General features: G+C 46.6%; 5 protein-coding genes, 1 long non-coding RNA gene and 1 other non-coding gene across 26 annotated transcripts in view; 5 read left to right on the top strand and 2 right to left on the bottom strand.

Moving 5' to 3' along the window:
- Positions 1–14,168: 14,168 nt before the first annotated feature.
- On the top strand, positions 14,169–31,651 carry LOC130705678 (uncharacterized). The gene is made up of 4 exons (XR_009006036.1): positions 14,169–14,282; positions 16,312–16,350; positions 28,387–28,462; positions 29,373–31,651. It is a non-coding gene; the product is annotated as an uncharacterized LOC130705678 (long non-coding RNA).
- Positions 31,652–41,088: 9,437 nt separating this feature from the next.
- LOC103002583 (zinc finger protein 30) lies at positions 41,089–79,756 on the top strand. Of its 14 annotated transcripts, none has more exons than XR_449564.2 (7): positions 41,089–41,224; positions 43,265–43,352; positions 44,974–45,106; positions 46,100–46,195; positions 72,526–72,608; positions 72,703–72,737; positions 78,960–79,755. XR_449564.2 is itself a non-coding variant. In XM_007165097.2 (6 exons), the coding sequence occupies exons 2-6, from the start codon at positions 43,344–43,346 to the stop codon at positions 79,182–79,184; spliced, it is 501 nt and encodes a 166-aa protein (XP_007165159.1). In that variant the 5' UTR covers positions 41,089–41,224; positions 43,265–43,343; the 3' UTR covers positions 79,185–79,756. The 14 variants fall into 14 exon arrangements, 5 of the variants coding, with proteins under 5 accessions (XP_007165159.1, XP_057389408.1, XP_057389409.1 ...); XR_009006005.1 differs by lacking the exon at positions 78,960–79,755 and adding an exon at positions 77,449–77,820 and having other exon boundaries at positions 46,097–46,195; positions 72,564–72,608; XR_449563.2 differs by lacking the exon at positions 78,960–79,755 and adding an exon at positions 77,449–77,820.
- Positions 63,324–76,021, bottom strand: ZNF792 (zinc finger protein 792). Of its 2 annotated transcripts, XM_007165094.2 has the most exons (4): positions 75,623–76,021; positions 68,154–68,280; positions 67,132–67,254; positions 63,324–66,488 (listed from the first exon to the last, which is right to left on the bottom strand). In XM_007165094.2, the coding sequence occupies exons 1-4, from the start codon at positions 75,653–75,655 to the stop codon at positions 64,864–64,866; spliced, it is 1,908 nt and encodes a 635-aa protein (XP_007165156.2). In that variant the 5' UTR covers positions 75,656–76,021; the 3' UTR covers positions 63,324–64,863. The 2 variants fall into 2 exon arrangements, with proteins under 2 accessions (XP_007165156.2, XP_057389293.1); XM_057533310.1 differs by lacking the exon at positions 68,154–68,280.
- A 19,700-nt stretch (positions 79,757–99,456) lies between the features above and the next one.
- On the top strand, positions 99,457–123,326 carry GRAMD1A (GRAM domain containing 1A). Of its 3 annotated transcripts, XM_007165101.3 has the most exons (20): positions 99,460–99,568; positions 100,370–100,679; positions 108,792–109,002; positions 109,096–109,116; positions 109,595–109,679; positions 109,809–109,912; positions 109,994–110,089; positions 110,849–110,929; positions 114,284–114,396; positions 114,569–114,719; positions 115,255–115,453; positions 116,476–116,619; positions 118,191–118,309; positions 118,402–118,544; positions 119,120–119,223; positions 119,311–119,484; positions 119,578–119,665; positions 120,882–120,989; positions 121,073–121,193; positions 122,868–123,326. In XM_007165101.3, the coding sequence occupies exons 2-20, from the start codon at positions 100,408–100,410 to the stop codon at positions 122,958–122,960; spliced, it is 2,427 nt and encodes an 808-aa protein (XP_007165163.2). In that variant the 5' UTR covers positions 99,460–99,568; positions 100,370–100,407; the 3' UTR covers positions 122,961–123,326. The 3 variants fall into 3 exon arrangements, with proteins under 3 accessions (XP_007165164.2, XP_007165163.2, XP_057389262.1); XM_007165102.3 differs by lacking the exon at positions 119,578–119,665 and having other exon boundaries at positions 99,457–99,568; XM_057533279.1 differs by lacking the exons at positions 99,460–99,568; positions 100,370–100,679 and adding an exon at positions 104,506–104,639.
- A 2,307-nt stretch (positions 123,327–125,633) lies between these two features.
- Positions 125,634–136,373, top strand: SCN1B (sodium voltage-gated channel beta subunit 1). 4 transcript variants are annotated; one of them, XM_007165105.3, is made up of 6 exons: positions 125,634–125,655; positions 128,402–128,568; positions 129,236–129,476; positions 134,852–134,993; positions 135,577–135,648; positions 135,736–136,373. In XM_007165105.3, exons 2-5 carry the CDS (start codon positions 128,461–128,463, stop codon positions 135,641–135,643), a joined length of 558 nt encoding a protein of 185 aa, XP_007165167.1. In that variant the 5' UTR covers positions 125,634–125,655; positions 128,402–128,460; the 3' UTR covers positions 135,644–135,648; positions 135,736–136,373. The 4 variants fall into 4 exon arrangements, with proteins under 4 accessions (XP_007165167.1, XP_057389396.1, XP_007165165.1 ...); XM_057533413.1 differs by lacking the exon at positions 125,634–125,655 and adding an exon at positions 126,339–126,730; XM_007165103.3 differs by lacking the exon at positions 125,634–125,655 and adding an exon at positions 127,128–127,190.
- On the bottom strand, positions 131,729–131,832 carry LOC114237132 (U6 spliceosomal RNA). Its single transcript, XR_003622899.1, has one exon. It is a non-coding gene; the product is annotated as a U6 spliceosomal RNA (small nuclear RNA).
- Positions 136,374–137,870: 1,497 nt separating the features above from the next.
- The window catches only part of HPN (hepsin), a 17,526-nt gene continuing 14,125 nt past the window's right edge, over positions 137,871–141,271 (top strand). The window contains exon 1 of the mRNA XM_057533371.1: positions 137,871–138,665. Within this exon, the coding sequence (XP_057389354.1) occupies positions 138,650–138,665 (16 nt within the window). The 5' untranslated portion in view covers positions 137,871–138,649. The remainder of the gene's footprint in view (positions 138,666–141,271) is intronic.

A 141,271-nucleotide genomic window follows, 5' to 3' on the forward strand; every position in this document is an offset into this window, starting at 1 on the left:
GGAATGCCAGAGATTTCTGTGCATTAATTTTGTATCCTGCAACCTTACCAAATTCACTGGTTGAATAGTAGTTTTCTGGTGGCATCTTTAGGATTTTCTGGTGGCATCTTTAGGATTTTCTATGTATAGTATCACTTCATCTGCAAACAGTGACAGTTTTACTTCTTCTTTTCCAATTTGGATTCTTTTTATTTCTTTTTCTTCTCTGATTGCCGTGGCTAGGACTTCCAAAACTATGTTGAATAAGAGTGGCAGGAATGGACATCTTAGTGGAAATGCTTTCAGTTTTTCACCATTGAGTATTATGCCTACTGTGGGTTTGTCATATATGGCCTTTATTATGTTGAGGCCCACTTTCTGGAGAGTTTTTAGCATAAATGGGTGTTGAATTTTGTCAAAAGCTTTTTCTGCATCTATTGAGATGATCATATGGTTTTTATTCCTTAATTTGTTAATGTGGTGTATCACATTGATTGATTTGCATATATTGAAGAATCCTTGCATCCCTGGGATAAATCCCACTTGATCATGGTGTATGATCCTTTTAATGTGTTGTTGGATTCTGTTTGCTAGTATTTTGTGCAGGATTTTTGCACCTATGTTCATCAGTGATATTGGTCTATAATTTTCTTTTTTGTGATATCTTTTTCTGGTTTTGGTATCAGGGTGATAGTGACTTCGTAGAATGAATTTGGGAGTGTTTCTCACTCTGCAATTTTTTGGAAGAGTTTGAGAAGGATTAGTGTTAGCTCTTCTCTAAATGTCTGATAGAATTGACCTGTGAAGCCATCTGGTCCTGGACTTTTGTTTGTTAGAAGATTTTTAATTACAGTTTCAATTTCATTACTTGTGATAGGTCTGTTTATATTTTCTAATTTTTCCTGATTCAGTCTTGGAAAATTGTACCTTTCCAAGAATTTGTCCATTTCTTTGTGGTTGTCCATTTTATTGGCATATAGTTGTTTGTAGTAGTCTCTTATAATCCTTTGTATTTCTGCAGTGTCAGTTGTGATTTCTCCCTTTTCATTTCTAATTTTATTGATTTGTGTCCTTTCCCTTTTTTTCTTGATGAGTCTGGCTAAGGGTTTATCAATTTTGTTTATCTTCTCAAAGAACCAGCTTTTAGTTTCACTGATCTTTGCTATTATTTTCTTCATTTCTATTTCATTTACTTCTGCTCTGATCTTTATGATTTCTTTCCTTCTACTGACTTTGCGTTTTCTGTGTTCTTTTTTCTCTAGTTGTCTTTATTTGAGATTTTTCTTGTTTCTTGAGGTGAGATTGAATTGATATAAACTTCCCTCTTAGAACTGCTTTTGCTGTGTCCCATAGGTTTTGGGTCGTTGTGTTTTTTTTTTTTTTTTTTTTTTTTTTTTTTGGTCGTTGTGTTTTTGTTGTCATTTGTTTCTATGTATTTTTAAATTTCTTCTTTGATTTCTTCAGTGATCTTTGTTATTTAGTAGTGCACTGTTTAGCCTCCATGTATTTTTGTTTTTTTCAGTTTTTTTTCCTGTAATTGATTTCTAATCTCATAGCATTGTGGTCAGAAAAGATGCTTGATACTATTTCAGTTTTCTTTAATTTTCCAAGGCTTGATTTGTGACCCAAGATGTGATCTATCCTGGAGAATGTTCTTTGTGCACTTGAGAAGAAAGGGTATTCTGCCACTTTTGGGTGGAATGTTCTATAAATATCAATTAAATGTATCTGGTCTGTTGTATCATTTAAAGCTTGTGTTTCCTTATTTATTTTCTGTTTGGATGATCTGTCCATTGGTGTAAGTGGGGTGTTAAAGTCCCCTACTATTATTGTGTTACTGTCGATTTCTCCTTTCATGGTTGTTAGCATTTGCCTTATGTATTGAGGTGCTCCTATGTTGGGTGCATAAACATTTATAATTGTTATATCTTCTTCTTGAATCAATCCTTTGATCATTATGTAGTGTCCTGCCTTATCTCTTGTAACAGTCTTTAGTTTAAAGTCTATTTTATCTGATACAAGTATTGCTACTCCAGCTTTCTTTTGATTTCCATTTTCATCTTTTTCCATCCCTTCACTTTCAGTCTGTATGTGTCCCTACGTCCAAAGTGGGTCTCTTATATATAGCATATATATGGGTCTTGTTTTTGTATCCATTCAGCCAGTCTGTGTCTTTTGGTTGGGGCACTTAATCCATTTACATTGAAGGTTATTATCAATATGTATGTTCCTATTACCGTTTTCTTAATTGTTTCAGCTTTGTTTTTGTGGGTCTTTTTCTTCTGTTGTGTTTCCCGCCTAGAGACGTTTCTTTAGCATTTGCTGTAAAGCTGGTTTGGTGGTGCTGAATTCTCTTAGCTTTTGCTTGTCTGAAAAGCTTTTGATTTCTCCATTGAATCTGAATGAGATCCTTGCTGTGTAGAATAATCTTGGTTGTAGGTTTTTCTCTTTCATCACTTTAAGTATATCCTGCCACTCCCTTCTGGCCTGCAGCGTTTCTGCTGAAAAATCAGCTGATAACCTTATGGGGATTCCTTTGTATGTTATTTTTTGCTTTTCCCTTGATGCTTTTAATATTTTTTCTTTGAATTTAATTTTTGTTAGCTTGATTAATGTGTCTTGGTGTGTTTTTCCTAGGGTTTATCCTGTATGGGACTCTCTGTGCTTCCTGGACTTAGGTGACTATTTCTTTTCCCATGCCAGGGAAGTTTTCCACTATAATCTCTTCAAATATTTTCTCAGTCCCTTTCTTTTTCTCTTCTTCTTCTGGGACCCCTGTAATTTGCATGTTGGTGTGTTTAATGTTGTCCTAGAGGTCTCTGAGATTGTCTTCGATTTTTTTCATTCTTCTTTCTTTATTCTGCTCCTCGGCAGTTATTTCCACCATCTTGTCTTCCAGCCCACTTATTCGCTCTTCTGCCTCAGTTATTCTGTTACTGATTCCTTCTAGTGTATTTTTCATTTCAGTTATTGTGTTGTTCATCTCTGTTTGTTCTTTAGTTCTTCTAGATCTTCATTAAACATTTCTTGTATTTTCTCAATCCATGCCTCCATTCTATTTCTGAGATTCTGGATCATCTTACTATCATTACTCTGAATTCTTTTTCAGGTACATTGCCTATTTCCTCTTCATTTATTTGGTCTTGTAGGTTTTTACCTTGCTCCTTCATCTGTGACATATTTTTTTGCCGTCTCTTTTTTTTTTTTTCTTTTAATGAGTGGAATTGTGTTCCTGTCTTATTGGTTGTTTGGCCTGAGGCTTCCAACACTGCAGTTTGTCGGCTGTTGGGTAGAGCTGAGTCTTGGTGCTGAGATGAGGACCTCTGTGAGACCTCACTCTGATGAATATTCCCTGGGGTCTGAGGTTCTCTGTTAGTCCAGTGTTTCAGACTCAGAGCTCCCCAACAGGAGCCTCAGCCCAACCTCTGGCCTGTGAACCTAGATCCCGCAAGCTGTGTGCAGTGGCCAGAAAAAGAAAAGAAAAAAAAAAAAAAAGAGAACAATAACAAAGTAAAAAAATAAAATTAGACTAGGAAACTAACGGATAAGTTAGAAAGAATATAAAAATAAAAATATAGATTAATCAACAACCAGAAGGTACATCAGTACTTTTTTACCATAGCAAAAAGGAGGAGGAAGGAAAAGAAAAAAAGAAAAGAAAAGAAAGAAAGAAAAAGGGGGAAAAGGCCTTGGCTGTGGAGGGCGGGGCCTAGGCAATGGTGAGGTTTGGGCAGTGGGCAGGGCCTATGCTTAGGACCCACAGGGCTGGAAAAGGCACTGGGGTCTGTGGGGGGTGGGGCTTAGGCTCAAGGAACAGAAGGGACCCAGGCGTGCCCCACACCCCTGGTCTCAGAGGCCAGCAGGCTTCCTGGCTTGAGTAGGCAGGGCAAATGCCCTCCTCTCCTCTCCTGCTCCTCCGGTCCCTGAGGGCCCCTCCTGCCTGCCTCTCCTGATGTCCCCGGCCTCCCTCCTATGCCCCCAGGACCGATGGAGCCAGGAGGAGCTTGTGTATGGTTTTTAAATAAAAGGTTTCTATTTTGGAAGAATCTTATTTCTTGATATTTTACTTCATGATCTTTTTATTCTTAAGAACTCCTTCGTATCCCAAGGCTATAATCAGAGTCTCTTACATTTTGTTCTAAAACATTCATAACTTTGCTTTTAATATCTGGTATCGCGAATCCTTCTAGAATCTGTTTTTTGTGATGGTTTGAGGTGAGGATGTCAGCATTTCCCCCAACGCACAGAGCCAGTGATCTCAACCATCATCCCACTATGTTCTCCATTCTTATTTTCCCCTTCTATGAATTCATCCCTAGTTTGTTTCCATAGTTCCAGTGACCAACAATCATTGATGAGTCATATATTTTATCCTAGACTTAAAATTTTCAATAATTACAGAGTGGCATGAATTCTTTCTTCCATTGTTCTTCCAGGCCCAAGAACCTGGATGCCAAGCCCATCCTCTCTGGGTGAAGTGTGAATGTGGTAGAATGCTTGGCCTAAGTCTAATTTAAAGAAAAAGACACAAAAGAGATATTAAAACATTTTTTAAAAGACTAGAATAGTAAAGTGTGCTTTGCGCTCAGCAGGGATGATCTGGCCTACAGTGAGGTCAGATGTTGGGGAAAAGCACAGAGGGAAGAAACAAAGGTGAGTCACCCTGTCTTTCCCTCAGGGACTTCAGAAGTAAGCACATGAAGTCATAAAATGTAGCTACTTACATATCCTATTTGCTGAGTCCCAGAAAACTTAAGTCTGGCTCCACCTGTTGCCACTCATACAAGTCAGTTCTTCCACAGATTAGTCAAAGAAGGAAGACGTGGGCACGGGATGAATTAATATGAAGAAGGCTTTATATATTTAATCTGGAAAGGAAAGTGGAAGAACCATTAAGAAAAATGGGTAAGGGGAAAAGGGGCAACTGTAGGCAGCAGGGGAAGGGGTGATCCTACCAGTCTCAAGACTAGAGGAAAGCTGGCCCAGAGCTTGGGTCTTCCAGGCTAACAGTCAAGTGCAGCATGGTTGATACTTACAGATCTCTCTCTTCTCTCCACAGTGAACTTCTCAAGCTAGTATTGACCTCTGACCAGCCTCATCTGAACCCATACCTTATGGCATATACAAAAGCACCTGGAGGCATTGGGCCTCCAGCTTGCTGTAGGAGGAAAAAGAGCCAGTTACATTTGTTTGATGCCACTGGAATGGACTGAGCTGAGCCTCTTCCCAGCAGAGGGAGGTTCACTCATGGTGGACAGTGGCCATCTGCTGCCATTTCTAGAGGAAGCTTTTGCCTGGGCTGTTGAGTTCCTGGTTCTTTCACTAGAAGAAAATGAATAGGTTGGTGATTCAACATTTTGCATCTCCAATGAAGACCTGGGCAGGTGAAGAGGGTGCCTCAAAGATAGGCTGCTGTTCACTGTGCCCACTGCACATTTACTCTGACTGTAGGTAGGAACAAGCGTGCCTGAATCACAGGTATCTTCTCAGTGGAGTTGGCTCCTACAAAGTCAACAGTGGGTACCCTGGCTGGGTAGGCCCCAGATGTTCTGCCTGAAGGAGAGAATAGAAGTGTCTTCCTAAAAATGTATGGTGTTGTCCCTGATGGCTGCAACAGATATGCTCTGGCCATTAGCACCTTACGTGCTCTGAATGATAGGGGAACCAGAAGTATCTCCAGACACAGGTATGGAGCTGTCTCCTCCCATTGCACCACCTGTACTCTGGACTGGAAGGTCCCTCGTGTCTGACTGGATTCATGAACAGTAGTATCTCCAGTCACAAGGGTGGTGCCGGCCCCTCTGACAGTAATAGCCGTGCTCCCCTAGGTGTCCGACAGAAGGCTGGAATGGAAGTGTTTATTGCCTAGATGGGCCCCAAGTGCTCTGTCCAAATGTAGGAAGAGAACTAGGTGCCCCAAAGATGGAAGTGGGCCTGGGGACAGGCACAGTGACCCCAAAGCTGCCGCTACCTAAACGGGCCTAGATGCTGGTGGTATACCCCCACTGCTATGGTGCCCCCTTCTCTGACAGTCCTGCCTTTTGGTCACCATTTGATTGTCCTCCATCATAGTTATTGTGCTGTCCCTTCCTGATGTGACACGTGTGTTCTGAAAAGGTAGTAGCCAGGTGCTCTGACTGTAGGTGGGAACAAAAGGGCCTCCAACACAGCTGTGGCATTGGAACCTTCAGGGCTGCAGATGTACTCTGGCCAGGTGTGTCCCAGATGGTCTGACTGTGGGTGGGAACAGAAGTAGCTCCAGCACAGTTATGGTGCCGGCCCCTCCCACTGTAACTGATGTGCTCCAGCAGCGCGGCACCCGTGTGATCTACACTTAGGCGGGAGCAGCAGTGCCTCGGACACGCATTTATGATCAGTGATGCTGTCTCCTTCAGTAGGGACAGGCGCGCTTGGCTGGGTGGGCCTCAGCTGCTCTGACTGTAGGCAGGAAGGAAAGGTCTCCCAGGACAGATTTCTGCTCCATACAACTGGTCTCTCTAATTGCAGTGGGGGTGCTGTAGGCCGACAGGTACTCAGGTCTAAGCTTACCCAATGTGAGCTGTGGTGCTGGGGGTTCTCCTGAGCCTGGCTCCAAAGCTGGGTGCCCCAGACATGGTACTGGGGTTTGGGATGGACACAATGACCCCAAAGCTGCCACCACCCAAAGGGGTCTGGATGCTGATGGGACATTCCCACTGTTATGGTGGCTCCTCCTCTGACAGCCCTGCCTTTTGATCACTATTTGATCCTCCTCCTCCTACGCTATCCCTTTTCTGTGAGCTCCTAGTGCCATCAACCGGTTCTCCTTTAAGCAAGGATCTGGGGAGTGATTGGATGGCCTAGGCCTCATATAGGTAGCTGCCTGTTCAGGGAGCGAAGGGAGGAGGGTCACTTTCCCTGGAGAAACTGACCTTTACTTTTTCTGAGTGGCTGCACATCTTTGAGGTGCAATCACACAGCACTGTCATTTGGAGAGTCTTATCAGGACACCAGGGGAAGGATCTTGGGAAGGAGCCCTGAGCCTGCCGGATCAGATAAGGCCTCTTAGGGGCAATATAAAACTGAGGAGGTAAAGGCCCTGGATCTGGGTAGACCCTCCTGGGAACAGGGTTGAGGAAGGGCACAGGTGCTGCAGAGAGATACCTGCCAGAAGGGGGTGAGCTGGGCCTGGCACAGGGGCTGGGCAGGAGTGAAACTTGCTGAGGAAGTTGCCCATGAAGGGCAGTGAACCTGGGAGTATAGTACGCAACTTGGAGAGCTCTCCTAGCTACCTGCTCCTCCAAGGTAAAGCATGCACTGTTCACCTTGATGCTTGTGAAACAGTATTGGAATGCAGGACAGAGAAAGGGCCCGCCAGCAAAGGGGGGTGATGAAAAGGCATGAAAGGGCAAAGGGCAAAGCCCAGCTGCCCAGCCCCAGCAGAGTTTTCTAGCTGTTCGAGACAGCCTTTTGCAAGTGTTTGGCACCAGATGTACCCTGCGGTCTGGGAGACTATTCAGGATTCTGGACTCTAGGAGCCTGCATAACTGTCATCCCCAGGTCTGCAGGTTCCTCAGCACCTGACCCAGGCTCAGTAACCAGTCCCTATGAGTCCCCCAGCCCCTTTTTTCCCAGGGTCGTCGCAGGGCAGAGCCTGCTCAAAGCCAGAGGCCGAAGTGCCAGAGCAACCTAGGTCCTGCCAGGGTGGGGGCCAGCTCACAGGAGTCAGGGTAAAAGAGATAGGGGTTGGGGTACCGGGAGTCAACTCTGTTCCAGTCATTGCCCAGGCGGCCTGGGATGGCTGCAGGAAGACAGGGGCTAAGGTGGGGAGGAAAGGATAAGCAGCCTGGGTGCGACTTCCCCAGCCTCCTCCTTTCAGGTGGCCACCGCCGACCACACCGTTTACCCCACGCCCTCCCCCTCTCATGCTAGTAGCTCAGAGCTACCAGACACCGTCTCCTCCGGGACCTCTCTATCGCTGCTCCAGATCCAGGAGCAGATATGCCTTCTCTGTGGCCACCTTGGAAAGATGCAAGGCCCCAGCATCCCAGCCAGGGAGTTTTCTGAGGTGGGGCTACAGCACCCTGACCTGACCTGACCAGATAGATGCTGTACCGCACAACATAACTTTCCAGGCAGGCGGGTTCTCTTCAATTCTTTTTAAATAGTTTACAAACAGCATTTAACCCTTAGAACCTTCCTCAGGTCACACACTTGGTAGTGGAGAAGCCAGGATTTGAACTCAGGCTGTCTGATTCCAGAGCTTATGCGTTATCCGCCTGACTGTGGTGCCTCTTCTTCATGTAGGCATCGTGGGTGACCAGCTTTATAGTCCTTAGGGTGCTTAGCACCACAGCACACCTCTGATGAGCACATGCAGTGCATAGTAGGAGGTCTGAATTGGTTCAGCTCAAGGCACCCACAGGCCACACTGGGCTCTGGTATTTTCAGAATCTTCTGGGAGCACCAGAAAGTAGGACAAAGAGCAGAAATTGTCAGAATTACCCTTCTAATTTCTCTGCTAAGTGAGCCATGCAGCAAACTGCCTAGCTGTGAGCTGTCTTCTTCCAGGTGCAGGACAGGAGATCACTTAATGCAGAATCCACCCTGGCTGAAAAGTCTTATAACTCAAGGACACCAACATCTCTGGTAATAATTTCACAGATCCACTTTAAGGATCCTGATCAAAATGGACAACTTACCAATATTAATTTTTCCACTCCACCGGAATGGTACATACTTCCTTATATTTAGGACTTACACATATTCTTTCAGAATATTTTGTAGTAGGGGTTGACAAATTATAGCCCATGGGCCAAGTTCACTCCACAACCTGTTTTTGTAATGCCAATGGGCTGAGAATCATATTAACAGTTATTAAAGTTTTTTTAAAAAGGAAAAAAAAAAAGAAAAAGAAGAAGAATACACAACAAGATCACGTGCAGCCTGTAAAGCTATTTACTATCTGGCCCTTTACAGAAAAATTTGCCAACACCTCTTTTGTAGTTTCAGTGTATAGGTATTATACAACATTTGCTAATTTATTCCTAAGTATTTCATAAGGTTTTTATATGCTATCGTAAATTTTATCTTTTAAATTTTAGTTTTCAATCATTTGTTGGTAGAAAATACAATTGATTTTTATATATTGACTTTGTATGCTGGAACCTTACTAAATTTATTCTTTACTTCTAGTAGATTCTTTGTAGATTCCTTAGGATTTTCTATTTACACAATCATGTTTTCAATGAATAAAGATAGTTTTACTTCCTCCTTTTTATTCTGTATGCCTTTGCTTATTTTTCTTACCTTTATATTTGCTACAACCTACAGTAAAATACTGAGAAAAAGTAGAGCCAGCAGACACCGTTTTCCAGTTCTTGGTCTTAGGGGAAATTGTTCAGTATGCTATTAAATGAAGGTGTGTTATAGATGCACTTTATCACTTAAAGGAAATTTCCTCTAATTCCTATTTTGCTGGAAGATTTTTTTTTTGAAGGGGACATTACATTTTGTCAGTTACCTTGCCCACAATTTTAAGATAATCACATGGCTTTCCTCCTTTATTTTCTTAATATGATGAATTACTTTGATTGTTTTTTGAGTGTTAAACTAACCTTACATGCCTGGGACAAATCCTGCTGGTACTCCTAGATCAACCTTTTCTATTTGGTTGGATTAGATTTCCTAAAATTTTGTTAAAGATTTTTAATGTCTACGTTCATGAGGGATATTAAACTATGAATTTCTTTACTGTTGGGCTTTGGTATTAGGGTAATGCTTACTTTGTAGAATGAGTCAGGAAAAATTTACTCCTTCTATACTCTCTGAAAGAGTTTATATGACACTGGTAAAATATCACCCTTACATGTTTGATACAATTCACCAGGAAAAATTGTCTGGATCTGCAGTTTTCATCAAGGAAAGGAGTTTATAGCCAATTGTTATCTTTTTAATATCTGTCAGAACTGTAGTGAAGCTCCCTTCTTTATTCCTGATACTGGCCATTTGATTTTTTCCCTTTTTATTTCTTGATCAAACTTGCTGGAGTTTTACCAATTTTATTAATTTTTTAAAGATCCACTTTTAGCTTTGTTAATTTTCTCTAATGTACATTTTCTATCTCTACTCTTCTGTTATTTATTTCTACTTACTTTGGATTTAATTTGTTCTCGTTTTCTCTAATCTTAGAATTGAAAATTATACCCTTGTTTTTAAATTAAATCTCACTTATTTTTTCATATAAGCACTTAAATCTGCAACATTCCCATAAGTACTGCTTGGGCTGCATCCCACAACTTTTGATTTGCTGTACTTAAATTCAAAATATTTTCTAATTTTCCTTATTTCTTCTTTGATCCGTTGGTTATATAAAAGTTTGTTTTGCTTTATTTATAAATATTTGAGTATTTTCTATATATCTTACTGTTTTTTATTTCTACTTTAATTCTATTGTGGTCAGGTAAAATATTCTGCATGATTTCTAGATTATATTGGTAAATGTAATATGGGTAGATGTAATTAATATAAATACTGCAGAAATTGTCTGAAGTTCATAAATTTGTCAATACCCTTGCTGTCATGATTCGTCCTGGTTATCAGTCATAAATCCAGTTATTATTTTAAAATATTGTATGCTAGAGAAATAACCAAATTTCCTTGTCAAGTGAACTCTCTTTACCCAAGGCCATTTCAAGTCTTTTGTTGTTCACAGGTGGTTTTTGTTTTACTCTGATTCTTCCCTGAAAGCATTTGCAACCAGCTACCAGACAAAATAATTTGTTTTCAGCAGAAAGAACTATCTCAGAAACCCATAGAAAGAACTTTGACATGTACTCTGGAGTACATGTTTCTAATGGCATTGCTTAAATAACTTTGAGTCCATGCAATTGACTAAGCATGGCTTTCCGGAACACTAGCTGAGAAGCTGATGGGTTCATAAAACTGCTAACCCAAGATTAAGCTGAACAAGAATTAATTACATGGGCCTGAATGAACTGATGAAAGATGATTATGATTTTTGTTTGGAACATTGCTGGTTTTTAATGTTCCATTCTGGATATAAGGAGCCCCTTTCCTTTCTTCCTAAGCTATCGATAACTTGCAGCAATTTAGTAGATTATACTTTTGTAAATAAAAATGAAATATTTATCTTTTCTCCCTGACTGATACCTCTAACATTCAGAAACTTTTATTGATTGTTCTTATTTTTATGGCAATATAGTTATCTATATAAGTTCAATAAGAGTCAGCCCTCTTCATAACAAGACATAATTGGAAACATTGGTTATGTTACCAAGGCTTCCACTGGAATGTCATATTTGAGAAAGATGCATAAAATCAAATATGACAAGATAGTATTAAGGAACTGAGGTTGACTTTATGGAGCCAATGATTACAAAGCTCTCTTGGAAAAATCTGCTTGTATCTGACTTAGTGTTCCCAGCCTTACAGGTGAGAAAGGAAGGTCACTAGGATACTTTGGGGATCTTAAGAAGAAAAAGTTTACCCTAATCTATATGTACTGAAGGCAAAATCTGGTGGTGAATTCTCAGCTTTGCTTCCTAGCCTTGAGAAGCTTCAAAAGTCTGATCTAAGATTCCTTATTAAAAGTTACAGCAAAGGGACTTCCCTGGTGGCGCAGTGGTTAAGAATCCACCTGCCAATGCAGGGGACACGGGTTCGGGCCCTGGTCCGGGAAGATCCCACATGCCGCGGAGCAACTAAGCCCACGTGCCACAACACTTAACCCCTGCTCCACAACTACTGAAGCCCACGTGCTCTAGGGCCTGCGTGCTGCAACTACCGAGCCCGCATGCTGCAAATACTGAAGCCTGCACACCTAGAGCTGTGCTCTGCAACAAGAGAAGCCACTGCAATGAGAAGCCCGCGCACGGCAACGAAGAGTAGCCCCCGCTCGCCGCAACTACAGAAAGTCCGCACGCAGCAACGAAGGCCCAACGCAGCCAAAAAAATATATATAAATAAATAAAAAGAAACTTTATTTAAAAAAAAAGTTACAACAAAGCAAACTTTGAAAGGCCCACGTGGTAAATTACCATTCTTGCTGTGCTTATGTAAGTAAGGCCAAATCTAATAAGACCAGACTTATTTTGTAAACAAGATTCAAAAGGGGGATGACTCTACAGAGAAATTTTATGTTTCAAGTGCACCCTTGTGAGTTATTAGATTATAATCTTGTGCATTATCTTTGAGCTATTTTTCACCTCTTAGTAAACTCCATTTTATGTTCAACTTTGATATCTACCTGTACATTTTATCCTGCCTCTTGTACATTTTATCAATAATTAAAATTTCCAGTTTTTCTCCCATCTTCCTGACTTGGCATCACTGAGAACTAAAATTGCCCTTTTCCCAAAGCCCCACAAACTCAAGCTGGACAACTTGATATAAACTTCAGATAAATCACCACAATATATTAACACATATATGTGGAATCTAGAAAAAGGGTATAGATGATCCTATTTGCAAAGCAGAAATAGAGACACAGATGTAGAGGACAAATGTATGGGTACCAAGGGGGAAGGGGGAGGTGGGATGAACTGGTAGATTGGGATCGACATATATACATTACCATGTATAAAACAGGTAACTAATGAGAACCTACTGTACAGCACAGGGAACTCTACTTGGTGCTCTGTGGTGACCTAGATGGGAAGGAAATCCAAAAAAGAGGAGATATATCTAGACATAAGGCTGATTCACTTTGCTGTACAGAAGAAACTTACACAGCAGTGTAAAGCAACTATACTCCAATTAAAAAAAAAATCACCACCATAGGCCATGTACAGTCAACCTTTGTGCCTCCTGTTGTGTGAGCCACTGGAAAAAGTTCACCAGAGTATCCAATGCCATCACCAAAAACATTCAAACTGCAGAGGATGCTTTGAGCCCAACATCTATAAATCTCCTCGAATGATTGCCCTCAGAACTCAGCAATGAGATTAACAGTCTACTCCAACCATTAATCTTTGCTTTTATTTTCTTAGAAACTCCTTTCAGTAATGCCTGACTGCTAGCACCAGCCAGCAAATATCCGCTGCTACCAAGTCTCAATAAATGGCTCAACTGGTCCTTAATGAACAAAAAGCAACAGAACAAGAAATGGACTTAGATTGTACGGGGGGAAGAAGAATGCCTCTTTTTTCCTTGGACAGGAGGAGGGCATAACAAAGACTCTCCTGAATTAAACTTTAGTCAGACTCCTCAAGCCCTCTAGGCCTCGACTTTGACATCTTTCTATGTCTGGCCTGCACTGCCCGGTGACAGCAAAAATCTTGCTAAGTCAGTTTAGCCAGAATCCCCCACACTCCATATCTGATCAAATTTTCGTCCTCCACCATCCCCCAGGTGCTACCTGATCACGCTGGCCTGCCTTCAGCAAGAATCTTATTGGCTCTTTTAAACCAGAATCTCCCTTAACCCCGAGGTTTCCTCTGAGTAATTTTCCATCCAGTGACCGCCACTCTGTTTCTTGGCTATAAATCCCCACTTTCACTTGTTGTATTCAGAATTGAGCCCAGTTTGATACTGAAATCTAGTTCTCCTATTGCAATAGTTCCTAAATAAGATGTTTTTATTACTTTAACTACTGTTTGTTTTTTAACATATGTAAGCATATGAATTAAGAAATACTATCAGGATAAAAGTGTTGCTCCTGGATTGGAAACAACCTCTGGCTATTCAGATTGGGAAGTTTTCCGTTTGATCCAGTGGCACACTCAGCACCACCACTACGCACTTCATATCCCTCCCCCCATCATCCCCCTCACGACATTGTCTGGAGCTTTTTCTCTCTTGTCATTGACCAGATAAATTGAGGCTCACAACATTGAACTCTAAAGCTTCAGTCTACGTATATTTTAAAAAAAATGATAATATTTATTAGCTCCCAGCTAACAGGGGGACACACTTTTGTACCAGACTGACATTGTGGTATTGTGCGTCTATTTCAGTTTGTAGCTTTGGAGAACATAGGTAGCTAAAGATTTCTGTCATCCGTTGCATACTATATTCCATGGAAATCTGAGTGCGTACCTTTAAGAGGAGTGAAACCCCTGCACCTCTCAGAGCCTCTGGGCATCATTACCCAGCACCCCGCCCCACCTTGGCGCATGCCCGGTAGCCAACAGTGGGCGTGCCTCGCCAAGGCCCGTGGCCAGCTGGGAACTACATTACCCAGATGCCCCCGCCCCGTGCAGCTGCGGGGCTGAACCAATGCAGGCCCTGGAGAGACGCCTTTCCGTGCGGGCGAAATGCTTCTGGACGGGACTTCCAGCATTTTCTCGGCCGTGGTGCTTTTGGTTGGTTTTCATTCTGTTCACCTGATCTGATTCTCGAGTATATAGTTGCTGGGGCCCAAGATAAAGTGAGCTGGAGGCGTGAATGTTGTCCCCTCTGATAGAGGCGGTTCTGACACTTGGTGAGAGCGCCGCTTGTGGTGACCCCTTGCCTGAACCAGTCCGGGATGAGGGTCTGGCTGAGGCCGCAGCACCCTGGCCTGGTTGCCTGCCGCTTCCGGCTCCGCTCTGTCTGCGGGCTTTGCTGGTGGTGTTTTCCCTGATGGAAACCACATAAGTTGCATTCCCCAAACCCTCACGCATGGGAACTGCCACCTCTGAATCCTAAAGACCCAAATGCGTGGTGCCTGCTGAGTTCACTTTCAAGTCAGGCCGTTTGTGCAGGACTTGGCGCATTCCTGGGTGGGGTACCATTTCTGACACTCGGTGCGATTAAAGTGAAATAATGTTACAGGCAGAGGGACCGCGATGTGCAAAGGCTTGGAAGTGCAATTGAGTGGAGTATTTGGGAAACCTGGGGCCAGTCTCCTATCTACAGGAAACACACTAGGAGTGGCACAGCAGCCTGAGCAGTTAGGGCTGAAGGTGCTGGTAGACGTGGAGGGTTTTGAACCTAGAGCTAGGATTTTAAAACCTCCCAAAGGCAGCTCAAGGTAGATTGGACATGGGGGAGGCGTGATGAGAGTGAAAGTGGGAGATCTTGAGAAAAAGTTACAGCCACAGAATCCAGGAGAGTTACCACGAGGGCTGGACCAGAGCAGTAGCCAGAGAGGGGTGTGAAAGTAAAAAGTGCACTGGACAAAGTTAAACAGGCACGGAAGGCTTTATTCAAGATTGTTGGAATAGGGGAGAGAGACTGGACTCCGTTGAAACAAAAGGTGGGAGGGTTTTTAAGTGCTGGAGTGAGCTACTGGAAAAGTACTGGGGGACCTTAGATGGGGAGGTTGATCAATGGGATCTATGGATCATATTGGGTTATTCCTGAGTTTGTAAATCTTTTCCGCTATGATTAAGACATATGTTTCCTAATTGGTATCTATTGAAATTAGGCTCCTTCCACAGAGACTGAGAGATAGGGGTGCTGTATCCTTCGATGTTTATATTCCAAAGAGATGATTCTCAGGTCCTTGAGAAAAACATTTCCTGGGTTGTGAAAGTGGCAAGAAGCTGGGAGAAGGTTTACATACATTTTAAAGGGCAGAGAAGGAATTTATAATTGCAAAGTAATAAAGTAAATGCTCTAAGAAGAAAGAGGTTAGGGGCCTATAGTCAGGAAGAAACCTGTCTAAAGTTTAGTCAAGCTGAAGGAATGTTAAGGCTGTCTCGGTGAGGGGGTAGAAGTGATACAAGGTAGACTTTGAGGATGGAGGACTATTTTAAGGATAGAGGACTACCATCTACCCACCAACCAAGGCCTATCCTCTCTACCCCCTCATTTTAATTTATGAACTTAAGAAACACCATCTATTTCAAAACTATGCAATCACTATTCTAAATGTGCATATAAAGGTAGTCTGTTAAAATTTAAAAAGTATGGATTTAACAAATTAAATTTATGAACGCACTTAATATTTGGTTCACCTCTTAGTATATAACTAACCAGTATACTAACATACAAAAATCAAAAGTCTTAAATATCATATTCTCTTAAATGCTTAAAGGTAGCTGAAACACACATTCAAAATGTCAAAATCCATCCTTTCTTTGCATTGAGAACACTGACAAAAGCCTTAATTTTGTGTATAGTTATATGATATACTCAGCACTTAATATGTCCTAATATGTTTGTCCCAACACCAGCCCTGTGAGGTTGGCTCCACAACTGTTCCCATTTTACAGAAGACACTGAGGCACAGAGGGGTTGAGTTGTCCAAGATCACACAGCTCATAAGAGGCTATACTAATGACTGAGGTTCCTAAGTTAGGCATTCAGATGGAGGTCACCTTGCTCCAGGGCAGAGATGAGAGATTGGATGAGCCCTTAAGACCCCACCATGGATGCCCACTGCTCACAGTCTTGTTCTTCTCACAGGGACCCATGGCTGCAGAAGTGCTTATGGACCACGCTCAGGTGAGCAGAGGGTATTTCAGGCCCTTGTCCAACCCATCTCCCACCCATATAGTCTCTGGGATTGTGGTGTCCTGGAACTCAGCACCTGCCGCCTTTCTGGCCACCGTGACTTAGGGCCCCTGGGTTTCCTGAGATTCAGGGTCCTGACCCCACACCAGGGGTTATATGAGGGGGTTTCCATTTCTGACAACCAATAGAATACTGTGTAGAAGTTTTTATAGTTACAGAGATCAACACTTGCAGATCCTTGTAGGTGGAACTGAGTTGGCATGATGCAGGGATCTACACATCCCCATCGTATCTGGTGGGACCAGAGAGCAGAGACGCAGGAGTCAGGCCTTGAATGGCAGTCTAGGAACTATTCTATTTTGAAGATGTTAGGAATCTTGGACCACTTGAAGTAGAGGGAGGTGATCTGAATCAGGTCTTATCAGACTCCCTCAGGTGGACTAGAGAACAGAAAGAAAGGGTGAGGGAGAAGGGTAATGAATAGACCAGCTGTGTATTAGTAATGACTGGATCAGGGTGTTGGCTGTGGAGGTGGGAGAAACTTATGGCTTCTGGAATTGTTTTTTTTTTTAACATCTTTATTGGAGTATAATTGCTTTACAATGGTGTGTTAGTTTCTGCTTTATAACAAAGTGAATCAGCTATACATATACATATGTTCCCATATCTCTTCCCTCTTGTGTCTCCCTCCCTCCCACCCTCCCTATCCCACCCCTCTAGATGGTCACAAAGCACCGAGCTGATCTCCCTGTGCTATGCGGCTGCTTCCCACTAGCTATCTATTTTACATTTGGTAGTGTATATATGTCCATGCCACTCTCTCACCCTGTCACATCTTACCCCTCCCCCTCCCCATATCCTCAAGTCCATTCTCTAGTAGGTCTGTGTCTTTATTCCCATCTTGCCACTAGGTTCTTCATGACCTTTTTTTTCCCCCTTAGATTCCATATATATGTGTTAGCATACTGTAACTGTTTTTCTCTTTCTGACTTACTTCACTCTGTATGACAGACTCTAACTCCATCCACCTCACTACAAATACCTCCATTTCATTTCTTTTTATGGCTGAGTAATATTCCATCGTATATATGTGCCACATCTTTATCCATTCATCTGATGATGGACACTTAGGTTGCTTCCATGTCCTGGCTATTGTAAATAGAGCTGCAATGAACATTTTGGTACATGACTCTTTTTGAATTATGGTTTTCTCAGGGTATATGCCCAGTAGTGGGATTGCTGGGTCGTATGGTAGTTCTATTTTTAGTTTTTTAAGGAACCTCCATACTGTTCTCCATAGTGGCTGTATCAATTTACATCCCCACCAACAGTGCAGGAGGGTTCCCTTTTCTCCACACCCTCTCCAGCATTTATTGTTTCTAGATTTTTTGATGATGGCCATTCTGACCGGTGTGAGATGATATCTCATTGTAGTTTTGATTTGCATTTCTCTAATGATTAATGATGTTGAGCATTCTTTCATGTGTCTGTTGGCAATCTGTATATCTTCTTTGGAGAAATGTCTATTTAGGTCGTCTGCCCATTTTTGGATTGGGTTGTTTGTTTTTTTGTTATTGAGCTGCATGAGCTGCTTGTAAATCTTGGAGATTAATCCTTTGTCAGTTGCTTCATTTGCAAATATTTTCTCCCATTCTGAGGGTTGTCTTTTGGTCTTGTTTATGGTTTCCTTTGCTGTGCAAAAGCTTTTAAGTTTCATTAGGTCCCATTTGTTTATTTGTGTTTTTATTTCCATTTCTCTAGGAGTTGGGTCAAAAAGGATCTTGCTGTGGTTTATGTCATAGAGTGTTCTGCCTATGTTTTCCTCTAAGAGTTTTATAGTCTCTGGCCTTACACTTAGGTCTTTAATCCATTTTGAGTTTATTTTTGTGTATGGAGTTAGGGAGTGTTCTAATTTCATACTTTTACATGTAGCTGTCCAGTTTTCCCAGCACCACTTATTGAAGAGGCTGTCTTTTCTCCACTGTATATACTTGCCTCCTTTATCAAAGATAAGGTGACCATATGTGCGTGGGTTTATCTCTGGGCTTTCTTTCCTGTTCCATTGATCTATATTTCTGTTTTTGTGCCAGTACCAAACTGTCTTGATTACTGTAGCTTTGTAATATAGTCTGAAGTCAGGGAGCCTGATTCCTCCAGCTCCATTTTTCATTCTCAAGATTGCTTTGGTTATTCGGGGTCTTTTGTGTTTCCATACAAATTGTGAAATTTTTTTTCTAGTTCTGTGAAAAATGCCAGTGGTAGTTTGACAGGGATTGCATTGAATCTGTAGATTGCTTTGGGTAGTAGAGTCATTTTCACAATGTTGATTCTTCCAATCCAAGAACATGGTATATCTCTCCATCTATTTGTATCATCTTTAATTTCTTTCTTCAGTGTCTTATAATTTTCTGCATACAGGTGTTTTGTCTCCTTAGGTAGGTTTATTCCTAGATATTTTATTCTTTTTGTTGCAATGGTAAACGGGAGTGTTTTCTTAATTTCACTTTCAGATTTTTCATCATTAGTGTGTAGGAATGCAAGAGATTTCTGTGCATTAATTTTGTATCCTGCTACTTTACCAAATTCATTGATTAGTTCTAGTAGTTTTCTGGTAGCATCTTTAGGATTCTCTATGTATAGTATCATGTCATCTGCAAACAGTGACAGCTTTACTTCTTCTTTTCCAATTTGGATTCCTTTTATTTCTTTTTCTTCTCTGATAGCTGTGGCTAACACTTCCAAAACTATGTTGAATAATAGTGGTGAGAGTGGGCAACCTTGTCTTGTTCCTGATCTTAGTGGAAATGGTTTCAGTTTTTCACCATTGAGGACAATGTTGGCTGTGGGTTTGTCATATATGGCCTTTATTATGTTGAGGAAAGTTCCCTCTATGCCTACTTTCTGCAGGGCTTTTATCATAAATGGGTGTTGAATTTTGTCGAAAGCTTTCTCTGCATCTATTGAGATGATCATATGGTTTTTCTCCTTCAATTTGTTAATATGATGTATCACGTTGATTGATTTGCGTATATTGAAGAATCCTTGCATTCCTGGAATAAACCCCATTTGATCATGGTGTATGATCCTTTTAGTGTGCTGTTGGATTCTGTTTGCTAGTATTTTGTTGAGGATTTTTGCATCTATGTTCATCAGTGATATTGGCCTGTAGTTTTCTTTCTTTGTGACATCTTTGTCTGGTTTTGGTATCAGGGTGATGGTGGCCTAGTAGAATGAGTTGGGGAGTGTTCCTCCCTCTGCAATATTTTGGAAGAGTTTGAGAAGGATAGGTGTTAGCTCTTCTCTAAATGTTTCATAGAATTTGCCTGTGAAGCCATCTGGTCCTGGGCTTTTGTTTGTTGGAAGATTTTTAATCACAGTTTCAATTTCAGTGCTTGTGATTGGTCTGTTCATATTTTCTATTTCTTCCTGGTTCAGTCTCGGCAGGTTGTGCGTTTCTAAGAATTTGTCCATTTCTTCCAGGTTGTCCATTTTATTGGCATAGAGTTGCTTGTAGTAATCTCTCATGATCGTTTGTATTTCTGCAGTGTCAGTTGTTACTTCTCCTTTTTCATTTCTAATTCTACTGATTTGAGTCTTCTCCCTTTTTCTCTTGATGAGTCTGGCTAATGGTTTATCAATTTTGTTTATCTTCTCAAAGAACCAGCTTTTAGTTTTATTGATCTTTGCTATTATCTCCTTCATTTCTTTTTCATTTATTTCTGACCTGATCTTTATGATTTCTTTCCTTCTGCTAGCTTTGGGGTTTTTTTGTTCTTCTTTCTCTAATTGCTTTAGGTGCAAGGTTAGGTTGTTTATTCGAGATGTTTCCTGTTTCTCGATGTAAGCTTGTATTGCTATAAACTTCCCTCTTAGAACTGCTTTTGCTGCATCCCATAGGTTTTGGGTCGTCATGTCTCCGTTGTCATTTGTTTCTAGGTATTTTTTGATTTCCCCTTTGATTTCTCCAGTGATCACTTCGTTATTAAGTAGTGTATTGTGTAGCCTCCATGTGTTTGTATTTTTTACAGATCTTTTCCTGTAATTGATATCTAGTCTCATAGCATTGTGGTCGGAAAAGATACTTGATAAAATTTCAATTTTCTTAAATTTACCAAGGCTTGATTTGTGACCCAAGATATGATCTATCCTGGAGAATGTTCCATGAGCACTTGAGAAAAATGTGTATTCTGTTGTTTTTGGGTGGAATGTCCTATAAATATCAATTAAGTCCATCTTGTTTAATGTATCATTTAAAGCTTGTGTTTCCTTATTTATTTTCATTTTGGATGATCTGTCCATTGGTGAAAGTGGGGTGTTAAAGTCCCCTACTATTATTGTGTTACTATCGATTTCCCCTTTTATGGCTGTTAGTATTTGCCTTATGTATTGAGGTGCTCCTATGTTGGGTGCATAAATATTTATAATTGTTATACCTTCTTCTTGGATCGATTCCTTGATCATTATATAGTGTCCTTCTTTGTCTCTTGTAATAGTCTTTATTTTAAAGTCTATTTTGTCTGATATGAGAATTGCTACTCTAGCTTTCTTTTGATTTCCATTTGCATGGAATATCTTTTTCCATCCCTTCACTTTCAGTCTGTATGTGTCCCTAGGTCTGAAGTTGGTCTCTTGTAGACAGCATATATACAGGTCTTGTTTTTGTATCCATTCAGCCAGTCTATGTCTTTTGGTGGGAGCATTTAACCATTTACATTTAAGGTAATTATCGATATGTATGTTCCTATTCCCATTTTCTTAAATGTTTTGGGTTTGTTATTGTAGGTGTTTTCCTTCTCTTGTGTTTCTTGCCTAGAGAAGTTCCTTTAGCATTTGTTGTAAAGCTGGTTTGGTGGTGCTGAACTCTCTCAGCTTTTGCTTGTCTGTAAAGGTTTTAATTTCTCCATCAAATCTGAATGAGATCCTTGCTTGGTAGAGTAACCTTGGTTGTAGGTTTTTCTCCTTCATCACTTTAAGTATATCCTGCCACTCCCTTCTGGCTTGCAGAGTTTCTGCTGAAAGGTCAGCTGTTAACCTTATGGGGATTCCCTTGTGTGTTATTTGTTGTTTTTCCCTTGCTGCTTTTAATATTTTTTCTTTATATTTAATTTTTGATAGTTTGATTAATATGTATCTTGGCATGTTTCTCCTTGGATTTATCCTGTATGGGACTCTCTGTGCTTCCAGGACTTGATTAACTATTTCCTTTCCCATATTAGGGAAGTTTTCAACTATAATCTCTTCAAATATTTTCTCAGTCCCTTTCTTTTTCTCTTCTTCTTCTGGGACTCCTATAATTCGAATGTTGGTGCGTTTAATGTTGTCCCAGAGGTCTCTGAGACTGTCCTCAGTTCTTTTCATTCTTTTTTCTTTATTCTGCTCTGCAGTAGTTATTTCCACTATTTTATCTTCCAGGTCACTTACCCGTTCTTCTGCCTCAGTTATTCTGCTATTGATCCCTTCTAGAGTATTTTTAATTTCATTTATTGTGTTTTTCATTGTTGCTTGGTTCCTCTTTAGTTCTTCTACATCCTTGTTAAATGTTTCTTGCATTTTGTCTATTCTATTTCCAAGATTTTGGATCATCTTTACTATCATTATTCTGAACTCTTTTTGAGGTAGACTGCCTATTTCCTCTTCATTTGTTAGGTCTGGTGTGTTTTGACCCTGCTCCTTCATCTGCTGTGTGTTTTTCTGTCTTCTCATTTTGCTTATCTTACTGTGTTTGGGGTCTCCTTTTCACAGGCTGCAGGTTTGTAGTTCCCGTTGTTTTTGGTATCTGTCCCCAGTGGCTAAGGTTGGTTCAGTGGGTTGTGTAGGGTTCCTGGTGGAGGGGACTAGTGCCTGTGTTCTGGTGGATGAGGCTGGAACTTGTCTTTCTGGTGGGCACGTCCACGTCTGGTGGTGTGTTTTGGGGTGTCTGTGGCCTTATTATGATTTTAGGTAGCCTCTCTGCTAATGGATGGGGCTGTGTTCCTGTCTTGCTAGTTGTTTGGCATAGGGTGTCCAGCACTGTAGCTTGCTGGTCGTTGAGTGAAGCTGGGTCTTGATGCTGAGATGGAGATCTCTGAGAGATTTTCGCCGTTTGGTATTATGTGAAGCTGGGAGGTCTCTTGTGGACCAGTGTCCTGAAGTTGGCTCTCCCACCTCAGAGGCAAAGCCCTGATGCCTGGCTGGAGCACCAAGAGCCTTTCATCCACACAGCTCAGAATAAAAGGGAGAAAAAGTAGAAAGAAAGAAAGAGGATAAAATAAAATAAAATAAAATAAAATAAAATAAAGCTATTATAATAAAAAATAAGAAAAAAAATTATTAAGAAAAAAATTTATTAAGAAAAAAATTTTTTAATTTTTTAAAATAAAAAAATTATTAAGAAAAAATTTTTAAATTTTTTAAAATAAAAAATAAGGAAAAAATTATTAAGAAAAAATTTATTAAGAAAAAAAATTTTTTTAAGTAAAAAAAAACAAACAAACGGACGGACCGAACCCTAGGACAAATGGTGAAAGCAAAGCTATACAGACAAAATCTCACCCAGAAGCATACACATATACACTCACAGAAAAAGGAAAAGGGGAAAAATTAATATATCCTGCTCCCAAAGTCCACCTCCTGAATTTGGGATGATCTGTTGTCTATTCAGGTATTCAACAGATGCAGGTACATCAAGTTGATTGTGGAGCTTTAATCCGCTGCTCCTGAGGCTGCTGGGAGAAATTTCCCTTTCTCTTCTTTGTTTGCACTGCTCCCGGGGTTCACCTTTGGATTTGGACCCACCTCTGCGTGTAGGTCGCCTGAGGGCGTCTGTTCTTCACTCACACAGGACGGGGTTAAAGGAGCAGCTGCTTCGGGGACTCTGGCTCACTCAGGCCGCGGGGAGGGAGGGGTACGGATGCGGGGCAAGCCTGCGGCGGCAGAGGCCAGCGTGATGTTGCACACGCCTGAGGCGCGTTGTGCGTTCTCCCGGGGAAGTTGTCCCCGGATCACAGGACCCTGGTAGTGGCGGCTGTGGGAGGGAGGGGCAGTGTGGATAGTGACCTGTGCTCTCACACAGGCTTCTTGGTGGCGGCAGCAGCAGCCTTAGCGTCTCATGCCCATCTCTGGGTTCCACGCTGATAGCCGCGGCTCACGCCCGTCTCTGGAGCTCGTTTAGGCAGCGCTCTGAATCCCCTCTCCTTGCGCACTGCGAAACAAAGAGGCAAGAAAAAGTCTCTTGCCTCTTCGGCAGCTGCAGACTTTTTCCCAGGCTCCCTCCCAGGTAGCTGTGGTGCGCTAACCCCTTCAGGCTGTGTTCACGCTGCCAACCCCAGTCCTGTCCCTGGGATCCGACCAAGCCCGAGCCTCAGCTCCCAGCCCCCGCCCGCCCCGGCGGGTGAGCAGACAAGCCTCTCAGGGTGGTGAGTGCTGCTCGGCACCGATCCTCTGTGCGGGAATCTCTCCGCTTTGCCCTCCGCACCCCTGTGGCTGCGCTCTCCTCCGTGGCTCCGAAGCTTCTCCCCTATGCCACCCACAGTCTCCGCCCACGAAGGGGCTTCCTAGTGTGTGGAAATCTTTCCTCCTTCACGGCTCCCTCCCACTGGTGCAGGTCCCATCCCTATTCTTTTGTCTCTGCTATTTCTTTTTTCTTTTGCCCTACCCAAGTACGTGGGGAGTTTCTTGCCTTTTGGGAGGTCTGACGTCTTCTGCCCGCGTTCAGTGGGTGTTCTGTAGGAGCAGTTCCACGTGTAGATGTATTTCTAATGTATCTGTGGGTAGGAAGGTGATCTCCGCGTCTTACTCTTCCACCATCTTGCCCAGACTCCCCCTGCCTCAGTTATTCTATTGGTTCCTTCTAGTGTATCTTTCATTTCAGTTATTGTGTTGTTCATCTCTGTTTCTTCTTTAGTTCTTCTAGATCTTTGTTCAACATTTATTGTATTTTCTCAAACTGTGCCTCCATTCTATTTCTGAGATTCTGGATCATCTTTACTATCACTACTCTGAATTCTTTTTCAGGTAGGCTGCCTATTTCCTCTTCATTTATTTGGTCTTGTAGGTTTTTACCTTGCTCCTTCATCTGTGACATATTTTTTTGTCGTCTTTTTTTTTTTTTTTTTGATGGGTGGGACTGTGTTCCTGTCTTACTGGTTGTTTGGCCTGAGGCTTCCAGCACTGGAGTTTGTAGGCCGGTCACTCAGGGGTTCCTCCCATCTCCTTGGGCATCGAGGTCCCCCACCAGCGTCTGGCAGGTGCCCTAGTTGTGGGGAGATGCAAACTCCATGTCCTCCCCCATTGCCATCTTGACCTAGAGACAGCAGATATTGTTTTGAGAATGGCTGGTGGTGTCCTTGAGTCTGTTACAGTTCAGTAAACCTCAAGTTCTCTGTAATGCAGGAACACCTCTGAAACCACATCAATAATGGCCGACCCCCTCCATTTTGACTGCATGCACCACAGTTACTCCATTTTGATTTTTAAATACATTATTTTCTTTAATGGTGAAAGCAGATCTACAATGCATGTTTGACAGGCCTCAAAATAGGATGTTCTAGTTAGCATAAAGTTCAAGCCAAATCTCATATAAGCTAGAATGACTTCCCATACCTCAGTATGTGAAAATATCTTCCATCACCTTCCTCTTTGGAGGAGTGATCCAGGTGCTTTCTGGCTCAGCCTCAGTGGGCTGCCAGAAAGTTCAGCAAAGGCAGAGCTTCATGAAGGCCATTGGCCCAGTTCTCCAACCTCACTGAAAACAGAGAAGAGGCAGGGAAGAAAGGTGTTAGATATGCTGTCAGGAATTCTCTACCCACATCTCCAGTTGTAGGCTCTGTAAACAAAATTCCAATGTTCCTATTGCTGCCACTGCCACTGCCATTGTTTTGGGGTCCAGGTGAGCTGCCCCAACCTCCTAAGCTTCTTTGAAAGCTTCTTTGATGAATTGAAATGGATATAATATCTGGACAATACAAAGGAGAGGCAACATTATAAAGAGTAGACAAAATATATAGACAAGGAAGTATAACAGACATACTTTAATAAAAAGAAAGTATGTGCGTGCACACACACACACACACACACTGGACCTGAGCTCTTCCACCCATAGGCACTAACCAGACTGTAGGGAATAATCTGTGCAGAGATATCTCTCAATTAGTGGGGATGGGAACCAGTGGAGAAATAGCCTAGCCTTCCCACCCTTTGGTGGGAAAATTCTGAGGATGCTCCTCTTGATATCTCAAAGGGTCCTTAGCATGTGGGGCACACCAAGGAATACTATATTGGCCTATATGCTGGGTGGCACAGAAGGTTGCCAGATTTGAATGGGACCTAGAGTTTAGCAGCTGATCCAGCAGATCCTATTGTGTTGGAAATATCAGTGTTGGGAAAAAATGCAGTCTGGTTTTGATGCCAAGACCCAGTGGAAGAATCACAATGCAGATCCCTGACTCTGGAGCAAGGCCATGCCTTCTATAGCAGAGAATTAGAAACCTTTTCAGAAACAGCTTCTGGTGTATTACTAAGCCCTAGTAAAAATGTATTGCCTGACCATGGGGCACTAATTGACCATGCATCTGGAACTGCCTTTTATGAACTAGGGTTCTGTTCAACAAACGTGAAGAGACCCAGCAGGTGTTCATCGTAAAATGGAAATGGCACATCCAGGATTGAGCCTGAGCAAGATCAGAGTTCAAAAATAAGTTACATAAGCAGGTAGCATATATAACACATGTCCACAAAAACCACCATATTTGCATCCCTAACTCAGTTCACTCCTATAGCCTTAGAAGGGGTCTCTATGACCAGCTGAAGAAAGTGAATGGGTCATTTCTGTGTGTAGATGCATTAGAGCCATATTCTGAAACAGCACTGAAAGACAGTGAAGAGCAAAAAAATCCCATTTAGTTGAGCTGTAAGCAGAGCACCCGGTCATCCACTTTATGAGGAAGAAGTGGCCTGAAGTAAGGAGGTATATAGATTCCTGGGCAGTGGCTAATGGCCTGGATGTCTGGTCAGAAACCTTGAAAGAAAAGAACTGGATGACTGGAGACTGGGAGTTTTGGATAGAGGCATACAGCTGAAATATGGAAGTGGGTACGAAATGTAAAGATTTTTGTATCACAGTTTAACATCCATTGAAAGCATCCACTATGGAGCAGACAATGAACAAATAGATAAAATGACTCAGCCAGTGACAGTAATCTACATCATCTGCAGCTCTGTAACTAGCACAATGGGCACATGAATGAAGTGCCCAACACAGCAGAGATGGAGTCTAGCCCATCAGCCCAATAACATCAACATATACGTATCAAGTTAGCTACTACTGCTAATGGCCAACTCAAGACAAGTCCTTGAGGAGGCAAAATGGCCACTTTGTGGAAAGTTGTCTATATGTGACCCCTTCCATTCTGGAAGAGTGACCACTTCATCCTCAAAAGAATATGTACCTAGGCAGAACACTCTATGACATAAATCACAGCAAGATCCTTTTTGACCTACCTCCTAGAGAAATGGAAATAAAAACAAAAATAAACAAATGGGACCTAATGAAACTTAAAAGCTTTTGCACAGCAAAGGAAAACATAAACAAGACCAAAAGACAACCCTCAGAATGGGAGAAAATATTTGCAAATGAAGCAACTGACAAAGGATTAATCTCCAAAGTTTACAAGCAGCTTATGCAGCTCAATATCAAAACAACAAACAACCAAATCCAAAAATGGGCAGAAGACCTAAATAGACATTTCTCCAAAGAAGATATACAGATTGCCAACAAACACATGAAAGGATGCTCAACATCACTAATCATTAGAGAAATGCAATCAAAACTACAATGAGGGGGCTTCCCTGGTGGTGCAGTGGTTGAGAATCTGCCTGCTAATGCAGGGGACACGGGTTCGAGCCCTGGTCTGGGAAGATCCCACATGCCGCGGAGCGGCTGGGCCCGTGAGCCACAGCTGCTGAGCCTGCGCGTCTGGAGCCTGTGCCCCGCAACGGGAGGGGCCGCGATAGTGAAAGGCCCGTGCACCGCGATGAAGAGCGGTCCCCGCACCGCAATGAAGAGTGGCCCCCGCTTGCCGCAACTGGAGAAAGCCCTCGCACGAACCGAAGACCCAACACAGCCAAAGAATAAAAAAAAAAAAAAAAAAAAAAAACTACAATGAGGTATCACCTCACACCAGTCCGAATGGCCATCATCAAAAAGTCTACAAACAATAAATGCTGGAGAGGGTGTGGAGAAAAAGGAACCCTCTTGTACTGTTGGTGGGAATGTAAATTGATACAACCACTATGGAGAACAGTATGGAGGTTCCTTAAAAAACTAAAAATAGAACTACCATACGACCCAGCAATCCCACTACTGGACATATATCCTGAGAAAACCATAATTCAAAAAGAGTCATGTACCACAGTGTTCATTGCAGCTCTATTTACAATAGCCAGGACATCGAAGCAACCTAAGTGTCCATCGAGAGATAAATGGATAAAGAAGATGTAGCACATATATACAATGGAATATTACTCAGCCATAAAAAGAAACAAAATTGAGTTATTTGTAGTGAGGTGGATGGACCTAGAGTCTGTCATACAGAGTGAAGTAAGTCAGAAAGAGAAAAACAAACCACATGCTAACACATATATATGGAATCTAAAAAAAAAAAAAAAAGAAAGGGGTTCTGAAGAAACTAGGGGCAGGACAGGAATAAAGACGCAGACGTAGAGAATGGACTTGAGGAAACAGGGAGGGGGAAGGGTAAGCTGGGACGAAGTGAGAGAGTGGCATGGACATATATACACTACCAAATGTAAAATAGTTAGCTAGTGGGAAGCAGTCACATAGCACAGGGAGATCAGCTCGGTGCTTTGTGACCACCTAGAGGGGTGGGATGGGGAGGGTGGGAGGGAGACGCAAGAGGGAGGAGATATGGGGATATATATACATGTATAGCTGATTCACTTTGTTATAAAGCAGAAACTAACACTCCATTGTAAAGCAATTATACTCCAATAAAAATGTTAACCAAAAAAAAAAATATGTACCTATCCCAGGGATGGGTTTGTTTTCCTGCTCACAGACCGTCTGCCGGCACCACTATCTGTGGCACGTGGAACGTCTCATCTACAGGTATGGAATCCTACACCACATAACATCTGACCAAAGACCTCTCACAGTGCAGGGGTTGAGGAAGTGGACCCAGTACTGTGGAACTTACTGGTCATTTCACATACCATACCTTTAAGAAGCAGCTGTCCCTAAGTTACTGGAATGGCCTACTGAAATCACAGCTGAAGCACCAGCTCAGAGGCCACACTCCGCAAGGATGGAGTGCCATACTTTGGGATACAATATATGCATTAAATCAGTGATATTTCTATGTGGTTCCATGTCCCTATCAGGAATAATACATAAGTCTGGGAACCAAGGACTAGAAGCAGAAGTGACCCTACTTGCTATCATCAATCCCAGTGGCCCACTTGGGAGCATTTTGCTTACAGTACCCACACGTTTAGGATCTTTTTGGTTAGTTGTCCTAATTCTTAAGGAGGTCACTATTGACTGGGATACAGCATGGATCCCTTTGAACTATGAGTTATGGCTGCACCCAGGGAACTTTGGACTCCTTGTGTCCAAGGAATAGCAAGCAGGAATAGTAGTGATTAACTCAGCAGAGGTAATTGATCTTGATGAGCAGAGGAAGGTAGGACTTCTTTTTTACAATGAAGGGGGGAAAAGAATGTATGTAACGCCAGTGATCACTGATCACTTAGGTAGCTCTTGATACACCTTGCCCAAATGTTACTGTGAATGGACATGTGAAGAAACCTCAGCCTGTGAAGCGTATGATTACTAAGGGCTCATTCTCCTTTAGAATAAAGAGTTGGGTCACACCCACCACTAAGTTTGCCACCAAGACCTGCTGAGGTGATAGCAGAGGGTGAACAAAATGTAAAGTGGATGTTAGAAGAGTGAGTACCACTCGTGACCCCCAGACATATAACAGTAATGGTGTCTGTGGTTCTTTTCATCAACTCAGGAATGGAGGTCCTCGGGAACAATGGAGGAACTGCTCATGAATGTACATGGACAAGTGGATCTGTGCAGCACCAGCGTAGCCATGGAAGTGCCCTGCTCAGATATCCCTTCAAGAGATCCTGTTGGGGCTGGAGCACAACTGATTGACAGCCTCCAGGTGCTGTGCTCTTAGATCCACCAGAATTTGTTCTAGGTCTCACTTCCCCTGGGATGTTCCAATCTAATGATATGCATCGCAGAGGTGTGAGAACCTTTCCCTTCCTGCCCAATGGGATAATCTTCTAGAGGGTAAATATGGCTCCAGCATCCCCCATTGTCTTGGTCAAGAATTTCTCCTAACTGTGCTGAGGTGTGAGGCATTTTCTACCCAATCCTTTCTTCTCTCTCTCCCTTCTCATGTGTTCCACATGCATTGAGTTCTGAAAGCTCTGTGTTCCTCTTGTTCCCCTTTATCCTTTGAAGATGTGTTGCCCCCACAAATCTCTTGCAAGTCTCATCCTGTCGTGGTATCTTCTCCTTGGGGGACACTTGCACTGATGTAGCATGTTATATGATGGTTTTGGACAAAATATTATTTCTATTTATAGTGCTTATACATACTTTACTACCACCATAGCATTTGAAGAAAAATCCTTTCTTCATATTTTTAAAGTACCTGTCCACTTCCACTTGGAAACTGAACAGCAACAGTGGCAAGCTGGCAATTTTAGAAAGTGAACTTCTAGATCTAAAATGTTTTCATAGATAAGCCATCAATGCTCTTGTTATCTACTATTAGCTTTTAAAACATTTCTGATTTCCACCAAAAAAATTTGCATTTGGAAATCTACAATTAGATTTGCTACCTGCCACCAATTGCAGCCCTCACTTCACTATCTGAAAGAGCCCAGAAGATCTCATCTCCTTAGTCTAAATTGATCTATTTCTTAAATGATTAATTCAGGAACGCTACTCTCAGATGAAAGGCACTATGCTATAGTTCTGTTGTATCAATGCTCTAAAATCCAATTTATGGGTCTACCTCTGAACCTCCAGTATATAAGATTTTCTGCTATCTCCGTTTCTGATAGCTTATTCCTATATTCTCTTACTCTCTTCCTTTACATAGATTGTTTGACTTGATTCAACCAAATATGTGGTAATATCAAATTAATCTAACCCTCGGGGTTCTCAGGGAAGCAGACACTGAGATGGCAATGGCCACACATGACATTATTTGGAATGGTAGCTGTGGGAGGCAGAGGAAGTAAAAGAAATAGATAATCTGAACAGATCAATACTAGCAATGAAATTGAATCAGTAATCAAATACAACAAATAAAAACGAGGACCATACAGTGTCACAGGGGAATTCTACCAAACACCTAGAGAAGAGTTAACACCTATCCTTCTCAAACTACTTTTAAAAACTGTAAAGGAGGGAACACTTCCAAACTCATTCTATGAGGCCAGCATGACCCTATACCAAACCAGACAAAGACATTACAAAACAAAAACAAACAAACAAAAAAAACTACAGGACAATATCTCTGATGAATATAGGAACAAAAATCCTCAACAAAATATTAGTAAACCATATTCAACACCATGATCAACTGGATTTATTCCAGAGATGCAAGGATGGTTCAATACCTGTAAGTCAATCAATGTGATACACCACATTAACAAAAGCTACAGTAATCAAAACAGTATAGTACTGGCACAGAAACAGACACATAGGTCAATGGAACAGAATAGAGAACCCAGAAATAAACTCATGCACGTATGGATAGTTAATCTACAACAAAGAATACACAATGGGAAAAAAGTCTCTTCAATAAGTGGTGGTGGGAAAACTAGACACTTACATGTAAAAGAATGAATTTAGAACATTCTCTAAGACCATATACAAAAATAAACTCAAAATGGATCAAAGACTTAAATTTAAGACCAGAGACCATGAAACCCTTAGAAGAGTTAACCCTGGTGGCGCAGTGGTTAAGACTCCACGCTCCCAATGCAGGAGGCTCGGGTTTGATCCCTGGTCAGAGAACTAGATCCTACATGCATGCCTCAACTAAGAGTTCGCATGCCACAACTAAGGAGCCCAGCTGCCGCAATTAAGACCCAATGCAACCAAATAAATAAATAAATAAATATTTGAAAAAAAGAAACCATCAACAAAATGAAAAGACAACCTACAGAATGGGAAAAATATTGCAAATGATATGTCCAATGAGGGGTTAATATACAAAATATATAAACAGCTCATACAACTCAATATCAAAAAAACAACCTGATTTGGGGCTTCCCTGGTGGCGCAGTGGTTGAGAATCTGCCTGCTAATGCAGGGGACACGGGTTCGAGCCCTGGTCTGGGAAGATCCCACATGCCACGGAGCAGCTGGGCCCGTGAGCCACAATTGCTGAGCCTGCGCGTCTGGAGCCTGTGCCCCGCGACGGGAGGGGCCGCGATAGAGAAAGGCCCGCGCACCGCGATGAAGAGCGGTCCCCGCACCGCGATGAAGAGTGGCCCCCGCTTGCCGCAACTGGAGAAAGCCCTCGCACGAACCGAAGACCCAACACAGCCAAAAATAAATAAATAAATAAATAAATAAGAAAATCCTTAAAAAAAAAAAAAAAAAAAAAAAAAAAACAACCTGATTAAAAAATGGACAGAAAACCTGAGTAGACATTTTTCCAAATAAAACACACAGATGGCCAACAGGCACATGAAAAGATGCTCAACATCGCTAATCACCAGAGAAATGCAAATCAAAATCACAAGAAGTTGGGCTTCCCTGGTGGCGCAGTGGTTAAGAATCCACCTGCCAGTGCTGGGGACACGGGTTTGAGCCCTGGTTGGGGAAGATCCCACTTGCCGCGGAGCAACTAAGCCTGTGTGCCACAACTACTGAGCCTGCACTCTAGAGCCCGCGAGCCACAACTACTGAGCCCACGTGCCACAACTACTGAAGCCCATGTGCCTAGAACCCGTGCTCCACAACAAGAGAAGCCAGTGCAATGAGAAGCCCATGCACTGCAACGAAGAGTAGCCCCCACTCACCGCAACCAGAGAAAAGCCTGCGCGCACCAACAAAGACCCAACGCAGCCAAAAATAAAATTAAATAAATAAATACATTTTATTAAAACACACACACACACACACACACACACACACACACACAAGATCACCTCACAGCCGTCAGAATCGCTATCCACAAAAAGACCAAAAATAATAAGTGTTGATGAAGATGTGGAGAAAAGGGAACCCTTGTACACTATTGATGGGAATTGGTGCAGCCACCATGGTAAACAGTATGGAGGTTTCTCAAAAAACTAAAAATAGAATTACTATATGATCCAGCAATTCCACTCCTGGGAATGTACCCAAAGAAAACAAAAACATTAGTTCAAAAAGATACATGCACTCTAATGTTCATAGCAGCATTATTTATAATAGGAAAGATATGGAAGTAACCTAAGTGTCCATCAACAGATGAATGGTAATGAAGATGTGAGATATCTATATCTATATCTATATCTATATCTATATATATATATATACATATATGTATAATATAATACTACTCAGCCATAAAAAAGAATGAAATTTTGCCATTTGTGACAACATGGATGGGCATGGAGGGTTTTATGCTTCGTGAAATGAGTCAGACAGAGAAAGCCAAATACTGTATGTTATCAGTTATGTGGAATCTAAGCAATTAAAAAAAATGAATGAATATAACAAAACAGAAACAGACAGATATGGAAATCAAACTAGTGGTTACTTGTAGGGAGAGGGAAGGGGGAGGGGCAGAGTAGGGATAGGGGATTAAGAGGTACGAACTACTATGTATAAAATAAATAAGTTACAAGGATATATTGTATAGAACAGGGAATATAGCCAATATTTTATAATAACTTTAAATGGAGGATAGGGACTTCCCTGGTGGTCCAGTGGTTAAGACTCCTTGCTTCCACTGCAGGGGGTACCGGTTCGATCCATGGTCAGGGAACTAAGATCCTGCAAGCCACACAACATGGCCAAAAAAAAAAAATGGAGGATAATCTATAAATATATTGAATCACTATGTTGTGCACTTGAGACTAGTATAATATTGTATACTTCAATAAAAAAAAATCCAAGGAAGAAAAATGTTTTGTGTGTGCAGGTAATTTATTTTATTAGCATTCTACAGTATAAAATAATCAGAAGCTCCTGAGCTAACTTAGAGAACGAACTTATGGTTACCAGGGGGGATGGATGGGGGGGAAGGGATATTTAAGGAGTTTGGGATCGACATGTACACACTGCTGTTTTTAAAATGGATAACCAGCAAGGACCTACTGTATAGCACAGGGAACTCTGCTTAATGTTATGTGGCAGCCTGGATGGGAGGAGAGTTTGGGGGAGAATGGGCACATGTACATGTATGGCTGAGTCCCTTTGCTGTGCACCTGAAACTATCACAACATCGTTAATTGGCTATACTCCAATATAAAATAAAAAGTTAAAAAAAAAAAACAAGCTCCTGAGATAATCTGACTCTAAAGAGGAAAATAAGTAAAACATTATTTTATTGACAGAATAGAATAACTCACCACCATCCAAATATAATTGTGGTGACTGAATTAAATTGGAGAGTGCTTATTTTATTAGATTGGAGAAAATTAAATTGCAAATATTTGACCAGTTTTGACTTAGAGGAATGGCAATTTCATATAGTTCAAACTAAGATAAAGTTTGTGCAAAAAGCATAATGCTACAGTCTACGCTGTCATTTCAGTGGGAAACTGTGATATGATTTTATGTAAGTTTGTGAACAAAGGCAGGATGGGAAATAGCAAAATGTAAATGTGACTGGTTCAACTGTAGTTGGAATTTTTTCTTAGAAAAAGTATTTGTTCCATTACTGTATATTATTCTTCATCTTAGAAAGATGCATTCATTCCATAACTGCTATTTGAAAAAAGATGAACACTCCAATTTGTATTTCATTTATGTGGGCTACGTAGGATACTGAGTGTTTTCCTTACTTAAATCCTTTTGCTATTAAGAGGTGGAGAAAAGACTCCCTTAAAGTTGGTAGTTCACCAGAGACATGAGGTCAGAGAGCAGAGAACAAACAGAGTGCTGAATGTATAGGAGGAAAAATAAAATATGTTAACTAGTAACAAAATTAATGGATTGTGCTAGTAACTGGCTAGATGTTCATCAATTTCTTTTTCTCTTTTTGGATCCCTGGGAGGACAGCACATCTCAGATTCTCTTACACTTAACTTGGACCATGCAAATGACTTGGTGCCAATGGGAAATGGGCAGAGGTAATTATGAAATTCTGTCTTCATTAGGCTTTCTCATTTGTGCTTCTTCCCAGGGTGGCCTTCTTATTCCCCAGTGGTTCCAGTTTTCCCACCTTCCCTGGATTTAGTACTCTCTTGGAGGTTGCAGGTTCCAGTGATGGGCAGAAAGTGTCTTGGTTAGGATGGGACTTAGAGACCCTGAGCCACTGGACATCAGGCTGGTCATCTCATGTTCACACATTTGTGCCTGGGTCTGGCTGCCATAAAGACTGGAAGGGAAGCAGGGGCAACTGGTTCCTGAGAATAAGACATGAATGACAGCATGTCAGCTTATGTCACAAACTCGAAACCATATCAACTACACTCTCCACTTTGGCCTGAGGCCACTAATTCCAGATGTTCTCAAGGGTTGAGTCACGTGGCCTACAAGAATACATCCTTGCATAATTGGTCTATCTTTAATTTATGAAACTTCCTGCATGTGCTGTTTTAAAAAATTAATGTGTCAAATGGTAAAAAGTGTGCATTTTGTAAAAATTTTAAACATTACCTATGAAGCTGCTCGCTGAGGCAGGAGTCGTATTTTATGTTTTGACAAATATCACCAGCGACACTGCAAACACTTATTTCTGCCCCACCCTATGACAGGAGGATATTCAACACCCTTGTGGTTATAGTACTGATAATAACAGTTAAATAACAGCACTAAGTGTGGGCCAGACCCTGGGCTTTTCATGTCACCTTCCATGAAATAAGTTTCCCATTTTAGCCACTGGAATCTTAGAGTCAGTTCCAAAACTTGAGTGAACATCAGAAAGCCCTTAAGGGCATAAAGCAGAGTGCTGGGCTACCCCAGAATTTTGACTCAGTTGGTGTGGGGTGGGGCCCAAGAACTTGCATTTCTTACAAGTTGCCAGGTGATGTTGATTCTGCTCTTTCAGGTAGTACATTTAAGAACTCCTGAACTGGAGGAAAATTTGCTGTCATTATACTAATGCCCTGGAGTGTGGTATTATCTTTACAAGTCAGTCTCCAGAGTCTCAGAGAAGTTCATTTTCTTGTCCAGGACCACACAGACTGGAAGGACAGAGGCTTGATGTAGAGACCGTGACCACCCAAAACCCATCAGGACTCATGTGTCCAAGGTGCAGGTCACTGGTGGAGATTTGGAGGCCAGGTGTGGCCCGCAGTGGCCCTGAAAATCTGGGTATGACCCGTTAAGAGGAAGCAAAGCCTCACTCCGTAGGTGGAATCTAGAGACATTTTCCCCAGAGACCCTCCTGGTGCCTGCTGGCCTTTTCCAGAAACTACAAGTTCTCCCCTAGTGAAACTGTACAGGACCCCGGGGGGGTAGGGTGCCACCCGGGTACAAAAGCCTTTCCACATCGCCATTTCTTGTTTGTAGAAAAGGGCTTTAGTCTCCTAGACCTTCCCTGAATTCCAAAGAACAAAGTCAAACTGTTACTAACCAGGGAAGTGAGAGAAGGCAGAAACAAAGGAAAAGCAAGCCCAACATAGTCTTTCTATGATTGTTAGCTGAAACAAATGCCTTGATTTATGACCCCAAACTGCTAAGATAACATCCTGTGGCTTTAACCAGCTGCCCCCAAGTGGACTTAAAATTGATGACATCAGGAGGGTCAATCAAGAACTGAAAACTCCTGAACCATCAGGAAGGCTCTAAGTGAATAATAAAATGCCTCAACCATTGCTTTTGCTCTCTCCTAGAAAGAAGTTAAGGGATCACAAGACCATGATTTACTAGTTTGCTTTTCAGGAGCGCATAGATCAATCATATTCACCAGTAACACATGGAGTCACAAGACAGTCCTGGGAAGTCTGCAAATGAGGTCTTATCAGGAAGCTGAACTCACAAAGACTCCCTGCCCTTTACCTTTTTGCCTTTAAAAACCTTGCGCCCTGGCCAGCCAGCAAGATGGATTTGAGACGAGTCTCGGTCTCCCATCTTCGGAGTTGGCACCTCCTCGACTAATGAACTTTTCTCTGCCCCAAATTCCAGCCTTTTGTTTGGCCTCACTGCGTCTGGCACACAAACTTGGGTTCGACAACACTAGCTTGGTAGGATGCCCCACAAAAACTGCATTACTAAGAATCCTGTGCATCGACCCGGGTGTGGACCAATCACAGCCCAGATGGGGAGTGTTTTTGTAGCCTGTAGGAGTGGGGATGGGACTTCTGGCATTTAGCTGGGGACCGGTGGCTCTACACCTGCTGTGGGGACAGGAGAGCTGGGCTGGGTCACCCTCCAGGTGGCTTTTGAAATCAAGCAAGGAAGGACAGTACGAAGATGAGACCCATCACCACGCCCCTGTACAAGCAACATCCCCCAGTGACGTCTTCAGTTTGCTGAGACTCTTGATCCCTGACTGGGTTGAGCTCCCTTCTTCCTCCTCCCCCTCACCCCCGTCCCCCACCCTGCCCTTGGGTGGCTCCCTGAGTCTTGTGTGAATCTTTTTTTTAAAAAAATAAATTTATTTATTTTATTTATTTATTTTTGGCTGCGTTGGGTCTTCGTTGCTGCGCGCGGGCTTTCTCTAGTTGTGGCAAGCAGGGGTTACTCTTCGTTGCAGTGCGCGGGCTTCTCATTGCGGTGGCTTCTCTTGTTGCAGAGCACGGGCTCTAGGCACGTGGGCTTCAGTAGTTGTGGCACGTGGGCTCAGTAGTTGTGGCTCGCGGGCTCAGTAGTTGTGGCTCGCGGGCTCTAGAGCGCAGGCTCAGTAGTTGTGGCGCATGGGCTTAGTTGCTCTGCGGCACGTGGGATCTTCCCAGACCAGGGCTTGAACCTGTGTCCACTGCATTGGCAGGCGGATTCTTAACCACTGTGCCACCAGGGAAGCCCCTCGTGTGGGAATCTTAATCTTAGTGGAGCAGGGGCACTGAGACTCCCATCCAGAGCAGGGGTGAAGGGGTCTGTTGAGTTGAAGGACCTGCTCCATTCGCCTGCCTCTCACTACCTCATTCTGCCCACAGGGTCCCTCACACTCTTGAGCTCCCACTTTCTTGGTCCTGGTGCACACTATAGGGATTTATGCTGAGACTTCCCCTCTCCCTGTTCTTGTTGAATAGAAACAAATTCAGACTTCAATAAGGAGAGACTATTCAAAAAGACTGCCCAGCGATAGAGAGAACTCGATCTCAGAAATCTGCAAGCAGGGACTTCCCTGGTGGTGCAGTGGTTAGGACTCTGCGCTCCCAATGCAGGGGGCCTGGGTTCGATCCCTGGTCAGGGAACTAGATCCCATGTGCATGCCGCAACTAAGGAGCCTGCCTGCCGCAACTAAGACCCGGCACAACCAAATAAAAATAAATAAATATACATATAGAAGTCTGCAAGCATCTCAACAGAAAAACAGCTTTTCTTTTATAGGGAGGGGTAAGCAAAAGCAGAAAGTTTAAAGGGACATTGGGCAAGCAAGGGGGAGCATGGTCAGCAGCAGTTTGATAGGAAAGTTGTCTTGCTCTTCTCAGTTGATTCTCAGGATAAGCTGATGGGGGTGGGGGCAAGTGCAGGGGTACGTATTCTGCCTTCTAGTGCTTGCTAACGGCTGGGGGTTGAACCAGAGTTTAAAGGCCAGTGGGTGGAGAAAAGCCTGATAAAGCTTGGTCCAGACAAAGCAGAAGATAAGAAATGGGCACTCAGAAACATTTGATGAGTCTGGAGACCTGGGAAGGGCATCACTCCCGCCCAGGGTCCTGAATCCAGGGGGTGTATGGAGAGGTCCCCATTGCTGGTTCTAATCTTAAGTCCTCTTGCTGCCTTTAGACTCCATTTTCTTCGGTCTAACAAGGAAAGAGTGACAATTCCTTCTCCTGGGTTGAGGGGACCTGATAAAATTACACGAGTGATTTATGTTCCCAGTGCCCAGTGAATCCCAGGGAGCATCGGTCTTGACGCTTTTCCAAGGGAACAGCTTCTCTGAGGACTTCGATGAACTTTAGGGCTCATTTGGGGAAGAATCCTGTCCTGGGGACTTCCTGGGCTGGGAGAATTGGCAAAGCCCTCAAGGGCAAAGGCACAGCAGGAGGAGCAGCGTCTTTAGAACTGTTGCATCTCTGCTGGAGCAGGAGGGCCCCTGGGCAGTCTGGAAGTCAAGAAATTCACTGGATTTATCTTTGTAGTTGCCATCTGTTTATGGCAAATGGATATGGCTTCCCACTGATGGAGAATCCACATTTATTTTATCATAAGACATTTATTTACATTTGAAAAGTGAGCCTTTTAAAATACTCCATAATGATAGTATGTTGAAGTATTCTGTCCTGTAGGGTATAAACACATAACAGGACCTGGGTTACTCTCTAGCACAAAGCCCTGTTGATACTCATCATAGCCATGATCATCATCAAGACCTTTTCTTTTTGTTCATTTATCTTCCATTTGGCTCCCTCACTTTATCCCTGCCTTGTTCTAGCATCCCATCCTCAAAGAGGCCTTCCCCGGTTGCCCCATGCAGAGTCACTCCAGGTCTCTTTAATCTCTTCACTCTATTTGGTTGTCTTCAGAACCTTTATGGTCATCTGATATTATCTTGGTCATTTATTTAGTTCCTTTTTGTGGCTCTGTCTTCAACCCTGGAACATGAGCTACTCTTCACCACTCTGTCTGCAAGACTAGAACAGGCAGGCCCACAGCAGATGTTCAATAAGTGGTTGAAGAATGCATGACGCTACCTATGTGGACTCCAACTTCGATTTCACAAGTTCATACTGCCTCCGTGATTTAATGCCATCTTCCCTGAGAAAAAGAGGCTTGACTTCCATTGATATCCAGTATGCTTCAGAGTGTTTAAAAATGATGGGCATTTCAGACATGAGTAGCGTATACAGTTAACTTACAGATGTAAAGCAGTGGTCCCCAACCTTTTTGGCACCAGGGACTGTTTTCATGGAAGACAATTTTTCCACGGACCAGGGTGGGGGGGATAGTTTCAGGATAATTCAAGCGCATTACATTTATTGTGTACTTTATTTCTATCATTATTACATTGTAATATATAATGAAATAATTATACAACTCACCATAATGCTGAGAGGAGGCGGAGCTCAGGCGGTAATGTGAGCAATGGGGAGCGGCTGTAAATACAGATGAAGCTTTGCTCGCTAGCACGCTGCTCACCTCCTGCTGTGTGGCCCGGTGCCTAACAGGCCACGGACCCTACTGGTCAGTGGCCCAGGTGTTGGGGACCGCTGATGTAAAGGCTCTGGACAACAAACAGTTACTTGACCAAAAAAGCCTGTGGATACAAAGTGGAAGGACACTTTTGGAGCACTGGAAACTAAGTAAAATCCTAAGTATTCCATATGCAAATACTTTGTTGAGATGATATTTTGCTTGATGTCATAACATTGGGCTGACGGCAAGAATGAGTGTCATGCGGGCTTGATAAGACCAAATCTGCAAGTCAAAGTGAGTTTTATGTTTGACTGTACTCAGTTTTACCACTGCATAAAAGAAAAGAATAATGTCATAAAGGCTACAAATAATTCAGAGAAGTTTTACTGGAAAAAGAAACAGAAGGAGTAAAAATATCTTAATGTACCATGGGACAGAAAGAAACATTTCTTTTAAATAGAGGTGACATCTGTTTAATTAGTCCAATTGTATGTACACTCTCCTTTTAAATTTTCTTACGTCTATGTATGTAAAGAATACATAGGGAGTTCCATAGTGGCCTAGTGTTTAGGATTCTGGGCTTTCACTGCTGTGACCTGGGTTCAGTCCCTGGTTGGGGAACTGAGATCCCGCAAGCTGTGTGGCCAATAAATAAATAAATAAATAAACATATACACACACATAATATAGTGTACAAAATTTAAATATCTAATATCTAATAAAAAGTTAAAATGCTGTATCAGAGGACAGAACCATTTGTCTCGCACACCTGTTTAATCCGTCTTACTATTATTACTAATTGCCACTATTAGTTCTATTGATGTTCTATTTAATAATAGCATTTCTGTAACGGAAAGGTAAACAATACAGAACGATAAGTAATTTCAAACACCTATTTTTCATATTTTTATGTTAAAGTAATAACACATTTTAGTATATATTATTAGGTTTGGGGGGGTCTGGTATGGTAATGTCCTGGGTTGGCTCTCTTCTTTGGGCTTCAAGCGATCGTGAACTCCTGTGTCCTCAACTCCGCCTTCCCTGGTCCACCCAAGTACAATTCTCCTTCTTCAGTCCGGGTGGACCAACCATTAAACCCAGCCTCTAAGGTGGGCAGAGTCAGGGCCTGGTGTCAGCCTGTGCCTGCGAACTCCCGCTACCGATGGGGCGCGGGATGAGCTGTTGTCGTAGGCGGCGGGCCGCGCAGGTACTCAGGTTTTACCACTCCGGACTACATTTCCCACAGGCCACTGCGATCAGGCCCGCTTAGCCTGGGACTACATTTCCCAAAGGCCGCCGGGGCAACCTGTACCTCAGCCTTTCTCCCTAAGGCTTGTGATTGTTGGCGCGGCAGTGAGGTGTGGTCTTCTGTAAGGAAAAAGTCAGAGCCCGGCCTCGGGGGAGAGCTCTGCAGACTCGGACCAGCACCACTGGGTAACTGGGTTCCGGGAGGGGAAGCAGTGAGTGCGGGGCGTGCGGGCCGGTGCGGACCCCGGACCCTGCCACGCGGGCCCTGGGAGGGTGGACGAGGCGCTCCTGGCTTGGAGGCAGGGCTGCTCCAGTCAGGGGAGAGAGGGTAATTTGTGAGAGAGAGTGCGGCTGTGAGTCCGCGAAGACTGGAGCCAGGACCTCCGTGTGAACTTGGATTCTCAGCTGAGAGGTGTGCCACTGGGACCCGTGTTGCCGGTGCCTGCTGCCGCCTGCCCCATTCCCCTCCCAGCCGCAAGGGTCTGCCCCAGACAGCTGGTCCCCAGAAGGTAGTCGGTTATCGAGCCCCTGCGTGAAGTTTCCCGGCAGGAAGGCACATAATTGATCTGGAGATTGGAATTTTAGAGCAGGAAAAATGACTTCCAAGGATCTGTTGTTCAAATTACTTTTCCAGTGATAATTTTATATAAAAAAAGAGAATGATATTGGCTGTAAACATTTACATCAGTCTCCGTATTGCTCAGAAAGAACGGGATTCAACCTTTGTGAATTATTGTAGTTTTGCATCTTACTGCAGAATGGTGCCTCTCTCTGTAATTTCTACGGAGAAATTAAAGGGGAAATTTAAATGTCAGAGAATCTTTTCTGCTATTTTTTAAAAGAAGAGTTGCATTCTTAAGGCCAGGTTCTAAATGTTTTAGAATACAAGAAAGCTTGTCATTCTGATTGCTGATTCATGGATTTGTTGGAATGCGCATGCGGATTGCATCCCTGTGAACAGTTATTTTATTTTATTTATTTATTTTTTTTTTTAAATTTTATTTATTTATTTATTTATGGCTGTGTTGGGTCTTCGTTTCTGTGCGAGGGCTTTCTCTAGTTGCGGCGAGCGGGGGCCCCTCTTCATCGCGGTGCGCAGGTCTCTCACTGTTGTGGCCTCTCTTGTTGCAGAGCACAGGCTCCAGATGCGCAGGCTCAGTAGTTGTGGCTCACAGGCCCAGTTGCTCCGCGGCATGTGGGATCTTCCCAGACCAGGGCTCGAACCTGTGTCCCCTGCATTGGCAGGCAGATTCTCAACCACTGCGCCACCAGGGAAGCCCAACAGTTATTTTAAATACGTCAGAATTGTCCCTAGAAGATTTCCTAAAGAAAAGCTGATTCCAGTCAATTAAAAAAAAAAAAAAAAAGCATGCCAGAGATAAGCAAAACTTGGAAAGAAAGTTTTACTTTTATAAAAATGAGGGCGTTCCCTGGCACTCCAGTGGTTAGGACTCAGCCCTTTCGCTGGCAAGGCCTAAGTTCAGTCCTTGGTCGGGGAACTAGGATCCCGTAGGCTGTGCTGTGCGGCCAAAACAAACAAACAAAAAAGGCAATACTTCCAAGTTAGTTGTCAGATGGAGCAAATAAAAATACAGAATGTTCATTAAAAATAAAAATAAAAATGAAATAAGAGGCATGTAATGTTCTTAGATAGCTAACCCGTGTTAAGCAATTATTCTATTCTAGTACGTGTTTTAACTGAATTTTATTCTTCTGCAAGATAACCATATGTAGTAGCTGATATTCTTATCCCTATTTTAATGATGAGAAAACTGAGCCACTGAGATGTTTGTAAATGTCAGATCAATATCGTCTATATTTTCCCTCTCCCATGGTTTGATCTTATCCTGAGGCCACAAAGGAAGTTCTGGTTTGGGTGATATGGTCTCTTTTTCGGTTAGAATGTAGGAATGGAGGGAGGAGAATCTGTTCACAACAGAACTGTGCAGCCCAATCTTAACATCCACATGAGACTTCCCAAAATGAAGGCTTAGCCAGAAAACCTACTGAAGTGTCTGATTCTGGCTTCACTGAAGAAGTGCTGTTGTTCTGCAACCAGCTGTTTACAGCTTGGTTCACTGGGTTTGGATTTATCCAGAATCCCTCTGTTCTTCCACAAAATGTTACGTGAGGGCGGTTGTGTCATAGTTTGGAAGCTGAAATGGGGGGACAAGTTTTATTGGCTGAAGTTATGGGGAACACTAAAGCCTCCTTTTTGTCTCTCAGCTCTGAATTTTCTAGAGTTTGAACCCTTCAGATAGAAGAAGCCCAAGGAAGACTGATTGGTTCTTACATTTCTGATAACATGGCCCAAGTAAGTTGTTGTTTCTCCTTGAAATATTGGGATTTTTAGATTACATAGATAATTGTCATTCATTAACCTACAGTGTTCTTCCTAAGAGAGCACCATCTAATTACCCGCTTCCTGATTCCTCCTATGTGAAACAGTGCCAAATAACTGCTTCCTCCTTATGAGGTGTCCTTTTCTAATTGGTGTTCATGAATTCACTGAGCAAATTACTGAACAGGTCCTATGTGATATGTCTTTGCTGAAGGGCTGTGATGGAGCAGTGAAAATATGAAGTCCCACGAGAAAATTATTTGAGCTTCTTATGTCAGTCTCTGGTTTGGTGAGTTCGAGATACTGGCCTCGTTTTTACCATACATCAGAAAACTAAACATTTTTCACAGACCTGATAAGATGGGATTTTGTATTGATTGGTCTCAGTCTTAATATGATGAGCTCACATGCTCTGTGAGGCTTTCAGGGACACATTAGAGATGTGATTGTGACATGGAAACATTGATAGCATGGTTCTTGCCATGATGCCTGAGAGAGTGGTACTAGGTCAGTTTTGTTGTGGAATGGGACCTGCTGGACTTGGGTGACTTACTTTTGATTCTGAATCATCTGCATCATTATCCACTAACTGAAGAACAGACAAAGTGTTGAGTGAGGAATGCTGCATGACAATATACTAATAAGCATATTATCATAAGTAGTAGGTTAACATAGATTACCAGAACTGGGGAAACCTGGGGCATTTGGTTCAATCTCATATAAATATAATTACAAACTCTGATATTTGTATCCCTGAGATGTACTTTTATGCCATCATGAAAAATGTATTTATCAATACAAGGAAAAATGCTTATGATATGATCTGACATAATGATCTTGAAGCTTGAGGAATTAACAAAGTTGTATAATATCTGTTTTCTAAAATAGAGATTTTTATGCTTGAAAAAAAACCCAAACCTTTTCTCTTAAAGGGAAAATAATGTAGAGACTAATAGTTCTTGAGAACGTATTGGGGTACCTAGCAGGCAGTGTCTTTGTGTATACTCTTTTATTTAACAAAGAAACTTGGATTATTTTATCCATTTCCCAATAGCTCTGGAGTATTGTGGTATGCCACAGCGTAACAGGAAATTTTGTCCATAGAACAGGATTCTTCTAGAACATGAAGATATTCTGCTTCATTTACTTTTTTTTTTTCTTGATAGCTTCAGAGCAGCCATTTACTTTTTTTTTAAATTTTATTGAAGTATAGTTGATTTACAATGTTGTGTTAATTTCTGCTATACAGCAAAGTGACTCAGTTATACATATATATATTCTTTTTCATATTCTTTTCCATTATGATTTATCACAGAATATTTATAGTTCCCTGTGCTATACGGTAGGACCTTGTTGTTTATCCATCCTATATATAATACTTTGCATCTGCTTACTTTACTTCTTATATCATGAGCCTCCAGCCTACTTGATTGCTATATTATTGCTTCTTTGTTACATTGGAACTCTTTATTTCCTCTCCTTTCATCTTGAAAACATTTTCTTTCTTTTTTTAATTTTTTTTATTTTTGCCTGCCTCCGGTCTTAGCTATGGCTACATTTTCTTTAATTTCACCAGAAATATGTGGGTTTGCAGTTTCAGGAATCAGTGACATTCAGGGATGTGGCCATAGCCTTCGCTCAGCAGGAGTGGGAGAGTCTGGATTCTGCTCAGAGGGTCTTGGACAGAGATGTGATGTTGGAGAACTATAGGAACTTGGTCTCCCTGGGTAAGTTTACATCTCTCAAGTAAATTAGAATCTGCTCCCTGAAATACTTTCTTCGTTGTACATTTTAGGGCTGTCTTAAGAAGTGAATGTAATTTCTTCTCCCTGTTCTCAAAGAAGTAGTTTGAGCTTTGTTAGGTTGGAACTGATGAAATGGCAGGATTAGAATTCTGGGGTGTTCTATAAATATTGACAAAGGTCACATTTCCTGTTGTGTTTATGCCCACAATGGTGAGCCCACCTGCAGGCAAAACAGCTAGACAAAGGTTCTGATTTGTTCCATCTGAAGAGCCTGTGCAATTTATTTAGTGGTGGATTAGATAAACATAAATTATTTAAAGCTGAAATTACATCATTTTATTTCTTCCAAAACAATTTACCTGATTTTGTAGTTAAAATTTATAATCCATGAGCTTTGCATTTAGGATTAAATGAATTATAAATATAGATGTCTCAGGAAACTTTCTTTTTTCTCTTAGAAAAATAGCAATAATAATGTTGATAACTCACATTGTTCGAACTATGTACCAGTCACTATTTTAAGCTCTTTATAAACATAGTACTTCATAAGGTGATTGTGGGGGGAAAAATCAGTTGATACAAATCAAATACAAATATATGTAATCATTTTAGATGAGAATGCTGAAGCACAGTGAGCTTGAGTTATCCAAGGTCACAGAGCTAGTACACGGCAGAGCCAGGAATTTGAACCCAGGTGCTCTGGGTCCACAGTCTTTGTTCTCAGTTACAATGTCATGCTTTCTGTCAAGACACAGAAGGTAGGTAGGTAGGTAAGTAGATAGATAGATAGATTTCACTTAAAATAAGACCTTTCCCCTCCTATCTGGATTCTTGAATCCCCTTGCCATTCTCTTCTCTGTAGTACTTAGCAATCATTTTGACCTTTAGTTTATTACAAATTTAACACAAGCTTAAAAAGTATTTTTGAATTCATCTTTTATTTCTCATTATATGGCATTCTTATCTTGTAAGCAGGTCATTCCTGTTCTAAACCACATGTGATTACCTTATTGGAACAATGGAAAGAGCCCTGGATGATAGTGAAGAAAGATCAAGGAAGACAATACACAGGTGAGTAAGAGTATGTTGGGTAGAGAAGCCATCACTGCTGGAAACAGCCCATGTGGTCAGGGAGTAGGCACATGTCTGAGAGGTTGTTTGGAAGACCCTTCAAAGGCCTGAGACTTGGGGGAAAGATGAATATCTCACCAAATTTTCCAACTCTTTACCAATTTTAACATTCATTCTCATCATATTTCCCAGTCACTTTATTAGGCTTATTCTCTTTCCCAGTACAATACTTCAGCTGTGTTTTTTTTAATTTTTGAGTTTTATTTTATGTATTTTTTTATACAGCAGGTTCTTGTTAGTTATCCATTTTATACATATTAGTGTATATATGTCAATCCCAGCCTCCCAATTCATCCCACCACCACCACCATTTGGCTTATAATGTTAGTGGTAGAAAGTGGTGAGAAGGTACAGTATTCATAATATATTCTGAATGTAGAACTAACAGCATGCCAGTGAACTGTGAATAAGTGTGGAGGCCAAGAGAGAAACTAAGAAGAATCAACAGGTTTTGACTTGATCAGGTGAATGGTGATACAGCTGCCTGAGATGGGACAAGACAGGTTGGAGGGCAAATCTAAAATACGTCTGTTTTGGGGAATTCCCTGGTGGTCCAGTGGTTAGGGCTCCCGGCTTTCACTGCCGAGGGCCTGGGTTCAATCCCTGGTCGGGGAACTAAGATCCTGCAAGCCACAGGTAGCAAGGCCAAAAAAAGAAAAAAAAATGTTAAGTTTGAGATGACTATTCATCATCCCATTGGAGATGCTGAGTAGGCTGTTGAATGTGCAAGCCCGGAGGTCAGGGACAGTTTAGGCTCATACATAACAGTTTGGGTTTTGTTGGCATATGGCTGGTATTTAGAGCCAGGACACTGGATGAGGTCACCCATAGAACCAGTGCTGACAGAGGATTCTCTACACTTGGAGGTTTGTTAGAAGAGGCTGCAAAAGAGACTGCTGGGGAGGAGTACATTTTAAGGTAGAATTAAAACCAGAAAGTGGTTCCACCAAAGACAAATGAAGAAAATGTTTCAAGATGGAGGAATGGTCGCTGAAAAGTGAATTAAAATAAGAAATGAAAATTTGACCACGATATCTGACCTTCCCAGAAGGGGAAATTCTCAGTGGCTTCAAGGAGTGGAAGCCTGAGTGGTGTGGTTTAAATAGAGCGGGAGGTGAGGCAGCGGTGAGAATGAGTACAGCCATTCTGTTGAGGTATTTGGTTATGAAGAGATGGGGCTTGTTGGGACATGGGGTTACATCTGGATGGTTGATAATGTGAACAGTTCCATAGAGTGGTAAAAAGGGATGAATCAGAAAGAGGACATTATTATGGAAGCAGGGCCTTGAGTTTGAGGGGGTAAGGTGGTAGAATTTGTGCTTAAGAAAAAACTGTGACGGTGGATTTGGATGTAGATAACTTAGTTGATATAGTAGAGGAAAGAGTATGTATCTTTTATCTAGTTCTGTTTTCTCAGAGACATAAGAAGAAAAATCATTAACTGAAAATTAATGAGGGGAATATGAAATCTTAACATTGTTCCTTTTACTTACATTGAACTGACTTATTCCCTTTTTGGCCCATTGTCTCTCCTTTTTTTCTCTCTCTTTTCTTTTTTAATTAATTAATTGATTAAATTTTGGCTGCATTGGGTCTTCGTTGCTACGCGTGGGCTTTCTCTAGTTGCGGCGAGTGGGGGCTACTCTTCATCATGGTGCGTGGGCTTCTCATCTCAGTGGCTTCTCTTGTTGCGGAGCACGGGCTCTAGGCGCGTGGGCTTCAGTAGTTGTGGCTTGTGGGCTCTAGAGCGCAGGCTCTGTAGTTGTGGCGCACGGGCTTAGTTGCTCCGTGGCATGTGGGATCTTCCTGGACCAGGGATCGAACCCATGTCCCCTGCATTGGCAGGCGGATTCTTAACCACTCTTTTTTTAAAAAAATATTTACTTATTTATTTGACTGAGCCAGGTCTTAGTTTCAGCATGCGGGATCTAGTTCCCTGACCAGGGATTGAACCCAGGCCCCCTGCATAGGGAGTGTGGAGTCTTAACCACTGTGCCACCAGGGAAGTCCTGGCCCATTGTCAGTAGTGGTGGTGGTGATGGTGGTAGTAGTAGCAGTAGCAGTAGTAGTAGTAGTAGTAGTAATAGCAGTTATTTATCGATTCTGTGCTCTGTGCCTGGCACTGTTCTAAGCATTTTACACGTATTGCCTCACAACAACAATAATGATGTGTGCAAAATTGCTATCAGTATTTTATATCGGAGGAAACTAAGGCTTGGGATGGTTAAGAAATTTTCCTAATTTCAGAGCTAGTTGTTGTAGCTAGAATTCAGACACAATCTGGCTTATGATCTTTAATAATCACTGTGCTATTCTGCATTTGTATGTTCATTCTTCTTTTAGCTGAAATTTATTGGTTTAAACAAATATGTACAAGGTTCTTTACTTAATTGATGGCTTTTATATAACTCTTTATTTTGAAATAATTTCTAACCAGAAACTTGTAAGAATAGTATAGAACATATCGACACCTATGACCCTTACTCAGGGGTTGTTAATATTTTATGTATTTGCTTTGTATCATTCTCATCCTGCCCCCATGAGATGCCCTTTTCCTTTATCCTAAATGTTTCAGTGTGTATTTCTTAAGAACAAGTTTGTTCTCTTTATAACTATAGCATAATTATCAAAATCAAGCTTTGGTGTAGTACTTTTACCTAATCTACAGACCTTAAATCAAGTTTCAGCAATTGTCTCAATGGTATACTTTATAGAAAAAAAAAATATTTTTTTCCAACCCAGAATCCAAAACAAAATCATGGATTTCATTTAGTTGTCTTCTTACTTTAGTCTCCTTTAATTTGAAGCAACTCCTTGATCTTCCTTTGCCTTTTATGACCTTGGCATTTTTGACGAGTACATCTCTTTTTAGATGGTCCCTCAAATTGGATTTGTCTAATGGTTCCTCATAATTTGACTCAGTTTTGTATTTTTGGCAGAAATATCACTGAAGTGATGCTGTCCTTCGTGCATCGTATATCAGGAGGCTTGTGATGTCAGTTTATCCCATTACTGGTGATGTTAACTTCGACCACATAATTATGGTGGAATCTGTCAGGTTTCCCCACTGCATCTTTTTCCGTATGCAATTAAGAAGTGGTTTGTTGTCAGATACTTTGGAACGATAAATGTCATGTTCCTTATCAAACTTTTACCACTAACTTTAGCATCCATTGCTGATTCTTAAGTAAAGCAGCTTTTTCCGGGGTCAGCAAACCTTTCGTGTAAAGGGCCAGATAGTAAATGTTTTAGATTTTGCGGGCCATGTGGTTTCTGTTGCAACTACTCAGTTCTGCTGTTGCAGCATGAAAGCAGCACTGACAGTCCTTGAACAACTCGGTATGACTGTTTTCCATTAAAACTTTATGTCAAAAACTTATGGCAGGCCAGGTTTGGTCCATGGATTATAGTTTGCTGATGCATAAACTAGAGGGTAATTTTGGTGATTTTGTAACTTTGTCATTTCTTCAACATTTGTTAGTTTGAATTTTTAAAATTAATTTATTTGTTTTTGGCTGCGTTGGGTCTTCAGGGCTGTACGCGGGCTTTCTCTAGTTGCGGCGAGCAGGGGCTACTCTTCGTTGCGGTGCGCATGCTTCTCATTGCTGCGGATTCTTTTGTTGCAGAGCATGGGCTGTAGTGTGCGGGCTTCAGTAGTTGCAGCACGCGGGCTCAGTAGTTGTGGCTCGCAGGCTCTAGAGCGTGGGCTCACTAGTTGTGGCTCATGGGCTTAGTTGCTCTGTGGCATGTGGGGTCTTCCCAGACTGGGGCTCGAACCCATGTCCCTTGCATTGGCAGGTGGATTCTTAACTGCTGCACCACCAGGGAAGTCCCTAGCACTGAATTTTGAGGGAACACAATTCAAATCTGTAACAGTCTACATAGAAAGTCCCAAGGAATTTGCAATACTTCTAAACCTAGTAAGTGAGTTCAGCAAAGTCGCAGGACATTGGATCAACACACAAAAATTAATAACATCTCCATATACTAACAACAAACATGAGGACATTGAAATTAAAAACTCAGTCCCATTGGCAGTCACTCCAGAGACTTAAAATACTTGGGTAGAAATCTAACAAAACAAATGCAGGATATGTATGCTGAAATTTACAAAACCTAAGGAAACATATCAAAGAGATCTGAATAAATGGACAAATATACTGCATTTATGGATTGGAAGAATGAACATAGTAAAAATGTCAGTTGTTTCTTAAGTGACCTAGAGCATTAACACAATTCCTATCAAAATCTCACTGAGATTTTTTGTTGATATAAACACACTTATTCTAAACTGGACATGGAAAGTAAAGGACCTAGAAAAGCTCAAAGAGTTTTTGGGTTTTTTTTTCTGGCTGCACTGTGTGGCTTGTGGGATCTTAGTTCCCTGACCAGGGATAGAACCCGGGCCCTTGGCAGTGAAAGCGCCGAGTCCTAACCACTGGACCGCCCGGGAATTCCTGTTAAAACAGTTTTTAAAAAGAATAAAGTGGAATTGTTTTAAGATGCAGGTTTTATTATTATTCAGCAATGGTAATATTTCTCTTTTGGCATGGGAATGTAGGTGTGTACAAGCTGACAGGGAGAAAGGAGTATACCAGGATCATAGGCTAAGCAGACGGTGAGCTTTAGAAAACATAGTAGAATCCCTAATATCAAGGGAAGAAAAGCAATAGATCTCCTGTGTCAAATTTCTTCTTTAGGAGAGGCAATCCATGGGTGCTGCTGGAGTGGCAGGTTTAGTGTACAGTGTGAAGTTGTCTTTAGTGCAGGTGACAAAGTCATCTCCACCAGTGAACTGGGCTGGGGCGACATCATCTGGTAGGAGACACTCAGTATCCTCTTTAAGTGGATACCCACTCAAGTTGGTGTGGGTCTTGATTTTATGGCTCTAAGGTGTTACCAGGCTAAGAGGTTGGAGCTCCAGTATAGCCTGTAGACAGGCCCTCTAATTTGGCCAGTTATTATAAGCCCCTTGCCTCAGTTGTTGGTTTGGTTGGTGACTGGCAAGCTGGCAAGGTCTTTGGGTCACAGGGCTTGTATTAGCCAAGGTTGATGGCAAGTAGACCTCACCATTTATCAATGGTGAAACAATGGTTGAAACAATGGCTTATTTAAAGGGTCTCTGCGTTGTAGACCAATGAAAGCACCCAGACCAGTGAGAAATGAGACCAACAGGCAAAAGTGTATGCAGCTGCAATTGATGTGCTGTTTTTATTTTCTTTTCTGGTGGAAGTTTAGGTTCAAATGGGTCCCCAGAGAATATGCACCCTCAATCTGGCCTCTAGCCCTTATAGAATGGGGACAATACTGACAATTTGTAAAGATAGATTAAGGCCTGGGGCAAAAGAGAAACCCATTTAGGGTCAATTTTCTGGACTAGAATTTGAATTGTCTCAAGCAGACCATTATGTCTCTTAGTTAAACTGGCTATGTGACACTTATCAGAAACATGAAAGTCCTATTGAAAAACTTTACCAGGAACCCAGTATTGTGTATTCTTTTTTTTTTTTTTTTTTTTTAATTTTTATTTATTATTTATTTATTATGTTTATTTTTGGCTGTGTTGGGTCTTCGTTTTTGTGTGAGGGCTTTCTCCAGTTGCGGCGAGTGGGGGCCACTCTTCATCGCGGTGCGCGGGCCTGTCACTATCGCGGCCTCTCTTGTTGCGGAGCAGAGGCTCCAGACGCTCAGGCTCAGTAGTTGTGGCTCACGGGCCCAGTTGCTCCGCGGCATGTGGGATCTTCCCAGACCAGGGCTCGAACCCGTGTCCCCTGCATTGGCAGGCAGATTCTCAACCACTGCGCCACCAGGGAAGCCCTAGTATTGTGTATTCTGGGAACTCAAATGTGTACCTTGATTTTTATCAGTAATGTCTATAACTCCAAAGGGAATAAAGGGAATAAGGTGTGTCCTGGCAAGGTTGCACGTGGTCTTATTATATGTAGAGACGTGATTTTGATCTATATTTTGGGTATCTGTGAGGCAAGAGATTCCCAGAGGTTTTTTTACCCTGAAGGGGGCAATGGCCCAACAGTTTGTAATAAATGAAATGATTGGGCCATTTGTTGGCTGGGACATTTAGTGCTAAAATGACTGCCTGAAGTTCAGTCAATTGTATTGATCCATGGGTTCTAACCTTTATCAAGGTCATCCTGACTAAGGAATGAAAGTAGCAACATTCCACTGATTAAAAAAAAACAATAAAAACCATCCATTTTTATGATGGTTCATAGTGTCATTTGTACAGTTTATGAAATCACGTTGCTGTTCATTCAGTTAATCCCAAGGGACTCTCCAGGTAGCCAAAGGGTCTGGAGCAAGAGTGACCTCTTCCAGCACTGTGGCATCTGGCAAGGGACTGAGGAAAGGTGAGGCCACCCACTCCTGGAGGTAAAATATACCAGAGAGTCCAGGTTTGGCTCCATCTTGTCTTAAGGAGGTCTCAGTAGCCATGTCAACCTTGTGGGGTACTGTTCCCATGACCTAATGCCTAATTGGCAGCTGGGTATGAAGGGTCACAGGCTCAAGGTCTGTGAGAACCTCTGTTTCCAGGAGAGCTCAGTATGTAGTCAGTCATTTTGTGTCAGTGCTGTATAGCAGAGGTCAAGAGGGGCTTCTTCTTGCTTCAGAAGCTCTTGACCAACTTATGGCCATTATATGTGGTCCAGAAACTCCAGGACACACGAGAAGAGGTTGCCATGGCATCGACAGTGAAATAATCTCTGAGGGCACTAACAGATATGCCTGTTGATTTAAATTTGACATATTTTAGAGCCTTTGTTGGAGGGGGCCCCATTTGAGGGGAATCACCCTACCCAGTGTTAAGGGTTACATGATGATAAGGGTTATATAGCTACAGTAAACAGGATAACATGATATTGATGCAGGGATTAAAAACATAAGTCAAGGACTTCCCTGGTGGCACAGTGGTTAAGAATCCGCCTGCCAATGCAAGGGACACAGGTTTGAGCCCTGGTCTGGGAAGATCCCACATGCCGTGGAGCAGCTAAGCCCATTTGTCACACTACTGAGCCTGCACTCTAGAGCCTGTGAGCCACAACTACTGAGCCTGTGTGCCACAACTACTGAAGCCCACGCACCTAGAGCCCGTGCTCCGCAACAAGAGAAGCCACCACAGTGAGAAGCCCACGCACTGCAACGCAGAGTAGCCCCCGCTTGCCACAACTAGAGAAAGCCTGTGCACAGCAGTGAAGACCCAACACAGCCATAAATAAATTAATTAATTAATTTTAAAAAATAGGTCAATAGAACTATTCTGTTCTGAACCATTCTGAGAATCCAGAAATAGACCCAAACTTACCAAGTGATTTTTGACAGACCAACTAAATCAAGTAAATGAAGGCAGGGAAGTCTTGTCAACAAATAATGCTGGAGCAATTGAACATCCATAGGCAAAAGAAATTAACATCAATCTAACCTCATGCCTTAAACAAAAATGAACTCAAGGTGGATCACGACTGAAATATAAAATATAAATGTATGAATAATTTAGTAGGAAACATAGAAGAAAATTGTCAGGACTGATGGCTAGGTGAAGGTGGTTTATGTTTTTTTTAAACACATTAAACAAAAGAAAAGGTATCAGAAAAAGGATCTCGGTTTCCATATTTAAAAACTAGGAAAAGAGAAAAGCAAAGAAAGGAGAAGAAATAATATAATAAAGATCTAAATGGAAATCAATGAAGTAAACAGAATAAACTGCAGAGAAAGTCAGTGAAACCCAAAGCCTTAAAGAATAATAAAATAGGGACTTCCCTGGTGGTCCAGTGGGTAAGACTCCATGCTCCCAATGCAGGGGGCCTGGGTTCAATCCCTGGTCAGGGAACTAGATCCTGCATGCATGCTGCAACTAAGAGTTTGCATGCGGCAACTAAAGATCACATATGCCGCAACGAAGATCCCACGTGCCGCAACAAAGACCTGGTGCAGCCAAAATAAATAAATACATATTTTTTAAAGCTATCAACAACAAATCTTTAAGTAATAATAATAATAAAATAAACAAACCTCTAGCCAAGAATTATCAAATTAAAAAGAGTAAATACACAAATTACCTATATCAGGAATGAGAGAAGAGACACCAATACAGATGTCATCACATAAGATAAGATAACCCATATAGCCCTACACCTATTTATGAAATTAAATTTGGAATTAGAAACCTTCACACAAAGCAAACCTCAGGCATAAATGCTTCAGTGGTGAATTCTGCTAAACATTTAGACAAAAAAAACATACCAATTCTACACAGACTATTCCAAAAAATTGGAAAGACATGCTTTCCAACTTACTCTGTGAAGGTAACATACCAAAACCAGACAAAAGCATTACAGGAAAACCATAGACCAATATCCTTCATTAACATAGATGCAGAACCTGAACAAAATTTTAGCAAATCAAATCCAACAATATAGAAAAAGTAATATATCAAGAAAAAGTAGTTTATACAAGAAATGGAGGGTTTGATATATGAAAATTAATGTAAAAAAGATAAAACATACAATTGTAGTTGGGGGATCTAAGATGGTCCCTCAAATTCCTACTTTCCAGTATTCTCACTCTTGTGTAGCCCTCTTACATTTCACTAGAGTTGACCTATATGAATCATAATATAGTAAAAGTGAGGGTAAATCACCTCCATTTTACGTTATAAAAGACACTGGTTTCCTTCTTAGTGCATTCTCTTGCTCCTGGACCACTTGCTTTATTTGAGAGTATCCATCATGATCATTCCTATGGAGACCCATGTGGCAAGGAACTGAAGCTTCCTGTCAACAGAAAAGACCTTGGAATTGAATCTTGCAGCCTCAGGCAAGTCTTCAGAGACTATAACCCCAGTAGACAGCTTGCCTGTAGTTTCATAGCAGATATTGAACTCTAACTGCCTACCTAAACTGCTCCCAGATTAATGTAATTTTTCTGAAAAAAATGTAAACAAATATGTAGTGACAGACAGCAGATCAGTGGTTTCCTGCAGATGGATGAGTACAGAGGGAGAGATTACAAAGGGCCCAAGAAAAACCTTTAATTTCATAGGTATAAACATGTATCAAATTGTACATGTTAAATATGTGTAGTTTAGACTTGAGTAAGGCTGGGTTTTTTTAAGCTAAGAGATACTCAAAACTCATCATTCATTATTTTACTACGTTTTACTATTATCTATGCTTTAAGGTTATTTATATTCAATGTATCCACGTATGGTAGAAACAGAATACGATGGTGTGCTACTACACATCTTGCCCTAATTTCACATTCACAGACATCATGTTGTAGCTTGAAATTGACTGTGTGGTAAACACTACAACTCAGAGCTTGATTTATTGTTTCATGTGAAGTTTTCAGAAAGTAGAGAGTATGTTAATAATTCAGATTAAACTTAAGGGTGTATTGTGTCTGTCATTTTCCATTGGGAACAGCACAGAATTGCGAGGAAATATTCTTTCAGTACTCAAAAAATTTTACCCCATTAAGCAAATAAATTACTGACGTCATTGATAAATGACTGACATTCCAACAAATTTCTTTGCAGTTTCAACGTATTCCTGTTAATGAAAATAGAAATATCAACCAATGTTCATTTTAACAATAGGCAAAAGATATGAATGGACATTTCACCAAAGAAGATATATGGGTTGCAAATAAACACATAAAAAATGCTCATAATTATGAGTCATTACAGAAATTCAAGGTAAAACCACAATGAAATTCTACTACAACATGCCTATTAGAATAGCAAACATTAAAAACACTGATTATAGCAGTTGCTGGTGAACATGTGGAAGAGCTGGAACTCTTATTCAGTGCTGTGTGAAACACATATGGTATAGCCGCTTTAGAACACAATTTGGCAGTCTGCAAAATTTTCAAGTATTCACCTGCCCTGTGACAAAGGCATTGCACTCCTACATATTAACACAAGAGAAATAAAAGCGTAGGCCCATATGAAGACGTGTACATTCATGGTCATAGTAGCTTAATTTGTAATAGCCAAAAGCCTGTATGTCATTTAACAGAAGAAAGTGTTTAAAAATTGCCGTGCATTTGATTAAGAAATCTGGGAGGATGGTAGAGCAGGAAGAACCAGGAACTTGTCTCCCCAACTAGACAACAATTGTATTGACAAAATGTATCTCATATACCTATTTTGGAACTCTGGGGTCTGTTCAAAGGCTTACAACTTCCAGAGGAAAGCTTAAGACAGTAAATTGCAGTTAATTTTGGTCAATTTCAGCCCTTAGCACTGTAACAGCTACCCATCCCCCACACACTTGCCCTGTGGCTGGCAGTTCTGCATGTGTCCCTGGAGCAGCTTGCACGCAGTTGGTGGGAACCTGGGTGAAACCCTGCTCTTTAAATATTGAGGACTTGTGCTGTGATCTATTGCTGCTTCTGACTGCAGAGGTGAAGACACAGAAGTAAGCAACCATTTGTGTAAATGTCATCGCATTGTTGCAAGCCCCTCCCTCTCCAGTTGAAGCGACTTCCAGGGGATTTGCACCAGCACATATTCCCCCCTTCATTTTTCTCTTTTCTCCTTTTGGAAGCCAGATTTTTAGGGCTAAGACGTTTCAAAGCAATCACATATACAGGGGAATTTGGAAAGTCATGACACATGTAAAGGCACAAGCTCAAAAAAGACCTGAGAAGACCTTAAGTTTACACCTCAGGTTGATCACCAGCAGAGACAGCCTACAGCAATTAAAAAAAATTTTTTAATAAAAATGGCAAAACTTGCAGGGCAGAAATTGAGACACAGATGTAGAGAACAAACGTATGGACACCAAGGGGGTAAAGCGGCGGGGGGGTGGGTGTGGTGGTGTGATGAATTGGGCGATTGGGATTGACATGTATACACTGATGTGTATAAAATTGATGACTAATAAGAACCTGCTGTATAAAAAAATAAATTTAAAAAAAGGCAAACCTTGGGGAAGGTGAAGAATCTGATTTCCAAAGTTACCACATTATTAGATTCAAACGTCTAGTGTTCAACAAAAAATTACAAGCCATACAAAGAAACAGGAAAGCACGGCCCAATCAAGGGGGAAAAAAAGAAATCACCAGAAACTGTCTCTTAAAAAGACCTGATGGCAGATCTACTAGACAGAGACTTTAAAACAACTGTCTTGTAGATAATCAAAGAACTAAAGACATGGAGAAAGTAAAGAAAATGATGTATGAACAAAATGGAAATATCACAAAAGAAATAGAAAGCATAAAAAGAAACCAAAAAGAAATTCTGGAGCTAAAATTACCATAAATGGGGGAAAAAAAGAAAAAAAACCTGCCAGAGTGATTCAAAAGATTTGATAAGACAGAAGAATCAGTGAACTTCAAGACAGGAAAATTGAAAAAGAAAAAAAAAAAGACTGAAGAAAAGTGAACAGAATGTAAGGTACCTCTGGAACACCTTCAAAAGGAACAACATGCACGTTGTGGGAGTCCCAGAAGAAGAAGAAAGGGGAAGAGAGATAGCTTGAAGAATTGATGACTGAAAATTTCCCAAATTTGATGAAAGATATGAATATAAACATCCCAGAGGCTCAATGAACTCCAAGAATGAACTCAGAGACCCAAATCAAAGCACATCACAATCAAACTGTCAAAACACAGAGACAAAGAATCTTTAAAGAAATGAGAGAGAAGTGACTTGTCACATTCAAAAGATACTCGATAAAATTACCCACAGATTTTTCACCAGAAGCCTTGGAAGCCAGAAGGCAATGGGTATGTTATGTTCAAAGTGCTGAAGGAAAAAATGTTAAACAAGAATCCTATATCTGGCAAAATTGTCTTTCAAATGGGAGGGAAGAATTAAGAAATTCCCAGATAAACAAAAGCTAAGGGAGTTTGTTACCACCAGACCTGCCCAGCAAGAAATGCTGAAAGGAGTCCTTCACATTGAAATAAAGGACATTAGACTAACTCAAAGCTATATGAAGGGATAAAGATCTCTGGTAAAGGTACATACACTGGGCATTTTTTAAAACTACTGTTATTGTAACTTTGATTTATAACTCCATTTTTAAATTTCTACATTATTTGAGAAACTAATGCATTAAAAAACAATTATTCTGTGTTTCTGGATATACAGTGTATAAAGATGTAATTTTGTGACATCAGTAACTGAAAGGGTTGGAGATGGAACTGTATAGGAGAAGAGTTTTTGTATGTTATTGAAGTTAGGCTGGTATAAATTCAAATTATAGTGTTATAATTTTAGGATGGTAACCACATGAAACTACAAAGAAGATAGCTATCGAATATACACAAAAGGAAATGGGAAGGGAATTAAAATATTTCACGTTAAAAAATCAAAAACAAAAGACAGTAATACAGGAAATGGGGGACAAAAAAAGCTATAATATAGAAAATGAATAGCAAATGACAGAAGTAAATCCTTCCTTATCAGTAATTACTTTAAATGTAAATGGATTAAACTCTCCAATCAAAGACAGAGATTGACAGAGTGGATTTTAAAAAAATGACCCAACTAGGGCTTTCCTGGTGGTGCAGTGGTTAAGAATCCGCCTGCCAATGCAGGGGACATGGGTTCAAGCCCTGGTCCGGGAAGATCCCACATGAGGTGGAGCAACTAAGCCCGTACACCACAACTACAGAGCCTTTGCTCTAGAGCCCGTGAGCCACAACTACTGAGCCTGTGAGCCACAACTACTGAAGCACACGTGCCTAGAGCCCATGCTTGGCAATGAGAAGCCACTGCAATGAGAAGCCCGTGCACCACAACGAAGAGTAGCCCCCGCTCAATGCAACTAGAGAAACCCTGCGCGCAGCAACAAAGACCCAACGCAGCCAAAAATAAATAAATAAATAAATAAAAAGATAAAAATAAAAATGACCCAACTATATGCTGACTGCAGGGACTAACTTTAGATCCAAAGACACAAGTAGGTTGGGAGTGAAAGGATGGAAAAACATATTCCATGCAAATAACTAAAGAGAGTGAGGTTGGCTATACTAATAGCAGACAAGGTAGACTTTATTTAAAAAAAAAAAAGTTACAAGAGCCAAAGGACATTTCATATAGCAATAAAAGGTTCTACACAGCAAGAAGATATAACAATTATAAACATTTATGCATGTAATACCAGACCAAGAAATTATATAAAGCAAAAACTGACAGAATTAAGAGAGTAAATAGACAGTTCTACAGTAATATTTGGAGACTTTAATACTCTCCTCTAAATAATGGATTGAACAACCAGACAAAAAAAATCAATAAGGAAACAGAAGACTTGACAACACAATAAATCAATTAGATTTAACAGAAATGTACGTAATACTGTACTCGACAACAGCAGAAAACACATTCTTCTCAAGTGAGCATGGGACATCTCCATAATAGACCATGTTTTGCCACAAATTAAGGCTTAATTGATTTTAAAAGATAGATATTACACAAAGTATCTTCTCCAACCTCAACCAGATGAAGATAGAAATTGATAATAAAAGGCAAACTGAAAAATTCACAAATTTGTGGAAATTAAACAACATACCCTAAACAGTCAATGGAACAAAGAAGAAATCACAGAGAGTATTAGAAAATAATTAGAGATGAAAGAAAACAAAACACACAGCACACCTAGAAAAACAATAGAGAAAATTCAACGAGTCCAGAAGATCGTTCTTAAAAAAAGATTAGCAAAATTGACAAACCTTTAGCTAGAATGACTAAAGAAGACATAAATTGCTTAAAAAAAATAGAAGTGGAAACATTACAACTGATTCTACAGAAATAAAAAGGATTACAAGAGTACTATGAACAAGTGTATGCAAGAAAAGTGGATAACCTAGATGAAATAGACAAATTCCTGGAAACACAAAATCTATCAGGACAGAGCCATGAAGAAAGAGAATATCTGAATAAAACTGTAACTACTAAGCAAAATGAATGAGGGAATTCAATGAATTCATTTATTTGAATGAGTGATCAAAAACCTCCCAACAACAAAGCTATGGACCTGAAGCCTTTATTGGTGAATTTTACCAAACATTTAAGGAAGAATTAACATTAATCCTTGTCAAAAATTTTCCAAAAACTTGAAGGATAACACATTAATTCATTTGCCTTGATATCAAAGCCAGAAAAATATACTATAAGAAAAGTATAGACCTATATCCCTTATGAATAGTGATGCAAATATCCTTAGCAAAATACTAGCAGACAGAATTCAGCAGCATACTAAAAGGACTAAACACTGTGTTCAAGTGGGATTTATTTATTCCTGGAATGCAAGGATCATTCAACATATGAAAATCATCTAACACCACATTAACAGGATAAAGGGAGAAAACAACTTGATCGTCTCAATTGCTGCAGAAAAAGCATTTGACAAAATTCAACACTTTCAAAATAAAAACACTCAACAAATTAGGAATAGAAGGAAACTACCTCAACATAATAAAAGCCATGTATAAAAACCCCACAGCTAATATCATATTCAGTGGTGAAGAACTAACAGCTTTTCAATCAGGAATAAGGAAAGAATGCCCACTCTTGCCATTTCTATTCAACATAATACTGGAAGTTCTAGCCAGAGCAATTAGGCAAGAAAAAGAAATAAAAGGCATCCAAATTGGAGAAGAATAAGTAAAGTTATCTTTGTTCACAGATGAAATAATCTTAAATCTAGAAAACCCTCAAGACTCCACAAAATTACTATTAGAACTAATAAATTAACTCAACAAAGTAGGATACAAAACCAACACAGAAAAATCAGTTGCATTTCTATATACGAACAATGAACAATCTGAGTAGAAAATGATGAAAACAGTTCCTTTTACAACAGCATCAATAAGAATAAAACACTTAGGAAGTAACTTAAACAAGGAGGTAAAAACTTTATTTTAAAACCATAAAACATTACTGAAAAAAATTAAAGATGACATAAATAAATAGAAACATATCCCACATTCATGGATTAGATGACTGAGTGTTAAGATGTCGATTCTACCCAAAGCAATCTAAAGATTTCATGGAATCCCTACCAAAATCCCAGTAATTTTTTTTTTTTGCAGAAACAAAAATCTATGCTAAAATTCATATGGATTCTCAAAGGACCCTGAATAGCTAAAACAATCTTGATAAAGAAGATCAATATTGCCAGGACTCACATTTTCCAATTTCAAAACTTACTACAAAGCCATGTTAATGTAAATAGTGAGGTATTGACATAAAGAAAAAAGCATAGACCAATGGAATAGAATAGAGTCCAGAAATAAACCCTCCCATATATTGTCAAATAATTTTTGACAAAATCAATCAATGGGAAAACTGAATATCCACCTGCAAAAGAATGAAGCTGGACCCTTACCTGACACCTTACACAAAAATTAACTCAAAATAGATCAAAGACCTGAATGTAAGACGCAAAACTATAGAACTCTTAGAAGAAAACATTGGAAAATCTTCATAACATTGGATTTGGCAATGATTTTCTGGATATGATATCAAAGGCACAGGCAACAAAAAAGAAAAAAAAAATTGGACCTCATGAAAATTTCAAACTTTTGTGTGTCAAAGGACACTATCAACATAGTAAAAAGACAACCCACAGAATGGGAGAAATTATCTGCAAATCACAAACCTAATAAGAGATTAATATCCAGTATATATAGAGAATTTCTAAAACTCAGCAACATCAAAACACAAACAATCCAATTCAAAAATGGAGAAAGGACCTGAATAGACATTTTCCTAAAGAAGATATACAAATGACCAGTAAGTACATGAAACAATAGTTACCATCATGAATCATTACAGAAATACAAATCAAAACAACAAGATACCACTTCATACTCATCAGGATACATACTATCCAAAACAAACAAACAAGCAAACAAACAAACAAAAAACAGAAAAACAAGTGTTAGTGAGGATGTGGAAAAATTAGAACCCTTGCTGAAAATGTAAAATGGTATGGCCACTGTGGGAAACACAACACAATTTTTTTTCCTCAAAAACTTAAAAATATAATTACTATATGATCCAGTAATTCCACTTTCAGGTATATACCCAAAAGAATAGAAAGCAGAGTTTCAAAGAGATATTCGTACACCCAAGTTCACAGCAGCATTAGTTACAATAACCAAAAGGAGGAAATAAATCAAGTATCCATTGAGGGATGAATGAATAAGCAAAATATGACATATACATACAATGGCATATTATTTAGCTTAAAAAGTAATGTAATTCTGGGGGCTTCCCTGGTGGCGCAGTGGTTGAGAATCTGCCTGCCAATGCAGGGGACACGGGTTCGAGCCCTGGTCTGGGAAGATCCCACATGCCGCGGAGCAACTAGGCCCGTGAGCCACAATTGCTGAGCCTGCGCGTCTGGAGCCTGCGCGTCTGGAGCCTGTGCTCCGCAACAAGAGAGGCCGCGATGATGAGAGGCCCGCGCACCGCGATGAAGAGTGGCCCCCACTTGCCGCAACTAGAGAAAGCCCTTGCACAGAAACGAAGACCCAACACAGCCATAAATAAATAAATAAATAAATAAAAATTGTATAACTTTAAAAAAAAAAAAAAAAGTAATGTAATTCTGACACGTGTTATAACATTGATGAAACTTGAGGACATTATGCTAAGTGAAATAAGCCAGTCACAAAAAGGCAAATAATGTATAGCTCCATTTATATGAGATAACTAGAGTAGTCAAATTCCATTACAGAGAGTAGAATATTGGTTTTCAGGGGCTTGGGGAAGGGGGAAATACGGAGTTATTGTTTAATGGGTATAGCTTCAGTTTTGCAAAATGTAAAGAACTCTGGAGATGAATAATGGTGATAGTTGCACAATATGACTGTACTTAATACCGCTGAACCGTACACCTAACAAAGGTTAAGACAGTAAATTTTATGTTGTGTATTTTACAAGATATTTTTTAATTAAAAAAAAAGCATAAAAACTGTGGTATTCATTCAACAGAGCACTACTCAGCAGTAAAAGGAATGAACTACTCATACACACAGAATGGATGATTCTCAAGATGATTATGCTATATGAAAGAAAACAGACCAAAAATAGAGTATAAATACTTTATGATTCCAATCGTATAAAATTCTAGGAAAGGCAAACAAATCTATAGTGAAAAAAAGGTAAATCAATGGTTCCCTGGGGAAGGCAAGGAGGGATAGTAAAGGGGCATGAGGTAGCTTTGTGGGTGATGGATAAGTTCGTTATCATAATTGTGGTGTTGGTTCCCTGAGTGTATACATATTTTAAAACTTATCAAAGTGTACACATTAAATACATACAGCCAATTATTGCATGAAAATTATATCTCAACAAAGCATTAAAAGAAATTGTTGCACATAAAAATCTGATCTCCTACTCATTTTGGAAAACTAGAAGATTTGGCAACCCCACGTTGACTCTACTACCTCTCTCCTCATGTGTTGGCAGCAGAGATGGCTGGCTATGTCACAAATGCCTCATCCCTGGCGTACAGGATCTACCTTCTCTTAGTCCCCATTTTCCTGACAACACAGCAATGGCTTTGACATGAATAATGCAGAGAGCCTGCAGTATTCCACAAAACCTTGAGATAATTTGCTCTGCTGGTGACCTTAGTCATAAGGACAGAGGTCTGGAGGTCCTGAGAACTTCTGCAAATCCTGAATCCTGCACAGTCACATTTAAGGGAACATTTGTGGATGCACTTTTAGAACAGGTACATTCCCTCTAGTTTGCCAACTGGACCCAGTAAGTCTTACAGTAGGTGACATATACTGGAACATTAGACATAAAGGGCATATAACTCCTTGGCAGGGGCCAGGTAAACAGTGCTAAGGAATAGGAGGCATCCCCAGTAAACAAGGGGCCCAACTCATGCTGCTTCCAGATGCACTGGAGGTTGCACAGCCTTCCCTTCCTCAGAGTAATCTCTGATTCACAAAAATTCATGCCATTCAGACCACAACATTAGGCCCACAAAGCCCTACAAGCTTCCCTAGGATGCCTTGGGTAGCAACACAAATTAGGCCAAATCTGGACTGAAAACTGCGCTCTGCCATCCTGCTCTTCCCTGAGGCAATAAATTTGGAGACCCCTTTGGTTTGGTAGACCTTAATTCTGTTCTCAACCCACTCCACAGTTATCAGAACACAGGAGATTAAAGGTGGCTTTATCAGTAAGGCTCTTATCACCCAAACCAGAGCAATGTAAATAGTTGTTAAGGTGGGTAATGTGGAAGCTGGATGAATCCATCACAAGCATCATACAAGATCAACAAATGTCCTTGAAAAAGGGAAACCTCTGCAAGCTGCCAGTAGGACCCAGCTCAGGTCTTCATGGCCAAAGATGGGTCATGTCCACAGCTAAACCAGTCACAGGGGGAGGGAATGACATCTTCCCATGGCCTCAGGCTACTCATGATTCCCTCTTGGAAAGAGGAAACAGGCCTGTCTTCCGTGAGCACAGGAAAGTGGCTGATGCACACTCTGGAGACCTGCCAGTGGGTAGAACTGAGATGACTTCTACCACAGACATTAGCAGTGAGAAAAACTCTGGCAAAGTTTGTGGTCAGAAAATGCAACCTTGCTCCAGAAAGCTTCCAATATATCTAACATCCATTGGGAATCTTTCCAGCATAGATATTTGGATGAACAAGGTTCAACTTCTGGCTGACAGCTCCCTCATAAAGACCACTCTCAGAGTTAATCTCTAGTGGGTGCTGTTGTGCTGAAGAAGGAGGATGCACATTCTCTGAACTCCTTTCTCTAGTGTGAATTTTCTGATGCCGGATGAGGGTAGACCTTTGGCTGAAGGCTTTTTCACATTCATTGCACTTATATGGCTTATCTGGTTTGTGAACTTTCTGGTGCTGCCTCAGATTAGAACTTTGCCTGAAGGTTTTCCCACATTCAAGGCACTCATAAGGCCGCTCACCAGTGTGAAGTCTCCGATGGTTATTGAAGCTGGAGCGTTGGCTAAAGAATTTCCCGCATTCAGGGCACTGATAAGGCCGTTCACCAGTGTGAAGTCTCCGATGGCTATTGAGGCTGGAGCTTTGGCTAAACAGTTTCCCACATTCACTGCACTCATAAGGCCGTTCACCAGTGTGAACTCGCTGATGTTTCATGAGGTCGGAGCTTCGGCTAAAGGCTTTCCCGCAAACGCTGCACCCATAGGGTCGTTCACCAGTGTGAACTATCTGATGTTGAACAAGTCCATCAAAGTGGCTAAAGAATTTTCCACATTCATTGCACTTATAAGGTTTTTCTCCAGTGTGAACTCTCCAATGTTTAATTAGGCTGGAGTTGCAGTTGAAGGATTTCCCACACTCGCTGCACTCATGAGCACTTTTACCTGTATGAACCCTCTTATGATGAATGAGGTTGGAACGTTGGCTAAAGAATTTCCCACATTCACTGCACTCATAAGGCTTTTCTCCAGTGTGCACCCTCTTATGTTGAATAAGATTGGAGCTTCGGCTAAAGAATTTTCCACATTCGCTGCACACATGAGGGCTTTCACCAGTGTGAACTCTCTGATGTTTGATGAGACTGGACTGCTGGCTAAAGAATGTCCCACATTCACCACACTCATAAGGCTTTCCTCGATTGTGATCTCTCTGGTGTTGAAAGAGGCCAGCGGCGTAGCTGAAGAATATCCCACATTTGCTGCACTCATAAGGCCTTTCTCCAGTGTGGGTTCTCTGCTGAACAAGTGAGGATTTGTCACTGAGAGCGTTCTGAAATTCACTGCACTTCTTATGGCATTGCATAGTGGGAAAATCCACCACGCCTTCGGAGCTCTGGTGTGGCTCCACTACACAGGGAGTGACCTGGTGCTGGAGAAAACCACATCTGGACACAAAGGCCTTCCCACCCTCCCTCAGTGTGAAAGGTTTCTTTGATGTGTCATCTCTGCAGCTCTTCACAAGCGAGGCGCTGCCTTCGTTCCTTGCAATAGGCTTGTCCATGTTCTGCTGCATCTGTGGTTGGTGAAGGTTGGCATTGAACTTGAACTCTCTCCTGTATGCCTCACACACATGTGGTTTCTGCCTGGGATGTGCTGCCTGGTGTTCAGCTGGGTGCACAATGTCTTTCAGGTGTAGGCCACACAGGTCACAGGGGTAGCCCTTCTGGGTGGATGGAACCACCTTGGGATTCATGTCCTGTGACACTTCTACAGAAACACTAAGCTCAGCAGGTGACTCCTCACCCTCTGTTCCATGGCAAAAATCTGAAAGTAGAAAAATGCTGATGACAGATGACATTCATATTAATTTTCATAGAAGAAAACAACCCAATCACAAATGCAAGTCTGATCCAGGAATGAGTCCATGGGATTATTGGCAAGATGAGAGGCCTGAGGTCGGGATAAGGAATGGTCTTCTCTGCTGTGCTGTGCCTGGTAAGGTCACGAAATAGGGAGGCCTTACCAGGAGCAAGGACACAAAGATGTGCACAGTATCAGGTGGAAAGGCAAGTCTCCTCCTCACTTCTCTACAAAGGCTTTTCAGGGGAGCCCTGGCTGCTGGTAACCCATGAGGACTGTGCAGAAGGATGTGTCCAGGGCCGGGAAGATCTGATTGCAACTGGCTAGCTGGTGTTCAAGGACTATAAGAGGAAATGTGTACATCTCATGACATATTAAGTGCAGGTCCACATTGGAGAGTGCTGCAGAGGGAGCTGTGGAAACAGTGACACAGCCAGGGGCCCCAAGTCAAAGCAGAAATGACAAGTAGGCAATGTGTCAAGAACAGGAAAGGAAAGGCAGAAGAGATATAAGGCTTTGGCACCAAAATAACGATGAACACGAGAAAAGTGGCAGGTATGATTTGAAGACAGTAGTGATGTCACATGCTCCCCCATCTCTCACTTACCTGAGCCAGGCCCTCTATATGCCCCTCTTGCCATGGCTGACGTCATGTCCACTTGGTCAGGCACCCAGGGCTCTGCCCCCATCTCCAGCTGGGCAACTACATGAGACCTGAAAGATGTAAGTCCTAAGGGGAAGACAGGACAGGTAAGGGGCCAGCACTTGCCCTGGTGAACTACCCCACAACAGACCACAGGAAAGAAAACAAAATATTACAAAAGGAACACACAAGGGAGGTCTAGCAGGAACATCTCAGTGGTCATGGCAAATAGTAACCACCAGTGCCTAGAATTCCTGGCAGTCAGGCCTTAGGAAATGTTAGTTAAAGGAAAAGAGCAGAACAGAACTGTCATAGATCTGGACGATCACCCAGGTGGGCAGTGGCCAAATCAGACGGGATCCACTGGGCTGACTGCAAGACTCTTCCTTCTGGGACCCTTCCCCACAAGGCTTCAGGGCAGCAGGTGTTGGGGCTGCTTGGGGAGAGCGTGGGACCCTGCACACAGCTCAGCTCTGGAACCCACGGCCCATATACCAGAAAGGGGGGAAGGGGGACTTCCCTGGTGGCACAGTGGTTAAGGATCTGCCTGCCAATGCAGGGGACACGGGTTCGAGCCCTGGTCCGGGAAGATCCCAAGGAGCAACTAAGCCCGTGCGCCACAACTACTGAGCCTGCGCTCTAGAGCCCGTGAGCCACAACGACTGAGCCCACGTGCCACAACTATGGAAGCCTGCATGCCTAGAGCCCGTGCTCCTCAACGAGAAGCCACTGCAAGGAGAAGCCCGCACACCTCAATGAAGAGTAGCCTCCGCTCTCCGCAACTAGAGAAAGCCCGCACGCAGCAACGAAGACCCAACGCAGCCAAAAATAAATAAATAAAATAAATAAATTTATTTTTAAAAAAAAGGTGAGGGGGAAGGAAGCAGTGCCCACAGTCTGGCTGTGGGAAGGAAAGAGCCCCTTTTTGGGAAAAGAGGATGGACAGAGATGAGCTGAGGACACCTGGGTGGGTGTAAAAGCCTTACCCAGTGAGGCTATCAGTGCAAAGTTCTCCAGCATCACATCGCAGTACAGGAGTCTCTGAGCCTCATCAAGGAGTCCCCACTCCTCCTGGGAGAAGTAAATGGTCACGTCCTCAAAGGTCACACAGTCCTGCCATGATGGGGACAGTTCATTCCATGATCAGCTTCTCTCCTCAGGACTCCCTGTCTATCCCCTGTTCACCCTCCTCCCCAGCTTCCCAACTCAGAGGAGATCCCAGGCCCTGGTTCCATGCCTTCTATGACTGCATTTTCAGCCCACAGCAAAGCCAGGAATGCTCTGGGCCTGAAGTGCAGGGCCCCTAGTGTCGCCGATGTCATGCCTTCCAGATACAAACAAACATGGGCTCAATCTTCTCCGTAATCCCCAGTACCAGGGCCCTGGGGGCAACAGCTCACATGCCCTCCCCACATGCATATCACTCTTTGGACTGTACATTTCCTCAAACCCTGGACCTCACCACTGCATCCCCATTGTTGCTGTACCCCCTCCCTGTCCCAGCCCACATCATAGCCATCTCCATGCACTGTCACTCTTTACGTGGTATTGCTGGGGCTCAGGGTAGGCCACCCCAAAATGTGCCTCAGTGTCATATTGATTATTTTGAATTAAATTTACTTAAGAAACGGCCAGCACAAGGGGGACACTCCTTTCTGTCTCCCTGAAAGCAAGAAATGAATCTCTCATGTAAAAGTAAATGAATGTCTCATGTAAAAGGGTGTCTTTCTACCTCAAGGAGGTAGAAAGACACCCTTATCAACAAAGATAGGGATTTCGGGGCCAAGAAGCCTATATAAACAAACTTTGTTACTTCTTTAATTTACTACCGGAAGCCCAAACTCTGTTTAGATTTTTCACTAATTGGGTACCCAAAACCTAAGTTTCTTTGTCTAGTCAATTCCTTACAAATTTATTGGTTTTTTGTCCAAAAACTATAAAAGCTGCCTGCTTTGGCCACTTCTTAGGTCCCATTTCTATGAGACCTCCATGCGCAGGAATTAAAATTTGTTTCCTTTTCACCTATTAATCTGTCTTGTGTCAATCTGATTATTAGTCCAGCCACAAAATCTCAAAAGAGGGGTAGAGGGGGAAATTTCCTGCTTCCCGACAGTTGGTGAGCCAGGCAGGAGGCCGGCTGGAGCCTGCTTCCCGCCCTGAGGATGCTGTAGATCCGGGGGCATCTGACAAAGACTGCAGAAGGTAAGATTTCTTACCAAGTCGGCCTCCCGGGTCTCTGCCTGCAAGTTCTGGTGGGAGGGAAAGTGGTGAGACTCCCTTTTCTCTGTCTCTAAATTTAGATTAGCAGGAGAAAATATTTGTGGAGCTGGTTAGTTCCTTGGATTAGTGACTTGGGAATCCTTATCCTTCACCTCCCAGAGATGGTCACTGTTTTTCTCTGTCTCTGTCTGTCGTGTTGCTTGTCACGAGGAAGAACCAGAGGGCAGAACGCAGGCATAGGCCCTATGAGCCTGCTGTTCAAGCCAGCCTCACATACTGATGAATTAGCAGTTCTCACCAGACCGGCATCTGTTTCGACGAACTTTGCTGGGTTCTTTTTTTTTTTTTTTTTTTTGCTGCGTTGGGTCTTTGTTGCTGTGCACGGTGGCTTCTCTTGGCATGGGCTCTAGGCGCGCAGGCTTCAGTAGTTGTGGCACACGGGCTTAGTTGCTCCGTGGCATGTGGGATCTTCCTGGACCAGGAATCAAACCCTTGTCCCCTACATTGGTAGGCGGATTCTTAACCACTGCGCCACCAGGGAAGTTCTGCTCTGGGTTCTTTATTTTAAAAAATTAAAAAAAAAAAAAGGCGAGGTTTTTCCTTCCATCTTGTTTTATGTCCTCGGAGCTTGGCTTTGTGTCCAGTTAGAATACTGTCTCTGGTCTCTGCCATCCAGAAGGTGCATTTACTGGGGTGCATCTGGGGGCCAAGCTCTTTGTCCGGCCATACCAGCTCTCAGGGGACTTTGTCATAAGGCGTCCCAGTCCATAAGGGGCCTCTGTCATCGCAACCTTTATTGGTTGTTAGTGCTGGAAAAGTCCCATTCCAGTAGTGCCTGCCGGATACCATAAATTATCGGTTTTATGGCTGGAGGCGCCCCACATTTTTGTGGGACACTGGAGACACCATTTTCCCTACACCATTCTTACCACCTGTAGCAACAAAGGGGTTCTCCTTCTTAGACTAATTCTGGGAGTGGGCTTTTTGGATCTTGTGAGGGCTATATACTCTTCTTGTGAGATGCCTCTTGCATCTTTGGTTAAGCCATAATAAAACATTGGTTTCAGTCACTATGTGAAAATGTAAGATCCTACTCGTCAATGGCCAGATGATAGATCCTTTAAATTGGCTATATTTAAAAGGAAAAAACAATTGAGAGCTCTCATAATAAACAGCTGTCATATTGGTACTTATGGGAGGATCAAATGTGCTATAAAAAAAAAAAGGTATAACGACTAGTCTTAGAGAATCTCTTATTAAGATAAAAAAAAACAGAAATTAGACTTAAAACAAAAATCCAACATAAATTCTCCTTAAAAATCACCCCATCTTCTCAGCAATTTCCCAGGCTCTCCTACAAATAATCAGAAAATAAATGGACTGGAGGCCAATATTTAAGCGTTAATAGAAACAACTGTCTTTGCCTTACAAAGCTCTATAAAACCAGAAGTACAACTCTAGAAACAGGTCAAAGCCCACCGAACTTTACTCGTCCCAAGGTCTCACCTAGTCCTCTCAAAATGCTTGCAGATATTATAGTAGATCAGGATATTGGCGCAAACTTGTCCTGTACTTAAGAAAAACATTTAATAATAATTACCCTAAGACCTATGATAATAGACAAGTATATTCCAAAACATATTTTCTTTCTCTGTCCCTTCAAGTTATAAGTCATGTATTTGAATATAAACACAGCCCACAGAGCCTGAGCCTGAGCCCGGACTAATTCAATCAGTAAAACCTGAAATTAAAGGAAAAAAGAGAGAGAGGCTTTTTCAAACACCCACTGTTAAAAGGACTTTCTTGCTCAAACTCTTAATAAGTCACAGCCTCCCTAGAATTGCTTGTCAAGGGCAAATACAGATCTTAAAAGTCTTCTACACAAATAATAAAAGACTAGCTAGCTGAGCAAATAATCTAATTCATTCCAACTGTTACTGATAAACTAGTGAGTTTTCTATTGTACCTGATTCATGACTAAAGTTCTAAAATGAGAACTATGAGCTCTCTGGTTGAGTTTATCTATATGTCCATATGTGTATGTTACCTCTGGATGGCATTGCCAAAATTAATCTGTAAAAGAGCTCTATTTAATTGGCTTAAATAAACAAGACTTTTTTATATAAAAAGTCTCAAATATGTAATAAAAAATAACCCAAACGTTTTTCATAATCTTTAGTAAATAAAAGCTACTTGTTGGTTAAATTAATACAGATATATCTTCAGAGTTACCTGAAGGTGCATCCTCAGATAATCTTTAGGAAATAAAAGCTACTTGTTGGTTAAATTAATACAGGTATATCTTCAGAGTTAGCATTAAATGTAATGTAGATAAACAACCTTTGTTCTACCTGAGTGTACTAGTCAAACGGGCTAATGTTGTCTCTGTTGCAGTTTGTCAGCAAACAAACAAACAAGATAATGACTAACTGCTTTAATGTCTCATGAAAAGTTCCAGCAAAGCAGATTCAGAAGAGCCTATATGGCTAAGCCCTATTCTTGCTGGACTTGTATAAATAATCAGGCCGAGTTTATGGAATCTAGACTTACTCTGCAAACAAATTCGTCTTAATTTGGCTATCTTTGGTAGAAATTAGAGTGATTTTAGAGAATAAAATTATGTTTCAATAGAAACTATAATGCACACTTGTATATATGATTCTAGTGCTATTAGTTTTCATTGAGGTTTTGTTATTTACCTGAAAACTGGACTGGATCCTGAATTTTTCTAGTTTCCTCCAATATCTGGCTACAACTCATTTAATGTTTCCAATTTTCTTTCACCCTTCTGAGTTGGAATCACTGAGAACTAAAACTGAGTTTGGAATCGTTGCGTTGGAATCATTGAGAACTAAAATTGCCCTTTTCCTGAAGCCCTGCAAATTGAAGCTAAACGACTTGATAAACTTCAGAGAAATTGCCACCACGGCTCATATTTAAACCATCCTCGTGCCTTTTACTGTATGAGCCACTCAGAAAGTTTTCCTGAACACCTGGTGACATCAGAGACATTTCAAACTGCAAAAGATGCTTCAACCCTGACATCTCGAAATCTTCTTGACTGACTGCATCCTGGTCTATAAACTGGTTTATAATCTGCTCCGATCATTAACCTTTGTTTTTCTTTTGATTCCCTAGAAATGTCTCTTATTAAATACCTGATTGCTTGCACCTAGGCCTAGCTTTGGGAGCCCCCCTGCATCACTGCCTCCTAAGATAAGGTATAACTGTTTAACTGAACTAACCTGTTCTCAGAACTAAGAAACTGGTTCAATGAACTGTAGGACTCCACTAACCCAGTCTCTCTCTCCACAGAGGACGATTCAGAGGAGGGAACTGTCAGACCCGAGGTAGGCCTCCCCTAAATGTTTCTCAATGGCATATTGATTATTTCAAATTAAAGTTACTGAAGAAACAGCCAACACAAGGGACACTCTGACCCTCCTTTCTGTCTCCCTGAAAACAGGAAATAAACTTCTCACGTAAAAAGTGCACTCCCTGCATCTGGACATAAAGAACATCCTTATTTAGGACTCTGCGCTCCCAATGCAGGGAGCCTGGGTTCCATCCCTGGTCAGGGAACTAGATCCTGCATGCCGCAACTAAGAGCCCGCACGCAGCAACTAAGACCCGGCGCAGCCAAATAAATAAATAAATAAACACTAAAAAAAAAAAAAAAAAAAGAACACCCTTATTGCCAAAGATAGGGAATTTGGGCCAAGAAACCCTGTTACTTCTTTAATTTACTACCTGAAGCCTGAACTTTGTTTAGCTTCTTCACTAATTGGGCACCCAAAACCTAAGTTTCTTTGTCCAGTCAGTTCCTCACAAATGTATTGTTTCCTTGTCTAATAAGTATAAAAGCTGCCTGCTTTGGCCACTTTTTAGGTCGCATTTCTGTGAGACCTTCATGTGCATTAAAATTTGTTTTTCTCCTGTTAATATTACTTTTATTATTAGTCCAGCCACAAGAACTCAAAGGAGGGGTAGAGGAGGAAGCTGCCCCCTCCCTGACAGTCCGGAGAATTCTTGGCAAATACAGCCATGATCCCATCCTGCCCCCAGACCTTCTGTGGCTCCCACTGCCAAGGGCAACATCCACCCTTGATGTGAAGGCCTCTCCACCTGGCCCCGTTCCTGCCTTCAATCCAAGCCACCCAGGACTACATCAGACGCCCTTGGCCCTTTTCTTCTGTCCCTTCATCAATCACTCATTCAAAAGCCAACCTCTCCGGTCCTCCTGCCCCCCACCCACCAGGGTCTAATGGCTCTCTCATCTTGCCCCATTTGCCCCTGAATTGATTCCCCAGCCTGACTGAAAATCCCCGGGCCCCCTCAAGGGTCCACAGAGCCCTGGTGAGAACGAAGATGGCTGAATGAGCACCAGCCCAGGCCTCACTGAAAAACGACCTCCAATACTACGAAGCCTCAGCCCCCCTTCTCGTATCTATGCCCCCAGGAAAATTTGGCCACCTGCCAGACCCACTTTTCCCTACACACAGCCCCCTGCCCAACTACCACCATAAACATAACTCTCCCTCATCTGTCTTTATGATGCCAAACAAGCCAGCAAGATACCCCGTTCTCAGTTCTCAGGCCCCACCCTCCCCCTTCCCCCTAACATCACTGCCACCATGACCTGAAGTTTCACCCTCCTAAATCCGACAACACCCTTGCCCACACACCAGACGCCATATCTTGGTTGTTTTTTTTGTTTTCTTTCTCTTTTTTTTTCTGGCCACGCCGCATGGCTTGTGGGATCTTAGTTCCCCGACCAAGGATCGAACCCGGCCCCCCCTGCAGTGGAAGTGTGGAGTCTTAACCACTGGACTTCCAGGGAAGTCCCTCGATGTTTCTAACTTGAAAATAAAGACCAACCAAATGCGAACAGCAAAGGCTAATTACCCTGAGTTTGCTATAGAAACAGAGTCAACCGCTTATGTTCTGGCACAGACTCAAAGGCAGGCAGAGGAGTGGGAAAGCTCTGTAAGTGGAAAAAAAAGGAAGGCTTCAGGTGTGCCCTGTTGGCATGGGGAAGCTGTAGGCAGGCTAACTAGGAGCAGGGCATCCTATGTGATTGGTTAGGGGTGCATATTTGGCTTTCTCTGGTTGATCCTATGTTGGAAGTAGGAACAAAAATTAGAGGAGTTGTCAGCTATTAAGTCCTGGTCTTTTGGGGCCAATTGTTACAGAAGTTATTGTTTAACTTTCTGGATTGTCACTAGAGATAGCAATCTGGCTTCCTGCAAGTCTAACTTTCAGCAGGATGGCTTCCTGGGTTGTTTATTGTAGATAAGAGGGTTGGTTGCCTGGGCAGATTGCTGCAGGTTGTGGGTCAGAGTTCTATTTTATATATAGTCCGTCAATTGTCCCTTTGTATATTTGGTGTCTCATAACCTAAACTAAGCCTCCCCAGAACACCATAACTGTGTGTCTAGCTGCTCAACCTTCAACTTCACTCAGGGGTCCCTGGAACATCAGAGTTCAACATGGCCAAAACCTAACTTCTTCTGTTTCCACTGAAAATTCCTCCTACAACCAACTTCCCCTTCTCAGTTGATGGTTCATCCATCCTTCCAGCTGCTAAAACCAAAAACCATCACGTCACCTCTTTTCTTTGTCAGCCTCCACATCAGAAAATCTGGTCAGACTAGCTTAAAAGACACACCTAGAAGAATCCAGTCGCTCCTTCGGCCTCCAGCCACCTGCCCTAGTCACATGGGCTGCAGTATTGCACCAGCCTTGCTCTCCCCGCCTTCACCCTCAGCCTACAGTCAGTTTTCCACTCAGCATCCACAGGACCCTGCTAAGACCCAAGTCAGATCATCTTCCTCCTCTGCTCTAAACCTTCTGTGGCTCCCAGCACTCTCAGTAGAGAGCCCCAGCTCCCCAACACGCCATTCCAGGGCTGACTTCAGCCCACCTGCTCTCTGAACACTCCCAGTTCAATCAGGCATTTGCACGTGCTGGTTCCCGTGCCTAGGAAACCCTTTCCCACCTCATCCCACTAGAGTTTAGAAATAGGAACTGCCCTCTAGAATCTCTGGCCTGGATTCAGGACCCTAGGCTGGGGAGGGACTGCTCCCCTTCTCAAACCCTCGGAGACCCGGGACTCAAAAGCAGAAAGATGAAAAAGACGTGAAGTCGTAGGGCATCGCCCATCTTTGATACCCCAGCGCCGGGCACGTGAGGGTGGGGGTCTGAGCGGCTGAGGGCCTGAAGCCCATCCACTCACCTTAGCCTGGTCCATCAGCGCCGCCGCCGCCATCGCAGCCCGTGGACGCAGGGGCCCTAAGAGGCGGGCGACCGAGGCGGGTGTCGCGGGCTCAGTCTAGCACCGCCTCGCCTTGCCCGGGGCGAGGTGGCACTTCAGTCTCCCCGGGGTCAAGGGCACCCAGAGCCCGATGCCGCCTCTGGGGCCGCGGAGAGCGCGCGGCCCGGCGGGACCCTGGCGGACACCGCGTCCCAGGGGCTCACGACTAGTTCAAAGGCGCGGAGGAGGGTCCTGGCCTCCCTGTCCTTCCCCTCCCGCTCCCGAAAACCAGCTGGGAAGAGCAGTACTGGCCCAGCCCCGGGCCCACGGCTCGGGGCGCACCGGCCCGGGGAAATGACTTGCTGCCCTGAAACGCAGGAAGTTCCGGCCCCCACCTCCTCGGCCCTAAGAAACGACACTCTCCGGGGCTGTCATTGGCCCAGCGCCAGCCGGTGACGCACCGGCACAGCCTCCTGGATCGTGTTTTCTGTCCTGCATCCGGCCAGGCTGGTCGGGGGCGGCGGGGGAGAGGCGGGAGGGAGGCAGGCGGGGCAGGAGAGCGGACCTTGCTGGTTGACATTGGCCGGGCTGCACCGCGAGCTGCACCTCCTTAAGGGGCTGTCCCCAGGCCCCTGGGGCCAAGTCCCGCCCGCCCTCAGAGGTCTGTAATATGAGACCCACTGGTACCTGTGTGGGCGTAGCTGGCCCCTTTACCTCTCAGGCTCCCGGGGACCCTGATTCACATGGAAAAATGAAGCTAGTATCTAATTTACGGGTTCTTTGTGTACTAACATTAAATGTTGCTCTAATTCAGTGCGTCTCAAACCCGTAACGTCAGCATCACCTGGGAATTTGTTTAAAATGCAAATTCTCGGGCACTAACCTAAACCTAGACACTTCGAAATCATCCTGGGGGTGGGACCCAGCCTTCTGTATGTCAACAAACCTTCCGGGGGACTCCAGTTTAAGGAAAAGGGACTCTCATTAACATTCAGTAAATAAAATGGGGGAAATAACACTACATATCTCAAGGTAGGTAACAGGGCCTGGCACATAGTTTCTGCATAGCTAAGGAATAATTTCAGTGAGCCCAGACTTGCATCTTCCCATGCATAGAAAGACACTGAAATCATTAACTTAAGATGTCTGGGGACTTCCCTGGTAGTCCAGTGGCTAAGGTTCTGTGCTCCCAATGCAGGGGCCCCGGATTCCATCCCTGGTCAGAGAACTAGATCCCACATGCTGCCTCTAAAAGATCCTGCATGCCGCAACTAAGGCCTGGCGCAGCCAAATAAATAAATAAATTTTTTTTTTTAAAAAGATGTCTTTTTTTTGTGATTAGCAGTAATCTTTTGATGTTTGACTACTATTTTTTTTTTTTTTTCAGTAAAAATTTGTGTATATCTTGGCTCCTCCATTACCTATATCTGAGAGGCTGCCTTCCCGGGCTATAGTCCTCGGTAATGCCCCAAATATAACATAATTCTTAAATTTTAAGTGGTGCATTTTTTTTTCAGTCGACACCCCAAGCTCATTTACATGGTCCAAATTGAATGTAAGGGAAGCTTGGTGAACAGAAAGAGAAAAAAGGATTGGTGAGAATATAACCACTTTCAAGAACAATTTGTTAACCCATTTACTACTCCTACCCAGTCAATACTCTCAGCCTCTCTTTTATATGGCAACCCAAAACCCCATCTAGTCATTGGCTCAATCTCAGTCTTAGCATTTATGCTCCCAACCTAACCTAAGACCAGGAGATTATAAACAAAATAAGTTATCTGTCATCTCTCATTCCCAATACATAGCTGTGGTTCTGGGACACAGTGAAAGGACCTATTCAGACCACTGAAGGAATTACTACTGTGGTGCTCCAAGGACAATGATGCTTCAAGGACAAAGGACAACCCTGCCTGAAAAAGTGTCAGCGTTACACCCCCTACCGGATTCTTACTTGCCCTCCCCACTATGTTTCGATGGTTACGAAATTCCTGAGCCCACCTGGGCAACGCCCACCTGGGCAGCAGGACCTGTCCCAAATAAGGAAAGGCATCTGCCCTGTCCCACTCCCACCCTATAGAAGGAAGGTATATGTGCCTTGACCAATCAGTAAACGAAATTTTCACCTCAGACCATTCCTTTGTTTCCCGGCTATAAAAACTGATCAATAGCACATGTTCGGGCTCCACTCTCCCAGACTATTAGGAAGTTGGCCTGCTGTTCTGGCAGCGACCCTTCCCTCTAATAAATTCTGTCTTCTTTACATTCTGCCTTATGTCTGGAAATTCTTTTCTAACCTGCGTTCAGACCACAACAACTACCAACCTATATTTCTATACAGAGTAAAAGCATCTTTCAAGAATTTTCCATTTTTATGAAATAAGATTATTTCAAGCCAAAAAAAAAAAAAAAAAGGAAAATTAATCTGCAGAAAATGCGGTTTTAAAGATTATATTTAAGAACAATGAAAAGTGATTCCAGGTGAAAGCTCTGTATTTCTAGGAATGAGGATCTGAGAGAGGAGTGTATCTGATTAATACAACTATTCATTATCTGTATGAAACATGAATAATATTTCCTTGTGGAGATAGAATGATGGGATTACCATGTATCAGGGAGGAAGAAATTTATCTTTACTCTTTTAGGTTCTTCTGACTCATCTAAGAATTACATTGACATGAGACAGATTAACAGGAGAAAATCAAACAAGGCTTAATATCATGTATACGTGGGAGAGACCCAGAAAAATTGAGTAACACACCAAAATGGCTGAAACCCTCACCTTAAATAACATCTTCAGCTAAAGACAAAAGAGGAGGGCTTCCCTGGGGGCGCAGTGGTTAAGAATCTGCCTGCCAATGCAGGGGACACGGGTTTGAGCCCTGGTCTAGGAAGATCCCACCTGCCACGGAGCAACTAAGCCCGTGTGCCACAACTACTGAGCCTGCACTCTAGAGCCCATGAGCCACAACTACTGAGCCCATGTGACACAACTACTGAAGCCCACGTGCCTAAAGCCTGAGCTCCACAACAAGAGAAGCCACTGCAATGAGAAGCCCACGCACCACAACGAAGAGTAGCCCCCACTTTCTGCAGCTAGAGGAAGCCTGTGCACAGCAACGAAAACCCAATGCAGCCAAAAATAAATTTTTTTTAAAAATCCATTAAAAAAAAAAAGACCAAAGAGGATGTCGAGAGTAGGAAGAGTCAGTTGTGGGAGGTTACCAGGAATAGCAAAGTAAACAAGGGTGATTGTGATGCACATTTAAATCTCCACCCAATAAGAGTTTCTAAAGATTTGCTCATCCTTCTCTTCCAGGGAGACACGACTGGAGATTTCCCTTACAAATGGAAATGTTTGTTACAAGAAGGCAACTCCTACTTTGTCTTCAGAGCCCTTCTCCTGTCTGTTTCTCAGAAAATAACCAGCTTAAAACAATATGCTGAGACTTCCCTGGCGGTCCAGTGGCTAAGACTCCGTGCTTCCACAGGTTTGATCCCTGGCAGGAGAACTAGAATCCTGCGTGAACTAGAATCGAACTAGCATGCTGGCACGGCCTGGCTAAAAAAAAAAAAAGTGCCAAAGAGACATAATTTAGGGTGGCAAATCCTGCTCCCCTACACATGCATACCAGAAAAGTCATAGAAATTGAAATGAGACAAAGTGATTAATATTCCAAGTCCCTTATATTGTCCAGGAGGAAGGTAAAGGTATTTATAACTAACAGGGAAGAGCCAAATCTGACTACGTGTTGGATCTGTTTCTTTTACTTTAACCTTTACTTTCCACTGCTTTTGTTCACTAAAAGGATACTGTGTATACATAATAGCCTGCCTCCGGGAGCCCTGCCCCTCTGCCTGAATGTTAAACCAAAGTGCCTTTGTTCAGGGAAACATCCGGACCTTGTCCACCTGTGGATGGCTACAAGAAAGAAGAAATTAACACATCCCCTCCCCGAGGCTGGCCATTCCAGGTGATATTTGCAAAACTTATGGCCTTTTTACTTTACTTCCTCATCTCCTCCCCCTCTCTGTGCTATAAAAGAAACTGGCATCCAAACTCTGATAAGATGGTTATTTTGAAACTTTGGTCTGCCATCTTCTCAGTCTGCTGGCTTTCCGAATAAAGTCACACTCCTTGCCTCAATATCTCGTCTCCGATTTATTGGCCTGTCATGCGGCGAGCTTAGCAAGCTTGGACTTGGTAACATAACTCTAATTTTAATAAAGTCCAATTTATCAATTTTTTTCTTTCACTGATTGTGCTTTTGGTATTGTATATAAAAAGTCATAGCCAAACATAAGGTCATTTAAATTTCCTATGCTATCTTATAGGAATTTTTTAGTTTTGCATTTTAAATTTAGATCTGGATCCATTTTGAGTAACTTTTGTGGATGGTGTAAAGACCTTACTTCCTTTTTTTTGTATGTGGATGCCCAGTTGTTCCAGCACCCATTTGTTGAAAAGATTATCCTTGCTCTATTGAATTGTCTTTGCTCATTTGTCAAAGACAAGTTGACTAAATTTGTATGAGTCCATTTCTGAGCTCTCTATTCTGTTCCATGACCTATTTGTCTATTCTTTTGCCACACTGCCTTGATTACTGTAGCTTTATAGTAAGTCTTAAAATCAAATAGTGTTAGTCTTCCAATTTATTTTTCGCCTTCAATATTAGGTTGGTTATTCTGGGTCTTTTGCCTCTCCATATAAATGTTAGAATCAGTTTGTTGATATTTACAAAATAACTTCCTGGGATTTTTTTTTTTTTTTAATTGGAATTTCCTTGAATCTGAAACAGGAGGGAAGGGGGCATGGTACAAACTCTAAAAGTATGACATAGCCTTTGAGGGTATGACATAAACTGGTTAGAACCCACCAGGTCCAAGATGGATGAAGATTCGACTTCTAGTGGACGTTGAGCCTAATTATATGCTCATTGTAATACATTAACATGATAAATGACACACCCACCAGCACCTTGACTATTTCTAGGCTGACCATAAAAGGTCAAAAAGTGGGCGGTGGCCCAATTCCTGGAAATCCCTGCCCCTTCTCCCAGAGAGTTGGAATAGTCCTCCCACTCATTAGCCTATGAAATTACCCAGCCCATAGAAACTAACCACCCCATATTTCAGGGCCTCTCACCTAAGATGGCCCACACTCTGTCTGTGGAGTATGTTCCTCCCAAAGCCATTCTCGCCTTTTGAGATGGACCATATTCTGTCTCTGGAATATGTATCTCTCTAAATAAATCCACTCCTTACCTATCACTTTGTCTCTCACTGAATTCTTTCTGTGATGAGACATAAAGAACCTGAGCTTCATTAAGTCCTGAGACCAGGTGTGATCTCAATTAAAAGACAGTGGGTTCAAGTCCCAATCTGAGTTGTGCGGTTTCAAATCTATATATCAAGTTGGGAAGAACTGAAATCTTGACAAAATTGAGACTTCCCATCCATGAACATGGAATATCTCTGCATTTGTTTATTTCTTCTTTGATTTCTTTCATCAGAGTTTCATAGTTTTCCTCATATAGATTTTATACATATTTTGTTAGGTTTATATTTTAATCTATTTCATTTTCTTGGTGCTAATGTAAATGGTATTGTATTTTAATTTCAAATTCTAGTTGTTCATTTCTAGTATATAGGAAAGCAACTGATTTTTGTATATTTTGTGTATTAACCATGTGCCTTGCTATGTTGCTTATTAGATCCAGGAGGTTTTTTGTTTGTTTGTTTTGAGAGGGTTTTGGGGTCAGTTCTTAGGATTTCTACATAAACAAACATGTAATCTGTGAACAAAGACATCCTTGTCTTAGTGGGAAAGAATCTAGTTTCTCACTATTAGTAAGATGTTAGCTATAGGTTTTTAAAATGTTATTTATCAAATTGAGGAAGTTCCCCACTATTCCTAGATTGCTGAGATATTTTTTAGCATGAATGGGTGTTAGATTTTTATCAAATGCATTTTTTTTGCATCTATTGATATGATCATGTGATTTTTCTTCTTTAACTTGTTGATGAGATTGATTACATTCATTAATTTTCCAGTGGTGAACCAGCAGTGTATGACCCACTTGACCATGGTGTATAATTCTTTTTATATATATTGTTACATTCCATTTAATAATGTTTTGTTGAGAAATTTTATATCTGTGTTCATAATAAGTATTGGTCTATAACTGGTCTTGTAATGTCTTTGTCCGGTTTTGACATTAAAGTAATGCTAGCCTCTTAGAATGGGTTAGGAGATATTCCCTCTACCTCTGTCTAATGGAATAAATTTTAGAGAATTGGTATAATTTCTTCCTTAAATGTTTGGTAGAATTCACCAGTGAACCCATCTGGACCTGGTTTTTATTGTTGTTGTTTTTTTCTGTTTTGAAAAGTTATTAATTATTGATTCAATTTCTTTAATAGATATGATCTAATTTACATGTGTGAGTTTTGGAAGATTATGTCTTTCAAGAAATTGGCCCATTTCATCTAGGTTATCAAATTTGTGATAGAGTTGTTCATCATATTCCTTTATTATTCTTTTAGTGACCATGGGATCAGTAGTGAATAGTCTCTCCTTTACTTCTGATATTAGTAATTTGTGTCTTTCTCTTTTTTAGTCTGTTAATTTTGATGGGCTGAATTGTGTCGCCTTGCACATAAAATTCATATGTTGAAGCTCTAGACCCCAAAGCGGCTGTATTGAGAGATAGGGCCTTTAGGAAGGTAATTAAGGTTAAATGAGGTCATAAGGGTGGAGCCCTAACCTGATAGGATCAGTGTTCTTATTAGAAGAGAAAGAGACACCAGATAACTTTCTTTCCACATGCACATGGAAGAAATACCATGTGAGAAAACAGCAAGAAGGAAGCCATCTACAAGCCAGGAAGAGAGGTCTCACCAGAAACCAACTCTGATAGCACCTTGATCTTGGACTTCTAGCCTCCAGAGCTGTGAGAAAATAAATTTCTGTTGTTTAGGTCACCCACTCTGTTCTTTTGGTATGGCAACATGAGCAGACTAATACAATTTGCCTGGCTAGAATTTTATCAATTTTATTAATCTTTTCAAAGTGTCAGCTTTTAGTTTTGTTGATTTTGTCTACTAATTTTCTGTTTTCAGTTTTACTGATTTCTGCTCTAATTTTTTTTTCTTCTGCTTACTTTGGATTTGATTTGTTCTTTTTTTCCCCTAAGGTGGAAGCTATACTGACTTTTAAATATTTCTTTTTGTCTAATGTATAAATTCAATGCTATAAATTTTTAACAACTGCTTTTAAGCACTGCTTTCAATGCATCACACAAATCTTGATAAGCTGTATTTTTGTTTTCATTTAGTTCAAAATATATTTTAGTTTCTCTTGAGATATCCTTGCTATCTACATGTTATTTAAAACTGCATTGTTTAATCTCTAATTATTTGAGAATTTTCCAACTATGTTTCTGTTGTTGGCTTCTAGTTTAATTCTATTGTGGTCTGAGGGCATACATTGTATGATTTCTATTCTTTTAAATTTTTAAGCTCTGTTTTATGGCCCAGGATGTGGTCTATCTTGGTTGTATGTGAGCTTGAAAAGAATGTGTATTCTACTCATGATTTTTTTTTTTTTTAGAATTATCATGATTTGTTTCATTATCAGTCTTATAAGTTGCTGAGGTTGGGCAAAGCCAGGATAGTTGATAGTGTGTACCTCCAATTCCGATGTGTGTTTTCCAACACCACCAAGCAATTCTCCAGTTCTCAGCAGACTCTGATTTGATGCCCTACAAATTTAACTCAATTCTGACACTATCTACCTGGAGATAGCATCACATCCCACAGGTTAAGGGTTCAGACCCACAAGACTGCCCCCACTTCAGGCACCAATTTGCGTGTCCAAATTGTCCCCTGTGCTTCTGACCAACTGACTATAAATCAGAAGTTACTACAACCCCCTACTTGGATTTGATCCTCTGTTAGACTGGCTCACAGAGCTCAAGGAGACATTTACTTATGTGTACCAGTTTATTACAAAGGCTATTAGGATACGGATGAACAGCCAGTTGAAGAGATACATAGGGTGAGGTTTGGAAGGGTCCCAAGTGCAGGAGCTTCTGTCCCCATGCTATTCTGTCCCCATGCATGAGTTCACCAGATTCAACCTGGAATTTCATTATATCTTGTTGTTCAAGAGTTTTTATAGAGTTTAATCTGTACCCCCCAACCACTACCACTTTCCCTTCCCAGAGGCTGATGGAGCTGAAAGTTCCAACCTTAAATCATTTAGTCTTTTTGGGTGATGGTCCCATCCTAAGCCTATCTAGGGACCTTACCCTAAGTCACCTCATTAACATAAACTCAGGTGTGCTCAAAAGGGTCTCTATGAATAACAAAGACATTTCTATCACTCAGGAAATACCAAGGGCTTTGGGAGATTTTTTCAGGAACCAGAGACAAAGACCAAATATATTTCTTGTTATACCATAGCATATTTGATATGATGTGGGGAAAATTACACTTTACCTCAATTCTCTTTTTCCCCAAATCCCATTAACCCAGTCTAATCATGAGAAAATCATGAGATAAATTCTCATAGAGGCACATCCTACAATATACCTGACCAGTACTACTCAAAACTGTCAAGATCATCAAAAACAAGGAAAGTGAGACACTGTCATGGCTAAGAAGAGCTTAGGGAGACATGACAACTAAATGTAATATGGCATCCTGGATGGGAGTCTGATACATAAGAAGTGCATTAGATTAAAAACTCAGGAAATCTGAGTAAACTATGGGCTTCAGTTAACAATAATGTATCAATATTGGCTCATTCATTGTAACAAATGTACCATATAATGTAAGATGTTATGTGTGTAGGGAAGAAGTATAGAGGGAACTTCTGTACTATCTGCTCATTTTTTTTTTCGTAAATCTAAAATTATTCTAGTGACGTCCCTGGTGGCACAGTGGTTGAGACTCTGTGCTCCCAATGCAGGGGGCCTGGGTTCGATTCCTGGTCAGGGAACTAGATCCCACATCATGCTGCAACTAAGAGTTCACATGCCACAACTAAGGAGCCAGTGAGCCATAACTAAGGAGCCTGCCTGCTGCAACTAAGACCCAGCGCAACCAAATAAATAAATAAACGTTAAATAAAATAAAATAATTCTAAAAAACATAAAGTCTATTATTAATAAAAAATAAATCAGGGCTCTCTTGGAGTTTACAAGAATGCTGTGGACAGAGGATATTCCAAGAAAAGTGTAAGGGTGGAGGACCTGATCTACAGTACTGTTGTTTGCAGGTGGAGGAGTTAGGACTTGCAGATATGAACCCTTTCAATGAGGTTCAAGGTTAATCTTTGATGATGCCATTTCCAGAGAACCAAATCTCCAATTTCTATATGTGGAGTAGTTTTGATGGGAGGACAGGAGGAAAAACAACATTAATCTGGTGATAAGTATGGGTAAATTGATAAGTTAATGAGTTCATTTTAATAGTACAGAATGTCTGAGCTGACCAAATTGGAATCTTCTATAGCCCATGCCATGTATGGAATTCTCATGGGTCTTCCAGTAATTATCTCATAAAGGAAGAGTTGATGTGGCCTTGTTGGTGAAGATAGAGTTATCAAAGCCAGGTGAAACCTTGGACCATGGAAGGCAGGTTCCTCTGAGAGTTTTGAAGTTTTAGATGTCTTTTTTCCAGTTAAAAATTTTTTTTTCCTTAAAATATGCAATTTTAGATTTAATAGTCCACTTGCACACTCAACAGACAGGGCAAGAGGAATTCCCAGGTGGAGAAAAATCATTCTAACAGAAATTCATCAACAGTAGTAATGGTGGTCCTCTTACATGGGAAAGCTTTGATCCAATGAGAGACGTGAATAATGATAAGGACATATTTATAACCATAAGATATAGGGAGTTAATAAAATCTAATTGCCAATGGAGAAAGAGTCCTGCCCAAGGTGGCTCTCTTCCTTGCCCACCTTTACCATCTGTTTTTGGCAGATGAAGCAAAAGGATACCATTTGTTCCAGGGAAGGAGTAAAAATTGCTCACTGATGCCAAATGAGGAGCCGATCTAGTTTTTTTTCTCATTTTGTGAAAGCTATAGACTAAATTTCAGGCAAGGAATTGAGGAGAGACCAAACGGCCATCTGGGTGACTCCAAAGTTTATCTGGGTGAATAAAACATCCAGGTGTTTCCAATTAGCCTTTTAAGCTTAGGAGCTTTGAACTGGGAGACTTTATTGTTTTTCTATTTTTTTAAATTTATTTTATTGAAGTATCGTTGATTTACATTGTTGTGTTAATTTCTACTGTACTGGAAAGTGGTTCAGATATATATACATATACATATATATGTATTCTTTTTCATATTCTTTTCCATTATGGTTTATCACAGGATATTGAATATATTTCCCTGTGCTATACAGTAGGACCCTGTTGTTTATCCATTCTCTATATAATAGTTTGCATCTGCTAATCCCAAACTTCCAACCCTCCCCTGCCCCACACCCCATCCCCCTTGGCAACCACAAGTCTGTTCTCCGTGTCTGAGAGTCTGTTTCTGTTTCATAAATAAGTTTATTTGTGTTGTATTTTAGATTTCACATGTAAGTGATATCATGCTATTTGTCTTTCTCTGTCTGATTTACTTCACTTAATATGATAATCTCTAGGTCCATCCATGTTGCTGCAAATGGCATTTTTTCATTCTTTTAAAAAATGTGAACATTTAAAATTTTTATGGCATCATACATAGAAAGACCACTCCAAATCTGAGATTAATTTTAAAAAATACTCTTCCATACTTATAGTATTTCATGGCTTCTGTGCCTTATGGTTAGGTCTTTGCATCGTTTGGAATGGATCCTGATTTGCAGTGATGGCTCTATAAGTCTTATCTTCTTGCGTAGCATCACTTCCTAAGACAGTGCCTGAAACATAGTAGATACCCAATAAATTTTTGTTGAAATGGATGAAAAAATTAGCACTCAGGTGCACCAACACATCCTCCCCTGAAACCATTATTTTCTATTGCCTGTGGTGTTTTATTGCATCTCAGGGACCTACGTACTGCATGCCTCCCTTATTTCTCACGGGGAAACTCACTCAGCGTATTTCCTTGTAGGGCAACAAGCACTGACACTTCTCAGAGGATGAGGAAACTGCCAGCATTCTCTCTCTTCTGGCAAGAGCCTCTAGCAGAGAAGACCACCCTGGCTCTGATTGTAGCTGTCTGCAATACGGGTATGTGTGTGGTGGTTACCTAACCAGTCTTGCTGAATCCTTTTTCATAATGTGGAACGGTAACTAGGTAGTAACTAGAGTATTCCTAGCTCCAGAATATAGAAAACATCCTCTTCTGTGTCTGGTCCTGAAAACCATTGCAGATGTAAACCCAAAAGTCCTGGGAAAATGCTCTTTCCTCTAGTATTTGAGAAGCAAAGCAGATAGGCTTTTCTTGGTCTGCAGTGCTTGGTTCTGATTTACAGAATGTAAATTGAAAATGTAATGTGTGAAGACAAAAGGAAAGATCGGGGGTATGAAGGTAGGGAAAATAATTTATATTGTCACATGATATAAGTAGGTAGATGTGGGACCAGAGACCACGGAGAAATACCCAGGTGGCCCCAGCTTTCCCTGTTTTGCTTCAATTGTTCTTCTTCCAATAAAGCTCAGCCCAGAAATCCACCTCTGCTCCTCCTGCCCTCTGGCCCGCTCCAATCAAGAATTCCTCAATCAGGGATTTCCCTGGTGGTCCAGTGGTTAAGACTCCACGCTCTTCCACTGCAGGGGGCACGGGTTCTATCCCTGGTCAGGGAACTAAGATCTCACATGCCGCATGGCCAAAAAAAAAAAAAAAAAAAATCCTCAATCTGGGGGAGGGGTAAATTAGGAGGTTGTGATTAACATATACACACTACTATATATAAGATGGATAATCAACAAGGACCTACTATATAGCACAGAGAACTCTACTCAATATTCTGTAATAACCTATATGGGAAAAGAATCTGAAAAAGAATGGTTATATATATGTATATGTATAACTGAATCACTTTGCTGTACACCTGAAACTAACACAACATTGTAAATCAACTATACTCCAATATAAAATAAAAATTAAATTTAAAAAAAAAGAATTCCTCAATCAGTTGTACTGGGTAAGGGCTTCCCTGATGGTGCAGTGGTTAAGAGTCCGCCTGCCAATGCAGGGGACACCGGTTCGAGCCCTGGTCCGGGAAGATCCCACATGCCACGGAGCAACTAAGCCTGCACGCCACAACTACTAAGCCTGCGCTCTAGAGCCCATGTGCCGCAACTACTGAAGCCCGCGTGCCACAACTACTGAAGCCTGCGTGCCACAACTACTGAGCCCGTGTGCCACAACTACTGAAGTCTGCACGTCTAGAGCCCGTGCTCCACAAGAGAAGCCACCCCAATGAGAAGCCCGCGCACCACAACAAAGAGTAGCCCCTGCTCACTGCAACTAGAGAAAGCCCGCGCGCAGCAACGAAGACCCAGTGCCGCGAAAAATTTAAAAATAAAAATAATAAAAATAATAATTGTACTGGGTAAGACCTCTCCTCAGATTCCAACATTGGGAAGCGAAAAACGGCTTCTGGCCTGGGGATCCCAGGTCAGAACGGCCAGAGAACAAGAGGCAGGAACTCAAATGAGAGAAAGTTCATGACTTGGAGGAAATGGTTCTTCCTGCTACAGGAAGAGCCAGTATATCCTGAGGAAACCACAGGTTTTGCAGAGCCTGAGCTCAGCCTGGCCTAAAGGGAGAAGATGCGAATTTGCAGTATTCAGGGGTGGAGCGTGTATCTGAGGCTTTACCTGATTCAGACAGAATCTGACCCAGGCTCCGGGGAGGAGATTTGTAGGGATGATGCATGGAGTCAAGCGTTCCAAGTTGGGCCCAGCAAACACAGGTACAGACACCAGGAGAGAAGCCAGGGGCCAGTGTGCAACTAAAATACTGCCTTCACGTGGACACAGGCTGGCACCCCGGAGTGAGAACCCTGGTGTGTGGAGGGTGGTGGGAGGGGGGAGTATGGGCACACGTTCAGCCTGTGCGTGACTGGGGATCCTAATAAAGAAATGACACAAGAGCAACTATTCGTTATCTGTTGCTGCATAACAAGTTATCCTGAAACTTAGCGGCTTAGAGCAACACACATTTATGATGTCCCAGTTTCTGTGGATCAGGCATCCAGGCACAGCTTAGCTGGGTCCCCTGCTCAGCGTCTCTCCCCAGGCTGCAATCAAGGTGTCAGCCAGGACTGGTGTCTCATCTCGTGGCTCAACTGGGAAGGAGACACTTCCAAGTTCATGTCTTCCCTCACAGGCTGTTGGACTGACGGCCTCAGTTCCTTACTGGCTGTTGGACAGAGGCTGCCTTTGGGTCCTCCTCTTCCTCTCCCCGGCCTCCCTTTCCCTGGCAGCTTGTGTCATCAATGTGTGCAAGTCAAGGGGGCCATTGGGAAAGTCTGCTAGCAAGACAGAAGTCACAATCTTTTGTAATCCAACCATTCCATCACCTTTGCCATACTCTATTGGTAAGCAAGTCATGAAATCTGGCCCAAACTCAAAGAAGGAGATTACACAAGGTCACAAATAACAGGAGGTGAGGGTCATTGGAGGCCCTCGTAGAAGTCTGCTTCCCACAGGTGAGGAAGTACCTGCAGAAAAATACCTAAAACTATACTTCCCTCTGGGTCTAGACTGTTCTTGAGAAGTACTCAAGGAGACAGCCTTTTAAATGAATTAAATGGCAAAGAAGAAAAGTCATAAAAATGCCAACATTTCTAAAAAAATTTAAGGGCTGATTTCCTAATAGTTTATAAGCACTGAACTTAATTTCTAATGAGACTGCCTTTTAAATATAGTAACTAGGGGGACTTCCCTGGTAGCACAGTGGTTAAAAATCCGCCTGCCAATGCAGGGGACACATGTTTGAGCCCTGGTCCGGGAAGATCCCACATGCCGCGGAGCAACTAAGCCTGTGCACCACAACTACTGAGCCTGCGCTCTAGAGCCCGCGAGCCACAACTACTGAGCCCTCATGTCACAACTACTGAAGCCCGCGCGGCTAGAGCCTGTGCTCCGCAATGAGAGAAGCCGCCGCAATGAGAAGCCCACACACCACAATGAAGAGTAGCCCCTGCTCACCACAACTAGAGAAAGCGCGCGCACAGCAGCGAAGACGCAATGCAGCCAAATAAATAAATTTATAAATAGTAACTAATGGAAAATAGGTAACTCACCTGTAATTAATCAAAACCAGAGGTTCCTCATCCCCAACCTGACCCCCAGTCAAATTCAATGTATTGTCCTCAGGAGAGAGTCTGAGGGTGTTTCAGTCACCTATTGCCGAATAACAATAAGCTAAAGTTTAGTGGTTTAAAACAACATTTATTTTGCTCCCAGACCTGCAATTTGGACAGGGCTCAGTGGGAGCAGCTCATGTCTGGAGCGACTTGAAGACGGGGAGCTGGAATCTTCTGAAGGCAATCTTACATGTCTGCAATAGATGCTGGCTCTCAGCTGGGGTGGTGGCCAGGACACATACAGGGGGCTCTTCTAGGTGGCTGCTTGGGCTTCCTCACAGCATGATGCCTGGGTTCCAAGGATGAGCATCCTGAGAGAACAAGCCAGGCAGGTGTATCTCCTTTTATGACTTAGCCTCGAAAGCCACCTAGTGTCACTCCCACCATAGTCTCAGGTCTGCTAGATTCAAGCGGAGGGAACTTAGATCCCATATCTTGATGGAGGAACCTCAAGATCTTATCATAAGAAGGGCACATGGGATGGGATTCATCTTTGGAAAAATGCAATCTGCCACAGAGAGCAAACTAGCCCCCTATCCCATCCTTGAGCTTTCATGAGTGTCAGTGACAGCACACATCATAAGGTGAAAAAGAGTGTGCAGTCAGGAAGAAATAAGACAGCAGATATAATCTTGATAGATGAGAAGTAAAATCCTTTCTGCCTCTTCTGCCATTGAATTGGAGGCTAGGAACGGATCCGTCTGCCTGCACTAGAAACGAAACATTGTGCAGAACTGCTGGGCCAACCCTGTGGGCTTGGGATTTTCATTTGGCCTGTTATTGTAAAGCCTATAAAACTCTCTGTATTAGTTTTGTATTGCTGCTAACATACCACAGATTCAGCAGCTTAAACAATACCCATTTATTACTTCACAGTTTTGTAAGTCAGGAGTCCAGGGTGAGTAGTCTAGGCAGGTTTGTATTCAAGTTAATAGAAGGCTGAAATGAAGATGTCAGTGGTCGGGCTCTGGGGAAGAATCTGAAAAACTCCAGAAATTGTATCTATTAGGCAGGTTTCCACCATCAGTTCTTCTCTGCAGGGTGCTGCTAGGGAGGTTCTGACCACCAGAGGGCGCTAGAACCACAATCCCTGTGGCAGGGGAGAGACGCCCGAGTCCCAGCTCCTTTCTGCCACCTTGATACAGTTACCAGCAGCATCTGCCTCACCTGGGAACTTAGAAAAGCAGACTCTCAGACCCCAAACTCAGACCCGCTGAATCAAAATCTTCATTCTGTCAGACGCCCAGGCAATTTGTGTTCACATTGACATTTGAAGGGCACTCCAGCACAGTGCTTCTCAAACTTGGCTGCATGTTAGAATACCCAGGAGCTTTAAAAATCGCTTGATGGGCTTCCCTGGTGGCGCAGTGGTTGAGAATCTGCCTGCTAATGCAGGAGACACGGGTTCGAGCCCTGGTCTGGGAGGATCCCACATGCCGCGGAGCGGCTGGGCCCGTGAGCCACGGCTGCTGAGCCTGCGCTTCTGGAGCCTGTGCCCCGCGACGGGAGGGGCCGCGATAGTGAAAGGCCCGCGCACCGCGATGAAGAGCGGTCCCCGCACCGCGATGAAGAGTGGCCCCCACTTGCCGCAACTGGAGAAAGCCCTCGCACGAACCAAAGACCCAGCACAGCCAAAAATAAATAAATAAATAAATAAATAAATAAATAAATAAAATTAAAAAAAAAATCTGAGACTCAAATTTCAAAAAAAAAAAAAAAAAATCGCTTGATGCAAGGGGGCCACTCCCCAGGAATTCTGATTATAACGGTCCTGAGGTCCGGACTGTTAAAAGCTCCCCTGAGGATTTTAATGTGCAGACAAGGTTGAGGATTACTGCGAGTGTAGCTCATTCCACACTGTAAGAACCCTGTGCATAAGCTATAGTTCGTCCACCTGGGTGTAGACACCGAGAAGGACATAAAGCCCCAACCCTGGACACAAAGCCCCAGACCTCAGGGGCCTCCAAGTTCTAGTGAAGTCAGGGCAACGTGAAAATGTGAAACACTGAGGCAGTGTTATCTTGTTTTCAAAGTGCTTCAAAGACCTAGGTCAAACACCGGTTGAAAATTCTACCCCGCCCCGCAACATGCTTGGCGATGATACTCCCCGATAGGTGCTCCCTGACCCATGATGGTGCCTCCTGATCTCCACGGGGGACTCCTGGAGAGCAAGAAATGTGTTGATTCGTTCCTGCAGAGTGTTTGCTCAATGAAGCACCCTCCACAATTACTACAGTAACCTGGGCAGACTCCCCGGCTGGTGGTGGAACCCGTGAGCTGAATTTCAAGGAAGAAGGTACCTGGAGGATAGAGGAACTTGGCAGTGTTAGGACGGACTTTTAAAAATCTTTGTTCTTCCCTATTTATATAGCGCTTTACAGTCCAATGCACTTTTATGTACATTCTTTCGTTTTCACAATACCCATCTGTGTTAAGCTACAGTAGGTTAACCCTTCAGTAGTGGAAAACTGAGTGACAGAGAGGTGACCAGACATGATGAAATTTGCAGGATGAGTCAGGAAGAATTAGAACAAGAAATTGCTTTCCTAAATTTTCTGATTTTCTAAGTGCTATTTCTAGGATGTGGCAATATCCAACTTCTGACCTCTCTTTCCTCACTGTTTGGGAGCATTTCTGGAAACTTTGTTTTTCCTTCTTCATTCTCCTCCCCCAAGTGGAGGGTTTGTTTTGTCATTCTGGAATTTTTGGTTTATCTCCCACCTAATCTCCACGAAGTTATGTGACTTCTCTTTTTTGATAGAAGATTCAGCAGGTGTGGAGTAAATTCTCAGGATGTGCTAGCAATAATGATGATGATTTCATTGTATGATTCTTCAATGCAAAGAACTTATTCCTCATTGTGTCTCTAGCACTTTAACAAAATATTTGTGGAATGAATGAATCACAAATGAAGTGAGAAGATCTGCGAAGTTAAATCTGAGAAACGGAAGAAGCAGATGCAGAAGATTAATCCAGCCGTGAGTCTGAGGTGGGGTGGTGGGGTGCGGTTCTAACCTCTGAACCAAGAGCCGTGAAGGATGATGTCGGTAGAAGTACTGCCGGCACCATGAAAGGGAGCTGGTTTTATCTTCTCAAATAATGACCAACTCTCTTACCAGTGCTCTCTATGGTGCAGGAAAAAGATGTTAAAGTCTGGACGTATTTCCCACTCAAATGAAATGCTGTAAATTTCTTTGAAGAATTCAATAAGCCTCCAGATACTGACCCTTTCAATAAAGGCCTTCCTGCTCCCCTTCCTTTTGTCAAGTGTCCTTTCTCCTCTGGGGTAGAAACACTTCTCCTTCCTGGGTCCCCAAACAACCCTCCTCCTGCAAACATTTAAAGTGTAGGAAGGATGTGAAAGGTTGTGCTCTGGCTTCATCCCGTGTTTCTGCCCCATCAGGATGCTCTGAGGCCCCACAGCCCAGGCCCACCCCTCCCTGATAAGCTACCCTTGACTTTCTCCCCTTGCTCTCCTTCCACCATCTCCCACTTTCTTCCTGGAGACCTGGCCATCCAAGGGCTGCAGTGCCTGTCCGGGGTGGTGCTGTGGCCAAGACATGGGTCCTGCTCAGCCCCACTCTGCCCTTGGCACCAAGAATCAGTGTTGGTGCCGTAGGCCTTCTGTTCACTTCTGGTCCCGTACTTAGGGGCTCATGAGGGCCAGGTGATGGCGGGAGAGAGGCTACTGCTTGTGGACACTCAGGATTGGCAGCTTTACTGCTGCGCGCAGGCTTTCTCTAGCTATGGCGAGCGGGGGCTACTCTTCATTGCAGTGCGTGGGCTTCTCATTGCAGAGCACAGGCTCTAGGCGTGCGGGCTTCAGTAGTTGTGGCACACGGGCTCAGTAGTTGTGGCTCGCGGGCTCTTAGAGCGCAGGCTCAGTAGTTGTGGTGCACGGGCTTAGTTGCTCCATGGTACGTGGGATCTTCTCGGACCAGGGCTCGAACCTGTGTCCCCTGCATTGGCAGGCGGATTCTGAACCACTGCGCTACCAGGGAAGTCCCCAACCAGGGATCGAACCCGTGTCCCCTGCATTGGAAGGCGGATTTTTAACCACTGGACCACCAGGGAAGTCCCAGTAGGTCCTTGTCGTTTATCTATTTTAGATATAGTAGTGTGTATATGTTAATCCCAAATTCCTAATATATCCCTCCTTTCCCCTTTGGTAACCATTAGTTTGCTTTCTATGTCCCAAACAGTTATTTTCTACAGAAAATCTTGTATTTGGTCCTGAGAAATCCTTGTAGAAATGAACCCAAATGGAGAAAAAATGCGGTTAGGTTTTAGAACAGGCCATCCTTTCTTAGACTATGTCTCGGGTCCCTCCTTCTAGTATTTAGGGTGAGAATAAAGTTTATAAAATTAGAAGACAGAACAGAAAAATAGGTGCTAGGAAGGAAGCTGGGGAGATGAAAGAAACCCTTGGGAGGCCCAGTCCTTAACGCTCTAGTTGACAAAATGTAAAAAATCCATCTTCATCCCTCCTACCTTGTCCTTGTCAAGGTTCTGATTCCTTGGGAACTCAAGGTACACTACGCCTCCTCCCCAGATAGTCGCAAGTTTAAGGGCAGGAAATGGTCTTGGACTGGATGCCTTTGCTCTGAGAGCAGCAGCACCAACAATTCGACCCGAGATGGTGAAGAGACGAAGCAGAAGTTCAAGAGAAACAGATGCCCCAATGATACGGTGTGGGAGGTCAAGGCAGAGGGTGGCTGGGAGGCACTGTCCAGCTTGCCCCACAGACAGCCAGTTAGCACCTGTTTTGTAGAAATGGAGCTCAGTCTAGCCCAAAGGCAGAACTCTCAATATGCAAGCAAAGAATTGAAGGGGAGGACACCAGGCAATTTGGGACTTTCCAGGGTGGAGGGTGTGGGAAGGGATTTGTTAAAATCAGACACACTTGGGGGAAGAAACCTTGCATCTACAGAGAGTGTGGGTGAGATTAGGTAAGAAGTCAAAACTTACCAGACCACGTGAATACAGTCAGAGAAGAAACCAGAAGGCACAGTTCATTGGAAACAGATAGATAACAGTCGGGAGATCTTGAAGTATCTGGGCAGCGCAAATATCTCATTATTGCTTATTATTTGTCAGAAATACACAAGCCCGCGCTCTCTTGAGCACCCACACAGGAGTGGAGGATGGAAGTAGCACTGACTCTCTCTGTGCATCAACTCTCCGTGTGGAAAAATGCTTCAGAAATGGCACAGAATCAGGACCCCCTCAACTCACCACCCTACCCCAGCTGGGAGGAGACTCCAGTGGGAGTTTCATGACCCTGCTACTCTCCTGAATGAGGGAAAGGCAGAAATAATGGAATAAAAGGCAGGTGGTTTTCAACCCACAGAGCTTTTCCGATGGGGGAACATGGGAACCTTCACGTGGGAGCCTCACGTGCGGTGTTCTTAGGTAGCCCTGCTCTGTTTGAGATTTCATTTCCACACACCAGCCCTTCCTGTGTTTCCAAGGACATTAAGTGCTAAAGAGTTTCCTTCTCTCCACAGTCCTGAGGCCAGCCATGAACTTCCCTCAGAGATCTGTCTGCAAAAGCCGAGATCAGAAAAGGTAAAGACAACACTGGCTGTAAGCCCAGGTCCCCCACATCACTCAGCCCCTAAGAGAGAATCTGAGTCAAGCTCGATGTTTCCTGAAGATGGTAATCTTGTGCAGGAAGAGAAGGGTGGATTCTGGGAAAAGATATGCCAGGGGAGGGGAGGGACATCTTGATTCCAGGCATCTTGGGGGTGTGTGTGATCACATCAACATGCTGGGGACTCCCGGGCCAGTCCTGACCTCTCTTTGCCAGCTGCCCACTGGACCTCTGCATCTGGAGCATGCACAGGCATCACCAACAAGTTGTCCTAAGTAGAACTCTTGAGGTTTATCTGCAAAATATTTTCTTATTTCTGTCTTCCTCTGCCGCCTCAGTTGTTAAACCACAGGCTGGGTCCCACTTCTAAATATGGACCAAGGATCATGAACATTTGAGGAAAGCCTCTAACATGAAAAGCCAAGAGAATCCTAAAGAAGAGCAAAGTGGGGGCGTTCCTGGTGGCGCAGTGGTTGAGAATCTGCCTGCCAATGCAGGGGACACGGGTTCGAGCCCTGGTCTGGGAAGATCCCACATGCCACGGAGCAACTAGGCCCATGAGCCACAGCTACTGAGCCTGCGCGTCTGGAGCCTGTGCTCCGCAACAAGAGAGGCCGCGATAGTGAGAGGCCCGCGCACCGCGATGAAGAGTGGCCCCCGCTTGCCGCAACTAGAGAAAGCCCTCGCACAGAAACGAAGACCCAACAAAGCAATCAATCAATCAATCAATCAATCTTTGAAAAAAACAAACAAAAAAAAAGAAGAGCAGGGCTTCCCTGGTGGCGCAGTGGTTGAGAATCTGCCTGCTAATGCAGGGGACACGGGTTCGAGCCCTGGTCTGGGAAGATCCCACATGCCGCAGAGCAGCTGGGCCCGTGAGCCACAATTACTAAGCCTGCGCGTCTGGAGCCTGTGCTCCGCAACAAGAGAGGCCGCGATAGTGAGAGGCCCGCGCACCGCGATGAAGAGTGGCCTCCGCTTGCCACAACTAGAGAAAGCCCTCGCACAGAAACGAAGACCCAACACAGCCATAAATAAATTAATTAATTAAAAGAAAAAAAAAGTGGGACTCCTGATATTCATCCCACTTTAAAAAATAAATAAATAAATAAATAAATAAAAAAAGAAGAGCAAAGTGGGAAGACTTTCCATCCCAGATATCAAGACTAGTTATGAAACTACACATATATATAATACATATGTGTATATATGTATAAAATATATACCTGTTTATATCTGTGTTTATACATATGGTAATTAGGTATGTATAACTAGGATAGTGTGGTTTTTGCACAGGGATAGACAAATGAAGCTCTGAAACACCCATGGATGGATGGATAGATGGGTGGATGGATGGGTAGATGGATGGATAGATAGATACTTGATGTGTGACAGAAGGAACACAAAGACACATGTAAAAGAATGTTCACGATAGCACTATTTTCAACAGTCCAAACTGGGAAGCCCTCAAATATCCATCGACATAGTCAATAAGTACATAGTGGTATTTATCTACAATTTATTTCAGCAGTGGACTCCTATACGACATTAAAAATGAAGAAGTTTCAGCCACACACAATAAAGTGGATGATTCACAAACAGAATGTTAAAGGGAAAACGCCAAATACAAAAGACTTCAAAGTGTGTTACTCTATTTCTATGAAGTTCAGAAGCAGGCAGAACTAAACTGGGGTGTCGGGAAACATATGCTCAGGTAGTAAAACACTAAAGAAATGCAAAGGAAGGGATTAACATAGAAGTCGGAGTGTACTTGTCTTTGGAGGGGAGGAGGGTTTGGCTGGGAAGCGTCACTTGGCGGCATCTGGCGGAGGGTAGGGGGCGGGTTGGGCAGCAACGTGCTTTTTCTTGACTTGGGCGGAGGGTCTATGGGAGTTCCTTTTATGTTTATATATTAAGCTATTTACATTTTATGCCTTTTCTTGTGTGTATTATCTGTCACAAAAAGCTTTTTGAGGGCTTCCCTGGTGGCGCAGTGGTTGAGAATCTGCCTGCCAATGCAGGGGACACGGGTTCGAGCCCTGGTCTGGGAAGATCCCGCGTGCCGCGGAGCGACTGGGCCCGTGAGCCACAACTACTGGGCGTGCGCGTCTGGAGCCTGTGCTCCACAGCAAGAGAGGCCGCGACAGTGAGAGGCCCGCGACCGCGATGAAGAGTGGCCCCCGCTCGCCGCAACCGGAGAAAGCCCTCGCACAGAAGCGAAGACCCAACACAGCTAAAAATAAATAAATAAGTAAATAAATAAATTGAAGAACAGTTTAAAAAAAAAAAAAAAAGCTTTTTGAAAACATAAAATACCAAAGGGAAAACAAATCTAAGAAAAGATAAGAAAGAACTTGGTAAGAAACATTATTTTTCCAAAGTAACTTAGCACATGGTGGTGGCGGCTGAGGAACAATGAATGAGCTTAACGCTCCTGAACTGTACACTTAAAAAGGTTGAGACAGTAACTTTTATGTTATGTGCATTTTGCCACGACTTAAAAAAAAAAACAAACCTAAACACTCAGAGAGGACGTTAACACATACCTAAATACATGGAGTGTGACCCCATGTGGACGTTTTGGAAAACTCAGTACTGTAAAGATATCAATTGTTGGTTAGAGCGTAACAGTGAAACTCCCATTGTTGATTTTTCCCCCTTGGAACTCGACACGCTGACGCTGGTAGAACAGGAACAACACAGAAGGACTTGCTTCACCAGATATCAAGACTTACTTTAAAGATAAAGTAATTGAGGAGATATCGTACAGACTCAGAGTTACGCAGATCCACAGAACCAGCCTGGGCACTTAGAGACAGAGCAGCACAGGTGAGGCACAGATGGCCGGTCAATCAGGGGGACGCCGGCTAACCCAGGAGTTACACAAGAAGCACATCCAGGAACATTCCGGGCAGCTCCACTGCCCATCAGAGCAGAGAGCAGGAAACAACCCAGTGTCTATGGGCAAGAAAAATGGATAAATAAATTGTGGTGTTAATTTCACAAAGAAATATTGTGCAGCAGCAAAAATAGATGAAGTGTAACTACCTGCTCCCCTAGGGATGAATCTTAGAAATAATGTTGAGTGAGAAAAGCCAGTCACAGAAAATGACACATGGAATGACTCCATTTTTTAAAGCTCAAAAGCAAGTAAAGCTAAAAATTATAATGGTTAGGAATGCATACCCATCTGATTTCAAAAAAGCAATTAAAAGACGTGAAGGAATGATAACTGACAAATGAGGGGTGATGGAGGCCTTTGGAAGGGAGGCAGGGGTGGGATAAGGCAGTCACAAGGGCACTCACAGTGACGTGCTGGCCGTCACATTGGGTGTGGGGGATTATGGGGTTCATTTTACTGTTAAACTTGATAGCTCACAAGTAGGATGCAGACGTCCTTTAGCATGTGTCTATTATTACATAATAAAATTGGAAAAGAACTAAGCCATGGGGAATGCCAGCTTTTACAGATCACGTGGAGAAGACAGAGCTGTACACAGAAGTGAGGTGGAGCTGTCCGTGGGATGCCCTTGAGGCCAAGAGAACCCACCAGAAAGAAGAGGGGTCTCCCAGGTTCCCGCCTCTAGGAGCAGGACGGGAAGATGACTGGACAGAGTGTCAGATTTGGCCACCTGGGGGCGATGTCTGGGCTCGGAGCAGCAGTCCTGGGGGAGAAGTGGGGGCAGCAGGGACATCGTGCTGGCTGTCGCCAACAGGAGACATGGAGCAGCAGAGGCCTAGGGTGAGGCCAGCCCCTGGCTCCACGGGCAGTCAAGAGGGAAGGGCCTCTTCTGAGATACGAATGCCCCCACCGGCACCCCGCCCTTCTCCCGGGAACAGCTGGCCAGAGGGGAACATGACTCCAGCTGGACACGCTATTCCGCCTGACAGGGTCATGACTCTCTGGCCCAGCCAGGACTCCTTGGGGGGAGAAAAGGCCTGGTCACCTGCCCTCACCCTGGAAGTCGGAGTAAACCCTGTGAGGACGGAAGGAGGAGGAAGCCATAAGGTAGGGGCATTGGGGTGTCTGGGAAGGACTCTGGGGTCCAGGCCTGGCCTGTGAAGGTCAGGGTCTTCCCAAACCAGGGGAAACCCTCTCTGGGTCCCACGGGTCCTCCTTCCCTCTATCCCCAGCAGCTGGGTGCCAAGAAGCCCTTGCCACGTACTGCTGTGAGGACAGACAGACACTAATCTCATCTCCCCAGACCCACGAGGCCTCCAGGATCATAATCACAACCGCAGGAACTGGCCTGGTTCCCTCGCTTTGTGTGTCTTGGGAGGGGCAATTGCTGAGCAAACAGGGAAGGGAAATCCTGGATTCTGCCTCTTTTCCGCTTGATCAGCCGTTACTCAGGCCCAAGGGCCTCTAGGGCCCACTCAGGCCTGGCTCCTTCCTGGCTCTGGAAGGGTGCTGGGGTGGTGGGTATATATTCACCCAGAGCTTGGCCTTGGTGAATTCTCAGAAAAAATAAACCCCAGTCTAGGGGCATGAACAGAGTTCACTGACCGCTTGTTGTGGTCCGGGCCCTGGGCTGGGCCCTACACTTGTCAGAGCGCCCTGACACTGCCCGGCCACCCTAGGATGTCGCTATCAGGATCTCCAATTTCCAGAGAGGAACCTGAAGTTCAGGGTCGACAAGGAGGATGTTGGCAGAGGTGGGAATCCCACCCAGACCTCTCTGACCCCCACACTGTGCTCTGAAGCTCAAGTTCACCCCTCCTCTCGGAGGAGCAGCAGGGGGAGGGGGGAGGGGCAGGGTTTGCATGGGAACTCTCCCCTTCACCTCTTCACCTCTTCTTTCTCCCCCAGAGACCAAGACCCCCAACCGGGCAGGCAGAGCTCTCCCCATGGCTGAGTTCCTGCCCCTGCTGCCTTGCGCACCCCTGCTGACCCAGGACGGCGGTGCCCAGGACTCACCTGTCCCCCCAGCCGAGTGGCAGAGCCAGCAGCCACACGGTGGCAGGGCCCAGGACCTGGCCCCTAAGCCCTGGAGGCTCCCAGAGGTGCCCTCCATTCAGATAATGCCAGCCAGCGATGGGGAGTCAACCCCCTGCACCCCACCTCCCCAGCGCCTGCAGCTGCCGACGACCCCAGACCTGGAGAGTTCGCCCCAGGACAGGTCAGACTTGGGTGGTGGGATGGGAAAGGGGTTCTCTCTCTCGGGACCCACAGGGTGGGTTCCCTGTGGCTGGCACTCCAGGTGAGGAGCTGAAGGTCAGTTAGAATGTGGCCTTAGCCCCACAGGGGCCTGACTGGAAGCTGTGAAATAGATGCAGATAAAAATTGCAGCTGGGAATATGTGTTGGGATAACCAACTGAGCTCAGCTGAGCACTGCTTACTAAGACCAGAGGCGAACATTCTCTTTTGACCCGCCTGGTGTTTTTCAAACTCTGGGTCATGACCCATTTACGGGCTGCTGCAATTGCTACACAGCAATCAACACTTTTTCCCAAATAGAATCAGGAGAGAATCGAAAATAACAGTGTTAAAAAAAAAAAAAGAAAAGAACACACTGTATGAGGCAGTGAACAAGTGTGGCTTCCTACAAATTTTGTGACATTACATATACAGCTGTCCCCGGTATCCATGGGGGTATTCCAAGACCCCTGCAGATACCAAACTTTGCAGATGCTCAAATCTCTTATATAAAATGGTGTAGTATTTGCATATTACCTACTCACATTCTCCTGTATACTTTAAATTACCTCCTGATTACTTATAAAACCTAATGCAGTGTAAATGCTATGTAAATGGTTGTAAATACTATGTAAATAGTTGCCAGCCAGCAAATTCAAGTTTTGCTTCCTGGAATTTTTTTTTTTATTGAAGTATAGTTGCTTTACAATGTTGTGTTAGTTTCAGGTGTACAGCAAAGTGATTCAGTTATACATACACATATGTATCTATTCTCTTTCAGATTCTTTTCCATTACAGGTTATTACAAGATATTGAATATTGTTCCCTGTGGTATACAGTAGGTCCTTGCTGTTTATCTATTTTATATATAGTATTAATCCCAACTCCTAATTTATCCCTCCCCAGCCCCCCAATTTTTTTATACAAATATTAAATTATTATTTTGTACACCTGGAACTAATATATTATGTACGAATTTAAAAAAATTGAAGTGTAGTTAATTCACAATGTTGTGTTAGTTTCAAGTGTACCGCTCCCGGAATTTAAAAAAAAATTTTTTTTTTTGACCCTGATTGGTTGAATCCACAGATGTGGAATTTGCAGATACAGAGGGCTGACCATATTTTTAAGTGTGTACTTGGAGACCAATGTAAAAGGTATTTCCTGCTGCAACTCTTGGGAAAAAAAAAAAGTTTAAACAAAACTTCTGCAAAGAAACACTACCTCTGGCACAAGGAGACAGGAACAGGGAGGTTCAAGGCTATAGGAGGAAAGAGGAAAGAACTACATTGGCCTTGAATAGAAATGTCCATTGTGGTTTCTTCCAACAATGAACATTCGATAAGAGTTAAAGTTTATGAGGTAGGGCTCTGTGTATCAACGTGGAGAAGTCTCAGAAACAATGATGGTTGCAAAATGATACAGTAGGAGCCTAATTGTGTATCTTTTTGGAAGACATTGAATAATAGGATATATTGTTAGAGGATGCATCTTGATGTAGAAAAAGGATAGAAAAATGTACAGAAAGAACGCACACCAACTTCAGGGCAGTGGGTACCTTGGGGGGCAGGAACAGATAAAGGAGGGATGGGGAGTTGGTAACTGTAAGTGTAATCATTTATTTCTTTAAAAAAAAGAAAAAGGATCTGAAGCAAAAATGGCAAAATGTCCACATCTATTGATGTCATATATGCTTGGTAGGGACCAAGATGACTCTTGTATTTTTCCTGTTTGAAATAAATATTCCCTAATTAAAAATTTTAAAGTATTTCAAAAGAAGAAACAGGCAAAGAGAAATACAAAGAAAGAGAACAGTGAGACAGAGGGAGGTGGTGGAGGGAAGGCCTGGCTGAGATCTGACCCTGAGATCTGACCGTGAGAGGCAGTCACGGGAAGAAGGGGGGAAGAGCTTCCCTGCAGAGGCAAAGCAAGTGCAAAGGCCTGGGGGCAGGAATGTGTCTGGGGAGTTAGAGGAACAGCAGGGAGGCTGGGTAGCTAAGGCTGTGAGCAAGGGGGAGCCAGAGAAGAAGTAAGAGTGGAGTCTTAGGCAACAAGGGGAGGACTTCGCTTTCATAAGGACTGAGAGGTGGGGCTCCGGGAGGGCTCCAAGCCCCGAGGGCCCTGACCCGACACCAGTTCACAGGCTCCCTCTGGCTGTGTGTGGGGAGCAGACTGTAAGGGCGATGGGAGCAGGGAGACCAGGGAGGAGGCTGTGTGATGGTCCAGGAGGGAGAGCATGGAGGCTGGGCCAGGGTGGGGGCAGTGGAGGAGCCGAGTTTAGATTCTGGATAGATTTTGTGGGTGGAGCCCACAGGGTCTGCTGAGAGAGTGGATGTGAGTGTGAGGGAAAGAGAGGGGTCAAGAAAAGCTGAAGTTTGGGGCCTGCCATCCACCAAAATGGAGAAGACAGTGGGTCTTTTTGGAGGGAGGGGGTGTAGGGTGGGAGAGGCATGGGAATGGAGTTTTTTTCAACAGCTAGGAACAGCCTGTCCTAGAGAGGAGCGGGGAGCAAGTCTCTGTGCTGGGGCGCCCGTGGCCAGGAGCTGCGAGGTGGGACTCCCATATCTGTGTTCTCGGACAAGGGGTCCAGGACACCGATAGACTCAGGCAGCTGATAGCTCAGGCAGCCGCTGCAGAGACAGGCGCAGGTTATGGCGTCACGGAAGGGTTGCGTCCAACAACAGTGACCTCGGCGAGTCACTTCCCATCTTTGAGGCCGGGCTTCCCCTTCTGTAAAAGGGCAGTCCCCCTCCACCCCCCACTCTCCTGTGGGAAAGTCCTGACCACAGAGTTAGTGGGATCCCCAGAACCAGGTGACTTGCTTGAAGTCAGATAAGCGCCAGGGAGGCTGGATTCTAACTCGGGCTGGCTGACGCGGGCTGGGACCAAGAGGGGTCCCCAGAGCCCAAGGCCCTGGCCCCTCCGGGGGCCGACAGCGGGGGCTCAGAGACGCGGAGAGGGAGGCCTCGGGCCCCACCCGCTTCCCGCCAGCTGCGTACCCACAGCCGCAACTCCTCCGTTTCCCCGAATCTCCATCCCACCCCCAGCTCTGCCCCACCTCTCAGGTTCCGCCCCGGGTGTATGTTGGGGGGTGCGGAGACCCCCCCAGCCTGGGGCCTCACTGGAGCCGAGGACCCCTTTCCCGGTACCAGGGGAGCGGGTTGGGCCTGTGCCCAAGCCTCTAGCTGCCATGGCGGTGTCGTGTTTTAATCAAGTCTGTGTTTTTCTCTTTCTGTCTTTCCCCCTCCCCGGTCCATTTCTCTGCCTCTCTCCTTAGAGCCTCTGTCTGTTTCTCTTCCTCTCTCTTGCTCTCTCCGTGCTCTGGCGTCCCAGCCGCCCCTCTCCATCTCTGTCTCGCTCTTCCTGCCCCAGCGCCCCGTCCCTCCCTCTCTAATTCTCCCTCTCGCGTCTCTCTCCCTGTGGCCTCGCTCTGTCCCCGCCGTCCCTCCCTCGCCTTGGCCAGCCCCCCGTGGGTCTCCCTCTCGCTCTCATCTCCTGCTCTCCCGCCTCCCTGCGGCCCCTTTCTCCCTCCAAGTATCTGACTCTCTCCATCTAGGCCCTGCCGCCCCTCCCCGTCTCCCCTCCCCGTCTCCCCTCCCCGTCTCCCCTCCCCGTCTGTCTCCCCGTCTGTCTCCCCTCCCCGCCTCGGCTGGTCCCTCCCCGCCTCGGCTGGTCCCTCCCCTCCCCCCTCCCTCCCGTGGGCGGGGGGCGGTGCTGTGACGCGACGGGGCGGGGCCAGGAAGGGGGAGCTGACGCTGCGGCTGCCTCCAGCGGCCCCGGCCTTTTGTGCGGGCGGCGGGCGGCGGGCGGCGGGCGGCGGGCGGCGGGGTCGGGTGCTGGCGGCGGCCGAAGAAGGCGAGGCAGCTGCCCAGCGGGGACGCTCAGCCGGGCCCGGCCCTGCCCTGCGGCTGGGCGCGCCCGCCGCTCCGCATCCATGTTCGAGTGAGGACCGCGGCGGGGGCGGGGGAAGTTCGGGAGGAGGTGGGGGGTGGGGGGAGGGGGCTCCGCGGGCTCGGCTGGGGGTGGCGCGGCCGCAGCCGAGGTCCGGGAGCTTGTGCACCGGGGGCCGGCCAGGGGGAGGGGAGGGAGGCGTTGGGGGCCCAGGGGTGCGCTCGGGGATGGGCCCTGACGGCGGGGAGGCCCCCGGGGCCGGTTCGTTGGCTTGGCGGGGCTTTGGCTGGGGGACCCGGCCTCATCCCGGGGGGAGGGGGGGGACCGCGGCCTGCCGGGAGCGCCCCGGGCCTCCTTCGCCGCTGCCTGGGAGGCGAGGGGTGGGCGCGAGGCTGACCCGGGTCTTCGGGCCTGCGGTCTAGGCAGGACGCAGACGAGCCTCCTCCGGCCGGGCCCCCAGGCCCCGGAGACCGGGGCAAGCCCGGGAGCAGCCTCTCCCGGTCTGGGCCCCCTCCCGCCGTTCTGATCTGTTGCTGGTCCCGGGGCTTCTCGGATGGGGGCTGCTGCGTGGCCGGCCAGCAGACCGCGTGCGTGAGATCCTCTGGGGTCGTGGGCACGGAATTGACCTACTCTCTGTCTGGGCCCAGAGTATTTTAGATTATGCATTGTAGGTGTCTTGGAAGTGTGTATGCGTGTTTGTGTTCCTAGTGTGCAGACAGCTGTGATCCTCCTTGGCTGTGTGCGTGTGTGTGAATTTATCTGGGATACCATCTGTGGTTCCAAGTGTCACTGTAAGTTGCCTGTGTGTTCAGTTGTGACTTTGTAGTGTGTGTGTGCATGTGTCAGGGGCTCTTTGTTTGCTGCTATGATCCTCTGCCTCTGTGTGTGCTTATAATTTGCCTCTAAACCTGTTAGCTCTGTGTGCAAATGTAAGTCACTTGTGTGTGTCCATGTGTGACATTATTGTGTGTCTGGGGCTCGGTGAGGATGACTGAAACCCTCTGGGGTTGTACCTTTTATCTATTTCTGGTTCCATCTTTGTGTGAAAGTTCCTGTGTGTGTCCCTTTATGATATTGTTGTACGTGCCTGGGCTTCCATGTGAGCAGCTGGGACCCTCTGGGGCTTTGTGTGAGTGAGAGAGAGCCCCCTTGTGGCTTATAGTGAGCCTGGGACCCTCCCTCCTGAGACCTTGGGTGTACCCTTGACTCTCCGGAGCAATAATAGTAACTGATGTTGTTCCCCTGTTACAGTTTATAAAGCATGTCTCACGCATGATTTCAGTACCTGGCCACTGTGCTGTCGAGATGTGTCCACGACCTCCCGGGGCTGCATTTTTCCCAAGTCCTTCATGGCTGTGTGAGTGTCAGGGCTCTCTGTCAGTCAGCGACAGCAGTTGACATGTCCATCCCCTGCCACGTAAGAGCAGGTCTTTGCTCTGGCTTCCCCTCCAGATGGGGAACGCCATGAGAGCTGAGCTGACCCTAGACTTCATTTACCTGGGTTGTGCACGTGTTAGCTGGGGTCCTCTGTGACTGTTCTTTCACTGTGTGGCTCTCTCTGTAACTGTGGGAATGTTACTTGCTTTCAAGTCTCCTCTGAGACTTTCTTGCACCTGTATATGTGAATGTACCTGGGACTTTGCATGGTTTTCTGTTTCTGTGACCCTCTGCAGCTGCGTGTGTGTTGTGCATGCATGCACGCGCATGCGTGTGTAACTTCTGGGACTTTGTGTGTGGCTGTAGCATCCTTGTGTGTGATTGTGCTGGGACTCTGTGGCTTTGTGTGTGACTGTAATATACCTGTGATGCTACTGCAGGGTGTATGGGAGGTGAGGGGTAGGGGAGACTTCTTACAACTGTGGGGAACTGCAGTTTGCCTGTGACAGTGGCTGTGTGTGAGCCACGTCGAGGTTCCCTTTTGTGCACACCTGTGTAGGCCTCTGCCCCTCTCTGACCAGAGGGAGTTGTTGGCGTCTTTAGGCCTGGGAAACCGGAGGTGAGGTGTTTGCAGTGACAAAACCCCATTCTCTTCCAAGTCCCTGAGCCATGTCACCGTGTCGGGCTCCTCCCTTCCCTCTGCTGCACCCTGCCTGGTTGGGCAGCCTCTGGGCTGTCAGGCTTGAGCACTTCCTCTTTGCCCTGCCAAGGAGCAAGATCTGGGGGCGCAGGCTGTGCCCTGTCTGTGTGTGTTGGACTTGTCTGCAGGTGCCCTCCCTTAGACCTGAGGCTGCAGGACAGTAGGAGAGGTGGAGGAGGGGTCTGCATTTCGGGCTCGAGAGGCAGGAAGATGACGCAGGGGAGGAACGTGGTCACCCCTCCCTTAAACCCTTCCCGAGCTCACCAGGGCCGTCAGGGTGAAGCCCGAACACCTGCTCAGGGCCCAGAGGGCCTGCAGGTGGACCTGTGGCTTCCTGTCCTCCTTCCCCAGCCCCACTGGCCACCTCACTCCTCCTCAGACCTGCCAGACTCAGTCCTGTGTCGGAACTCACTGTTCCTGCTCCCTAAAACAGTCTTCCCCGGCCCTTTGCCAGATCTGCTCCTTGTCCTTTGGGCTCAGCTCAAGTGTGCCCTGCACACCAACCCACTTAGTCCTCCTTACCTCTGTGGTCCTCAAACTTGAACATGCATTAGCGTCTCCTGGGCCCCACCCACACTTCTTGATTCAGGAGGTCTGCGGTAGGTTCCAGACTGCATTTCTGACAGCTTCCAGGCACTGCTGGCGCTGCCCCTGTGAGCAGCGCTGCCTCACAGCACTGACCAGTGTCTGAGATCATCATCCTTATTTACATGTTCTCTCACTGATCGTCTCTGTTCCCCCATCAGAATGTCAGGTCCCTGCGGGCAGGTGTTGCATCTATCTTGCCCACTTTTGTGTCCCCAGTGCCTGGTGCAGGGCGGGTGCTCCGTGTGCACTTAGAGGGTGACTGACTGGAGTTGGCGTCAGTTTGGGCTCCAAATACCAGGCTGAGGTGTTTGTGCAGGGCTCAGCGTGGCACCTCGGCAGCACGTGCTCTGGGGTGGCGGCAGGGCTGCGTGCTCCATTTTAGTCTGACGGTCCCTAATAAACCAGAGCACGTTCCAGGTGGTGGGCTTTATGTACGTATGTCCTCCAGACAACCCTGGGAGGTGGATACTGCTCTTATTCCCGTTATACTCAAGAAGAAACTGAGGCACAGAAAGGTTCAGACACTTGCCCAAGGTCACAGGGAAGTGGTCCAGCTGAGATCTGCAGCAGCCTCAGCCTGCGGAGGGTTGGGCAAGTGGTACACTTGGTGGAATCCAAGTTTGGAGGGTGGGGGGCATGGGGGGGTCAATCACTCATTCAGTCCACAGGGGCAGAAGCTTGTGGAGCACCTGCTGTGCTCCGGGCCTCGTTCTAGGCAATGGGGTGCAGCTGGGAACAAAACCCCCTTCCCCTGTGAAGTGCACCTCCTGGTGTGGGAGGATTTGAAACTCGGGGAGAAGTGCTGAGGAGAGAGATGAAGAGGGAGGGGGCTCGGGAGAGGGGAATGTGGTTTCCATGGAGGGGCGAGGGATGGTATCTTGGAGGATTGGCCCCTGAGCAGAGGCGGTGAGGACCTTGCCTTCACCTGGAGTCAAATGCAGACGGGGGGAGGACTCAGCCAGGAGGTCCCTGACCTGACCAGGGAGGAGACTACTGAGATGTCCAGGAGGGGAGAGCATGGAGGCTGGGCCAGGGCACTGGAGCAGGGGGAAGTGGGCAAAATAGAAATAATGGAAATAGATTTTAGAGCTGGAGCATGTGGGACTTGCTAATAGAGTAAAAATGAGGGGTGAGTCGGAAAGAAGGAGACGCTTAGGTTTTTAGCTCAAGCCACTGAGTGGAAAGTGGTTGTTCAATAAATATTTATTGTATGAATGAATTAATAAGTTAATTTTAAGACCAGCAGGCATTACTGAGAGCTCACTATGTGCCAGGCTCTGTTAGAAGCCCTTTACGTGTACTGATTTGTTTAACCCTGCAGACAACTAGAAGAGGACATGCATTTCTCACCCTTGGATTACAGATGAACTGACCGAGGCCCGGGGAGCTAGGGGGCCTGCTCTGGGTCACACGGCTAGGAAGTGGAGCAGGGTGGGTGGGTGGAGATCAGTGGGCTGATGGGTGGGCCCCCCCAAGCTGGCCTGTCCCCCCACCCCAGCCTGTTTTTCCCCACAATGCCCCTCTTCCTGTCCCCCCAGCACCACCCCGCACTCTGGCCGGAGCACGCCAAGCAGCTCCCCATCTCTCCGTAAGCGGCTTCAGCTCTTGCCGCCAAGCCGACCCCCACCTGAGCCGGAACCGGGCACCATGGTGGAGAAGGGGTCAGATAGCTCCTCAGAGAAGGGTGGGGTGCCCGGGACACCCAGCACCCAGAGCCTGGGCAGCCGGAACTTCATCCGCAACAGCAAGGTCGGTTGGTGCAAGCCCAGGTGGGGTGGGGGGAGGGGTGGGAGGGCAGCGGCATCCAGAGGCTCATTCTGACTCCATTCCTTTCTCTTACAGAAGATGCAGAGCTGGTACAGTGTAAGTATCGGGGCAGGGGGCCTTGCTGGAGGGATGAGAGGGAGGGGAACAGGTGCTGGGCCAGGGGCCCCTGGCTGCAGTAGTCACGGAGTGGGTGCTGGGGTCAGCAGACCTGGGGGTCACATCCTATGCTGCTACTTACATGCTCTGTGACCTTGAGTGAATTGCTTAACCTCTCTGGGTTTCTCTCTCCTTGAGAAACAGTTCTGACCTTACTAGACTGAGGGGAACATTCACTGAGAGTCAGTGATACTGGTGGGTACGTGGTACAGGACTTGGCTTAGGGAGCAATCAGTAAATGGCTCTCGTTATGGTTACTCTTGTGTTACAGGCAGTAGGAGCCAGAAGTGAGCTAGACACTGAAGCCTCAGAGAGGCTCCTCCCAGGCTGAGGAGACTGAGGGGTGCTGGGCGCTTTGGGGGACGGAATTAGGGGTGTGGCCCCCTGTCCTGGGTCTCACCTCCCAAACTTCCCCCAGATGCTGAGCCCCACGTACAAGCAGCGGAATGAGGACTTTCGGAAACTGTTCAGCAAGCTCCCTGAAGCCGAACGCCTCATTGTGGGTGAGTCCCTGCCAGCCAGACCCGGGGCTCCCAGCTCTGCCCTCCCGACCCTCCCGCATGCGCCGGCCCAGCGGCCAGGACAGCCGTGTGACTCGGGTGTCTGCCCGTCTCTCCCCTCGGCCGCCTCAGATTACTCCTGTGCCTTGCAGCGCGAGATCCTCCTCCAGGGCCGCCTCTATCTCTCCGAGAACTGGATCTGCTTCTACAGCAACATCTTCCGCTGGGAGACAACAGTGAGCTGACCGACCTGGGACGAGGAGGGGCCCCAGGGCGGGCAGGGCCCTGGCCCCTTCTGACCTGTCTTTTGTCCTCAGATTTCCATCCAGTTGAAGGAAGTGACGTGTCTGAAGAAGGAAAAGACGGCCAAGCTGATCCCCAACGCCATCCAGATCTGCACGGAGAATGAGAAGGTGAGCGAGAGGACCAGCAGACAGGGGCCCCGGGGTCCCCGATCTTCACCGGCTCCTCTCTCCTCCCCACCACCCAGAGCCCTGTTGACTCAGCACCCAGCTTCTCTCATCTTCCCTTTCTCTTTATTCTCCCGGCCCCAGCCTGGTCTCCTGTAGTCTCTGACTACCCAGACTCCTGCACCTGCTCCTGTCTCAGGCCCTGCAGTCTGTCCCCTGACACAGCTGCTCAGGGATAGTATTAACAGAAAAATTCTATCAGCTCAGAGGCCTCCTCCACCGGGAAGCCTTCCCTGATGCTCCATGTATCATGATTGTTGCCTCAGGGTCCAAGAAGGCTGCCTCACACCAGTGGCCCAGATGGGACTGGAGAAGGAAGTGGGGCGGGAAGACTTCAAGCAGACTTCCCTTTGTGTTTTCTTGGCCAAAAGGGGGTCTGTTGGCCACCCATTGCGGCCATAGGAGACTGGGAATGTGCCTTGGGCTTCCCCCAAGCAGCCCAGCCAGTCTGGGCTGAACCTGTCTCCCGCCCTGGACTGTGAGCCCTGGGGCCAGGGCCGGGGGCCATCTCCTCATCGCGGTGACTCCAGGGTCATCCAGTGCTGGGCTGGGCACAGGACAGATATTCTGTGGAATGAGTGAAGGGGTGAATGAATACATACATCAGCATGGAGAGCCGGGAACAGGGTGCAGCGGGTGGAGCTTCCTCCTCCCTCCAGCCTTGTCTCTCCCCCAGGGCTCACACCCCTCTCTCTTCTGCAGCATTTCTTCACCTCCTTTGGGGCCCGAGATCGCTGCTTCCTCCTCATCTTCCGCCTCTGGCAGAACGCACTTCTTGAAAAGGTGGGCCTGGGCGAATCCTGGGCAGGGGGGCTAGGGGGATGGCTTGAGGAGGGACCATGAAGCCAGGGAAGCCAGGACTCAGGGAACTGGAGGACCCCTCCAGCTCTTCTCCATGGGCACCAGACCCAATGTGCCTGCAGCTCTTCCATAGGCCCCCTGCAGGGGGCCGCCACGGGCTCCAGTGCCACACCCTGCCCATGAGAAATGCGTACTCACAACCCCTTAGTCACCACCTGCAAATCAAAAATGCTCCGAAGATGGGGAGGTTATGGGTAAAGCAAAACCTGACTTGAGCTGACGTGGTTTACAGTCGCTATCAGCACTGTCTAACAGAGTTTTGTGCTGTGCTGTTGGTATGGTAGCCACTGGCCACACGTGCCTGTTGAACTCTTGAAACGTGGCTAGTGTGATTGAGGGTCTGCATTTTTAATTTAATTTCAGTTTTAATTAATTTAAACTTAAAACACCACGTGTGCTTCTTGTATAACACAGGTCTGTATTTATCTCAATTAATGGGACTTTTCATATGTTTCAGGACCAAAAAATAATAACGTGAATGACTGGGGTAAATCTTATAGTTGTGATTCAGTGTAATATTATAGTATCCAGTACAGAATATACCAGTGATTCTCAAACTGTATAGTTTCAGGAATCCTTTACACTCTTTAAAATAATTATAGACTCCAAAGAGCTTCTGTTTAAGTAGAGTATATCTATCAATATATGCTGTATTAGACATTGAAACTGGGAAAATTTTTTTTAAAGTGTTCAAAGTTTGAGAAAGGAACAGAAGAAGGGCAGGCTTGGGAGAGGTAGTGGTGCAGTGGGTCAGTGGGAAGGCCTCCCACAGAGAGTAAGTTTTCAATGCGTCTTTTTTTTTTTCTTTAATTTTTTGGCCTCGCTGCATGGCATGTGGCATCTTAGTTCCCCAACCAGGGATCGAACCCGCACCCCCCTGCAGTGGAAGCACGGAGTCTTAACCACTGGACCACCAGGGAAGTCCCGAAACTGGGAAATTTTTAAACACAAGATACACAAACACGCATTACATTAGCCACCAGAACAATGATAACATCACATAGTCTCTGGAAAACTCCACTGTACACTCATGAGAGAATAAAAGTGAAAAAGGCAAGTGATATACTACTAGTAACACTTATCATACTTATGAAAATAATTTTGCCCTCATGGGCAAAAGCCTAAAAGCGTCTAGGGGGTGCCCAGAAATCCTTGGACCACGCTTTGAGAACCTCTGGTATACACTACTTACTGGATCCTAAGTATAATGTAGATAATTTTAGTGCTGTATTATAGTATAGGCAGTGTATTATCTTTCTTAAATCCCCAAATTTCTTAATTTTGAATCAAGTCTTACCCCAAAGATTTTGAGTAAGGGATTTCAGACTTTTACTTTTCACATTCTGATAGTCTATTATGGGCCAGCCCTGAGTGGGCTCTCCTGGAATGCCCACTGTGGTTGCATGAGTTTATGTAGCATGCATTCAGCTGCAAGTAGCTGAAAACCCAACCAGACAATGGTTTAAACAAACAGATACTGAATTACTTCAGATGATAATAATAATAGCAAACACTTAACAGAGCTATTGGGTACGAGGAACTGTTCTGAGCTCTCCATGAATTAACTTATTTAATCATCACAGCCACCCTTCAAGGCAGTGTGGTTAGTATCTTTATTTCACCACTGAAGCACAAGAGGGAAAGCCTTGCCCATGGGCACGTATGCTTTTCTGTGGCAGAGCTGGGATTCTGACCCATTACAGTCAGGCTCTGGAGTCCACTTAATCATACTGATGCCCATGTAACAAGAGGTGTGGAGGCAGGCAATCCAGGGTAGATTTGAGGGCTCCCTATGTCATCAATGGACCCAAGCTCTTGTCCATTATTCCACACCATCGTCCTTCTGTATATTGAAGTTTTGTCCACATGCTTGTTGCCTCATGGTTGCAGGTGGCTGCTGCAGCTCCAGATGTCATGCCCTCAGTTAAGTGTCCCAAACATGAAAGAAGAAAGGGATGGATGGAAAGTGGGCATTCCTTTATCCGGAAGGGAAAGCCTCCTTTAGCAGACTTTTCCTTGTATTTCTTTGGCTAAAACTTGGTCACATGATCACCCTTGGTTGCACAGGAAGCTGGGTATGTGGCAAAGGAAAAATGAGTTGATATAAGCCAGTTATAATTCCCTGGGGCTGGGGAAGATTTTCACCCCAAACAAATCAGGGTTCTGCTGGCAGGAAGGGAGGGTGGATAGATGTCAGGTAGGCATCACACAGTGTCTGCTACTGCTGGCTTGTAGCACCGCAGAAGGCCCAAACCCACTCCTCCAGCAGGGCTGCACTCACTTCCTGTCTTCAGGGGCAGCTCCAGCTATGGCCATCCTCAGGGGCGAGAGCACTGGAGCAGGAGCCCGAGGGAGGGACAGTGCAGTGTCAGAGTCTCCAAGGAGGGCAAGGGCAGCCAGACTGCTGGGGATGGAGTTCAGCCCCATCACTGAGTGCGAGTCACTGAACCCCATTGGTCAGATGGGGACCATCCCTCCTTCACAGCAACCGAGCTGGGCCTAGAATAAGAGCTTGGAAGTGTCAGCTCGTGGGAGGCAGTGCAGTCCAGTGGTTAGCTCCAGGCCTAGACCAGCCCCCTGGGATCACATCTCAACACTGCCACTTCCTAATTAGATGACATTACCCACCTCTGTACCTCACCGTCATTATCTTAAAATGATGACTATATTAGCACCTACTTTACAGAATGGCTTTGAAGACTTGTGGAGTTAGCATGCATAAACGGTTAGAAGAATGCCTGGCACATGGTAACAACTCAGTGGATGTCAGCTGCTGCTACTGCTACTATTATTACTAGTAGTATCTCATCAGCGTCATCCAGCCACTCCAGCCATGGGTAGCTTCTGAGGACCCCTGGGAAAGTAGTTGGGGGCAGGACAGCATGGCAGGTGGGAGCATTGGCTCTGGAGTCTGGCTGGGTTTGAACCCCAGAGTTGACCTCAAGCACGAGTTCTCCACCCTGGGCCTCATATTCTCTGTAAAACTGGGAACTTTAACCTGTAGCTGTGGAAGTATTGTGAGGACCTAAGGGAGAAAAAACTGGGAACTTTAACCTGTAGCTGTGGAAGTATTGTGAGGACCTAAGGGAGAATTCCTGAGCACGCTGGCTCCTATGCGATGGGGTGCGGAGTGAGATTGGGAGAGGTCTGGGATGGGAGGTCATGCTCCCCCTTGTGGACACCAGGGGAACTGCTGAGGCTGAGGGCTGGTGGGCGCGGGTGGAAGGGCTCTGGCCCTGATAAGGTGGAGGCCAACGTAACGTCCTGCTTGCCCAGACGCTGAGTCCCCGAGAGCTCTGGCACCTGGTGCATCAGTGCTACGGCTCAGAGCTGGGCCTCACCAGCGAGGATGAAGACTATGTCTGCCCCTTGCAGCTGAATGGTCTAGGGTGAGTCGGTGGCTGGAGGCTGGCTCCGGGGGTCGGGAGGAGACAGCAGGGGCTGCGTGCAGAGCTCCTGGAGTCCTGGGTGGACTGAGGCGGGGGTACAAAGTCTGGGAGACCAGGAAGGTGTGTGGGGTCTCAAAGATACAGCGGTCTCACTCCCTCTCTTTCTGTGTAGGAGCCCCAAGGAAGTGGGAGACGTAATCGCCCTGAGCGACATCACCTCGTCAGGGGCAGCTGACCACAGCCAGGAGCCAAGCCCGGCAGGTTCGCGCCGTGGCCGCATCACCCCCAGCCTTTCCCGGGCCAGCAGTGACGCAGACCACGGGGTGAGCAGGCGCGTGGAGGAGCGAGGAGGGTGCTGGGTGGTGTCGGGGAGAGAGAGGGACAGACTGACAGATTGAGGGGGACAGGGAGGGAATGGACAGAGAAGAGGTGGATGGAGGGGTAAGTGAGGGGATGGATGGAGGGATGGGATGGAGCTGGGAAGATGGGCAAGGAAACTAGGCACAGGTAGGGAAAGAGAGAGACAGGCAAAGATGGGACAGGTAGATAGATGGGAAGCGGGAGAGACAGAAGAGCCAAGAGAGGGCTGGCTGGATGGATGAGGTCGGATACAAACAGAGAAGGCATGAACAGGACAGGCATAAGAAAGCTCATGGCCCAGGCATCCAAGACAGGCCTGGCTGAGAGGCCGAGAGGAGTCCTCGTCTGGGTGGCCCCAGGGCCCCTTGTAGCTCAGCTATGAGCTGCACATGACCTCCCTAGCATTGGTTTTCCTACAGTCTGGAAGCCTTCTGATGGATGTGGGTACACAAGGGGCCCTTAGGCTGGGACAAGACTGGATTAAGCTTTTCTCTGCAGGCAGAGGAGGACAAGGAGGAGCAGACAGACAGCCAGCCAGATGCCTCCTCCGGCCAGACAGTGACCCCGGTGGCTGAGCCCCCGAGCTCAGAGCCCACCCCACCGGACGGGCCCGCCTCCCTGGGCCCCTTGGATCTGCTGCCCAGTGAGGAGCTATTGACGGACACGAGTAACTCCTCTTCATCCACGGGGGAGGAAGGTGAGGCAGGTGGCCGATGCGTTTGCCTTGGTTACACGTGACAAACCTCACTCACACGGGCTGCACCAGGGGATTCGCTGGCTCACGGGACTGAAAAGTCCACGGGGTAGGCAGATAAGGTAAGGCGTTTAAACGGTGTTGTTAGAAATCTGTCCGTATTTAGCTCTGCTTTGCAGGCAGCTTAGGCTGGATAGGAGTATAGACTCTGAAGCCAGATTGCTGGGGCTCAAATCCTGGCCACACTGCTTCGTAGCTGTGTGACTTGGGCAAATTATTCAACCTCTCTGAGCCTCATTTTCCTCATCTAAAAATTTTCCTCACCTGGGGTTAGCGATAATACTACCCACTTCATAGTGTTGTCATTGAGAGAATTAAATGTCTTAATGCAGGTAAAGTGTTTGGGCCAGTTAGTAAGTGTTGGCTGTTATTATATCATCATCATCATCGTTACCATCATCATCATCATTTCCATTTTCTCTATGCCAACTTTATTCTCAGATAGCTTCTACTCTTGTGGCAGAAAGAGCCCCAGCCCTGCCCCAGACAAGCCTAGCAGAGAGAAAGCATGCTTTTCCCAGTGGCTGCACCAAAAGCTCTAGGGTTGGCTCTGGCTGGAGAGCAAGCCCACCTCTGAGCCCATCACTGTGGCTGATGGCCTGGCTTGGGACACACACACACACCCATCCACCCACCCCTGAACCAATCACTGGGGCCGAAAGCTCAAGCTAATGAGCAGGCCCACCCCCTGTCGTCACTGGGACTGCAGGTGCGTGAGCCTAGGTGTGTGCTCCGCCTTGAACCCATGGAGGTAGCTCTGATTGTCTGGGCTTGGGGCACACGCCCACCCTAAAGCCATCCTGTGGTGGAGGGGGCTGAGTAGCTCCGTGTCTGTGTCCGCTCTGGTCCAGGAGGACGGGTCTGCCCAGACACCCCACAAGGCCCGGGATGGGGGAGGAGCGGTCACTCAGAGGGAAACCGAGGGACGCAGCCAGCCTCATCCCCTGTCCTTCTCTGTTGCCCAGCCGACCTGGCGGCCCTCCTTCCCGACCTCTCCGGTCGTCTCCTCATCAACTCCGTCTTCCACGTGGGTGCCGAGCGGCTCCAGCAGATGCTCTTCTCAGACTCGCCCTTCCTGCAGGGCTTCCTGCAGCAGTGCAAGTTCACAGGTCAGGGGCCGAGGTGACCAGGGTACACGGGAGGGGGTGAGGAGGAGCAGGCCAGGAGATGGGCAGGCACCGCAGTGCAGGTCAGGTGTGGCAGGCTGGGGAGTGAAAAGCAGCGTCTGTGAGACCAGAGGGGCTCCGCCTCTTACTAGCTGAGTGGCCATGGGCCAGGTGCGGATCCTCTCTGTGCCTCGGTTTCTTCTGTGTGACGCGGGTGTGATACTAGTTACCTGCCTTGTCAGAGTCTCATGAGAACTAAATGAGTTAATACTAGAAAAGTGCCTAGAACAGTAGCAGATAGTAAGCATTTAATACATACGAGTTAATGAGCACTCTGTCAGGCCCGTGCAGAGACCAGGACAGATGAATTCCAGAATCTAGTGAGAACAGCAGTAAACAGATGCTCACGCAGATAAGTGTGTGTGTCAGAGAGGTGGCTGTGATCTGGGGGGTATTAGGAAAGGCTGCTGAAAGGATGTGAAATGGAAACTAAGGCCTGAAGGAGGAGCTTTCTTAGGGAAAGTGGAGGAGGTGGGAGAGAGGAATCCAGGAGGCCAGCAGGGTACCTGCAAAGATCCTGAGGCTGGAGGCTGGCACTGGGAGAAGCCCCCTGCGGCTGGGCGCCTGTGGCCAGGTGTGGAGAGGGGAAGCCACAGCACCAGGGGAGGCAGAAGGGCTGACCAGGGGACTAGCTAGCAGGGAGCTCGGGAGGCTGCAAAAGAGATTCAAGTTGGGGAGGGCCTACTCAGATGGTAGTTTGCTCTGTTTCTTTTTTCTGTATCGATGAAAATGAACCACGTAGAATCCCCTGCAGAATGAGTAAGACCATGCCTTGTGTTGGGGGCACTCGAGTCCCCCCAGACTATGCTTAGATCCTGGAGAGACTGGCACCTCAGACTGAGGAGCTCAGACTCTGTCTGGCAGTACTGGGGAGCCATGGAGTGCTGTAGACAGATAAGGGACAGGGTCAGGCTTGGCTTTAAGAAGCTACCGCTGGACCAGAGGTGGAGACTGAGGCCAGGAGCTCAGGGGGAAGCTGAAGAGGGGCCCTGGACAGACAAGGACGGGCTGAACTAGGACAGTGCTCGGGCGGCCAGTGAACAGACGGGGAGGGAGTGTCCAGGACGAGGCTCAGGGCTCTGCGGGAAGCCTGGAGGGCAGTGGGGCGAGGAGGGATGTGTTTGAGGAGATGCGGAGGCCAGTGGGTGTGAGGGGCCCTGGGGACTTCCAGGGGAAGGTGTTCAAGAGGTCGCAGGACCCTAGGTCTGAGGCTCAGGGGAGAAGCCAGGACTGGTAAGGAGAGGAGACTGGGGCTGCAGGAGTGGAGGAGGTGGCCCAGGAGGGCTGAGAAGTGTAGGCAGGAGAGAGGCCCCAGCTCCGAGGATCGTCAGCATCTGAAGTTTTAGGCGTCCAGAGGGAAGATGGGGCAGACGCCGCGGTGGGGGCAGGGAGGAGGCGCAGGTTTGGGGGCAAGTCCCCAGGGAACTGGAACCTTCCAGAAAGGCTGAGTCTCCTACAGCCTGTGGGCAAAGGACTGGAGAATGGTGTCTTCATTCTGCCCCTCCATCCTCCAGACGTGACCTTGAGCCCCTGGAGCGGGGACAACAAGTGCCACCAGCGCCGAGTGCTGACCTACACCGTTCCCATCAGCAACCCGCTGGGGCCCAAGAGCGCCTCTGTGGTGGAGACACAGGTGTGCCAGGCAGGGGGGCCAGCGTGTGGGGTGGCCGGGGGCCAGGGTGGGGGGCATGGCGCTGACTCCCTGTTCCTCCCTTGGCCCCGCAGACGCTGTTCCGGCGCGGCCCGCAGGCGGGCGGGTGTGTGGTGGACTCGGAGGTGCTGACGCAGGGCATCCCTTACCAAGACTACTTCTACACTGCCCACCGCTACTGCATCCTGGGCCTTGCCCGGAACAAGGCCCGCCTCCGGTGAGCAGTGGCCCGGCCCCTCCACCTGACCCCCTGATGGTCCCAGGCCCCCTGCCCCCATCTCCGCACCCCGAGTCAGCTGCAGAATGTTGGTTGCCACCGCGGCAGGCAAGCAGAAGTCAGGAACACCCCGAGGTGTTTGGCCTGAGCCACCAGAAGGATGGAGCCGCCGTTGACTGGGAGGGGAAGGTGGGGAGGGGCAGGTTTGGGGGAAGATCGGAGCTCAGCTTGGGACTTGCCGAGACGTCTCTCAGAAGCCCGTGTGGAGTTGGACGCAGCAGCAAGATGGAAGGGGTTCAAGGGTGAGGTGTAGGCTAGGATGGCAGTCTGGGTGGGCAGTGCTGGGGCAGCACCGAAGGCGGGAGACCTGCCAAGGTAGTGGGTGTGGACAGAGAAGGGGCTCCGGGCTGAGTGGGGTGGTGAGTGGGGATCACAGGGAACCCTTGGGGGGTGTCTGTTTTGTCTGTGGGTGACAAGAGGCCCTCTCTGAATCGGGGGAGGGAAGGCTGCCCCCGGGAATGGGACAGCAAGGCTAGAGTCAGACCCTGACCCCCTCACCCCTTCCCCGACCCCAGAGTGTCCTCCGAGATCCGCTATCGGAAGCAGCCCTGGAGCCTTGTGAAGTCTCTCATTGAGAAGAACTCGTGGAGCGGCATCGAAGATTACTTCCACCACCTGGGTAGGGGACAGGGGTCCGGCCAGGGCCACAGACAGGGTCGGGGCCTGGTCAGGTGCAGACATGCAGGGCCCTCTCTCGTGTCTGCAGAGCGAGAGCTCGCCAAGGCCGAGAAGCTGTCTCTGGAGGAAGGCGGGAAGGATGCACGCGGGCTGCTGTCCGGCCTGCGCAGGCGGAAACGGCCCCTGAGCTGGAGGGGCCACGGTGATGGGCCGCAGCACCCGGACCCTGACCCCTGCGCCCGGGCTGGCATGCACCCCTCAGGTGAGTTCCGTCAGGCTTGGGGGGGGTGGGCGGGGGAGGAGCTGGGGGTCCGGGTGGGGTGAGTCTGTGTGACTCCGAGTTGCTCCCCCGCAGGCTCCCTCAGCTCCCGCTTCTCGGAACCGTCCGTGGACCAGGGCCCCGGGGCAGGCATCCCCAGTGCCCTGGTTCTCATCAGCATTGTGTGAGTAGGGGCCGGGCTTGGGGGTCAGACAGGCCTGGATCTGCACCCTGGCTGTGTGAGCTTGGGCAAGTGCTTGGCCTCTCTGGGTCTCTGCTTACGTGAGAGCACGGGCTCCCCACTCCATAGCAAGGATTAAAGGAGGCGATGTTTGAGATGCGCCCAGCAGGGCTCCTCACATGGTGTGCTGCTCAGTCTGCCACGGCGAGGTCGTCCCTGCAGGGAGAGGGAAGCCTCGGGGCTCTGGGGGGGTCAGAGGGGCCTGACCTCGCCCCTGGGGCTGGAGGAGCAGGCCCCCAAGGGAGCCGGAATTAGGTGAACCAGGAGAGGTGTGCAAAAGGAGCAATGTCACTTACACTTCGTTCAGGTTTTCTGTGCCCAGCCCTGAGCTGTGTGATGCGAGGGACACAGTAGCAACCAGCACCCTTGGGGGAAGACAGACCTGGCACCAGACCAGAGGGATGGGGTGGTGATGGAGGAAACATGGGCAGAGGGGACAGGGAAGCCTTTGGAGGCCACTGAAGGCTTCCTCCAGGCTGGACAGGTTCCAGGCCGTCAGGGAAGGCTTCCCAGGAAAGCAGAGGACTCTGAGCTGAGACCCCACGGGGATTAGGCGGGGAGACCCACATGCAGACCCACATGCACAGAGACCGGGGCTAGGGGCAGGGTGCTCTGAGGAAATGGAAATGAGATCCGTGCTCCCCGCAGACCCTGGGCAGCGAGAGATTGGCCACACGTTCAGCCTCTCTGGGCCTCAGTTTGCCAATAACAGCAGTCCAGTGAGGGGCTGTGCGGTGCGCTCAGCTCCGGGCTGCCGGGGTCGGGGGCTGGCCAGGACCGGCTGGGCGGCTCTCATCTCTTTGTCTCCCCCTCTCTGCCTCCTCAGGATCTGTGTGAGGTAGGGTCCTGCGTCCTGCCCTCTCCTCACCTGTGTCTCACCCTCAGCTTCAGCCCCTCGTCCTCACTCCGTGCCCCCAGCTCCCCCAGCAAGGTGGCCTGGAGTAGCAGTTGAGGGCTCGGGCATCAGACAGGCCTGGGTTTGAACCCTGACTGCTGCTTATGGACTGTGTGACCCTAGGCATGTCACTCACCCTGTCTGAGTCTTAGTTTCCTCCTCTGAAAAGAGGGCTAATCATGGCACCCCTTCAAGGTGTGGTCACGTGGGTGACCCCCCACTTGTGGGAACGTTGGTATCCTGACTTCTGACCCCTCCCCCCAGCCTCATCGTCCTCATTGCCCTCAACGTCCTCCTCTTTTACCGCCTCTGGTCCCTGGAGAGGACAGCCCACACTTTCGAGTCCTGGCACAGTCTGGCCCTGGCCAAGGGGTGAGTGGGTAGCCCCAGGGAGCTGGGAGCTTGGGCAGGTCGGGGGAGGCCCAGACCCCACTCAGGCCCTGTATCCCCCACAGCAAGTTCCCCCAGACGGCCACGGAGTGGGCAGAGATCCTGGCCCTGCAGAAGCAGTTCCACAGCGTCGAGGTGCACAAGTGGAGGCAGATCCTGCGGGCTTCTGTGGAGCTCCTGGACGAGGTGTGGCTCTGGGCTGTGGGATCCTGCATTCAAATCCCAAGATGCGGCATATGCATCGGGGCCTCACTTTCCTTCTCTGTTAAATGAGGAAGCCATTCATAGTCCCTACCTCCCAGGGTTGCTGGAAAAATCAGTGGGATGGAAGAAAGAACTTATTGGTTCTCATCCTGGGAAAAAAGTCCAGGGATGTCTGACTTCAGGCATGGCTGGATCCAGCCACTCAATAGTAGTAAGAATCAGTCTCTCTTACCGTCTCTTGACTCTGCCCACCCCCAGGGTTGCCTTTGTTTGGGGCATCCTAGGATGACCAATATGGTACCTACAGTTCCAGGGTAACATCCAAAGGAAAGAGCTCATTCTTACTGGATACTGGGGTCACATTCCCATCCCTGAACCAGTCATAGTGGCCAGGGATAGGTGAGGCTTGGTCCCTGAACCCCTCCCCGCCTATGAGGTGACTAAGGGGTCACGTGAGGGTGGGAAAGAGGTTCTCCAAAGGTTATTGGGATCTCATCTCCAGAAGGGGTTGCCCCAGACGACCACTGTAATTCGCTGGCAGCATCTATTCAGACGGCCACGTTCAAATTCTGACCTGTGACCTCGGGCAAGTGACTTCACCACTGGGGCCTTGGCTTCCTCCTCTGTAAATGGGATGATAATCGATGTTACCTCAAAGGCTGCTGTGAGGATTAAAGGAGTTAGCCTCTGAGTAGTGCCCAGCTCATGCAAACACCTCACCTGCATTCACTGTTGTTAAATGCGGTCCCGCAAAGCGGGTGCTCAGTAAATGTGGTGGGGGGAGGCGTCAGCACAGACGCCAGGCGCTGGGGAGCATCTGGCACTGGCTGGGTGCCCAAGGGCATCAGAGCCCACGTTGCTGGGTGATGGTGAAAATCATTCCTGGTCACTATGGACCGTAATGGTGAGGCCCACCTTTAAGGGCCTCACTGCACCCTGAAATCATGCTCAGAGGGAGATGCTCATGCAGGAAAGGGCTGTGCAGGACAGGGGAGAGGGATCGCTGAGGCTGGGGTCCCGTCGCTCAGAGAGAGGGAGGTCAGGGCCTTCCCATCCTCAGTTCACTTCTGATTATTTTCCTTTCTCAAACTGCCAAGGGCATGGGATTGACTGCACAAATTAATACTAACAGCAGACACCAATTGAGCCGGGCTGTTCTAAGAACTGAAATGACCAACTGATTTGTTTCTCATGGGCAGCCTCCAAGGGGGGTGCTCTTGTTACCCCCCATCTAATAGACAGGAACTTTGAGGTAGAGGCATTCCCAAGGTCGCATGGCAGGGAATAAGAACAGCTAACGTGTATCCAGCACCTCCTGTGTGCCAGGTCCTAGGCGTTCACCTGTCAGATCCCTGAATTAATCCTGTGAAGCAGGTATGTTACTACCTACGTTTCAGCTGAGGGACCTGGGACAGTTAAGGGACTTGCCCAAGGTTACCCAGTAAGTAGCAGAGCCAGGACTTGAACCCAGGCCACCTGGGCCCCTTCCACCTGCTGCCTATGAGAAGTAAAACTGGGTGCAGAATGGCTGGGGTGCAGAGGCACAGGCTGACCTTGGCCTCTCTGGACCTTCCCCAGCTCCTCAGCTGCAGCGTGTTGGGGGATGCATCACCCCTCCCAGCACTCATCCCCCACCCTGCCCACCTCTTCCCCCAGATGAAGTTCTCGCTGGAGAAGCTGCATCAAGGCATCACCATCTCAGACCCTCCCTTCGACTCCCAGCCACGGTCCGACGACAGCTTCTCCTGAGGATACCTGGCCACTCGGCCATTCCCCCAAATGGACAGATGGACACAGAGGCTCGGTGGCCACTGCTGGCTCGGTGTGAGCGCCGGGGACCTCCCGCCCACCCCTCCCAGTGGCCCAGCCAGGGGCCGCGCAGACACGGGGACCACAGAACCGAGATGCACTTTAGACCAGCGTGTGTGAGTCCAGCTGCCACCGCCTGCCCCGCCAGGGCACTGGCCCGGCCTTCGGCAGGCCCCCCACTAACTTATTGTGCTCGGCTGGGGTTATGCGGGGCACCTCCCGGGGTGCACGATTCCCTCAGCTCTGGGTTTAATGTATTATATTTATTTGGGGCTGACAGAGCCCCAATAAAGGGTTGGAAATGGCTGTGGCTGTGCCTGCGGGGCCCTGGGAGTGGGTGGGAGGCTCCCGTTGCACTCAGATCCCGCTGTGGTAGGAGGGGCGTACCGCCCATTTTCTGGGGCCACAGTCACTGACGCGACCTGGAATTCCTGAGCATCTTTCACAAGCTTTGCACCATCAGGGTCCAGTGTGGGGGCTGTGAGGACAGACTGGTGGCTGGTGGCTTGGTTCAGTCCTACCTCTGATACTTAGTGGGCATGTCACCTGGAGCAGGTCAACCTCTCTGAGCTTCGGTTTCTTCTTCTGTACAATGAGCATAAGAATAGCACCTGTTGGGGACTTCCCTGGTGGCCCAGTGGTTAGGACTCTGCGCTTCCACTGCAGGGGGTGTGGGTTTGATCCCTGGTCAGGGAACTGAGATCCTGCATGCCCTGCTGCAAAAAAAAAGAATAGCACCTGTCTCCCAGGGTTGTTAGAAGTGAGTCGTTCTCGAACTTCAGCTGCATCAGAATCTCCTGGAGGGCTCTTTAAAAAGCAGAATGCCGGACCCCACCCTCAGTTTCCGACTCGGCACGTCTGGGGTGAGTCTGCTGAGATCCTGCGCTTCCAGCAAGTTCCCAGGTGATGCTGACTGTCTAGGGACCCCACTTTGAGAACCGCTTTATAAGGTTTCAAGGAGTTAATAAAGGTGGCTGCTTATAACAGGGTCTGCGCAGAGTAAGTATTCAATAAATGTTACTATTATGGCAGAAAAATTGAGGGGAGAAAAAAGTAAGTCGTGGTGGGGACCAAGTATGTACCAGGCTCTGTGCCACGGTCTGATGTTCATTTAATTCTCACAGTTACTCCATGAGATGGAGACAAACAAATGGTTACATGCCTGGGGCCACTCAGCAGGGAGGCAAGGCCTAGCCCCTGGTGTCTCCACATTTAGATACAAGGGCCCCCTTCAGGACCCCATACCAGCCCGTCCAGGTTGTGGCCATCTGGACCCCATCTTACCCTTGTGGAAATGGGCCTAGAGGCAAGGTCTCAGTCCAGGTAGAACCTAGGTTTGTCTCACTCAAACCCTGTTCTGGTTCCAGAGTGAGTGAGGAGGGGTAAAGAGAGACCTTTGACAAGTCAGAGTCAGGCTGTAAGAATCTTAATTGATGGCTTGGGGCAGAGGACTGGAGGAGGGGCTGCATGGGGCAGGATGGACCACAGGTGACAAAGGGCAGAGCCAGCCTCCTCTAACCTCTAGCTATGTGATCATGGCAAGTTACCCATCCTGAGCCTCAGTTTCCCACACCTGTAAAATGGGCATAATGGTAACACCCATCTTGTAGGAAGAATTAAATGAGTTAATATTAGTAAAGTGCTTAGAACAGCACCAAGCCCATAGTAGGTGCTCAGCCAACATCAGTTTGTAGAGCTGTCACTAGGTGCCCCTGCCTGGTGCCTACGACCTGTCCTCACTGTGCTTCTGCCTGCCACCCCCGATCAGAGGGGAGGGATCAGAACAGCAAGAGAGTTATTTTTTGCAGGGGAATTTCACAGCCTAGGAGGTGCTGGCACAAAGGCCCAGATCACAAAGGTATCTGGTGTTCCTGGCTTGGTGTCCCTGGCTTGCTCTCCCTCTGCCCTGGGCCAGCCCCACCCTTGGTTCTTCTCGCCTGGCAAGGCTGCAGTGGGGAGATTCTGGAACTTCACCCCACCCAGAACTGGAGGTCAGGACCTGAGGAGCAACCCTCAGCCAAAAGTCTCCCACCCTGGTCTTGATGGAGCCTCCCCACCCTCATCCTCTCCATTTAGCAGACAAGCCCCCTGCCATTGCCTGGCAGGGTTCCAGATCCACCTGAAACCAGCTGCATGACCCTAGGCAAGGGAGTGGCCCTCTCAGCCTCAGTTTCCCTGTCTGTAAAATGCGGATTAATAATAGAAGTGCAATAAATGTTTAGGGAGGTAGAAGTGAATCCAGCATACCAGAAGGGCTCTGTGCTTGGTGGTTATTTATTCATTTGACGAATATTTATTGAGCACCTACAATGTGACAGGCACAGTGGAAGGTGCTGGAGACGCAGTGGTGCACAGGACAGACAGTGTCCTCACCCTGGGGGAGCTTGTTTTCCAGGGTTGGAGGGACAAGCAGTGAATGGAGAAAAACTATATTATATAAAGAAGAGTATAATGTCAGGTAGTGACAACTGCTGTAGAAAAAAAAAACTAGTAAAGGAGGTCAAGTAAGGGACTGCGGAGGCAGTTTGTCCTGAGTGGACAGAGGGCCTGATGAAGGTGACATTAGAGCCAAGAGCTGCCGGAGGAGAGGAAGTGAGCCCTTTGGTTACCTAAGGGAAGAGTGGCCCAAGCAGAGGTGAGCAAGGGTGAAGGCTCTGAGGTGGGGATGATATTGGTGTATTGGGAACAGCAGGGGCCTGGACAGCAGCGGGGAGTGGCCGGGAGAGGGGAGTAGAAGATGACCTCAGAGACAAAGAGGGTAGCGGGGTCTTGAAGGGCCTTCCTCTTGAAACATGGCACCTCAAGTCCCCAGAGCCGACTTTCTGGTTTGGATCCAGGGTGCCCATCCTGCTTGAGAGGGGTCTGGAGTATTATGGGTAGCCCTAGCGTGACACCCCCCCATGCCCACTTGGGTTCCCACACAGTGACCTCCAGGCCGGAGTGCCAGGGGTCTGAGGGGGCGGTCACTTGGAGGTCCCAGCCAAGTTCCCCTCGAGATCCCATGGGGATGACCTCCATAATTTGAAGTCCGAAGCCCTGCCCGCAAACCGCTCTCCAAACCCTCTTTTAACTCTGAGGGTGACCTCTCCCAGACTCCAACACTGGGGCTCCCCGGAGTCTGGAGGGGTCGGACAACCAGACCGCGCGCCCCACGCCCGAAGCCGCGGTCCCTGCGCCACCGGGAGAGGCCGGTGCAGCGGGTGACTCCCGGGCCGCTGCGGCAAAGGCTGGGCAGCCGCGCCCTCCCCCCGCGGTGATTCATCCCGCCCCCTCCCTCTCCCTCCTCCCTCCCGTGGCCGCCGCCGCCGCCGCTGCAGTGCGCCGGAGACCGCGGCCCGCGCCCAGGCGCGCCCGAGCTGGAGCGGGGCCGGGGTCCGCGCACCTGGCGAATGTGTTCGGCTGCGCGCGCCAGCGCAACAGCCCGAGCAGCGGCCGCCGCCCGCGCGGCGGCGGGGATGCCCGGACACCGGGCTCCGGGGCTGGGCCCCCGGCGGTAACCGGAGCGGGGGGGCCGCGCCCCCCCTCCTCCCCCCCTCGCTGGTCCCAGAGCCGCAGCTGCTGCGCCCGCGCGCTCCCGGGGACATTCTGACCGCCGCCGGGTCCCGCCGCCTCTCGCCCCGCTGTTAATACCGGCGGCCCGGGAGTGGGGCGCAGCGTGCGCAGCGCAGCCATGGGGAAGCTGCTGGCCTTCGTGGTCGGCGCGGCACTGGGTGAGTGCACTGGAGGCGCGCGTGGCGGGGAGCACAGCCGGAGCACTGGCCGGGCGGCGGGATTCGCGCGCTGGACTCCCGGCCGCGGGCGAGGGCCGCCCTCACCCCATCCCCCGGCCCGGCTAAGCCCTCTTCAGAAGTTGTGCGCGCGGGCAGCGGGGTTCCGGAGGGCGCGGAGGTGCGGGTGGGCGCGAGTGGGCGGGGGCCGGGCTGGCATAGGTTGGTGGCTGCGGGCGCCCAGCCGGGGGCGAGGAAACGCGGAGTCAGCTGCTCCCGGAGCCCCGCAGGCTGCAATGTGACACCCACAGCCGCGGGAGGTGGGGGTTGGGGCAGGGGTGGAGGCGGCGCCCGGAGATTGGGACGGAGAGACGGAGAGACTGGGAGAGATGGAGACGGAAGGAAGGGGCGAGAGACACAGAAGAACTCCTGAGCGCTCCGCTGGGAGACTGGGGAGGTGGAAGTAAGGGGGGAGCCAAGAGAGAGGGATGCAGAGTGTGCCTGAGAGAGAGAGATTGAGGAGAGAGAGTTAAGAATCTGAGCGGTGGAGAGAGGAAAAACTTGAGCGAGGCAGAAAGAGATGGAGACACAGGTAGACACAGAAAGAGATGGAGTTTAAAAAGGACAGGGAGAGGTGGAGTGAGAGAGCGAGAGGCCGGGAGAGCGTGTCTGAGCCTGGGAAAAGGACACAAAGTGGTGGGACCTTTAGAGAGACCCCTAAGAGAGAGAAAGAGGGGGAGACAAAGACAGAGGCGCTCAGGGAGATGGAAAGAGACAGCAGAGGAGGAGGGCAGAAAACGCCAAGATTAACAGCGGAAAGAATCAGGGACAAAGGAAAAGCCCAGGAGCTGGAGAGACATAGCATTAGCTAGTGAGCAGGAAGGAGGTGGCAGGTAAGAATGTGGAGGAGGGACTCAAAGGGACTGAAATCCGGTGAGGGTGAAAAGGCCCTGGGGCAGGAAAGCGCTCAGAGAGTTTTGAGAAGCTAGTAGGAGGTGGGATTGGCTTCAGGAAGTGAGGAGCCTGGGAGCAGAGGGGGCTGAGGCAGAAGTTGGGGGGGGTGGTGGACGACAGGAACTTATGGGACTGGGGAGCAGGGCTGGAGTGTGGGTTTGCCCTGGTTCCCGTGCCCACCTCCTTCTCAGCCTTGCCTTCTCCCAACCCATTTCTCTGGGGCTGGCTGGTCTTAACAGAGCAATAATGGTAGAACTGACACTGCCACCTTGAACTTCTAACACAGCTGGAAATCTGGTCCCACCACCTACACGCTGCAGTATTTTGGGCAAGTGGCCTTCTGAAGAAGGGGTACTTGGGTAGCAAAGACTCTGAGCTACTGACCACAGTAACAGCCCTGTTGATTGGGGGTGTCCTGTGTGCCAGGCCCCTTGCGACCTTACCTACCCTAAAGAACCTGCCCAGCAACCTCCAGAAGCAAAGACGATCGATTCCCTCACCATTCACAGAGGGAAACCGAGGCTCAGAGAGGATGAGGGACTTGCCAAGGGCACGTAGCAGGTGGCAGGGCCAGGCTCAGCATCTGGTTCTGGCCATTCCTGATCATTATTGAGGGAAAACAGATGGTTTCCGAGGGGCCCGAGAACAAACAGCCAGCGAGCCTGGCATTGCCAAGGGTGATGGGTGCCCTGGCTCGACCTGAGCCTGCTGTCCCTGCAGTGTCCTCAGCCTGGGGAGGCTGTGTGGAGGTGGACTCAGAGACCGAGGCCGTGTACGGGATGACCTTCAAAATTCTGTGCATCTCCTGCAAGCGCCGCAGCGAGACCACTGCCGAGACCTTCACGGAGTGGACCTTCCGCCAGAAGGGCACAGAGGAGTTTGTCAAGGTGTGTGGGAGCCTGGCAGGGTTGTGGAGGGTGGGCGTCTGTGTGGGAGTTGGCGGGGACAGGGTTCCGGTAGGGGTTGGTTGGTTGTTTGCAATAATGTGCTATTACTGATGACCTGGATGCAAATTCCAGCTCCACCATGACCGACTGGTGACCTTGGGCAAGTCGTTGAGCCTCTCTGAACCTCCGTTTCCGCCTCTGTAAAGATGGGGGGCAGGTGGTCTCTAGCTCTGAGGTTTGCGTGAGGATTGATTGAGTTCCTGCACCTGGCACATGGTTGGCACAAAATCAATGTCATTGCCATTATTTAGTACGAGCAAAAATGTCTCAGATGGTCGTCATAGAAGGAAACAGAACTTTTTGGACCTCCTTTTCGCTATGTGTATTTTGAATTACATATGAGGGGGCGCCGTAAACTTTGAGGGCCTGCTGGAGAATTGGGGTCTACAGCAGTCGGCATCAGCCTGCCTCTCTCCCTGCCTGGGGAGCGTGTCTGGGGGCCGGGGAAGAATGGTAGAGAATGCAGGCCAGGAAAGCCGCATGGGGGCTCGGGAGGGTAACTGAGGAACGCGTGTGTCAGCATGTGTGTGTGTCAGGGCCCGGGACAGAATAGAGGTCTTGGTGGGGGACGTGGCCCAGCGGTGACCCCGCCCCCCCTGCCCCCCAGATCCTGCGCTATGAGAACGAGGTGCTGCAGCTGGAGGAGGATGAGCGCTTTGAGGGCCGCGTGGTGTGGAATGGCAGCCGGGGCACCAAGGACCTGCAGGACCTGTCCATCTTCATCACCAACGTCACCTACAACCACTCAGGCGACTACGAGTGCCATGTGTACCGCCTGCTCTTCTTTGACAACTACGAGCACAACACCAGCGTCGTCAAAAAGATCCACCTTGAGGTGGTGAACAAAGGTGAGTCCGGCCCACGGGCAGCCAGATGGAGGGACAGATGGCGAGTAGGGGACGGGTTGGCTCCGCGCCTGGGCAGCGGGGGCGGGGAGCAGCACCTCCTTCCTGGAGTCCAGCTCCGGCCTCCATTTCCCTTCAGCCACGGGGAGGTCACAGCGGGCCTGTCCCGTGGAAGTGCTGGGTGCATAACTCAGCTCTGCCACCTGCGCTGTGTGACCTCCAGGCGGGTGCCTCCCTGTCTCTGAGCCGAAGGATCGTCCTGTAGCAAACAGGATGATAACAGTATCTGCCTCTCCTGGTGTTGTTGGAACCATTCTTATGTCCCAGGGAGGTGGTGAGGACTGAGCGAGATGCTGGGTGTCCGTTGCTGGCGTGTCTGTCACAGCAGGGCCTCAGCACACGGGGGCAATGGTGGTGGTGCGTCTGATTGTCAAGTAGCCTCAGCCCTGCCTCCCTCTGTCACGTGGGGCAGGAGATAGGAGAGTGTCACCTAGAGCGGTGCTCCTCATATTTTACTGTGTGCACGAACCACTTGGCAGTCTTGCTGATGTGTCAATCCTGACTTAGCAGATCTGGGTTGGGCCCAGGATTTCATCTCCAATAAGCTCTCAGGCGAGGCCAAGGCTGCAGGTCTGGGCCCACACCGAGCAGCAAAGATCTAAGGTGTTGTTGAACCATTTCATCATTTTGGCTTCAGCTGCCTTGAACCCCTTTCCTGAGCTATCTTCTGATTGGGTGTAAATTGGAATTTTCCAGGGCCCTGTGGCCCATTGGCTTAGAGAGTCAGGGAGGTATCCCAGACCTTGGGCCACCAAAGAGCAGGGCAAGTGAGTCCCGAGGGGCCTGCAGTGCACACACATCATCACGGGCAACGTGCATTGGCCCACCCTTCCCTGAGAGGGGTGCTGGTTTCAGCGCCTTACATGGAGTCCATCATTGAATCCTCCCACCCACCCTGTGGGTAGAGGCTCTTCCTATCCCCATTTTACAGATGGGGAAATCGAGGCTCAGGGAGGTAAGATTACATGGCCAAGGTTGCAGAGCTGGGACCTGGATTTGAACCCAGCCAAGCCCGTGTGACTGTTGTTTCTGTTCTTGGCATGATTCACTATACTCCGTCAGCCAGAGCCTGTGGGTTTCTTTTGATAATTAACATTTTTAAGTGTATTATCAAAGTGATCCAGCAGAATTCAATTCAGGAGACATGTCTGAGCGACTCTTTGGCATAGGGCACTATGCTGGGTGGGCAGTCGCCCATGGTTGTAGATGATGGAGCCCTGCCCGCGTGAGCTGGGGGGACAGCTGTAACACAGACACCCCAAATACTGTGGCTTAACAAAATCTCTGTCAGTCCTGTCTCTCAAATCTGTGTTGAGGTGAAGGGTCAGGCGGTGGGGAGGCTCCACGATGCCCTTCAGGCACCCAGGTTCTTTCCACCTTGCGGCTCAGCCCTTGCTCACAATGCCGTCCTCACCTGCATGGTGGAGGCTGGGCTCACGCACACCCGTGACCTAGTAGAGTCTCTGTTTTTTAACGTTATCTACCACATTATACTGCCTCCCAGAGCCTGTGTTCTTTTTTTTAAAAAAATATTTATTTATTTATTTGGCTGTGCTGGGTCTTAGTTGTGGCACGTGGGATCTTCGTTGCTGTGTGCAGGATCTTTGCTGCGGCATGTGGGTTCTTTTTTTTTAGTTGCGGCATGTGGGCTCTTAGTTGTGGCATGAGGGATCTAGTTCCCTGACCAGGGATGGAACCCGGGCCCCCTGCATTGGGAGCACAGAGTCTTAACCACTGGACCACCAGGGAAGTCCCCCAGAGCCTGTGTTCTTATATTTACATAATGTAGAACTCTTTCTGTTATCTTCCCAGAGCCTGTATTTTCTGCATCCTCCACCATACCCTAGTATTTTTTATCCACCACATTATGGTACTGCTTTTTTAACATTACTCACTGTAGTGTAGTATTTTATATTATATTATATGCTATACTGTTTCACATTACCAAACGTATAACTTTTAATCATAATCCATCATACCAGAGTATTTTTAATGTTATCAACCATATTATCACATTTTTATCGTTAGCCACCATGCTACAGTATTCTAAAATATTATCAATCCTATTGTAGTATTTAAAATTTTTACTTGGTATATATTCATCATCACCAATCATACTGTAGTATTTTTTTTAAAGAAGATTTTGTTTTATATATCACTAGCCATGAATTTGTCATTAGTTATTACGACCGCCAAAAAATATGGAACACTTCATGAATTTGTGTGTCATCCTTGCACAGGGGCCATGCTAATCTCTGTGTCATTCCAGTTTTAGTACATGTACTGCCAAAGTGACAACATACTGTAGCATTGATATATTTTTTTTAAGTGTATTTTATTTTATAAATTTATTTATTTATTTATTTATTTATTTTTGGCTGCGTTGGGTCTTCATTGCCGTGCACGGGCTTCCTCTAGTTGTGGCGGGCAGGGGCTACTCTTCGTTGTGGTGCATGGGCTTCTCATTGCAGTGGCTTCTCTTGCTGTGGAGCACGGGCTCTAGGCACACGGGTTTCAGTAGTTGTGGCACGTGGGCTCAGTAGTTGTGGCTCGCGGGCTCTAGAGCGCAGGCTCAGTAGTTGTGGTGCACGGGCTTAGCTGCTCCGCAGCATGCGGAATCTTCTTGGACCAGGGCTCGAACCCGTGTCCCCTGCATTGGCAGGCGGATTCTTAACCACTGCGCCACCAGGGAAGCCCCGGCGTTGCTATTTTGAACATTACGTATCACTCTACAGTATTTTTTTCATTCCCCATGATACTATTGTAAGCATCACTGGCCTTGCTATATTCTTTTTTATTGTAATCCACTGTCTTACTGCAGTTTCAACATTACCCATCAGTCTGTATTGCCTCCTGGTAATGCTCCCTCAGCAATGAACTGAGTCATTTCCAAATGAGGGGCAGTGGGCGTTGGTGGTGAGACCTTCACTGACCTGGCAGGGGTGCAGAAGATGGTAGGAAGCACCTGGGGGTCCCCCACCAGGGATGGGGCTGGCAGCTGGGGACAAGCGGGCTAATTCTATTTGGTCACACCCAGTATGAAGGGAGCAGGTGTTGAGGTGAAGCAGTCGCTGAGGCTGGCGAGACATCCGGCCTGCAAAGGTGCAGGCTGGGCTTCAGATCTGGGGGCTGCCTGTGTGGGCAGGCAGGGGAAGCTCTCAGAAGATTGGGGGTTTTTGAAGAAATCAGAGGTCTCCCTAGAGAAGGTGGCTCTTCCCCTCAGTGTGACCCCTCTGCCTCAGTTCCTCATCTGTAAAGTGGAGGAGTCCCACCTCCTGAGATGTCTGTGTGGGTCCATGGAGACGGCACTGGACATATCCCAGCCATTTCCAAGTCTCTCTTTGGCTGGGGAAGCTTTCCAGAGCAGATAAGAGCTCGGACCCTACAGTCGGTTACACTTAGGGTTGAATCCTGGCTCTGAGTGCAGTCCTGGCTGTGCATCCTTGCCCAGCACTTTGCCCTCTCTGGGCCTCAGTGACCTTGTCCTGCAAATGGGCTACAGAGCCATACCTGTCACTATCCTAATCTGATTGGGAGAGCAGGAGATACCAGATTACCTAAATCCGTTTGGGCATTGAGTTCCAGGGGCAGGGGTGAGAATTCCGATGATTGAGCTTTATCCAACATGTATTCAACTCAGTGTGCTTCCGGACCTCAGCTGACGTGGGAATCCTGGACTGTCTCTATCCTTGGGGTTGTTTCAAAGAGTCAGAGAGATGCTCAGATAAAGAATTTAGCACAGAGCCTGGCTGAGAGCATGCGTTCACTGCATGGGACGCATTCGTGGTATCTTTGGAGTGAAAGAACGAACAAACAGACAGTTGCGGTGTGGAACCCTGTCCCCAGCTCCTCCTGCAGGCAAGCAGGGGAGAAGCATCCAGCCCTGCACCCCCCTTCCCTGTGGTCCACAAAGCATTGGTGCCATCTGCACCGGGTGTAGCAGCAGAAAGTGCCCACTCCCAGGGGAGGAAGACCACGTGGGAACAGATCCTGACCACCCAGAAGGAGGGGGCCAGGGATGCGGAGTGGACACCTGTGAAATCCGGCCGAGGACGCCACAGTGGCCTTCCGCTCTGGTCCCCTGGCTGAACGCGCTCCCTTTACAGTTTAAATTTAGGCTCAGTGAAAGGAAGCTGGTGTTGGCAAGAGCCAGGGCTGCGGAAAGGATAGAGGGTTTCCAGAAAACGTCAGCGAATAGCCAACACTTAACACAGTGCTGACTGTGGGCACATCCACGCATGTTACAGATGTTAACTTGTTTTCTCTTCCCAGCAACCCTGTGAGAAGGCATGAGTATTATCATCCTTATTTTACAGGAGAATAGAGGCCCAGAGAGGTGGAGTCTTTTGCCTGAGGTCACACAGCTAGTAAGAGGCAGAGATAATTGAACCCTGACAGTCTGGTCTCAGAGCCCCTGCTCTTAACTACTGTGCTGTACTGCCCCAATAATAACAGTAATAATATTAATAATAGTAAACATGTATCAAATGCTATGTATATGTCAAGTACTATTCTAAGGATTTTTAGAGCTTGTTTAATTCTCACAACACTCCCATGAAAGAGATATTGTGATTATCAACTTTTTTTTAAATCATTTTTTGTTGTTGTTATTTTTATTTGGGGATTTCATTTTATTTATTTATTCTTGGCTGCGTGGGGTCTTTGTTGCTGCGTGCAGGCTTTCTCTAGTTGCGGCGAGTGGGGGCTACTCTTCGTTGCGGTGCGTGGGCTCCTCGTTGCAGTGGCTTCTCTCATTGCGGAGCACAGGCTCTAGGCGCACGGGCTTCAGTAGTTGTGGCTCGCGGGCTCTAGATTGCAGACTCAGTAGTTGTGGCACGTGGGCTTAGTTGCTCCGCGTCATGTGGGATCTTCCTGCAGCAGGGATCGAACCCGTGTCCCCTGTATTGGCAGGCGGATTCTTAATGACTGCACCACCAGGGAAGCCCTCCACTTTTTATAGATGGGGAAACTGAGACCCAGAGAAGTTGAGTCACTTGCCCAAGGTCACACAGCTGGCAAGTGGTAGAGCCAGGATTTGAACCTTAGTCTTCTCCTTGTAGAGCTACAACTCTTGGGCACCTACAACCACCTGAATGACACAGAGGCACTCTCGAGTTACACAGGGAGGCAGGTTGAGGGCGATCCCGAAGCCCGTCCAAAGCTGGTTATTGAGAATCACAGTAACAACGATAACTCTAGGGAAGCAGCCTGGCCTCATTTGCAGACCAGGACCAGGGAGGTCAAGCCACTTGCCCAAGCTTGCACAGCAAGCTCAAGGCACACTCAGGCTGCCACCTGACCCTGCCTGACCCCTGCAGCCAACAGAGACATGGCGTCCATCGTGTCTGAGATCATGATGTACTTGCTCATCGTGGTGTTGACTATATGGCTCGTGGCAGAGATGGTTTACTGCTACAAGAAGATCGCCGCTGCCACGGAGGCTGCTGCACAAGAGAACGCGTGAGTGGGGTCGCTGAGGAGGGGGAGAGGCGGCCCAGGACAGCCAGCGCTTCCCGGAGGGGAGCATGAGCTGAGCGGGGAGGTGGGCAGGGGAGCAGCCCAGGGCGCCATCTGCCAGTCCTCCCCAGAGGGGACCATTTGGTGTCAGAGATGGGATGAGGTCCCAGCCCCTCCCTGCTCAGACTCTCAGCCCCCACTTCTGTCAGGACCCAGGGTTCAGGCCCAGCATCCTCTGCCCCAAAGATACAGGACTCCAGGCCCTAGCCCTTTTCCCCCCCAGGACCCAGGAATCTGAACCCCCCCCCCCAGTCCCTGCTCCCTCAGACTCAGACTCCAGGCCCTCAACCCCTTTCCCCGCTAGAACCCAGGAGTCTAACCCCCCAGATACCTCCTCCCTCACATTGAGGACTCCAAGCCCCAGCCTGGGCTTCTTTTGGATCCCTGGGATCCAGCCAGCCAGCCCCCTCTTCTCTCCGACTGGAGCCCTATGCACCTGGGACAGAGACCTCAACCCTCCTTGGCCTCCGGGGGGTGGGCCAGACTGACGGCGGGGTTGCTGTACCCCTGACCTTTGCCCCCACAGCTCGGAATACCTGGCCATCACCTCAGAAAGCAAAGAGAACTGTACGGGCGTCCAGGTGGCCGAATAGCCCCGGTAAGGTGGCTGGGCGGGCAGGGGCTGGAGGGCCTGGGAGGTGTCAGCCATTAGGTGCCTGATGCCCTGTCTCTCCCTCACCTTTAGGCCCTGGGCTCCGCCTCAAGGAAGAGCCAGCCCTAACGGGGAACATCCGGGCACAGCCTGCCCCCAATGGGGGTTGGCCATTCCTGGGCCTCCACAAGCCTCAAAGTCCTGCCAACGGAGCCTCCAGGGTGGGAGGGGGCAGGGGGCTTGGCTCACACCCCTAATCCAGCCTTCTTCCTCCTGCCCCATCACCCGCCCGTGCCGTGCATGATGGGTAAAGCAATACTGCCGCTGCCCCCATCCCTGCTTCTGCTGCCTGTTTGGGAGGGGGGCGGTGAGGTGGGGGCAGCGGCTCCGCACCCCTCTTTCTTGCTGATTTGCACACATTGGCCGCTTTGGACACGCACTACTGGGGCCCAGCCCCTCCCTGCCCCCTCCCCGCCTGGTGAGGGTTATGATGGGCTGGAACAGCTTGGGGCAGGGGGTTCTGGAACCCACTCTGACCCCCAGTGACATTTCCCCTCCTGCTTCCTCTGGCTGGACCTGGGGTCTCCTCTCCCTGTGATGCACTCTCGCCCCAGCCCAACCCGCCCTCTCTCACCAGCCTTGGATTGTGGCCACTTCGAAAGGGGCCCATTCAGCCTCGTCTCTCTTTACACAAGTAGTTTTGTTCATGAAATAAAGATTCTTGGACTTGATTCATAGTCTCTCTCGTGAGCCCAGTCACCTTCTACACCCCCTCCAGATCCAGGAGCCTCAGTGTTCCTGGGGACCCGCCCTCCAGGGCAGGCAGCAGGGCCTCTCCACACACATACGGGGATAAGCTGGTGGCAGTGTCTCAGGCTCAGCGCCTGCCTGAAGGCTCAGCGGGTGCAGCCACTTGATACTTGATTAACGTGTTGGGGTCTGGGGAGTCATTAGCTCAGCGGGGACCAAGAGTTTCGAGGGAGCCAGCAGGAGCCAAGGAAGCAGACTGGTAGCCGGTGTCAGGGGGGTGTGATGAGGGAAGGAGAGAGAGGGCCATGAATAGAGAGAGAGGAGGGGAGGCTAGGGGCTGGGCAGTGCCAAGGCTGCACCAGTGTGGCCCCCTGTGGGAGGCTGTGGCTCTGAGTGCAGGGGGTGCGAGGGGTGAGCGGGTGGGTCCGATTGTACGGGGACAGCGCATCTAGGGTGAGCAGCTGTGGTCTGTGTCTGAGGGCATATGGCTGTCCACAGGCAGGTGTCTGCTGGTGATCCTTGTGTGTCTGGGTGTTTATCTGGCCCTGGGGTCTGACGTGGATGACTCTTGGCTGCTGGCCAAGAGTGTCTGATGCGGGACAGTGTGTATCTGCCTCTGGACACTTCCGGCCACTTGGCCTGGGCCTCAGCACTCAGTGCTGCCTTTTCCGGGCCAGGTCCCCATCCCCCCCCCCACAAGCCGCGCTCCCGTCTAGGACTTCCCAGCTCCAGAGGTCATTGCTGCTGGCGGCAGAGAGGCTGCCAAAGCAAACCAGCCCCCGTGACTTGTAGGAAAGCAGCTGGGTGGAGGGGGTGGGGTGGGGAGAGCAAGGGCGGGGGTGGGGTGGGGAGGGAGAGCAAGGTGCGGGGCAGGCGTCGTCGGGACTGGGGCTGGGCTGGGGACACTGGAAGGGGCAGAGGCTGGAGCAGGAGTTGGGGTGCGGGAGGAGTCTGGGGCACGGGCTGGGCTGAGGCCGGCCTGGAACTGGGACCGCCTTGTTCAGGAGTTGGGCAACAGGTGCAGGAAATGGCAGGGGCAGTGGTGGGCCTGGGGCTGGGCAGAGGGTGCTGGAAGGGGCAGGGGTGGACAGGGGCGGGGTTCGGCCTGAGCTGGGGCAGGGCGGGGGCTGGGCAGGAGGCAGGCGAAGAGGCCGGGGCAGGGTGGGCTTGTGGCAGCGGGTGCCCTCCCTCTGTGTCCCTCCAATTCGTAGCTCCTTCCTTTGGTCCTCGTAAGCACCCCCCAGCCTGCCCTGTCTCCCCAGAACCCCGGCCCTCAGGCCAAGCCAGTCCCAGCTCCTCGTCCCCTCAGACTGGCACACCTGAGCCCCCTCCAGGCCGGAGGCAGGTTGCTGGGCCGGCCTGGTCCAGCCCCTGCAAACCCCGTCCCACCAGCCAGGTGGCCTCCAGCGCTGCCAATCCCTTTGCCCGGCCTCTCCCCGCCCCTTCCCCCGCCTCTTGCCCAGCCCCCTCCTCCTCAGGTGAGGCAGCCAGGCCTAGCAGGCCCCGCGCCACCCGCCACCGCCGCCGCTGCCTCTGGGGCCGCCGCTGCTGAGGGCCCACCATGCTCCTGCCCAGGCCTGGAGACTGACCCTAAACCGGCACCATCTCTCAGCTCCGCCCCCACCTGCCAGACCCCAGGGTAAGGACCAGGGTCCTCAGTTCCAGTCCCCAGGACGTGGGCCCCCTCACCCACACCCGCCCTAATGCTCCGCTCCCAGTAGAAGGGCTCCCAGGGACCCGGAGAGTGGGCTGTCAGGCTTCTCCCCGAGGACCTCAGAGTTCCAGCCCCCTCTTCTTCAGACTCCAAGATCGGCCCCAGTCTCCTCCTCCCTCAGACCCAGGAGTCCAGGCCCCTGTGCCCCTCCTTCGAAGGAGAGCTGGCCCCCAAACCTCTCTTTCCTCAGGACCCAGGAGTTGAGGCCCCAGCTCTCCTCCCTCAGACCCAGGAGTTCAGACCCCTAGTCTCCTCCTCACCCAGGCCCAGGCATGGGGTCCCCCAGGCCTACAAATCCAGGCATCCCCTTGGCTGCTGGTCACACACTGACCCCATCCTTGAACCCAGCCCAGTCTGTGTCCGTGATCACGGCATGCTCTGGCCGGGGCCCAGACCCTCAGCCTCCCTGGATGGGCGCCTGGGACTGGGGACACAGGGGCTGGCCTGGGCTCCCCCAGGCCCTGCCTCCCCCCGTTCATCTCCCCACAGGTCCCGCCCCGGCCCAGGAGGTCAGCCGGGGAATCATTAACTAGAGGCCGTGACATGGCGGAGAAGGAGGGTGAGTCCCCCTTTCCCTGAGCCCCAACTTTGGCTCTGCCTGGCGCCCTTCCTTCTGTGCTTTCTTCCCAACCCTCCACCCACTTGGAGCCCCCTCTCTCTGGCACCCCTCCTGGGGCCCATCCCCACCCGCTTCTGAAGCCTCTTCCACCTGGTTAACTATTAACCAAATTTTCTGTGGGGCTGTGCCACCACCTGCCTCCCTGCCACCCCATATGACCTTCCTGGCCCCTTGCCTCAGTTTCCCCTCATCCCCCAGTGGTCTCTCAGCTACCCCTGGACCTGTCCTCTGCTTGGGGCCAAGGCGGGGAGACTAGCTATCACAGTTAAGGACACAGACTCTGGAGTCAAATACACAGGCTTGCATTCGAATTGGCTTCTGCCACTTTTTTGCTGTGCCACCTTGTGAAAGTGTCGTCGTTTCTCTGGGCTTCATTTCCCCCCTGGGTCAAGCATGGATTCTAATGCTACCTACCTACCTACCTCCCTCCGTGAGGTTGTTGGGAGCACGGAACACACACAAGGCACCAGCATGGGGCTCAGCGTGTAAGACAAATGCGGTGCACCAGAGCTGTCGTGGAAGAGGTCGGCCGACTTGGAGTCCTGGGACCCAAGACCCCCACCGATTCCAGACATTCCTCCCACCTCCTCACACTGTGGGCAAAACAGCAGAGGGAGGACTTTGGACTCGGTCCGGATGGATGGAAAGGGGAGAGACAACAGGGAAACTGCTCCAGGGGTGGTGGGGAGAAACCACATCCTCGGCGTGGCGGGCACTCGAGGGCTCATGGAAGCCCCTGGCAGGGGCTCCAGACACCCTGGCTCCTTCTTACCCTCGTCCACACTCGGGAGCCAGCTGGAAGGGCCCAGTTAGGGGTGGCCTTTCCTTTCCACGCTCCCCAGCTGGGGCTGACTCCCTCTCTTCTTCCTGGAACCAGGCTAGCTGGGTTTGGTCCCAGGCAGTATCACTTTCTAGCTGTGAGGCCCTGGGCAGGCGACTTACCCTCTCTGGGCCTCGTTTCTTCCTCTGTAAAATGGAGACAGTACTAGTGCCCACCTCAGAGGGTGGTGTGAGGATTTACATGCTGTGATAGGCAGGAGGCACTGAATGTGTTGGCTGAAATGATGGGTGTAGATCACTGGCCTCTTTGGGTCTCAGCACAGCTAGCAAATCAGAGCCCAAATCATTCAGCTGTGGCCCAGAGTAAATCCAGGCTCCCAGTGGCTCGGGAGAAGGTGCTGTGCCCTTGCTGAGCAGGTGGGCAGCAGAGCCCTGCACCTTTGGAACCATTCCTTCCTGGAGCCCACTGAAGGGATCTCACCAGGCCTGGGGCCTATGGGTGAATGAACCAGGAACGAAAAGCAGGGCATGTGCTGAAGGATGGCCAGAGACTGGCCTGGGGACAGAGAGAACCGAGGCACAGTGGGCTTAAGTGCATCCCCAGGCCAGCTCGGGCCTGGCCTTGGAGGGGAGTCCTGCTGTCGTTTCAAACCTAGACACGAATGCTGAAAAGTTCTGGTGTTGTGGTTACTTGCTGGGTGACCCCGGGTAGGTGGCTGCACCTCTCTGGCCCTCCTTTCCTCATCTGTAAACTGGGGATGGTGATAATGACACCTTCCTCATTAACAGTTGCAAGGATTTTAGGAAACTGCAGGATGGGGTTAGGACAGGGCTAAGGTCGGTGTAGCTTCTGAGAACCATTGTGGCTGCAGTTGTGCTAATGTTTGTGTTACCATTCTGCTGGGTTTTTAAAAAATAAATAAATAAATGTATCTATCTATTTATTTATTTATTTTTGGCTGCGTTGGGTCTTTGTTGCTGCGTGCAAGCTTTCTTTAGTTGCAGCGAGCGGGGGCTACTGTTTGTTGCGGTGCACGGGCTTCTCATTGCGGTGGCTTCTCTTGTTGTGGAGCACGGTCTGTAAGCGTGCGGGCTTCAGTAGTTGTGGCACATGGGCTCAGTAGTTGTGGCTCGCGGGCTCTTGAGCTCAGGCTCAGTAGTTGTGGTGCACGGGCTTAGTTACTCCGCGGCACGTGGGATCTTCCCGGACCAGGGATGGAACCTGTGTCCCCTGCATTGGCAGGCGGATTCTTAACCACTGCACCACCAGGGAAGCCCCATTCTGCTGTTGAAGTGCACCCAAGGCGAGGTTCTCGGTGCTCCCTGGAGACTTAGAATCAGAGGAGGTGATATCTGAGTTGACACTCAGGATGAGGAGGGAGTAGGTAGGTGTGCCAGGCAGAGGGAAGAGCAAGGCTAACAGCTGGGGTGACAATCTGCCGGGTGTGCAGTGGCACGTAGCTAATTTGGTATTTCTGTCGGTAAAGTTGGAAATGGAGCTGGGAGGGTGATTGAGATCCACTAGGACTCTTTTTGGTGAGAAGCTGGCCCATGACTGGGCAGTGCCGGGTCTCTCCACAAGATGGCGCTGGTGGGTATTCTTTGTTTTATAAGTCCAGTCGTTTTGGTTGCTTTTTGGAACCTCTTATCAGTTGTCTGATAAGGACCCATGTGGCTGTGTGGGAATTTAGGAAAGCATGTTCAACCCCCACATCTCTAACAGCCATGCTTACATCCTAGAGGGGCTGGCACCGCGGGCTGAGGGC

The sequence above is a fragment of the Balaenoptera acutorostrata genome, chromosome 19 (assembly GCF_949987535.1).
Source record: "Balaenoptera acutorostrata chromosome 19, mBalAcu1.1, whole genome shotgun sequence".
NCBI classification, from domain to species: domain Eukaryota; kingdom Metazoa; phylum Chordata; class Mammalia; order Artiodactyla; family Balaenopteridae; genus Balaenoptera; species Balaenoptera acutorostrata.

Coding starts and splice junctions, on each gene's coding strand:
- LOC103002583 (XM_007165097.2), top strand. Junction 46,196..72,702: donor TCAAGGAAGACAATACACAG/GTGAGTAAGAGT, acceptor CTCTCTCCACAG/AGGACGATTCAGAGGAGGGA. Junction 72,738..78,959: donor AGGGAACTGTCAGACCCGAG/GTAGGCCTCCCC, acceptor CTTCTCTTCCAG/GGAGACACGACTGGAGATTT.
- ZNF792 (XM_007165094.2), bottom strand. CDS start 75,655: ATGGCGGCGGCGGCGCTGATGGACCAGGCTAAG. Junction 68,281..75,622: donor CGCTGATGGACCAGGCTAAG/GTGAGTGGATGG, acceptor CCATCATGGCAG/GACTGTGTGACCTTTGAGGA. Junction 67,255..68,153: donor TGCACTGATAGCCTCACTGG/GTAAGGCTTTTA, acceptor TCTTCCCCTTAG/GACTTACATCTTTCAGGTCT.
- GRAMD1A (XM_007165101.3), top strand. CDS start 100,408: ATGGCTGAGTTCCTGCCCCTGCTGCCTTGCGCACCCCTGCTGACCCAG. Junction 109,117..109,594: donor AGATGCAGAGCTGGTACAGT/GTAAGTATCGGG, acceptor AACTTCCCCCAG/ATGCTGAGCCCCACGTACAA. Junction 119,666..120,881: donor CTGGTTCTCATCAGCATTGT/GTGAGTAGGGGC, acceptor CCCTCCCCCCAG/CCTCATCGTCCTCATTGCCC.
- SCN1B (XM_057533413.1), top strand. CDS start 126,691: ATGGGGAAGCTGCTGGCCTTCGTGGTCGGCGCGGCACTGG. Junction 126,731..128,401: donor CGTGGTCGGCGCGGCACTGG/GTGAGTGCACTG, acceptor CTGTCCCTGCAG/TGTCCTCAGCCTGGGGAGGC. Junction 134,994..135,576: donor GCTGCTGCACAAGAGAACGC/GTGAGTGGGGTC, acceptor TTGCCCCCACAG/CTCGGAATACCTGGCCATCA.